The sequence below is a fragment of the Bacillus rossius genome, chromosome 8 (genome assembly GCF_032445375.1).
Source record: "Bacillus rossius redtenbacheri isolate Brsri chromosome 8, Brsri_v3, whole genome shotgun sequence".
NCBI lineage: Eukaryota > Metazoa > Arthropoda > Insecta > Phasmatodea > Bacillidae > Bacillus > Bacillus rossius.
In genome coordinates this window covers 63623090-63736577 of record NC_086336.1, presented here as the reverse complement: position 1 = coordinate 63736577, position 113488 = coordinate 63623090, and the positions used below count along the sequence as shown (strand labels likewise).

At 40.1% G+C, this 113488-nt stretch overlaps 3 protein-coding genes across 3 annotated transcripts; all 3 read right to left on the bottom strand.

Annotated features, from left to right (window-relative positions):
* Positions 1 to 6970: 6970 nt before the first annotated feature.
* On the bottom strand, positions 6971 to 35581 carry LOC134535067 (abhydrolase domain-containing protein 2). Its single transcript, XM_063373910.1, has 8 exons — positions 35270 to 35581; positions 32186 to 32358; positions 28975 to 29142; positions 24460 to 24646; positions 23119 to 23313; positions 18431 to 18585; positions 17183 to 17372; positions 6971 to 15996 (listed from the first exon to the last, which is right to left on the bottom strand). Exons 1-7 carry the CDS (start codon positions 35422 to 35424, stop codon positions 17191 to 17193), a joined length of 1215 nt encoding a protein of 404 aa, XP_063229980.1. The 5' UTR covers positions 35425 to 35581; the 3' UTR covers positions 6971 to 15996; positions 17183 to 17190.
* Positions 35582 to 40388: 4807 nt separating this feature from the next.
* Positions 40389 to 63603, bottom strand: LOC134535066 (RAC serine/threonine-protein kinase). Its single transcript, XM_063373909.1, has 10 exons — positions 63290 to 63603; positions 62750 to 62835; positions 61037 to 61271; positions 58932 to 59106; positions 56919 to 57116; positions 54942 to 55133; positions 53952 to 54080; positions 52179 to 52316; positions 49430 to 49594; positions 40389 to 46460 (listed from the first exon to the last, which is right to left on the bottom strand). Exons 2-10 carry the CDS (start codon positions 62826 to 62828, stop codon positions 46224 to 46226), a joined length of 1548 nt encoding a protein of 515 aa, XP_063229979.1. The 5' UTR covers positions 62829 to 62835; positions 63290 to 63603; the 3' UTR covers positions 40389 to 46223.
* Positions 63604 to 77206: 13603 nt separating this feature from the next.
* LOC134535392 (uncharacterized) lies at positions 77207 to 102672 on the bottom strand. Its single transcript, XM_063374466.1, has 17 exons — positions 102591 to 102672; positions 101649 to 101798; positions 101349 to 101498; positions 100899 to 101048; positions 100749 to 100852; positions 100198 to 100430; positions 96364 to 96873; positions 92903 to 93057; positions 89422 to 89761; positions 88145 to 88802; positions 87042 to 87175; positions 85764 to 85911; positions 83902 to 84046; positions 83191 to 83339; positions 82670 to 82789; positions 80479 to 80549; positions 77207 to 78552 (listed from the first exon to the last, which is right to left on the bottom strand). Exons 1-17 carry the CDS (start codon positions 102670 to 102672, stop codon positions 77571 to 77573), a joined length of 4281 nt encoding a protein of 1426 aa, XP_063230536.1. The 3' UTR covers positions 77207 to 77570.
* Between the last annotated feature and the right edge of the window lie 10816 nt (positions 102673 to 113488).

The window sequence follows — 113488 nt, the reverse complement described above, 5'->3', positions numbered from 1 at the left end:
CACTTCAGTGCACCTGGCACAAAATTATGTTGATCAATTTTATATGTTCAATGTTCCCTAGTATGCTTGGAATGGTTGGCCTGTATCATTAGCCTGCAGTTACAGGATACAAATTGTTTTACACATTTTACACACATTTCAATCTTGAAACGCGTTCAAAATATTGATAAAATTAAGCACTTCCGTTGATATATCAAGCCAGCATTATTTCAATGTTGCTGATTTTGAAACCAGTACGCAGGTCGGAAAATATCTGAATATGTGACGAAAATCCTCATTGTCCACGTTTGAAACCAGTATCCGTAACGCTGCTAAAGTTTGTGAGACAAAGTTGCTGTGTTCAGTTTGCAACTCTTGCAAAATTTTGCATAAGTCAGCAGTGAGTCCTTTCAAAATATTGGAAACTTGCATCTGCAGTGCAAGATAACCGAGAAATTACTTGGGAACATTTTTGATACGAGGACAATGGTCAGCAGTTGTGAACAGCATGAATTCGTGTTTATTTTCCCTGCTGCACTGCTCATGATCCATAATAATGCTGTGATGATTCCTTGCTATTTATTGGTCACGGGTAGTTGTGTCTAATACCAGGCATGTTTATCTTTCTAATCTGTTGTTGCTTAATAAATGTGCTATCATTTAAAAATAGTAAACGAATACAAATTGTAAGTTACATAGTGCATGAATTTGACTGATTCCCTTAATGGTACAATGATTAAAGTTAGATGAAGGAAATGAGATAAAGTAGAAGTTCTTTAATACTACACTTATAAAAAGTCATTGCTGTAGAAACACAAATGATGCCTCAATAAATGAATGGAAACTATTTATTTATTTTTTGCTGCTGAATTGTTTAACGCATGAAGAACAAAACTTTTTAATCTGCACGGAAAAATTAAATCTCATAATTGTAGTAATAAAATGTTTAAAACTGATCTTTTATAATTATTTACAGTAGCCTAAACAGTAATGAGGCCAAATTACACAAGTAAATTATAATTTACTTACTGTGCGTCACGTTAATCATCCCTACCCAGTAGTTCACCCACTGCAAGGCCGGGGATTGGCACCTACGTCACCAGTTGGTCCGCAAAGCGTGGTGACAACGCCGACCGCATCAAAGGTGGTGGCAGAAAGTGTTAGCAATGGCAGGAACAGTATACACTTACACACTGGGTGAGTATGATAGGGGTGGGAGATGTGAGAGTGATATATCACAATCCCCTTCAACCCCCCAAAAAAAAATAATCCTAAAGAAACTTATTCCCACCAACGAATGGAAAGAATACGAAAGTAATCAGTGTGAAAAGTTGTTCTTATCCTGCGGTACCTCCCTTTCCAAAATGAAATCCTGTGTACACTTGTAGCCAGGACTGCAAGTGAAGTCCCAGCTCGTCGTACGGCTGCAATGCACGAGGGCGTCGAAGATGGTCGAGGCTGAACCTTCTTAATGCTCGGGTAGGAATCTGGGCTCCACGTACGAGTCACGCCCTGAGACGTCAGTAGGGCGTCCAGGACCTCATCGTTACATCCAGACAGCATGTCAAACACAATAGAAGCTCGAAGAGCTGAAAACCTATTCAGGCAAGTTGCTGCCTGGTTGATTTAACATGGAAAACTGGCTGCTTACATGTGTTCGGCAGGTTACTTTTATTTTTATAGTAAATTAATTGGCAACTTCGCTTCTCAACATATGACTCCCTGGTAAAATGAATAGAAAGACTAGGAATAAAAGCCATTTATTGAACCAAGTATTTGAATTAATTAAATGAATTTATAGCCTGCATACTACTACTACTACAACTACTAATTTATAACTGCCTGGTCAGAATTACCGTAAAACGGGGTGAATTGCAACAGGAGTGTGAATTGCAACAAAACATCGGAGTGTAATAATATCCTTCATGACGAAAAAACATATATCTTATGTGGTTTCTCGAATTCATTTTCATAATATACATAAAACAGGGTACCTAAAAAAATAATTTCCAATATGGCACCCGAATATTCCTTGGCGTGGCATTAACAGAATAAATAAGTAAAAATATATTACTTTTCAAAGAGGAAATAACTTTATCTAGAAAAATATTTTCCTCGTGTTAAGTTATATATTCAATGGTAAAAAATTATTCTTAGTGGTATCTTGTCATGATATTTAACTTAGGGAAACAACGTTGGAGGCTATTTAAATAGTTGAGAATTTTTTTCTGTAAAGTTAATCAAGCTGTCTAAAAGTGGGGTGAATTGCAACAGCTGTTTGTTGTGTGTGTTTGGCTAGAGGTTATGTCACAGGGTATACAATGTTAGTAATTTGATGTGTATTGACATCATAACAATAGTAAATCAGTGTAACTCGTTTCTCTAGTGTAATTATTGTTAAAATGCCGCGCGTTTATATTCGTGATTCATGCAGCAGACAATATAGAAAACATTCACAGGAAGTGTTGCAATGTGCAATGAGTGACATTGAAAAAGGCCTAGTATGCAGTGTCAGGAAAGCTGCTTTGAAATACAACCTTGACCATACAGTGCTTTCGCGATTCATAAAAAAGAAGAAAAAAGGTGAGACAATACGACAGATTGGAGGACAACAGGTTTTACCTCCTGAAGTGGAGACCCTTATTGTCGACAGGTTAGTACAGGTGAGAGAGTGGGGTTATCCAATGGATGGCTATGATTTACGAATGATAGTAAAACATTATTTAGACAAAAGTGGTCGTCGTGTGAGCAAGTTTGCAAACAACATGCCTGGGAAAGAATTTGCTAGGTTATTTTTGAAACGACATAAGGGTAGACTTTCAGAGCGCATGTGTCAGAACATCAAACGCAGCAGGGCAGGCGTTTCCTATGATGAATTGAAGCTGTATTTTTCCCATCTTGATATATCACTATGTGATGTTCCACCATCCCACATCATAAATTATGATGAATCTAACCTACAAGATGACCCTGGTAGAAAGAAAATCATCGCAAAACGAGGAATTAAATATCCAGAACGTGTTGTCAATCACAGCAAATCTGCAACATCTGTCATGTTTGCAGCAGCAGGTAATGGTGATGGCCTACCACCCTATGTTGTTTACAAGGCACAACATTTATATGAGTCTTGGACAGTAGGTGGACCTAAAGGAGCACGTTACAACAGAACCATCTCTGGCTGGTTTGATGCCTCTTGCTTTGAGGATTGGGTGTCGGAAATTGCAATAAAATATTGTAACAAATTAGGACCTGGGAAAAAAGTCCTAATAGGGGACAATTTGTCATCACATCTCTCTCTTGACACCATTCAGAAATGTACCGAACATGATATTTCATTTGTCTTTCTTCCAGCCAATTCAACTCACTTGACACAACCTTTAGATGTGGCATGTTTTAGACCACTGAAGATGGCTTGGCGTACAATACTAACAGAATGGAAAAAAGGTCCAGGTAGGAAGGAATCATCAGTTCCAAAAACCACTTTTCCACATCTGTTGAAAACACTGATGTCCAAGATCGAACCTAACCAGAAGAAGAATGTAGTATCAGGCTTCAGGAAATGTGGAATTATTCCGATAGATGCTGAGGCAGTTCTTTCTCGTTTGCCTAACCACAGTCTACATTCTAGAGAAACCAATGGTGCTGTTGTTGATGACGTTGTAGTAAACATATTGCAGTCAATGCGGTACAATGACCTACCAAAACAACGTCAACAAAGGAAAAAAGTTCAAGTCGTGCCAGGTCGAAGTGTCAAAGGAATGGATTTTTGTGGTGATTCGGAAGAAACTGATGATCCCGAGGAGTGTGTTGTGCGTGATATATCAGAACCAATCACTGATAGAATAGAAGAGTTGATATCGGAGTCACCATCCACATCCCTAGAGACATTGGCACAACCTCACGTGATGCGAAATGGCAAGACATTTAAAAATGTTTCTAGTGTACAGATTGATTGTGTGAAAGAAGGAGACTGGTTGCTAGTACAATTTCTTAGCCAGTTTTATATTGGTGTGGTGCAAAAATCACCAGAACAAAAAGATGGCATGTTTCAGGGGAGTTTTTTGAGAGAGAAAAAAGTTCATTCTAAAGATCTCATTGGTGGTGGTCTTTTTGTGTACCCTCTAGTCTTAGATATTTGTGCATTTTCTTTTTCTCAAATTATAGGCAGAGTGAAACCTCCTTCTGTCTTAAGAAGAGGAGTGTTGAAATTTTCAACATCATCAGAAAAGTGGAATCAATAAGATGTGGCTTGAAATCTGTGTTAATTTAGATCACAAAATTTGCAGCTATATATAAATGTAAACAAGTGCAATGCGCATTTATTTTGAAATAATATGTTAACTTGTGTAAATTAGGCCCTAATGTTTTGCTTTTTTTTTTAATTCTCTTAAGTTTTAATGATGGTAATGACTTGAAAATAATTTAATAAAAATCTATTCATGAATGTACTGTTGCATTTCACCCTTCCAGATGTCTTACTAGCAACATTCATAACAAAAACACTGTTGTTGCAATTCACCCCATTCGGGAGGTGAATTGCAACAGCAAAAAATTTATTAATTTATAATACTAATAATTTTAATTGCCGCATATACATTATAGATTTAGAAACTACCACCCAAGATAAGACTATAAAAATATATATGTTGGCAACATCATTATATACCAATGAACTTTGAGATTACAAAGTTTAAAATTGTTGCTATTCACCCCGTTTTACGGTACTGTATATTGAGAATTTCTGAGTTAAAATAAAATCTCTTCCTTGTTTCTGACTCCCTGGTAGAATGAAAATGAAATAGTTGAATAAATGCTGTTTTTATTGCAGGTGCTGCTTATCTGTTGGAGCACTGATGAATTAATAATACCTCTGCCTTGTTTCTGACTCCCTGGTAGAATGAAAATGAAATAGTTGGATAAATGCTGTTTTTAAGGCAGGTGCTGCTGCTATCTGTTGGGGCACTGATGAATTAATAATACCTCTTCCTTGTTCCTGACTCCCTGGTAGAATGAAAATGAAATTGTTGGATAAATGCTGTTTTTAAGGCAGGTGCTGCTATCTGTTGGGCCACTGATTAATTAATAATACCTCTTCCTTGTTCCTGACTCCCTGGTAGAATGAAAATGAAATAGTTGGATAAATGCTGTTTTTAAGGCAGGTGCTGCTATCTGTTGGGCCACTGATTAATTAATAATACCTCTTCCTTGTTTCTGACTCCCTGGTAGAATGAAAATGAAATAGTTGTATAAATGCTGTTTTTAAGGCAGGTGCTGCTATCTGTTGGGCCACTGATTAATTAATAATACCTCTTCCTTGTTTCTGACTCCCTGGTAGAATGAAAATGAAATAGTTGGATAAATGCTGTTTTTAAGGCAGGTGCTGCTATCTGTTGGGCCACTGATTAATTAATAATACCTCTTCCTTGTTTCTGACTCCCTGGTAGAATGAAAATGAAATAGTTGTATAAATGCTGTTTTTAAGGCAGGTGCTGCTATCTGTTGGGCCACTGATTAATTAATAATACCTCTTCCTTGTTTCTGACTCCCTGGTAGAATGAAAATGAAATAGTTGTATAAATGCTGTTTTTAAGGCAGGTGCTGCTATCTGTTGGGCCACTGATTAATTAATAATACCTCTTCCTTGTTTCTGACTCCCTGGTAGAATGAAAATGAAATAGTTGTATAAATGCTGTTTTTAAGGCAGGTGCTGCTATCTGTTGGGCCACTGATTAATTAATAATACCTCTTCCTTGTTTCTGACTCCCTGGTAGAATGAAAATGAAATAGTTGGATAAATGCTGTTTTTATTACAGGTGCTGCTATCTGTTGGGGCACTAATGAATTAATAATACTTCTTCCTTGTTTCTGACTCCCTGGTAGAATGAAAATAAAATGGCTGGATTTTTTTTTTTAGCAAGATTGTGTTTTTTTTTAATTCAGCTGGATACAATGTTTTAACAACTTGCCTAAAAATAATTAAAAGGTAGAAGCTGATAAAGAGGAGAAATCAAAGGCAATGTGTGAATAAACAACCAAAATAAGTGCTATAAGTGCCAGTGAACGGATGCAAGAGTACATACATGGGGTGGAAAGAGAATTTTTTTTTCATTTTAGTTCATAACTCTTACTATTCTTGATTATCTTTTAATCAATAAAAATATTAATATCTCTAACCTTATTAAGCAATAAGTTTCACTTATGTTCCATATGGGCTCAATGCACACATTATTTTGGCATGTGCTTGTTCCTTGTTTCAGATTTTGAGATGGAATGAAAATGAAAGGAATTTGATTTATTCACCTCTTTTACATTTATTTATAACTGCCTGGTTAAATGTTGCTTGTTTTTAGGTACATGCTGTGTTATTTTGCATTGTTGTATGTACCCCCACATGGGTCTGACTGTAAATTTAGTGGAAAAAAACACAAGTTTTGCATGTTTTACATACATACTTATTAAAATCAATAAAATATATTTATTTACAAGTTTATAAGACAATTGGAGTCATACTGGGCAGTTATAGATTCATTTCAACTGCCTAAAATATGATCAATTTTATTACTGCAGATGCTGCATAGACATAATGTAAAAATTTTAAATGAGTAAAAGAAAACAAAAAAATCTATTTCAATAATTAAATTTTTTCTTATAATTGTTGATGCTAAGATAAATCACAATAGGGCAAATGTAAGTTAAGCATGAAGAATATTTGAAACATTTGTGAAAAAAATTAGAACAAATACCCTGGACATAAGAAGTTAGCTGCACTGTAACATCTTCATAAAAATAATACAAAATCCTACATTTTAAAAACCAAATTGAGCTAAACATAAAAATCTTGTCTACCAATGAAACATCTGAGCTGTAGAAAGATGACAGTGCATTCAAGGAAGTTTGAGATTGCAGTAAATTGAAGTTATGTTATTTTGAATGACATGTCGCAAGCAACACTTATATTTCAGTATTTGGGATGGAAATGAAAAAACTTAGATGCAGGTTACAAAAGCACTGTATTAAACTCTGTAACATTTACAAAATAAATCTTCAAAACAGTATTACATAACATGACAATATAATGTGACTCATCCACAAACTAATGGTGATACAGTGATGCAACGAAAGGCTGGCTGTGACTCAAACAACACTCGCAACATTCACTTGTTAGTGCTAGCACACTGATGCCAGCAAAATAAATATCTTAGCAACACATATATCATAGTTCGTTTAAAAATACATAGACATGCTACAAAAAAAATGCATTCTTTAGTTTTATTCAAATAGAATGTTTTATTTGGAACATAAATCACATGTCATTCAAACAATGTTGCTGACAGAACATCTGATCCAACACTACTTGCTTAAATTACTAAATACTTCAACTAAAACATTTAATAGCTTACTTTATATACATAAGAGGCTTTAGTTACAATACACAATTAAACAAATATTACAAATTAATGCAATTAAATAACTACTACATGCTTGCTACTCCCAATGTTTGCTAACGAATGCCGACACTTGTTGAAGCTCTGATGTGTACAACGTCCGCGTGAGCATCGCGCTGCTACAGACTTGAGGAACGATCAGAACACAGCCTACGACTTCAAAACTCAACAACAAACAACAACTACGCAACAAATCACTAAATTATGTGGTGCTCCCCAACGAGGTTGCCAGACTTTCCAACAAACATGCACATTTGCATCACCACCTTCAAGAAGCACATCACTAGTCTTTTTGCAAGATTAACAAACTGATGGTTCAGAATATACGTTAAGATATTTAATTTTGAGTTATTGTCACTCATCAATTTTGCTTACAAGTACATGTACGAAAAAAAATTCAATAATAAATGTAAATACTAGCACAGGATTTGTTAGTAAAATATTTCAAATTCAAAATCCTTTAAATCATCATACTTAAGTTTTTATTCTTTGATTTCAATTCTATCAGATCATATCAAAGGAATGTTTGTCAAACTACTAAATTATAAACATGGATCCAAAAGTCCTTTAATGTAATTACGTATAATTGATTTTTAATCTCTCACAACTACCAATAATATCAAATATAAAAAAAAAACTTATAATATAGGAAATTATAATTTGTTGTCTGACTTGTGTCAGAGTGTGTCTTTTATGCAATAAAAGTACATAAATTTGCTTATTTGTAAACAGCAAAAAATATATTAGTAGGTGATTCTATTTAAATTAAGGCTGAAGCTTGCTATGTTAACACCTGGAATAGTGACATTTTATTGTTTTAACACTTGCAGTACAAAAAAATTGTGGATATCAAAAAATTTCTTAGAGCTTTACTCACTACCAATGTTTAAACTGATAATTGATAAACCATTATGACTATTATTATTGGTAAATAAACTATTGTATAGGCTCAGTACCCTGATGAATAGATTGAAAATCCTATTTGAAAGTATACACTTAATGGTCTTATTAAACTATGTATTTGTAAACTTATAATCTCGAGATTTAGCTATGGAGTATAATTGACCAGCCTAGCTTCTGAATCCTTCAATTCCTAGAAGTGATGGAATCTGCCAATACCAGAATCAAAATAGATCCAAAACTAGTAAATACCCTTTTTGTTAAATCACAAATAAATCATTGCTCCGTGTGCTTACATAAACAACATGTGTTGAAATATTATTTCCTTGGACCACACACAGTTGATGAACTAGTATCACTTGACCAGCTGCAAACAAGACAGCATAGAAATGCAAGTCACAGGTATCACTAGCCTTTCCAACCATTTAGAAATGTAAAAAAATGAAACTTAATTCTTGTACAGAGTCCTTAGAGTACTATAGAATTGATGTATTTAAAACACAAAACCAAATGCTCGAGACTTTATGAGGAAGGGTGTTGGAAAATTCACTAGAAAAAGGTGACTGAAGTTGTCACAAAATGTTAGCAAGACATTGCTAAGATAATGAATCACACTTTAATTGAGTTCAAAACAACAAACCAACTTTTATCAAATGGCTAAAGTCTACTTTAACCTGAGGAAATTGCATCAGCATTACATCTTATTTCTGGTATGGGTGGATGCATAAGCTATAGCCTATAGTATAGTTCTATGCTTTTATAAAGTGTGTGAAACTCGCTGCAATACATTTTTTTATGAAATTTATGTCAACCCCATTATTTGCAGACAAACCTTTTAAGCTGAAGGAATGAATATCAGGTGTGATAATAGTAACAGCAGTCTAAAACCAAGATTGTAACATTGCAAACAGATATAAAATAAATTATAATAGTAGAAGCATCATCATATCTGAACTACTTAAAAAACAAGTGAATTTTACAGTGTTACAAAGAAGCCTTAAAAATTTGAATGTTACAATGAAGCTCATGCAATTAAATTTTATGTTCTAGCAGAACCCTGAACGTCTTAAAGAGTCCACAACTTTGTACAATCAAAAACAAGCCAAAACTCATATTGAGTCCAAATTAATAAAATGTTACAGGGTTCTATTGCTACAGCATTCACTCATCCCCAATCCATAACCACAATACTCAAGTTGCATTTCTTTTTTTAAATTCCTATTAAGGTTAAAAAAAATTCCGGTTAAGTTGCATAAACTATACATACGATGTGATGACTAGCACCTGTACACCCCCCCCCCCCCTCTAATATAAGATCGAGGGGGGAGGGGTATAGACATGCAACATCTAACAGATGGCCTGGCAAAAACAACAGTCCTATACGACATCTGGCGATTACGTACAAGGTCACTTGAACGTGCTTAGTCCACTGTTGCACACAGCAGAGGTATCTGATCCAACAAAAAAGTCCTACGCAAGATTTTGAAAGCAAAACCGACACAACTACGGCATTCCGACCAGTATTCAGATATAAATGACTACTTGACCAAGGAGCTACTGCATGACGTAAGAAACTTGCAGTCCCGAGTTAGTCATGGCTTAAATTCAGTTATTTGCAATACAACATTTAATTTTCCTCATGGTCATCGGTCGTGTGTGCCAGAAGCCATGTTCCAAGCAGTCACAATTCAAAGACTTTGAATGCATGTATAAATTCAAGATGAGCCAATGTAACTCAGTACATGGTTGCAAAGGCTGCACTACGAGCAAGGGCAATTGCCCTCGGTTATACCATCGAATGGCAGCTCCATACTTCAAATAACTTATCAATAAGCATGGGTGAAGCTCCGAAAATAGTGTCATTGAACATTTTGATCATTTGATTTTGGCATCAATCTTCAACACAATTCTAAAAGTTTTTTTTTTCTTTTTCTTTTTTTTTTTAATTTTTAGTTGGAAAAGATGCGAATAATATGTTGAATTAAAGTACAAATTACATCTGGTGTGAGATTAAGAAAGGTAGTGACATAATAGAAAAAAGTTCACAAAGTTGTTGTTTTTTTTTTTAAGCAACCCATGTTAGTGATCTGATAAACTGCATATTTGAATACATATTACCTCATCTGTAGCAACGGTGGGCATTTAAATTTGACACCAGTCGTAATTACCCTCTGAGTAATTTAATTGATTTAGCTGACAGCTGAAAAAAGTGCACAAAAAGGCTTTCTTGCCTACAACATGTCTCACCCTTAAGAGTTCAGTGTACATTTTAATGGGCATTAACTGTCTCTTTCCAATGCACAATATCTGATATTAGCGCTGTTCTTGTTTCAGTGTGCTGGCCAGATAGAGCCAACGGGAACAAAAGTTTAAGACACAACTTTATATTGTAATGATTGATTTATATTTTTAATTTTGGGTGTATTTGATTGAAGCATATAATTCATTAGTAGCGATAAAATGCTAAAAATAGTTTCTCCAGTGAGATAATAATTGGTGTTATAATTGAAAAAATTTTCTTTCAGAATATTAAAACTGTAGTAATACAGTCATACACTATTTTATGGCTTTAAATAGTAATATTAAATTAATATATTGATGGTATAAAAAATATCTTTAATGTCAACAAGCTAGGTTGTTTCAATTTGGCAACAGCGGAGGCCATTTGCATCGTACTGCAGTCTAAGCGTGAGACATACTGTGGTACACACTAGGGCGTGGATAGGGTTTTGCTCTGTGGCTGTATCATTACTTGCAAAGTAACCTTTTAACTGCTAAAAATTGTGAACAGTTAGCTAGACTTATGCAGGCTAACTCCCCGGGAGTCGCCGCCTAGAGCCCCCTCGAGTTCCGACCGTACTCGCTCCTCGGACTGCAGGCGTAAGTCGCAGAACCCCGCACTGCACCGTCCGCAGGTGCAACCACGCAGTCCCCAGGGAGTCGCAGAACAAAGCCTTGCTTACAGCTCCCTCTGGGTACTAGAACATACCTTACTCCGACACACCACTGCCAATACAACCACCAATCAGTGGAATGTTACTAAATTACGCCATACCACTACTTTCGTATTTACATGCAAACACACTGTGCCATTTTTTTTTATTATAAAATATGCTTTCATTTTTCCACATGATGCAGGAAAAATAAAGACCATGGCTTTCAGTGACTGAAGAAGGAAACAGTGTCGCTGCAAACAACACGACAAAGTTACTAGAACTAAACTACATATAACTAAAAATGCAAGCATATCATACAATGTTACGTATCTTTAAAACATTAAATCACATGAAGACCATGCATCTGTAGGCAGCACTTTCCTGCACCTGACACAGCTTCGCTGCACTCCCGTCGATTGCTATAACGTAAAACAAAATGACCCTCGTGTCATAGTTCCGTGCACTTGGCAGCAGTTTAACCATCTCTCCAGAGTATGGGGAAGGTTTACTAAAAATAACAAAGAGTGGTCATTTTAATTATCAGAACCCTTAATTGGCTGCAAGGCAAACTTCAGTTACACGATAAACACTTATGTAAAAGGGCCTATGATTTTCATATTTTAAAATGTTATTATTCGCTAAAGTGCACACAAAAGTCAACACTACTAGCATATGTCTCATGGCTACATAAACACGATACTCTACACTTAAATAATTTGAAGGTCTGGAAATACATCTGTTTTTCTTTTTAAGGAATAAGTGTAATTTACATTCTCAAATTCAAACCTATGGCACAGAATAGTATAGAACAGTAACCTCATAAAACAATAAGCAATTCCAAACAATACACAGGTAAGTGACGCTCACTGGCTGAGCTAGTGGTCTGGTGGCCAAGACTTACGCCAAAAATGCTATAATCGCTACAACTTACAGAGGTACAAAACCACATAAATAATGTGTTTCTAGCACAACATGGCATTTAGCACTGAAAATAACCACATCGCTGCATATCATATCCATGTTACTCAATTTTAATTAGGATATCTTCAGTTTGTGATATTTTTTTCACTAGATAAGCTTGATGAAGAATAATGAAGTTAACAAAATTGACATTGTGCTATGTATGAATACTTTAAATTACAAATTTCTGCAATTTTATTGGTGACCAACTCTGTAATGCATACAATGTCTAGTTCTGGGTCAGGTGCAAGATAAGCACTCTGCAGTGATTAAAATCATTATTTTGGACATAACGCCATTGCTAGAAAGCCCATAGAATGGACAAAGAAAAACGAATACAAAATGCAAAGAAAACGAGCAAAAATCAGCTAATGTCAAATATTAAATTTATAAACAACAAAATGAATTCCAGGGAAGGAATTGGACAGAACAATATCACAGCACAAACACAGTGGCCTGATAATGATGAGACAGTTACAACAAAAACAGTAAATACAAACAAACAACAACCTCGGTCCACCACGGCCACAGACAGAGGAATCCAAAGATAATACAACAAAAAATCTTAAATACACACCGACAATACATTGATGCACATGCAAACCCATCATGAAATTGAACAGGTACAGTGGAACCCCATTGATACAAATCTGAGGGTCAGAAATTTACTGATTTTGTAATAACCATACTTCCCCATGTTGCACATACATTAATGTCAAAACAAAAGAAAAATATGTGCAGTCTTGTAGGACTATCTACTACAAACCTGCATAAGAGTATTCTATTAAGTAAAACCATGGTTGGCACAGTTAACACAAAATTATTTACAATTTTGAATGGTATGTTGTTTAAACTTGTTACATATCTAATAGCCTACTAATATACAATCAAAACTTAAGCCAAAATACATGACATAAAATCCACTAAAAGTTTAAATTTATTTTTTTATTAAATTAATTAATCTCATTTGTATTATATGGTTAAATAAACGTGTACAAAACTTGAGGTGTTAAAAATGTTTTCGAATGAGTGTTTACACATCAAACAAATACTCTACTTTCAGGTTTAATCTCAATTCTAGCCGACCCTAAAAAACTAGTAAATAAGTACTACAAAACAAAAATATTTTGTATTAACGTAAAAGAAAATGACAACAAAAAGCGTGACCCAAATGCGACACAGAACTAACGTTGAGCACCAATAACTACCGTCGTAGTACACACTAACCACGAAAAAAATTGCGGGCCTTTAGATTAGTTTACTCAACAAGAGACAGAGTCCGCGCGCTATTTTATCAGCGAGCTATCTCGACTACGTGTGCACACACTATACACGCATCACCCTAACCGAACATGCCGACAAGCGTTCAATGCGGCGACGGACTAGATAATTGAAAACATGTCTGAAAGAGAATTTTCACAACTGATTAAATAAGTAAACTGTAATTTCCTAACGAATAATGTATTTCAACTAGGAAAAAAGTTTCATACCAGAAACAAAGTTTTTGGGCCATTTCGATGTCAGAAATAATAACGCAGAGCTAGACTTATTTAAACGAACTCCTCGGAAGTCACTGTCTCGAGCACCCTAGCTTGGACTTCAGGCCACCGTCCGCAGGTGCATCCACACAGTCCCCAGGGCGTCGCAGAATAAAGCCTTGCTTACAGCTCCCTCTGGGTACTAGAACATACCTTACTCCGACACACCACTGCCAATACGACAACCAATCAGTGGAATGTTACTAAATTACGCCATACCACTGCTTTCGTATTTATATACAAAACAAATTACAAATTAACACTGAACATCCTACTCATGTTGCTGGGGATTTAAATAGGTTCGTAATAACAAGTAATCTGGATTAACAGATATCGTATTAATGAGGTTTCACTGTATTCTGAAAACACGACGACGACAGCACTGATGAACACATCGCAACTGTTTTTATCTTGCTATGTTGTTAGCATGTGCGTCGCTCTATTGCCGGGGTGGTGTTCACATTTATCTGTTTAGCATTATCGCTGGGTTCCTCTGTCTGTAACAGTGCTGGCCAAGGTTGTTGTTTGTCTGTATTTAATGTTTTTGTTGTAACTGTCTCTCGTCATTGTCAGCCCAATGTGTTCTTCTGCGCATAAATACTGTTCAGACTCATTCCGTCCATGTAATTCGAGCTGTCCATACATTTAACATCAGCTAATTTTGGCTTTTTTTGTGTGTGTATGTGTATTCATATATCTTTGTCTGTGACATAAAATGGAAACTAGAAATGGCGTATGTCCAAAATAATAATTAATATTTATCTTCCCTATTGCAAGAATAATTCAGAGAGCACTTAAAACTTATCGCCACCTGAGAGAGTCAATTGTACTCCCCCTCTCAGCTGGCTCAATGAGGAACCAGCACCAAATATCTCTCTAGTTCTGTTAGGAGCAAGTTTTCAAGTATTTAAGACCCGCTCTTTAACCCCCACCCACACACAAATCATTGCACTGCGATTCACATTGTTTAAGTCAACTTGACTCTGCATTACACGAGGAACAGAAGGTTAACTGGGCGAACATCATTGTCATGGGTGCAAGTTACAATGTTAGACTAGTTCTTTGTACAAACTTAACTTACTTACTACTTACAATACATTTACAAGTAGACATTAAATCTCTATGCCGAGATAACTTAAAAATTACATGCTTCGATCAGCAAACACATAAATGCATGTAAATTCATTGAATAATTTTAAAATCATCCAATAGTCTTTATAAAATTGGACTGCAGAAGCTAAAAATTAAAACAGAATAAACAATATGACACTATTTACACTCAGTGCAGTAATGCAGAGTAGTACTATTTTCATCTTCAAAAATATATGTTCAACAAATTTAATATTTATTTCCATTCAAGTAATAATAAATAAATCTACTTCACAGTTTCAAGAAAAGTGTGTAAAAACAGTTAAACATTGTTGGTTTCACAGTTAGATCTCCGAGATACTAAATTCCTTTGAAATTGTAATACTACTACTTGCATCACTGCAGCTTCACTTACTCTGGAGTAAAACACTAAATTTCTCCTGAGAAAAAAATTGAGATTTAATGAAACAAAATGAAATATCACACATACATGTTGCCACACGAGAAGAGAGAAAGACAGGATGCCAATATAAAGACACAACACAAGGATAATCCAAAACAGGAACGAAAAGAAAGAAATAAAGAAAACAGAAACAAGGTTTAGAACAACATGTTCACTTTGAGTGCAGACAAGCTGGACAGTGTACAAAAATTCTCACACACATCTCTCACAACATTCATCACTCTAAAGGCGTATTTATTCTTGTAAAAATTGACCTTCAGTTAAGTCCTTGTATAATTATCTGCTGTAGTGCCGAGTCTCCCGAATGAAACCGTCTCATTGCCGTTCATTCAATTAATTTGGGGGTAAAAATCTAGTTAACTAAAAATAATTATTTAATGCATACCGCAATCTAAGATTAGTGCACCAACTGGTTGTTCAGACGCAAAACACATACACACACACACACACTTTGAATATTATATACAATAAATACATTTTGTGACAGCAATAATTTAGTAACTGTAGAGCTTACAGCAGTCACACTACACGCTCCACACACCCACGCACGCACACAAACACAAACAGTGTGCCCTGCACAAAGCACGGAAATGCAGTGAAATACGTAGTTAAATGGCTTGTTACAACTATCCCTCGCCGCGTCGGCTCCCGTGAACGGCACGGTGAAGGCTGGCCAGGCTTCCCAACTGCAACCACATATCACTGCATCACATGGTGGTCTCGGCTGTGACAGTTATTAGTAACTAACTTTTACATAATGACATTGGTGCGTTTTTCAAATACACATATAGTTTTGAGATTTATTTTTATTGTTCCCAGTAGTTTGACATGCTTTAATACAAATTATTATATTGTAAAAGTGCATCATGATCAGTCAAAATGAAACTGTTTTGGTCAAGTAAGTATCGTTGAACCACTAAGTGTTGTATTTGTTGAAAATGGGACTATATTTAAGAATAAACAAGAGTTCATAAAAAAATTAAATAAAAAAAAAACATTAACACCAAAATCTCCTTTTTTAAAAATGAAATTGGCCTAAAAATAAAACTATAATATATTTATAAGAGCTTCCTTGGTGACATTTTCTTCAGGGAAGAGGCAACTGGTTAGATAACAAGTGGATTCTTCTGCGGGCGATCGCAGCACAAAAGCAGGGCGAAAGAGAGTGTATATGAGGGACGTAACTGTGGAAGGGAAAGGCTGTTTTCGCTACAGCGAGTCTCATTCTTAGTTCACATTTTAATGGGCATTCACTCTCTCTTTTCAATGCACAATATTTTTGCTGTTAGCACTGTTCTTTTTTCGGTGTGCTCTGTTGCCAGATATACCCAAAGAGCACAATAGTTGTAGCCAAAATTCTATAATGAATGAAACATTATTAACATTAACATGTATGAAAAAAAAATTTTAAAGGAAAAAGATGTAATGAGAATTTCGGAAATACATTTTCATGTTGTATTTTATCCAGAGTAGTATCTAATTATATTCAATTCTTAGTTTTAAGAAAAAACAACAAAGAACCCATCTTGGTTTCAACCATGTTCGTCATGAATATTATGTTTTTATATAATAAAATATTAAAAATGTTGGCTGTTTGACCATAGTACATAATTAATGGAATGTCTCCTTAATAGTAACACTGACTGCTACAAATAGTGAAATAATAATTGGCAATTAGGTAGTATTTATTAACTTTTTCCCCCCCTTTCAGAAGGCACACGACTGTGTTAATACCGTCACTATTTTATGGTCTTAAAAAAATCAACATGTAGTAACATTTAAAAAAATGTATAAACAAGCGTACACTCCCCATGCACCCCACACACACACACACTCATGTAGCTGGCCCCTGGAGAGGGGAGGGGTGCTCACCGGAGGCACTAGTGGGGCACGGACTGCGTCTTGAGGGTGGAGTCTGCGCGCACGAGCACCAGGGAGCCGACCAGCGCGACGAGGGCGCGGTCCAGCCAGGTGACGGGGTTGGGGTACAGCAGGCCGCCCTCGTAGAAGCCCAGGTGCCCGCCGTGGGCCAGCTCCACGTACAGCGAGCTGCTGTGCTCCGCTGCATCACACACAACACACCGAGCGATAACACATTGTTCATGTGCGCCCCGAGGGACTGCAACAGACGGGAATAATTCTTCAAAGGCTCAACCGAGACCGGTCAAGTAGGAACTTCTCGAGTCCCACAACCCTTAAGAAAGTTTGCTGTGTTGCGTTACATTAACATAGCATTACTCGCTGCATGTAGAGACTGCTAGTAGAGAGTTAAGGGACCCACCTAGTCAGGGGTGTATCTGCGATTGTGAGGCGGGGTGACAAGCGCGACACTCTGTTACTAGCGAGGTATCCCCTCTAAATTCAACGCTGTGAACTGGCGCGCAGTCTTCTCGTCGTGCATAGGGCAACTAGGATATTTGAGAGGTAACCGTTACATAAGTTGGAAAAATGAAAACAAAGGTGTAATGCAAGTCCTTTAAGTGCTTTCACGTCTGTACCGGTTGTTTTATGCTTAAAAAATTACTCTGAAAAGACACCTTTTAGCCATTTCACTCTTAAAAAAACACAGTTCAAAAACTTAATCCGGAAACAAAACTAATACAGGCCCTCGGCAAATTCTTAAATGTATTTTGTAAACAGACCCCACTCAAATATCTTGAGTGGTTTTCAAATTGCGTTATTTTTACTGAAGCTCTGAATGTGTGCCCGGGCACACATACGGTCAGCAGAGCTTCAGAACAAAAACCTTAATTTAAAAACTGCTCCAGATTTCCAATTGGGGTATGTTTACAAAAATAATTCAAAGTTCAGTTTTCATAATTGATTTTTTAACTGTATTTTTAGGAGAGTGCAAATGGCTTGGATGTAATTTTTTTCAGAATCATTTTTAGGCATGAAATATTCAGTAAAGATTCTTGAAAGCTCTCTGGGGTCTTGAATTACACCTTTATCTTCATTTCGTTACCATATTATGTTACTGTCGCCTCTCAAATATCATAGCTGCCCTATGCACGATGTGAGCCTGACGCTGTGCTTGATACACCAGCAAGCAGCGCGCTCATCACTCGACTCACCGACTGACTGGACGGGAGCGAGGGACGCGGAGGAAGGGAGCCTCACCGGCGAAGTCCTTGACGGGCTGGAGCAGCTGCTCGGGCACCAGCGGGTCGTCGCGGGCGTTGATGAAGACCATGGGCACCGCGATGGAGTGCAGGTAGTTCACCGAGCTGCTCCACTTGTACAGCTCGCTCACCGACCCAAAGTTGTGCACCTTCCTGCACGCACGCACGCACGCACACCACGTTCACGTGCAGGTGTGAACTGCGCGGCCATGCTCATGAACACTCCATGGAAGGATCACGAAGAGTCCAGAGCAGCTCCAAACTACAGTTAAGGTCTGTATTTCGGCAAACTATGGTTCGACACAATCCATAATCCGGTAGGAATCAAGCCACTTGCAATCAGATTTTTTTTTTTTTTTAACTGCTGACTTTGGCAGTTTGGTTCATACAACTAAAAAGGGCGCAAACTCCACATCGCCGATTTTGAAATCCCTTTGTGAGAGTAAAGAACTCCCAATAGCAAAACAGAGAAAACCCAACTCTCAATTGTTCTCGAGAAACATCACTTCGAAAAACCGAAGCACAAATTATATGCACGTAATGTTGCATTTAGGATTGCTAAGGCAGCGTAGTGCAGTAGTGAGAGCATCTGTCTATCACACTGCCAATTTGGGTTTGGGTTTGATCCACTTTGGATACCTTATATTAGGGATGGGTCGGTACCGGTTCTCGGTTCTCGGTTCCTACGGTTCTCAGCATTTTAACCAGCACCGAGAACCGCAGCTAAAATGTCGGTGCCGGTGCCGGTACCGGTACCGGCAGTATAGCAAAACCCTATAAGAAAATAGTTCTTCACTACAACTTAACTGCAGCATGAAATGGCTCAACTCACGTCCAATTCACATATGAATTATTTTTTTTGGGTGTGGAATAATATTCATCTCTAACTATAAAATAAATTACACGTGAAAATATTTAATGTTCTCGTCACATCTGTAAACAAAGTACGTTTTACAATCAAAACATAACAGTGGAAGGTGCCATAGATGTAGTTCATAGATGTGTGCAACTGTATAACGTGCCGCAGCAGAAAGATGAGAACAGAAAGACCCCATGTTTGTTTCAATGGTATTTAAAATAGGCAGCTAATTGAGTCGTTGACACGTAAGTATGAGTGACTGGTGCACAAAGAACAATTAAAAGTGCAAAAGTAAATTTGTTTAATAGAATTGATGATTGATTTCAAATATTTCCGTAATAATTTTCGGCATTCTAACATTTTATGCTATTTGTGCAGTGCTGTGGAGTGTAAGTTCACTGCATCTGCAGCCATCTAGTGGAATGGCTAGTAACTTTCTCTTTTAGGCAAACGGGATTGCTTTGAAAGTGGCATGTCTGTTTTTAGTGGTAATAGCATTGACGAAGATCCCGCGGACACGTGATGTTAGATTTTTTTTTTTTTTTTTTTTTTTTTAAAAACTGGTGTATGGATGGTAGATGTATTTTACTATTGACTGGACAAACAAAATGCTTGTTGACACTTGTAAGGTATAATTATTCCAGCAAAACAGTATAAATTGTGTAAGAAATGTCATCAGAAGTGTGGCAGTAATTGAATTGACTGCAAACAAACTGAATTTGATGTAGACAATTTATTATTTTAATACTTTGAAAGTTCAACATCAATTTAATTTATTTCCATTATTGTAATATTTTCTTTTTATTCCTATGTTTTAAAGGAGGGTGTTTGTAGCATTCTTGAGATAATTGCTAGATTAATATAGTAAATTTTAGTTTTATTAAGGGTTCTCTTTATTATTTAGAATTATTTTTCACTAATACATATTACATTTGCAATAGGTTGGTGTGTTTGCTGTAGCTTGAAAACTGTACTAAATCTTTTAATTTGTTTTGATAGCCTCTTTAAAGACTGAAACATTATGCCAATGCATTTCTTTGTAAGCATACAATAAAAACATTGAGGAAAAAAATATGTACAAATAAATTATTATTTTTCAGTGTTATAAACAATAAATTGTTGAAGATGGAAGTCTAGATATAGGCTTTTTAGTGCTTTTTTGTAGCCGAAACAATAAATAGTTTATTACTTGACAAACCTCATAAATAATGTTTGAATAATGTTTATTTTATTTTTGAAGTCAGAACCGAGGACCGAGAACCGAGAACCGATTTTTAAGAAACTGTACCGAACCGAGAACCGGGAAAAAACAGGAATTGACCCATCACTACCTTATATTAATATTTTTACAACACATTTAACTGCTAGGGTGAAAGAAATTGGTATGAATAAACAAAATGCTGTTATTAAAAGCACAACATAATTCCTTTTTCAAACACATACCAAAGTGTGAAAATATTGACACATCACTGTCCCTGTCATTTTCTGCAGATTTGATGAACACTTGCAGGTGATACTTATCATAAAAGCATGCGAGACACATGTTCTGTTGCACTACTTGCATTGTATGAACGTGACTATTGTATTAAAGTTATTTTTCTAAACAAAGACAGGGAAAAAAGATTTTAACATTTTGGGATGTGACTCATATTTTAATCAGTTTTGCAGCATATCAAGCATATTTTAACATGTTAGTAAACTTTGGAGTGCTCAATTGCACAAATGGTGTATTGGTGTTTTGATTCCATTGTGACAGCGATGTGTAAAAATTGTTACACTTTCTGTGTGTTTCAAAAATAAATTATATTGCGCATTTAGTAAAAGCATTTTGCTTATTTCATATTACCTTCAACCAAGCAGTTGAACATTTATGGCGAAAACAATTAATAATACTAAAAGGAATCTAAAGTGGGATAGTACGCAAGTTCCCAGCGTGGTAATCACACGCTCTAATCATTGAGTCATTTTTTTTAGGGATTACTATGTTTTCCAATCACCTATTTCTTGAGAATAACTGTGAGTTGGGTTTTCTCCTTTGCAGGTAGATTGCAATTGGGAAGTACACAAAAGAAAATCAAAATCAGCGACTTCAAGTTCACGCCCTCTCCTTGTAAGCTGCTTGTGTTTTCAGTTCAGAGTTTATCATTACTGTGTTTTTCATTTCACTATAGTTTTTTCTATATCATTGCAATTTACATTTCAATTTTTACAATTACAATTCTAATTTCTGCAAAAATATTTTTGAAGTAGAAGACCAAAAACTCATCTGTATGTTTTCTTTCTACAACGTAGAATATTACAACTTCTTTTGAATAACCTTGTACTGTATTTTAGTTTTTCTTTGGTATTTCTGTTAACACTATACTGACATTCAATAATTCTGCAAAAGCGCTAATCTGGCATGGCAGAGGCCCTCAACGCACCAGATTGAAGACCTTTTAATGTACTTGACTACAGAATTTAAAATATACCAGTCGCATTGGCACAAAATTTGCCAGGCTCTTCATGAAAGCTTAAAGTGGGGATTTTTGCAAAGAATCTAGTTCAGCTCAACCAAGAGATGCCTGTCGCAACTTCTGATATGACTGCTGCCGTCAACAAAAGCTGAGTCGCACCTCGCACTGTAGAATACTCAGTTTGTAAATATTTAAGAGTGCTAATGAGCTACTCGGGTGTGAACAGGGCCGGCGTGTGGAGAATGACTCGCGAATGACTGCACAGCTCACCCTCTGGCCGTGTGCACGGCACATTAGCTCCACTTAGAGCGATCGAGCCCGTGGCCCCCGGGGACGCGACAGTCATGTTGCTACGAGCAGCCTCCGGGACACAGTGGCCACCACTCCGCAGTAATCTGGGCAAGAGGCCAAGGTCGGCAGCCGTGCGACAGCAGTGACAGCCCGGCAAAGTACGAGCAGGACGGACGACATTTACCTCGGAGCACACGGCCGAGTCTACGTGTGCTTTACGAACAGGCGACACTTTGCTACTGGACACACGTTCGGCACATCTACACAAGGCAGGAAAGAATTTCTGTGTTCCTCATTCTGCTGTTCACACGGCTAGAGCCACACACAGGGAGCTGGCAGATAAAATACAATTTACTTCACTTGGACGAGCCTCTGCACCTAACCTCGCTACACGAGCGAGAAAACTTGATGATAAGGGTGCCAGAGCACACCGTGTGCAGCATTGGGAGACTTGCAGTTGCAAGGTGTGAAAATCAAAAGAGTGGAGAAATTAATTGTAAAAATAAATAAATAATTTCTGCTCATAAAATAATTGAGTGAAAAACACTACAAATGTTCACAGCGCTGCACTGCGAACTAGCGGCCAAGGTCGACGCCAGAATCCACCCGCAAAAATCTGAATGTGAGCTGCATGTGCGAAACCATGGAATGCTGGATAAAAGAAATTTCACTGTAAAACTAAAAAAATAGCTCTTGCCCTTACTTATCCTCCTCTATGCAACAGCTGCATTAAGTACCATCGACACTGCACGCAACAGTGAAACAAAAATATCATATTAAACATCCTGTCATAATATGAGTAGTGGTTTTAAAACCTTAAAAAAATGGCATGAATGTCTTGTCTAATGTGCAAGTCATTACAATCACATTAACGTGAGATAAAATTTAAAATTTCACCAATGTTAGAGCGACAAAGAATGGCACGGGGTTGCCGGCTCGTTGACAAGGAGATCATTAGACAAGATTGGTGGGAGGAAGGGGAAGGGGAAGGGGAAGAGGAAGTGGAAGGGGAAGAGGAAGGGGAAGAGGAAGGGGAAGAGGAAGGGGAAGAGGAAGGGGAAGGTGAAGGGGAGCACGCACCTGGTGTAGGCGTCGTCCAGCTCGGGCAGCGTGGCGGCGGCCACGATGTCGCGCTCGTTCAGGTGGCAGCGACGCTTCACCTCGTCGCTCAGCAGAACGTGGCGGTGGCGGAGGATGATGGTCTTCATGCTCTCCGTCATCACGTACAAGTAGAAGCGGCGGAAGTTCTGCCAGTTGAGCAGCCACTTGGTGCCCCTGCACGCCGCCACACGCAACATCAGGCCCCTTCCTCCCCGAACCCTTAGTCACTATGTCGAGACATTCAGAAGACTTCACAACACCTGCACATCCGCCAATCTAGACCATAGTCAAGTGACTGACTTGATGGCAGACAATAGCCCTGGCAGATGGAGATGTTCTCGTCTAGTAAACCAATATGAAGGGCTACTAACTTGATGGCGCAGTAGCCCTGGCAGATGGAGATGTTCTAGTCTAGTAAACCAATGTGAAGGGCTACTCACTTGATGGCGCAGTAGCCCTGGCAGATGGAGCTGTTCTAGTCTAGTAAACCAATTTGAAGGGCTACTCACTTGATGGTGCAGTAGCCCTGGCAGATGGAGATGTTGTAGTCTAGTAAACCAATATGAAGGGCTACTAACTTGATGGCGCAGTAGCCCTGGCTCTAGTAAACCAATATGAAGGGCTACTCACTTTATGGCACAGTAGCCCTAGCAGTTGGAGATGTTGTAGTCTAGTAAACCAATATGAAGGGCTACTCACTTGATGGCACAGTAGCCCTGGCAGATGGAGATGTTCTAGTCTAGTAAACCAATATGAAGGGCTACTCACTTGATGGCGCATTAGCCCTGGCAGATGGAGATGCTCTAGTTTAGTAAACCAATATTAAGGGGTACTCACTTGATGGCGCAGTAGCCCTGGCAGATGGAGTTGTTCTAGTCTAGTAAACCAATATGAAGGGCTACTCACTTGATGGCACAGTAGCCCTGGCAGATGGAGATGTTCTAGTCTAGTAAACCAATATGAAGGGCTACTCACTTGATGGCGCATTAGCCCTGGCAGATGGAGATGCTCTAGTTTAGTAAACCAATATTAAGGGCTACTCACTTGATGGCGCAGTAGCCCTGGCAGATGGAGTTGTTCTAGTCTAGTAAACCAATATGAAGGGCTACTCACTTGATGGCGCAGTAGCCCTGGCAGATGGAGTTGTTCTAGTCTAGTAAACCTATGTGAAGGGCTACTCACTTGATGGCGCAGTAGCCCTGGCAGATGGAGTTGTTCTAGTCTAGTAAACCAATATGAAGGGCTACTCACTTGATGGCGCAGTAGCCCTGGCAGATGGAGTTGTTCTAGTCTAGTAAACCAATATGAAGGGCTACTCACTTGATGGCGCAGTAGCCCTGGCAGATGGAGATGCCGCCGATGATGGCTCGTGGCTTGCTGCGGCCTCTCTCGCCCAGGTACTTGGTCACCAGGTTGCCGCCCAGGCTGAAGCCGATGCACACCACGTGCGTGTTGGGGTTCCTCTCCAGGATGTGGGTCAGCATCTCGCCAAAGTCCCCGGTGTGCCCTGCAACGCATAGTCTGGCTGAAGTTGTCACGCCTGTCGCCGTGGGCTGGCGTCGAGGTGCGAGACGAGACCCCACACCAACACTGAACATTCACTCAAGTTTTTAAACAAAAATTACCTGTTTTAACGGCCTCCAACTCAAGCAATGCACTTGTAACAAGGCAATAAAACCATTAAACCACTTTTATCTGCACGCTGTTAACTCAGCTTGAATAAGTTTGTTGCACTTAGAGCTTGCTTGAACTCACTACAATCACATTAATAAGGAAAGAGCACAGCCTGGTCGTGTGATAGACTCCTCAGCGGCCACTGCAGTCCACACGTCACACCTAGTCGTGATGTTCCTGCACTTCCTGCAGCCTCCTGCAAGGCTGCCACGTAACATCAGGGGCAAATATGTTGCAGGTATTCCAGGTTTCCCTGGCAAGATGAGAGTTTTCCATCTGTTGTGGTAACTGAATACCAACAGTCACTACAACCAAATACGCACACCAGCACTTAAAATGATTGACTGTTTCCCAAAAACAATATATGTACAGTATAAACAGTGGTAAACACTTTTATACTCTGTTGAACTATAAATTCACAGTCCTCTCTTTAACACACATTCTTTTATTAATTCCTGATTCAAACTTTAAACTGGTACTGCACATAAAGTTATTGAGAAACTGCCATCAATGAAATTCTTGTGTCACTCTGTATGCATGACAGTTACTTGCCATGATCTGTTTTCTAGAGACAAACCAGAGTCATCTAATATAAAGCAACGGACTCCAGCTGCAAGACACAGCTGTCGCGGAACATACCTGCCAAAACCAATGTGTATTGCTGGTTCTTTCTGAAAGCTGCACATCCTATCAAAGCCATGACACAAATCAGTATCACCATTAGCAAGGAGCGCATTGATCCTGAGAAAGCGAACTATTTACCATCTTAAATTAGTTGCTGGATGTAAAATAATTAAAAAAAAAAAAATGGATTTGAATACACAGTAAGATAAAACTCATGTTATGGCGAACACATTTAAACGATCATAAAAAAATATTGCAATTAATAAAATTTCCTGTATTCATAATAAGTTATCCTAGTTAATTAGTCTAAATTTTTAAGTAACATATCAACAGGGTTTTACCCACTGCCAAGAACTCGGTCCAACCATTTTTATTTTAGTTTTCCGTTTTTCCCCAAAATCACATCAATCCTGGCAGAAGTTGGTCTGGTTCGTCATGACTGGTTCCCTCCCAAATGTGCCGGCCTTGCATCGGCCACTAAGGACTCCACTGCTGACATAAGCCTAATCAAAAAATAAGCTGGTAAGTTGTGCTTCTATACCGCCAAAATGCTTAAATGCTGTGAAGGGATCTAAAAATTTTTATAAAAAGGAAATTTTTGTTTTAACTGTTTTCTGATCTAAAAAAAATATTTAGACTCTTAGTGATAGTGTTAACTTTTAGGTAACTATACAGGTACTAACTTTTTAAAAAGTGCTATTATATTTCATTAACATAACTAATGTCCTTTGTATGTTATTATAATGCAAAATAAAAAATTGTCTTTAGTACATGGGCATAGGCCTGTGTGAAGGTTCAGCTAAGAGAATCATTCAAAGTTCTTTTTAATTATACAATTTGAAGCTTCAGTTGTGATGCAAAACTTTGCGTCTTATGTGAAGCTTCGCATTTGTTGCAAAGCTTTCAAACAATGGAAGACTAAAATTAGTGCATGAATTTTATATATATACATATATATATATATATATATATATATATATATATATATATATATATATATATATATATATATATATATATATATATACATACATACACACACATAGATATATATGTATATATATATATATGTGTGTATGTATGTATGTATGTATATATATATATATATATATATATATATATATATATATATATATATATATAGAGAGAGAGAGAGAGAGAGAGAGAGAGAAAGAGAGAGAGAGAGAGAGAGAGAGAGAGAGAGAGAGTGAGTTGTGTTGTATACGTTTCATTGAATAAACTTGGTTGCTTAAAGAAAATAAAAAGGTGGCACACCATTTGCTTTTATGAATGTTCAATATTTATCTTATGCATTGTTAGGTATTTTATAATTTTTATTGTATGATGTTAAACATAGGGCTCATTAATCACCTAATCATTTCAAACATTACAAACTTAAAACAATTTTGTTTTTACTACAATCCTTCAAAGAGAAAAATATTCACAATTTGACTTTCCATATATTTTAAAAATTTGATTTGATACATGCTTCACTTAAACTGGTATTATTAGCACAGGCCTACATGAGAATCATATGGACCACCGAAAATTGGTGTGCAATGCAAGAAACTATAACTTTTGGGGGTATAACAGTGTTCTGCTGTAGTATCATATGGCCAAAATCAAATGTGATGAAAATTCATGAGCAAAGCTCCAGTGAGAAGAAAAAAAAAATAATAAACAAATAAAAGAAAATACATGAAAGCTAATGTACTATGAACTGAGACAACAGTTGCTCTAGTTAATGAGCACATATCAGCACAGCTGAGTTCTTGAACTTCCTGCTGTATCACAGCATCAAAGATAAGAAATTGCCGCTAAAACGACTTAAAATACTGTCAGGCATAGCTTGATCTTTAATCTTCAGTTTTTAATTTGCCAAGAATAATATAGTTATGTCCATAAAGTACTGTCCCAGTTATAAAATTTAATAGTATCTACTATAAGCATTGTATAGTGTTGATTTAAGGTCACAAAGAATAACTCAAAACAATTTTACATAAGCACATGCAAGAACACTGCTTTGTTGTTTCCTCACTTGCAACGTGAAAGAATGGTGTTTTCCCCAATAAGTAGAGGGTGAACCTGTAAATTTTATTTGGCCTCAGGATGGAGCCCCTCCCCATTGGAATCTCTTTGTACGAGAGTGGTTGAAAGTCCAAGTCCCTGACCGTTTGATTGGTTGTAATGGTCGAGACATAGAGCTCTTTCACTGGCCTCCACATTTATCTGACATAAAGCCATGCAGTTTTTTTCCTTTGGGGTTTTATAAAAGATTGTGTCTACGTTCTGCCGCAACTTAATTATTTGCCAGAGTCGAGACACAGAACTGAAGAGGCTCTTGTTTCCGTTACTCCGGACGTGATAACCAAAGTGTGGGAAGAATTGGAGTTTAGGTTGGGTGTGTGCCGTATAACTTAAGATGCACATGTTGAACATTTTAACATGTTGAACATTTTAAAGAAACAACTAGGTTCAATTTGATGTATGCTTAGTTGTAAATAGTCTAAATTAAACTTTTAGAATATACCATTGAATTATGGATATCCTGTGTCATTAATAGGATCTATCAAATTTTTTGTATCAAAGCTACGATGAAATTTCCATCTGAAATCTTTTTGCGTTTCTTCTCTGTTGTAAATACAAATCACAAAGAGCTTTCAAAGACCCAGCAGGTCGACACGGTACACTAACTCCCCATGGCCGTAGCGACGACGCTTCTCAGATCTGACAGCTGACATGATGTCTCTATGAACATATGAGCACACAGCCCATCATCATAACTCCACAGGAAGGGGGTGGGGGTACTTTTCACAACCCAACCTCTTTCACAAGGGAGGATGGTCAATGATGTCTTTCGTCTGATTTCCCCCCCCCCCTCCACCCCTTCACCACCACCCTTCGATAAATCCATGGTGTGTTGGTTTTGGCAGTCCCTGTAACTGCTTGCGATTCCTTGCCAAAAGAAAACTACTAAAAGAAAAGCTTGAGTACTGAAAATTATAACCACGCATGATGTTACTGTCCTACTGTATATTTTTCATAAATAGGTTCAATACTTATATCAAAACAATAGTATCTTCTTGAGATTTTATGTGATTCTTTTAGGACATTCATTTTTTATTACTTAATGAGTCCTATAACACTTTTAAAAAAAATTATTGACATTTTCATTAATAACAAAACATATGTTTTAATGATAACCATGAATTATCGAAAGAGGCCTGGGGAGGAAGTATGTTTTCTACTGTTTTACAATTTCAAATTATCTGGCTGGAGACGTCTTGTGACTTTGTTACTTCATAAACAACTGTGATAGTCTTGCGTGTTGCGTTTTTATGTTGTTGCAATTCTTGCGTAGTTTATAAAACCGGCCTTGGAGAGATGTTAGACATATCTGCTGTGTGACGAGCCGTGTGTGTAACGGGTAAACCACAACTACATCACCTTGTGAGGCACGACTTTAAACCCAACGCTGGCCCTTACCTGGCTACGCCCTCCTGGCGGACGAAGCCAAACGGGCGCACTCGGACTTACCGTAGGTGAATATGCGAGGAGCCGTCACGGGCACGCTCTGGAGCGCGCCCACGTGGTTCAGCACGGCGCAACGATAGCCGTGGCACTGTGCGTAGTGCACGAACGTGCGGATGTACACACTCTCGGAGGTGTTACCGATACCGGGGCAGATGGCCAGAGTCACGTCATCTGCAAACAAGTGACATCAGGTGTTTTAAACTGCACAGGAAAACACACGACATATAAGTGGACTCAAAACTACTTCTTGGATACCCACTAGTGCTCCTAAATAAATTAAGTCATTTCATTAACATCCTTATCTCAACTTGGTCATAACAGCAATTACCAGTAAGGAGGCCCAGCGGTAAATCCCCGCACGGAGGCCTCTGGAATCTCTCTCACGACCCACTCGTTGTTACTTCACGACCAAACAGGAGAGGGACACTCTCTTTGAAAGTTATGCACAACCAGAGTCGCTCACAGGATGTCTCCAGGAGTCGGATGCAAGCACAAGACCACGCAGAGAGGCCGACCAAATCACAGGGCTGCCAACTCCCCAGCGACTAACCACACCCGTCTTGCCTTGTCAGGGCTGAACGACCACAAGTTGACCTCCAAGAGCACACAATGCGACAAAACTATGACTCAAAGATGTTCCCTGCAAAATATTTTCCAGGTGCTTATTTTAGTACCACAGTAAAGTGTAATATATTTCTCGTATCGCTTGCTCACTTCTTAATGAGATGCAGACTCCATGGCAAGCCTGCATGATGGATGTAGAAGAGCCAAGACTAATGGGACAGTGTCAAAGCAGAGAGAGACACGATGAAAGTAGTGGGTGGGCAACCGTGGACAGGACAAAATGGAAGGGCTTGTAAACTTAGATCCCAATTCTGGCTTAAGGGTTGACATTATCTCAGAACTACAAAAATAAAATGGTTTTAAATGTATCTTCCTGATGAAAAATAAACTTTCCATGGAAAGCCTAATATTTCTATGAATATTTAAGACTTATACCAGTATTGGCATGAATCCAAAGAAAGATTAAAAAAATTAGTCTAAATGCATGTACCAACTAAATTCCTAAGGACATGAAGAATCAAGTCTACACTTTGCAAGACGAGGTTTAAATTGAATTAATAAACATCCTAACATGTTAGTTGCTTGAATGCAGTATTTACAAATATGTATCTTCAGAGCCTGCTTTGGGCAAATCACCACCTTATCAGAAGGCCAAGGTTGAAGCTGATAAGGCGGCCAGAGCTGGCCGACGAGATACATTAACTAATACTCGTATGATAAAACAACTTGAAACTGTAGTGAACAGGCATACTGGACAAGCGTGCCCCACAGGACCTACGGTTAGCGCTACACCCTCGCAACGAGTTCAATCCCTACGGACGGACAATAAGTCCATGTTTGTACGACTGGTATTCTTGAAGGGAGAACACAGAGCAACTCATTCTGGGTGCATAGAGCAGTCATCCTGTGTGGCCAATCAGGGGCCACCAGAGTGAATTAACGAAGACCCAAAAGTCAAACACTCATCTGTAATATGCAGACTGTTAATTTTTTTTTTTTTAAATCTTTCTTTAAGAATTATTTTAACTAAGAAAATGGATGTTAAGGGGAGTTACACCCCGCCATCTTAGATTTTTCCATGTTTTGCTATAATTCTAATTTTGAACTATTTATCCCAATTTTTGGCATGTCATAGCATAAATGACATCTGTCAGACCTCTACCTTGCAACCACATGTTAACTAACAGGACTGTAAGCACCACAAGGAAATAACCTATTATTTCACATGGGCGACTACATCATCATGATAATCACACTAGTTCACAAGTTTTGACTTCAATAAATAGTCAAAATTAAGTCCTATGCCATATTGACCAAAAGCAAGCAGTATGAGAATATTTTAAATTGCAAGCTGGCGAAGCCTAATTCCCTTTAAGCCCAATGTGTTACCTAGCTGCAGGAATACAGAATATACTCTTTTATTGTGCGATCTTTATGAAAGGAGTGTCAATATAAACTTTATTAATGAACACTTAATTATTTTTTATTATAGTTAGCAGGTAACTGGTGCTAAAATATTTAGTCCTAAAATCTACACAAGAACATAAAATCTAATGCACCTGTAGTAAGAAGTCTATAGGGGATAAAATATTTCGAAATTAAATTACCCTATACTGCAAGTAAGATCGAGCCAAACCTTATCTCAATAAATAGTTTTTCCTGATAACTGCACCCTTGACAATGGCTGTGAAGCCATTAACATCAGGTTTCAATAATTGTCAAGTGGTTGGATAACACTGCATATCAACCAATGTAGTTGGATTTTACATTTAAAGCACTTTATATGTTCATGACAACTTTTAATAATTGGTAGGATCATGTTGTTTGATAACAGTTGTCTAATGCAGTATTCAAACAACTGCAAAGTTTTTACAAATGTCAAACGTAAGCGTATACATAGTAAAAACAGAAAAATGTATTTCAGTGTAGATATGCATGACTACTTCCTAATTGCTGCAGACCCGAGTAATTGAGTCGACGAAAGGTTTCATTTGCAGAGAAAAGGAGCTGGCTTGCTTATGTCACATCACCCATGAATGCGCAACTGCTATAATTACACAACTCATGAGCCAGTATCCATTTCAAGGTCTTGGCTTTACAACGTTTTGGTACAGGAGAGTACGTTTCCAGGAAATTTGAGGGGCCAACACGTCACTTGTGGGCATGCTAATGTATGTGTGTGTCTATCCTGTCAGCAGTCCACTTAGTTAATTTGAATAACTTCTTTCTTTGAGGCAAATGTCTAGGCACTTCTCTAACATTTAGATGCTTCAATACATATTTCAACGTTTGCAGATAAGAAGGGAATGTTTGTATTTTTATTAAGTACATGACTTGTTAGGTTTAGCGTTTCAGCTCTGTAGATACAGGCAGTGGCATAGCAGGCGGGTGGCAGGGATGGCCCCCGGCCAGGGGTGCCGGAGCAGGGAGGGGGGGGGGGGGGGGGCGATGCCGCGACGGTTTCGCTGTTAACGAACGCTCCTCTGTTTTAATCCAAGAGGGGGCGCCATTTTTCAAGTCTGGCCAGGGGCGCCAGTCACCTTAGCTACGCCACTGGATAAAGGATGTGATCTCCCGATGGAACCTGTCTCGAGAGTTACACAGTCCGAGTGTTATATGTCGGAAGAAGCAGTGAGTGAGGAGGCCCGACCTTGGTGCAGCTGGTCGAGCGGCTGGTACACGTCGTAGGTGAGCGTGGTGCCGTCGCCCAGCAGCAGCTCGCAGCGCTCTCCCAGGGGCCAGGGGCAGCGCACCCGCCCGATGATGCTGTGCACGATGGTCTGCACGTGGCCGCTGTAGCCCCACAGCCGCGTGGGGTTGTACCTGCGGCACACGCCTCGCTCCCGTGGCCGTCCCTCGCAGACCCCCGGGACCCCTGGTCCACGTGGTGAACAGGGCAAATATTACATAACTGCTCTCCAGCATTTAACAAACAGTGAACCAAGTACCTTGTAATCTTGGTGATCGGACACACGCAGCTATAACGCTCAAATTGCATTGGCTTCATAATAGGAACATTGAAGAACTATGATTTGTTATTAAGCGATTTCTAGGTTCGAGTATTCTTGCAGCATCAAAGGTGCACAATGCACAGACTTTAGATCAACATTATTTACCAATTCCGGAAATGTTGAAAGTTGTAATTTATTAAAAAAAGTATAAAAAAATATTTAAAATTCTAACTAGATTCTGAAAAAACACAGAAGTAGATAGCGCAAGGAAATCTAGGAAATTATGCAGTAAAAATTAAAAAGTCAAAACATATATTGTTACATAATAAATTATTTCTAGCGATTTATAGTTTAGAAAAATTTGCCATACCAAATGATTTTATTTATTATATTTTTTTTAAAAATATGGATCACGCAAAAACTGCTTTGAAAATCATTATAAAGCGTAACATTATCCATCACGGCCAATATTCAAGCTTAAAAAAAAAAAAAAAAAAAAAAAAATCAAATTCTTACTGCCATATCTAATTGAAACTGTTGCCTCCAATGGTTCTGGCTAGAAATGTTGGTTCAAACATATCAGTTCAGATAATGCATTGAACTACAAAACTAATGTTATAAATTACACACAAAATTAAATATACATATATACAAATTATTTGAATTTGTCCTCATTAAATCACCTACTAAAAAAAAAATGACTATGACAAACTTCTAATACAATGAATGTGCAAAATCAAAAAATTCTTTTATTAATTTCGAATTTTATATTAAATAATTACACCAATTGGTAGCAGGCATGGTGGTAGAGTGGTCACAACACTCGCCTCTCACCAAAGTGATCAGGGTTCGATTTCCAGCGAGGTCGAACCACGGATATTTCGCAACTGGGAAATGTCGTGGACGTTGCAGTGGCCCCCGAGTTTTTCCAAGGTACTCCCATTCCCCCCCCCCCCCCCCCCCCCCAAGTTCCCAGTTCTCATTGCAGCCGGCTACTAGGGGTGTCGGCCCTCTTCCATCAGCACGTAGACCCTGCCTCAGGCAGAAATCCAAAACGGAGATTTTAATTTCTACATACCAGTTGGTACACCTTACATAGGCTTTAATTTTATAACATGAAAAACAATAAAAAATATGCTTTTGCTGTGGAAAATAAACAAACCAACCTTTAAATGGGGGGAGGGGGGGGGGGGCAACCACACTCTCTCTCTCACAAGTAATCAATCTATATATGTACATAAATGGATGTTGGTATGTATTAGATAAACTCCGACACCCTTTGACCGATCGCCATGAAAGTTGACACATTGAAGTATTTTTTTTTCATGGAGAAGGTTAGAAGGTTTTTATGCTATCCATTTTACACAACTCGCCGTTAGATGGCGTTGCGGCGCATCAACTTCTAAACCGTTCAACCGATCGTAATGAGTAAACATAGGTCACAGACATACAAACAGTAATTGTGTGTCATTTCTCTATGTCCACCACACTGTCTTATAGCGTTATCCATTTTGATTTAACTCGCGGACAGTATACCATCCTGTGTTCAGCCTGGGCAACGCCGAGTACTGCAGCTAGTACAAGTATAAATTGAACAAATAAGCCCACTTATTTCAATCCATAGCAATTTACAAAATTACCATTTAATAATTTTAAAAATCAGCAAATGGTGGTGTTAGATGCTGCTAATATTTCTGACTCCTACAATCATGCATTTTTAAATTTCTGGCTTTATTAATAAGTTTTTTACAGAATTTTTTTTAGGAATTTTAGAAAAATTGTATTGTTTAACTGTGTAAGAACAAACAAAATATAAATTAAAAATTATTATATAAATATTTCAGCAAATTTAGTTTTATTTTATTACTTTAATATATCTTAATTAATGTTTTTTTTTTTTTAACCCAGGACTTCCTTGCTCTCCTTCACTATAGAATATTCCAGCATTCAGTATGAATTCAAAAACACCGTTTTGGAGGTTTAAAAAATATTCAGATATTACAAAATTTATATTAATGAGAAAAATATTTGTTATATGAAGAAACAGAAGGCGGATTGTTATCAATATCTGTGGGCGCGAGTGTGTGTGTGTGTGTTGAAGGAATCAGGGATTGGGAGGATCCGTAAGTAAATGGGCAGGAGGGTGAAGGCTGAAGCATACCTACACCACATGGGTCAGCCCGATGCTGGCGTGCGTAGCCTCAGTACCGGTCTACAACTGACACACAGCTGAGGGTACCAACATAGGTGACTGTCAGAGTCATCCAAGTTGGTTACCAGACCTTGGGTTATGCATGCCGGGGAGTAGAAAGTGGAAAGAAAGGCTGGTGGTGGTGGTTTCGTCAACAGGCTGGTGAGGGAGTGTTCTAGGGATGGAGGGACCGTAGGTAGACGTTCAAAGAGTTAGAGAACACAAAGTGTGAGGCACTCATTCTTGGTCAGGTCTGGGACGGAGTAGGATGAGCGCGGGAGTTTAGGAGATTAATGGAAGACCGAGGTTGAACCTACTTGCTAAAGGGCTAATGCCAAATCGTAAGTACTGTTGTGGAGTGCCGGGGCCCGTTATTTGTACCTCTAAGTGTACATGGTAGCAAAAACCTGCGAAATTTACTTCACATCACTTCAGCACACAAGCGCCACAACCACGGCACAGCAAAACATGACCCAAACTGAAGGGAAATCTAGAAAATAAGAAGGCCAGGGCTTCGACCGGGCTACCAGTCTTTCACCGCACAGCGATAAAGAATAATAAACGAACACTTAAATAGTGCAGATACACTTACGGTTCTTGCAGCAGCGGCGCAATCTTCAAAATTGTTTCAAGAAAACTGGAATCCTTGCAAAAGAGGAGGGGTTTCTGAGATTGGCTGTTGACATTTAATATTCTGAATAATATGCATAAGATAACGGCGATAGCGGCCAGCAGCGCCGTCGACATCACGGCAGCTATCCTATCTTCACCCAGCTGGACCAACACTGTTGCCCGAATGACGGATTACTCACGAACAATTAATAACACTTACTCCCTTCATCCATGCTAGGCCTCATCAAACACTTTTCAACCTTGACGTTTACACCATAGAGAATGTTCTACAAATGACGTCACCTGTCAAACTCAGCAACGTTACGATATCACCTGTACATAACAATTATACACTGCAAGGATCGATTTCACAATAACAAATTTTTTTGTGACCAAAATTTACAGTGTCTATAGATAACTGACATGTTCACTTTACAAATTGGTATCAAGTATTTAAATAAAACATGAAATTAGCATTTTTTTATATTTATACATGGTCATATAGATTGGACCGCAACCACCAGTGCTCTCTCAAGTCGCACAGGCTGTTTTGTTTTACCGACGTTTAAGCCAGGCGTGTGTAGTGGGAATAAAGGCCATGCACCGTGCCGAACACCAACCAGGAATGGGGCAGTGCAACGCAGCGAGTGCATCAGTCACAAACGCTGAGTTGGCTTTCACCCGTAAACATTGTTCTAAGACTCGGCCTCAGATTGAAGCGCGTCTCCCGCGGAAACTATCCCTGACAGTTGTCAATCCCGCCACCCGGGGCCAATAGTCTTGATGCTGTTGGAATATTTCCAGTAGCGGAATGGTTAAAATTCCGACAGAGATTTACAAATCCTTATTATAGAACAATCGCTAGCGGAATTGTGTCTCGGAATTACGTCACAAACTGTTGAAATTATTCCGCTACCTCATATGCTGGCGAAATCACAATTCCGATAGAGAATTGAGAGTTTGTTGTTCTTTAAAAACTTTCATTTCTACAAAAAAGTGACTCTGTTGGGGTTCTGAAATACTTTCAAATCTAGTTGATTGTTGGTTAAGTTAGGTTAGCTACGTTTTTAATTGTATAAAATAGTGTGGACGGCTAGTTATATTAGGTTAGCTACATTCAAAACTAGCAATAACTTATTCACCTCTTTATATTAGGTATGTGATAGATATTCAGATAAAAATACACGATGTGATAGGTACTGTAGGTACATAGGCCTATCACCGAGTTATGGGTTATTTGTGAAATTTAATTTATTCCTGAAGGAAACAAAAACATTATTTATATAAACTTATATCCGATGGGTTTAAGAATAGGTCCAATTTACTGCATTTAAAAATTGCAAAACGAGTACCATTCCAACCTTCAAATTCGCGTGTTCGTGAGAAATAGCTTGTGATTGAATTACTAACCTAAATGTCAAAAATTTAAATGTCAAAAATTAAGTTTAAAATATAAATTTCTTAAACATAGTACCGGTAAAATAAATAAAAAAAATATTTAAGAACATATTTAAGAATTTATGGAATGGTGTATAAACGGGTAGGCATTTTGATTAGAAAGGGAATATATTATACTTTGGAATTATATTTTCCAATGATAATTTAGTTTGTTGGCAATAAATTATTTTAAAAGCTTGATTTTGTGGCTATTTACTTGTCCGTGTACATTGCGTATTGTCATTTACGTAGGTTGGACACCCTGCACTTTCAGCGGATAATTTGAAATAGTGTTTGCAATCAAAGTTATAAAACTAGCTGTTAAGAACTTATGAAAAGAAAGAGCAAATACTATATTGGAACAATATAGGAAAATCGTAAAAAAAGGGAGACATGTTATGCAGCGCATTCTAGAACTGTTAGCGCATATGTGATAAGGGTATTTTGGCCATTTAGAATGTACTCTTTTCCCAAGTTTTCTGCCGTTGTGGTTATTTATGGTTGGAAAAGTTCCTGCAATGTTTGGTTGCGACAATTACGATGTTGCTAACTGCTCGAACACTCAATCGTTTTTGATGTTAAAATTCCTTAGGCATGTTGGTGCCAAAGTCATCTATGTGTTGCCACATTAACCTATATATAATCACTTATATGAACATTGTGAAAAATATTAAGCTTATTGGTGTGCCACATAAACCTCTATGATAGAAAAAAGGTTCTGGAATACAATTTAGAGTCACATAAAAAATAGAAGAAACTTAAAAAAAAAATGTTTTAATTTTAGGGTTACACAAAATGCTTCCTATATTTAAGATATATGTATTTAGCACCATGGTATTATGCATGATATGTAACAATGTTTTTCCAGAAAAGTAAATTTAAAAACCATTTAAATGATATTGTAAAGAAATTTCAATAATTATAAGATTATTAATCATGTTTGATCCCTGTAAAAAAAAATTCAAACCCAATGCACACTGACTTCACCAAAACTTCCAGAGGTCTTGGGAGAAATTTTCTTTCTCTCACGACTGTCTAGTTAAATATTTCTGACACACTACCTGAAATAGAGAACTCTCACCAGACTCTAAGATGTTGCAACACTCCTCTTCATGCCCTCCCTTCCCCACCATTCAACTCCCACTTGGTTTTCTGCATACATGCCAGAACACACATGTTTAGGGTATTTAAGGAAGTGTTTCTGTTTACTCAGCCTGGCATTGTTTGATTGACAATAATTATTCAGCATAGATTGTGTCACATCGAGAACATCCAAAGTGTTATGGCATTATGACAATGTGATTGTGTGTTTAGCATGAGGTGACGTGAAATTTGGTGTATATTTTCTCCAAAGAGGGTCCATTTGTACCGCAGAATATTGTCTAATTTTTTTTAAATTTAGTTTTTGATGTTTTAGCTATTTCTGATCATATATTTTTTTAAATTCTCTGCTTTTGAACATCTTCAAGCAACAATCTTCAAGTCATAATCTAGGCCTCAACGACGTGAAAAAAATGAAGTAATTTTTGTATTTCTAACTTTATTCCCATATTTTAGGTGAATTTAAACTGTTTTTTGAGAAACACTCTCGCCTATTTTTTCTATATTAAAGCGCTTCAGTTTATCTTAGAATCAAAATGTCTTGTTAACTTTCACAAAAAAATAGAAGCAATATCTGGTCTTCGTTTGAAACTATAATGGTGAAAAAATATTAATCATACATTTTCTATAAATTTTTTTTTATTAAAAACTGATATGTCAAGTGAGTACATTCGGTTTGATTTAGATAGATTAATTTTTTTTTTTACTTCACAGGAAATATACTAAAAATACAAATGTTTTCCCCTTATTTGCACATTCAAAAATACTTTCAAAAGGTAGAATTATGGGAATATGTTTTATCTTAGTGGCTAGTATAACACTAAAAATTTTGTTTTAAATTTCAGCTCTGAAATTGTTTAAATCCGGTAGGCATTTTAATACTTCCTCTCTGATATCATGGGATGATTGATCTACAACAATAAAAGAGTTTGTGTCCGGCTGCCAATTTTGTATAATGAACAGTGCGAGTGTTATGCTTGCCTCCGGCTCCGCCAGTTTTAAATCTTTCCAAAATACTAGGACCCGCGAAAGTACATGTACCAGGGCCCTGTAAGGTCCAGGGTCGCCTCTGTGGTCAGCAGCAAGCAAGCATGGAGCACCTTGCAATGTGAGCCAATCTACAGTAGATTCCTACTGGTTGTATGCAGGTGTAATGTAAAACATACTGCCAGTAATTGAGGTTAAATCGCATGATGCACTGCCTTTCAGACATTTTTAAAGTTATAATTTCATCCAATTGTCCGTCAAAAGTTAAAGCATTGCAAGGTTTTGATAGATGGGCGGATGGAATTTTTCGGGCCAGCTGATTGACTGCACATCACACGATTGACTGACGAATCTTTGTGAGTCCAGCTAAGTCCTACACTGTAATATCGGTACGAGTGGAAATCATGCAAAATAAATGCCCTCAGAGTTTATACCTACATGAACTAATTTACGCAGATACATATACACACTGGGTTTCCTCGAATCCTGTTTTTTTTATTCAAATCCAATTTCTAATATTTTTTAAAAAATCTAATTTAAAAATACAGTAATTTTTTTTTACACTTACAAATTGCAATTTAGAAGCTGTAGCATCTCAACTTGCAAATGTTTCCAATACGCATTGGAAAGTTAGCAGATTGTTTTACATACCATATAACGATGGTCTGTAGGGAGAGAATTATACATAGTGTATTTTCCTAAGAGTTAGATAAGTTTCATGTGACGTACCAGGAAGAATGAAAGTTTGACACACACACAGTAACTCAGCACCTTCACTTTAATGGCTAGCAAGTGGAGACTTACTTCTCTTATGCAATAGCTTTTGAAATTGATTTATTATCATTGGAATTGGACCAGGGGGAGGGTAAAAGGGGGGGGGGGATGTTTAAACATATATTTTCATTTCAACTGAGTAAAGGGTTGTATGATTTCATATTTTGTAGAAAACACTTACTTTTACTACACACAAAAAAAAAATAGCTTTAACGCCAATTTAGATTTTAAAATTTTCATACCACCCAAGTGGCTTGCTTGGAAAGCGAAAATTCAGCCGACAAAAAGCTCGCAATAAATCAACATGTCGGTCTTCCTCGGGTCACTGCCGAAAAAATGGATGGAATAAAGAAAGTTGTTTTTCTCATCCATCAGTGAGTTCACTTTATCGCGTCACATCGAGATTTTTAATTGAAATTATTTCAAAAGAAGCATTTGTTTGCCACGTATGCTAAGGTGAACCACCAAAGTTTTACTTAACATTCAGTTAAAATCAGACACCTTCAAAGTGAACACACAGCGACAATGACTGGCTACAGCCAAACTACAATTTCAGATACTGTCATGCCTCACTGACAGGGTCAGGTCTAGTAAACCACTGGACACTTGTTTCAGCTAAACAAAAATTATTATTTTCTTAAAGCACTGAATGAATTCAGCAAACTTTAATCTTCAAAGAATAATAATAATAATTTCAATGTCGAAACAAGTGCAGGGTACACCACACAGTATTTTCAATTTAAATTTGAGGAAACTGGTGAACGTCAAAGAGAGAGAAAATGAAAAAAATAACTCAAAAATTTGGCTGCAGAAACAATACACTATTTTTTTTTTTAAATAACTCACAAAAATAAAACTTATTACAATTTATATAATCAATGTAAAAGCAAACATTCCCCAGACTCAAATACCTATAACGTCAGAACCCTTCATAGTACAAACACAGTAGGTACAATGAATAATATATATAATTGAGCATCTACAAAGACAATTACAGTAAATACAACTTAAGGTGATGTCAAAAAAGTAACAGCATTTTTCTTTACAAAGAAGCAGAGCTGTGCCGATACACATGCAGTTTTATTTCCATTATGCTAGATTTACTATAAACAGTTTGGGTGGATGTTTTTGAACACTGAATCATGGGTAGAAACAGATGATTTTGTACATAACATACAATAAACTAATAAGCAGGCATGGGAAAGACAGTTTGTGCGTTTTATCCACACAAGTGACGCGTTTTCAACTGTGAGGTTTAAGTCTTGACATTTACAGAAGTTACACTGATTTATATTTAGGTGAAAATACTGGTAACTATCAGATAAATGATAAGATGCTACACTGAATTGTATTTTAATGGAAGAACAGGTTATTAGCCGATAAATTATGTAAGACATTTCAAAGATTTATGTTTAAGTGGAATACAGGTAATTATCTAATAAATCAGATAAGTAATCATAATGAGGTGTGCTGGCACACAATCCATTTGCTTTAATAAAATGTCTGCATAAATAAAATAAATGGCTAAATAAAAATTGTAAATAAATGGCTATAGGAACAAGAAGTGAAATCTGTGGGATAAAATTACTTGTTCGTTACAAAACTGCATTGAAACTAAGAATCTACTTTTCAATGTGGGCTATATACAATCCTGTGATAACATAATTTATAAATTGGTAGCAGTAGACTTGAGATATCACCGATTTTACCAAAAGAAACTCTACTTGCCCCCAACACAAGAAGGTGTGAAGAGGGAGGTCGCAAGGACTCTACGATTGAGGATGCCATGGAATAAATTTTTTCACATCTTCAAGAGAAATCAGAATGTAATTTTTCTCTGGATGACCTCTTAACAGATAGAAGCTTAAAAGCCCGATAATTGAACAATCAATAGTCATCTGTTTTAAGAAGTGTGAAGAGGATATAATAATCGCAGAAACTGCTTCGAAGAAGGGAGGGAGGGGGGGGGGGGAAACCACACGCAGAACACAAAATTTTACATCCGCTTGGTACAATGATAAACATTCAGATCCTCAACAAGAGAGACTGCGTGTGGTTAAGGTAGCTGCTGATGTAATATGAGAGGATATTCGTGCAAAACCTAATGAAACAACTTATTTTTTGATGTAAAACTGTGATCCCCAAAATATCTGTGACCAACACTGGAAACAGTAATTCTTAAACACAAGGGATACTGCCTAGATACACACAGAAAGAAGAAGTGCGTTGTTCTCGCACATGCAATAATAGCAGCAGTGAGGCCTCGGTCATTCGTATCCTCCTTATTGCACGGTGTCAGAGTTTATCTTTACCACAAATTTGGGATCAAAAATTCTGATTGATTTGATGTGCAACTTAGGATTTGCAGCAACCTGTGCTTTAGTACCTCAATTCTCGAACCCCCTCAGCCATCCTGCGACAAGACAAAACTCTGCTTGGAGACGTCAGCCTTCCAGCAATTTGCATTAGACAATGCTGATTTTAATGTAAACACACTGGATGGGTTTGGAACATTCTACGCAATGGATGGTTCGATGATACCCTCCTGTCATCTCAGAGGATGACGTTTTGGACCAACCAGGTCCAACATAAGAGAGCAGAATTGAATTAAAATAATCACAACCTCTAAATTAATTAATGTTGGATTTTCATATACTTTCCATCTACGTATTTCACTTCAATATCTCTTTTTTTATACATACAAATTATAATAATTCTAATGATCATTCCAAGAATCAAAAGACACTAAGTAATTGTCACTACTTCTGATTTTTTGACATTCCCACACATGTAAATAAAAAGCAATTATTTTTTTTTGCTAAAGTGGTTTGGGGGGTGTTGGGGAGGGTCACTTTGGGGTCCCCTGAGACCCCAGCAGAGTCTATTGAGAGGGTGGGAACAATAAAATAGGCCTTCAGAAAAGCATTGATCTACTGAAAATGACTACGTATATTTTACTAAAAATAATTTAACTTGAAAAATTCGCAAAAATTTGAAAAGCTGTATCTCAGACACTATTGGGCCTACAATAACTGTTTTGGTATCAATGTCACCAATTTAATCAACTTCAAAATTAAATGGGATGGTCATTGTTAAAAAAAACCAGTAGTTTTGGATCAAAATCAACAAACTGGGGGAAAAAAAAGTTCGTGTGTTTCAATTTCTGAAAATTCCTTCCTCGAATTTTTTTCTTAGAATTTAGAATATTTTTTCTTGAAAATAAAATCTTTTGAATACTTACAATTCAGTGGTATTAGAGGATTGGATTGACCCATCACTACTTAAAGAAATTCTGGTAATAACATTTGGTATTTATTATATACTTGCTGTAGGTGGGTGTGTGTATGTGTGAATTTGCTTTAACTTTAACCAAAATATAACAACAGTGATACCGTTTATAGGTAGTTGAATTTTGTGTTCAAAATTATGGAAACATATATAATATTACTTTCACAGCTGTTTCTCCAAGTATGCTGTTCATTCAAAAATTATTTTGAACATAAAATAATTTTATTCATTTGTGAAAAAGCAATACCACAAAAAAACTAAATATTTTATTATACAAAAAAAAAAAGTAAATATCTACGCAAGTAACAAAGGTGAATGAATAATATTTAATTGAAAATTTTAACATATCACAGTACCAGGAATTCAAGGGTGGTGATGCTTTCTTTATAGAAAATAACATTATGCACATAATTTTATTTAAAGCTCTACAAAAAAATAACTTTTATATCTTTACTATGAAAAAAAAAGTAGGGAGACAGCTATTAAAGAATGTTACTCTTCCAATTACTGACAGGATACTTGTACACAGTGTAACAGGCAGAGTGAGTTGCATCGGCCCAAGTGCAAGTACACATAGCTAAATTACCTAGTATTAGCATGATCAGCTTCTCTTACAGTCCGAATCAGCACAGCTCTAAAAAAAAATTTAATAATTTTTAAAGGGTTGTGCGAATATTGTTTTTTTTTTCAAACAAAAACAATACTTCAGTAAAAAAAAAAAAAAAAAAAAAAACCCAAGAACCTAACATTCTGATTAGCGATTGGCCAAAAACAGCCAATGAGACTAGGCCAAACATGATTGGCCGACACAGAAGCCAATAGCTGCAGAGTCCTCTTCTGATTGGCTGTCACTTGAGCCAATAGGAGGTGGCCTCTCATGATTGGCCACATGAAGAAGACCCCTGTCAAGGGTATATAGAGCCCTACCACACCCCAGTTTTAAGTTCATTCTTAACCTTGAAGGTGCCTGCTGCAAAACAAACTGGAAAGTCGGCACACGCTACCTCGCAACGTGGCTGCATCTTAAAAGTACACAAAGTTAAGCTTTGGAACATATTAAAAATTATTTACAGAACTATGAAATTCCCTTATTCTTTTGAAATAAGAAATAATATGAACAACAATTATCAACTTAAATACACTATATTCTCTACTAAGTAAACACATCAAACACACAAATAGAATATATTTATATATATATAAACAAAAGGAAATTAAATAGCATTGTTAATCATAAAGATTTTATTTAAGATACAAAATATGAAATCATGAAATTTCAGAAGATTGACATGGGAGGTAAAATTATTTAATGCAAAAGCTTGGCCACAGCTAAATTTTTAACTACATCTGAAATCATTTTTAACTGGGAGGTGCTTTATATTTAAGAAATAGTTTTATTTACAAGTCACTTGACAGTCAAGGTCACCCTTTTTCTTTGTGTGTCTTTTACAGTGAAAGTCTCTTATACTTCAGTGTGTCTTGTGTGTAGTGTATCTTCGAGTGTATCCTACACTTAAGGGTGCCTTATGCTCGATCTTTTCCAACAGAACAGGTGGATGTAATGAAATTGACTCCCAAATAGTCCAAAGATTTCATACAAATTCCAGAATATTCATCTCTGTCTTACGAGAATAGATCAAAACCAAAAATTGAATGATCCTGATTTTTAATAAGAACAACACTACTAAACATTCGCACAACCCAACATTTTTACAGTTTACAAGTACAACAAAACCCTATGTGTAACATAGCTCATGATCACTCCCTAGTAAATACATAAATATTGTGTAACATATTTATACATAGTCGTTCATTGTCATTAAGCACCGCCTTACTCATGCAATAAAACTTAGATGTGAATCGCACAAAGCATTTATATTTATAAATATGGCTTTTGAAGTCCTCCAAATACATATCTGCATGAATCTTTCATAAAAATCACATGACACAAAAAAACAAGCAATAATTTATTTAATATACATACAAAAATGCCATATGAATTAAATAAACCACTGCACAGTTATAGACATATAATAATCACTCAATATAAAATAAAGTGTACGATTATTTGCTACCTAGCAGTTTTGCTACTGCAATATTTCTCACTACTTTGGTTTACTCACCACTCCCACACAGCTGGGCTTCAGTGACCAACATTAGCTTTTCACAACTTTCTTAGGGGGCAAATTAGAAAAACTTTCCTTTATAAATAAAATGATTACTCTTTAAAACTAAATATATTTGCATTTGTTTACCCCAACAAGAACGTCAAGAATACTAAATTAACACTACCGCATCTTCGACATCGCTCCATAATGCAGGAAAACAATGAGCCACAGAACTAGCTAGCTGCAAGGAGAGATGACCCCAACCTGAACACAGAAAAGTCTCTCGAAAGGAGAAGCCATATGAGCATGGATACCCCAGCCTGGAACCCAGGTCCTGGTAGCTGAACTGCTGGAAGTACGGCTGGATCTGCTACTCGACGAGAACGCCGCTTGCCTACAGCCACGGCCATCAGTGCATGGATACGCTGTTGGCTAGCGAGGCGGCGGAGCTTCCCAGCGTGGAGCCCAGGTCCTGGTAGCTGAACTGCTGGAAGTACGGCTGGCTCTGCTACTCGACGAGAACGCCGCTTGCCTACAGCCACGGCCATCAGTGCATGGATACGCTGTTGGCTAGCGAGGCGGCGGAGCTTCCCAGCGTGGAGCCCAGGTCCTGGTAGCTGAACTACTGGAAGTACGGCTGGCTCTGCTACTCGACGAGAACGCAGCTTGCCTACAGCCACGGCCATCAGTGCATGGATACGCTGTTGGCTAGCGAGGCGGCGGAGCTTCCCAGCGTGGAGCCCAGGTCCTGGTAGCTGAACTGCTGGAAGTACGGCTGGCTGTCTGCTACTCGACGAGAACGCAGCTTGCCTACAGCCACGGCCATCAGTGCATGGATATGCTGTTGGCTAGCGAGGCGGCAGAGCTTCCCAGCGTGGAGCCCAGGTTCTGGTAGCTGAACTGCTGGAAGTACGGCTGGCTCTGCTACTCGACGAGAACGCAGCTTGCCTACAGCCACGGCCATCAGTGCATGGATACGCTGTTGGCTAGCGAGGCGGCAGAGCTTCCCAGCGTGGAGCCCAGGTCCTGGTAGCTGAACTGCTGGAAGTACGGCTGGCTCTGCTACTCGACGAGAACGCCGCTTGCCTACAGCCACGGCCATCAGTGCATGGATACGCTGTTGGCTAGCGAGGCGGCGGAGCTTCCCAGCGTGGAGCCCAGGTCCTGGTAGCTGAACTGCTGGAAGTACGGCTGGCTCTGCTACTCGACGAGAACGCCGCTTGCCTTCAGCCACGGCCATCAGTGCATGGATACGCTGTTGGCTAGCGAGGCGGCAGAGCTTCCGAGCGTGGAGCCCAGGTCCTGGTAGCTGAACTGCTGGAAGTACGGCTGGCTCTGCTCCAACTCCTCCTCAATGCTGTTCAGGTGCTCTGGGTGTTCAGGTGGAGTCAGTTCCACGCTTTCGCCCGTGAACTCTGATTCGAAGTAACGGGTGTCCGTGTCCGAGGTCACCTGTGGCTTGAAGGGCGGCGGTATCTGCGACCACGCATCATGAGCACCATTAGAAATAAATAATTTCATGCATTAAAACCTTGCCCAAAGAAAATGGTCATAATGATAACTGTTACCAGAAGAGATGTAACTGAAAACAAGCAACTGACTATATGTGCTGATGGAATATCCTCAGTTAAAATTAACTTTCTTAAATGTTGATATCACACGGTTGAAGACGTATTTAAACCAAGACCTAAATGAGTTGCTTCCCACACCTCAATTGAAGAGCACTGATTTTAATTCCCTCACCCAGATGTCTTAAGTGCTCATGGGTACTTGCCTAAACTTAAAGGCATTCCTCTCCTCCCCCACAATTGTGAAAAAGTGAGCCGGCAAAGTTCCCCAAAGTGTAGTCATTTGAAAAAACCATAGACCAAAAACATAAAAACGACTCGAACTAAAAACAGCTTTAATTACAGGACGAGCTCAATAATGAAATGTCTTCGAACAATAGATGTCCTTGAATGTGTAAGACGCCCTACAATGTTAGATGGTAAATGGTCTTTGGCATAACTGAGTGTTGTTATTTTTGAACTACAGTAGAACCCCGATTTAACGAAGTGCTACGGTTACTGAAAATGTTTACTCAAAATCGATGTTTCGTTAAATCCGATTTACCAATTTTCAATGACCCCCGCACTCATAATCGCGTCCCTACGTTTCCATATCGTAAACAGGGTCGATGCTGATATCTTGTGCTGCCGTGCTATCTCAGACTTTGTCAACTTTCCATCTTCAACGTTTTTGATCTCGCTCGTACGGCCCCCGGTTTGTACGTACACCTCGGTCGTACATACAGATTTTCAGAAACCGTGAAAAATGAGGCATAAAATAAAAATTTAAATATATGAAAAGTTTAAGAAATACGTTAAAGTTTATTAAAATACAGTCGAAACCTGCAGCGTTTATAACAAATACGAGCTACATACACATTGCGTCACAGTAAAAAAATAAAAAATGGCCGCAAATTGATGGAAATTTACCGTCAATAGCACGCCGTACGCGGAGAAAGGTCATTGTACTCGGTCAGCTGCTGTTACGGCGCGGCGTAGCCGCCGGCTGGCTCTCTTTGTTCGCTGAGCTGCGCAGCACTTATAAAAAACGTATTCCAAAAACTAAACACCGCGCACAAAGCTCTTACTGAGAATAATAGAGCTGTTTCAAACCGTATGTATTCGGTACTGAGTAACGGGTGCGCCATCCAGTAACGAGTAACGAAACGTTACACACGACTGCATCTCGTTACTCACATTTTTCGTATGTTTTACGCATGCGCGCGCGTATTCGATGTATTTACGTTACAAAGAACGATGTTTGTTTATTAAAGGAATTGTGTATAGTAAAAGTTTGAGATTGGAACAGAAACAACGTAAGAAAGTACGTATTGTTTACAAATTAGAAATATGTAATTATGTTTTTGTTTTTTATTATAGCGTATTTTCACGTTTTTTTGTTCTTATCTTAAGATATAATATTAAAAAGCCGCTCTAATGAGATTTAATTGTTTTTGGTTAACAAAAACTGTTAATTATCAAATATTGTTAATTGTTTATATTTTATTTATTATTATTTACGTGATGTCATACTGTTTGCGTACACAATACGACTCGATTCGTTGCTGCAACATAACATAGCATGTTATGCGGTATCAGAAGTAACGAGTAACGTAACGATACGATAGTAACGAGTACTAATTGTTATAGTAACGAATACATACGGGTACGCTTTTTTTTCGTTACTTTTACACCTCTATAGAATAATGATAATGGCGTATTGGTGTGACATTGTCACAAGTTGAAAAAACCTGGAGGATGGGAAAGAGAATATTTGGAAACGTGAGATTATTGCCTAGCACTGTTACTATGCGGGCGTGAGTGGAAGATAACGTGGTGAGTCAAGCCAGGAATAGAGGAGGGGGAGGGGGATGCGGACAAAGAAACCCTTCATGACGTCATGTGTCGCGGACAGTCTATCTATCCAGGCGCGCGCAATGGCATGCACCTACGCAATTCAGTTACAGCGCCCGGAGTTTTTAAGCAATTTGAACAATTTTTTTTTTTAATTTTTTCGTATTTGGATAGATGATGCAAATGCACATATTAATATATAGTACCTCCATTCTATTACTGACACCACAGAGTGTATTTTTTAATAATATTCCATTACAATTTACTTTCTTTTTTTGGAAATCTATATTAAAATTTTAATAAATTGGTGTTTTTTGATGGTTCCTGAAAACCTTTACGTTAAATCGCTGTTTTCGTTAAATCCGTGTTCGCAAAATCGGGGTTCTACTTTAACAGTAATTAAATCTGGCATTTATTTTCCAATTTTATTTTTGTTATTGTGTTCTCCACCCACCATTATAGAGTCATAGTGTTGTTGTTTTACAACCCAAACAATAACGTTAAAATGTCCATGGAAAATAAAGAAAAAATTAAAAACTTGTATCTTTAAAAATAGAATAAATTAAGTTGTATACTTTAATTTTTATCACATATACCACATTTTCAGATTGGCACTACAGCATACACACTCACACATATATATACACACATATCTTTAAGTAACTATACTCTATAACATAAAGTTTCATGTGTTTTTACATCGCGAGACTGTAACATTGAAATACATAAAGTGTTTGTGTTTGTTTACCTTCCCTCCACGATAAACGTATTGATAGAAAAAAATACCCAGAACCGAAAAGAGAAGATTTAAAAAAGTCTGTTCCGGGTTAGGTAATTTAAAGGGACCAGAACCAGAACCGAAAAAATCAGGGAACCGCACCGGCCAAAATTTGTTTCCATGCATTTGAAACCAATTTCGCCGCGTTCTTTAAAACTGAAATATTCCTTGCCGCTCTACCGTGTGGCAACTCGCCACTGCCTCTCGTACTGTGAAGTATTCAATGAACCTGGAGCCCCTTGGGCTAACACTGAGGACGGCAGTACCTTCTTCAGCTGCAGGTCCGTCCAGTTGATGGAGCTGAAGAAGGGGTGCGCCATGATCTCCTTGGCGTCGTCGGGCCCGCCGCCCAGACGCTTAGCGGGGTTCTTCACCAGCAGGCCCCCCAGCAGCTCCTTCGCCTCGTTGGAGATGGTCCGCGGGAACTTCACCTGCCGCAGACACGACACGGACCGCGTGACTCTCGGTACGTCTTACATTCCCCATTATTACTGAAAAACAAAAGGTCTACATCAGTGGCGTAGCCAGGATTTGTGTATGGGGGGGTGTTAAGAAGCATGCGCGCCCCCCCCCCCCCCCCCCTCCCCCATATTAAAGCGGGGGGTCCGGAGGTTCTCCCCCCGGGAAATTTGGATTTTAAGGTGTAAAATATTGCTATTTTAGCAGTTTTGGGTACTTAAATTTAAATATTGTAATGGTAAAAAGTTTATTAATTTTTAATATGATATTTGTTTGAGTGATGAATAAGAAATTTAAATAAAGATTTGGTGCTAAGGAGGGGGTTTAAACCCCTAAAACCCCAATACTGGCTACGCCCCTGGTCTACATACACCCAGCATCAAGGGCATCGCCAGCCAATGGCCAGCAGATGGCCTAGGCGGGGGGCAAGTTGTGGGCAAAGTATGTATTTTTTTTTTGCTTTGGCTACATTTTTTGAATCTCTAGAGCTCTGGGGGGGGGGGGGGGGGGGCAAACTTCCCCCCCCCCCCCCCACCACCCTGTCGACGCCCTTCCCCAGCATCAAACACAAGAGTCTCAATTTTCGCCCGTTCTTGTGTTTTATCCACAAGACACAGTTATAAACGGCAAGAGCATACGTCCACGTCACTACCTACCGCGGGCGCTTAAAGGATTTCTGACGCGACCAACTAACAAACTTACCAAACTAACGTAGAATGAGCAGAGCGCTCGAGACTGGAAATTCGCATCGTGCGCAAATAAACGTGACAGAAGCTGTTTCTGGTGATGTTGCTACACGCTCTCAACATCCTAAAATTGCCGAAAGACTGTGCGAGCATGCCAACAACTTAAAACTTTGTTTTTAAATGTGTAATACGACATCATTTCTACGTCAAATGTATGTAAGTAAATGATTTTGGTATTACCTATATCACTAGCATATCAGTGACGCGAGCCCATCAGTTTTGCCACTACCAAAAATCGCGCAATGCGGCCAAAGAAGTTTTCACTTCAAAAAAATAAAAAGAATCACTAATCCATGAACTTAGTCAAATTTAATTTGTGCATAAGATTGTTTTTTTTTTTTTTTTTTAAATTTTGCAGCAAAGTTCTTCCAGTTTGTTCCATGTCATACATGCATTTCACTATGCACTGCACACTGGGAACAGTGGGATCTTTGCTTTTGCTTTCCCCCCATGCATCCTCAAGTGCTATCGGCAGTCCCATCTGGCTCTTTCGGTGGGCCGGGCTACACTACCAGCCTGCCATGTGCGAGTGGGCAGCAGTTAAGAAGGGGGTAAGCGACACTGTTTGGAGGCAGAGCATTCTAGTTTCTCAAACAAGCATAAAGGCTTGCATAGCAACGTGTATATGTGTATATGAGGTGCAGTGATAGCGTTATGAACCAACTTCCATCTTGACTTAGTTTTTTGACTGCACAAATGCCAATAGCCAGAATTATTTTATTAATTTTTTGTATTTAAAACAGTATCATTCATTTGAGTTTAAGATTAATTTCTTTCTATTAATCTAACAATTTTAAAAAAAATTTATATGTTATATTGTTGTAATATTTGAAAAGTTCTATATTAATGCAACAAGCCAAACATGAATGCCAAAAATAGGGGTTATAAATGGTCTTTTTCCACTGTCTCTATAGTTCAGGCCAAACATCTTGCAATCTAGGCTCCATAATAAGATGGAAATGCGTTGCTCAGAACACATCTGACAAGGTCGTACAGGACCAAATAGTGCCAAAACCCGGCAACAGACTGGTTACACAAAAACAGTTTTACAAACATCAATCATCGTGTTGATACCGGCGTATCCATTACTTTCCGAATGGGAAATGAAAGACACTCGTCTGTAGCTTCCTGATGGTAAGTTGTTATCTCATTGCTAAAAATGTCTGCTTACCGCTTGTTAAGCACCACTATACGGTTAACATATTCTGAAAACAGGCGTATAGCATTCAAAAGAACGATTCAGTGCCAGAGGATATTTTAGAACATCCTTGACCGTGCCTCAATGACAGGTTTACCTAAGCCCCCCCCCCCCCTATGAATGGTAGCTCACAAGACACTTGGCCCACACTGTGAGAATGAGGGAGCTCGCAGCAACAACAGCGACGGCTTTGAATATATATACTGTATAGAAGTCGCGAGTGGATATTATTTACTCTACGATTTTCAGGAGCGTATGATGAGCAGCTTGGGAACTTCACCGCTGCAGTGCGCTGCCGTAACGCCCTGTATCGTCTTAGGTTGTTATTTACACGTTAGAGCGCAGCGCTGTAGCCGGCTGTCATTCCCCGCACCCCCCCCCCCCCCCCATCCACCATCATTCACTGCAGTTAAAGGTCGTTCAGCGGGAAGGGGAAAGGGTGTTTGAAGAGTTCGACACTTGTCCGCTAGGGACCACCGCAAGTCGATGCCCTGGAGATGGTGGTGATTGCGGCGGTGAGTTAACCAACTACCTCTCAAACCGTTTTAGAAATTTTGACCCTGGCTGGCGACTTCTATACAGTATGTGTATTCAAAGGCGACGGTGACTCACGTCCTCCATGAGGATGAGCGTGAAGAGCACGTCGTGATCGCGGTTGTAGAAGGGCAGCCGGCCGCACATCATCTCGTACATGACCACCCCGATGCCCCACCAGTCCACCGCACGGCCGTAGTCGTTGTCCTCCAACACCTGTGCACACAAACGCACGCGCAGCTAGGGACATGACACACAGCGTAAGGCGACACCTGGGCCCGCTTGCACCCGGGTGACTTGAGGCAAAATAAAGCATTCTTCCATTTGACTGACCTGCAGCGGTATTCCCTTGGATTTTACTTACTTGACCGAGTAATTCAGGTCTAAGGCCAGGTTTATAAACTACTCAAGGGACACAACAACGCACCCAATGCAAGAAAATCATGGTCGTTTATCTTGGAAACATAAGAAATTAACAATAATATGATATTAAAGTGGTTTCCCCCCCTCCCTTTTTAACATGTGGAAGTTTCACAAGAGAAAATGTACTGTACGGTAAAACTCATTTCAGATGTTCTTGCACAATATAATTTACCATCTAATACGGTAAAATTTATCAAACCTGCAATTTTTTTCCTAAATGTACGTTATTATTTTCCCATGTGAGATATTGCCCAAAAAACTTCATTTCCCATATAAAACGATGTTTTTTTTGAGTTGCAATCCATTAAGTTAGGATATTACCATTTACTTTTTTACAAAGTTAACCGATGTGTAAATTATGCGATGCGTTCGGTACTCCTGTTGTTCGACTAGCCCTGAGAAATCAATAAGTAATATCTTGTTAAACAAAATTACAGTTAGGTTTTAATAAGGAGAAATTTTTTTTTTACAATTTGTCCCTGAAATGAATATTTTTCGTATATTTATCACACTGCATTATTTTAAAGAATTATACGTTAAATTTTGAGTCCAAGATTCTTATTATAAGTTTCTTTGCAACATGAAAACACATGAATTCGCTCAGTGAGGTTAGATGTTTTCACATCAATAGCAAGTACCGAAAGACTCATTCACATTTTTTTCCAAAGACAGTCCCTTGAAAAAAGTTTTAAAATAGTTTCACTGTATATGATAAGATCAATATCGTGGCCTTCTATGCATATCACATCTGCATCTTTGAAAGTTTACAGAACACTTCTCTCCAAGGAAGACTGAAACTCAATAAGTTGAAAGTTAGCCATTTTTGAGTTTCATTTCTGTGTTGCGTAAATTATAAATGAGCATTTGAAATTGTCATTATTGAGCTTATTGCGTCTTGCTTTTCTTGCGTAGTTTATAAACTTGGCCTAAGTGTGAGTGAGGCAGTCACTAGTGACATGTCATCCATTATAATCAGGGGCGCAACAACTAAATTTCCAAAGGCGGGGGTGGGGGGGCAATATACCTTTTTTATAAAGAATCATTGATCCCCCCCTATTGAAGTGGGGGGTCCGGGGGTCCTCCCCCGGGAAAATTTGTATTTCAAGGTGGAAAATGGTGCTATTTAAGTAGTTTTATTATCTAAAAATGGATTACACAGCACTTTCTTTGCCCCCGTTTGCCCCCACTTCAAGGTGTTTCAGAGGGGGGGGGGGCAAAATACCCTCCCCCCCTGTTGTTGCGCCCCTGATTATAAATTAAGTTCTCCAAAACATGTAACCATTCACAATTAAATCATGAACTAATTTACTGCAGTCAACAATTTTCAACTGTAGGAAATCGTGAACTAAAAATTATAAGTTTATTTTTTTGGGGGTTGGGGGGGGGGGGGGATGACGGGTGAGTGACTTGCACGGGACACGGCCTCACCTCCGGCGCCAGGTACTCGGGCGTGCCGCAGAAGGTCTTGGTGGTGCGGCCGTAGGTGATGTCCTCCTTGCACAGGCCGAAGTCCGCGATCTTGATGTGGCCGTCCTTGTCCAGCAACAGGTTCTCCAGCTGCGAGACAAGACACGGCGCTGGGGCACGGCGCTCGGACACCATCCCAGCTTCGCACGGCGAGAGGTCTTTCTTCCATCCGGCATATTTGGGACCAGGGTTACGCAGGAACAGGCAATTTCGCCGAATCATCGAACGTCAACATAGATTTATATGATACAAATTTATTTATAAATATGCCATTAAACTTTCTTTAAACATTTTAATTTCTAATCTGAAATGGTTGTATAGAAAAAAGGGATAACTATAAGAAGAAAATTTTATAAATAAAATTACTGTGAGACAGAATCAATATAAATATTCTTAGTATGTGTCCTATGTGGATGAACTGTGATCCTGTAAAATTCAGCATTGTGGGAAATGGTAAAAGCTTGCTTTGCCCAGCCCTACTTGAGTTGATACTGTATAATCAGGGACAAGATTACATGGTGAATTGTGATAAAACCGTAATAGCACCGAAAAGCACGTTAAATCACTGCATAACCCCAAAATGGACGTTACATCACGAAATCTAATCAAAACGTAATTCAAATCATAAAAAAAAATCAAACCTTTAATGTTTGAAATTCAAGGAATGTAATTACCGGACAAAAAAAAATTGTACTAAAGTGCACGGATCAGAAAAAAGTAATTTAATTTTACTGTGCAATTCTTATTGAATCACTATTAGACCACAAATGCTCGTAAGTTTATTTTTTTAATGATCCGACTGTATCTGTTTTAGACCAATTTATTTTTTGGCGGATTAGGTATTACGAAACTGCTTTCATAAAATAAAAAATACTAACGCCGATATCTTCTGTTTTGAAAAGGAAATTGGAGTAAAACTCAGTGTGCGACGAGGGAGGGGCGTAACGTCACCTTGAGGTCGCGGTAGATGATGCCCTCCTCGTGGAGGTAGCCCAGCGCGGAGATGATCTCGGCCCCGTAGAAGCGGGTCCGGTCCTCGGAGAACACCCTCTCCCGGGACAGGTGGAAGAACAACTCCCCTCCGTTCACGTACTCCATCACGAAGCACAGCCGATCGGCCGTCTGGAACGAGTACTTGAGGGACTGCCAACAATTGTTAACAATTTCAGTATGCATGTTAATCACTTACAACAACCTACCAGAGAGGAAAAAACTTGTTAAAAAAAAAAAATATTTTTTTCGGCATCCAAAGATTAATCACCTTCCTGCTCTAATGTGTTTTCCTTAAATTATTTAATACTAGATACATTATTATAAAATTTTATTTCAATCTATGGATACTAACTTTAATTATCTACATAATATTATATGTTCTGTACTTACCTTAGTTACTTGCAGTATAATCAACAGTGTTGTAATGCATTATATTTCCTTTGTATTATCTTTTACTTTATGTTTAAATTATTTACACTAGGTACAACTTCAGATGGCGTGTCCTTCGTCTGTGTCAACGTTATAATTATTTTTGTTTTGTATTTGTTAATTGTAATTTTTTTGTGTTTGTTTTTATGTATGGTGGCTACCACCCCGGCTCATCGCTGTTGGTAGTCATCTCACAACTTTAGCAAATAAAAAAATTAATAAAACGAGCGCCTCGCATCAGCACGCTTATCGTTGCGCCACGAGTTGAGATCAACACTCCACTACTATCCTCCAAAGTTGGCTACTGTGTAATGGGTAGCCAATCCTTAACAACTTTCCCTGGTTTTTATACCAGTGCTGCAACCGTGCAGCATTTGATTAATCTAGGACCGACTGGTCTTCACCCTTTTAGTCTAAAGTGGACAATTGATATCTGAACGAAACATGGAGTTTATCAAACCTTGAATGTGTGGGTTGAGGTGTATACAAAATGACCATGAAATAAATAAATACATTTTATTTTACTTTTATCAATTATTGTAAAATAATTATACATTAAAATTGTAATTATAGCGTAAGATTATACAACAAAAAATAGAGTAATCATTATAAAAAATTTAAATTAGGTACACCTAAGGAATTGAAAAAAAAAAAGTGCCAACACATGAATTTTCTTTTTACAGGGGTTAGATGTTACACATCTCTGGCAGCACCGAAAGACTCGCTCACATATTATTCTTCCCATGGCCACATTCGCCCATTATTATTGCAATTTAAAGGATTTAACGCCCATAGCACAAGAGCGCGGCGCTCACTTCAGCGAACAGTCGAACGCTGGGTAATATTGACTGGGATCTCCTCAGCAATTGGGCAACTATCGCTAAAACATTCTGGCATGGCAACTTATGAGCGATCGATAGCTGGAAACTCAGTTGCCAGGGTGAAAGGGGTCTAATTGTAAATGACTGCTTAAAGTGATTATTGTACCATAAAACAAATTAAAGGAATAAATTCTGAAACTTCGTAGTTATTAAAACATGAACATTAAAAAAATAAATAAAAAAATACACAGCAACTGAATCTGTATCTGAGGATGAGAATTAAGTTGTTCCTCTGGCCTTCGAGAGATGTACTGCAGTTCACGTCATGTACTAAAGCACCGCAGTGGGAAGCGTGCGCGAGCGTCTGCCGGCGACACTCACTGTTTGGACTTGTAAATATTGTGTATAATTTAGTGTGTAGTGTTCGGCAACATTTGAATTTCTAACTTCCCCGCGCTGCTCGCTAGCAGCGCCAAGTTTTTTCAAGTTGGCTGCCTTGCCGAGGTGGGGCAGCCCTTGCAGCTTCCGGCAACGAAGCAACAGTCGTTGTTGAACCGTCGTGGCGGTAAGTCGCGCTATCGTGCACGCTTGCCGCCAATTGAGTGGTTTGCGAGTGCATCGTCATTAATTGTGTCGTTTTCATCTGGATTTCACGGTCTCGTGCGCCTCTGGAAAAGACACTCACGATGAGGAACGGGTGGCTGGTGGTGCGGAGCACGCGGTTCTCTGTCAGCGTGTGGGCCACCTCGTCCTTCTGGATGATCACCTCCTTCTTGAGGATCTTGATGGCGTAGAGGTGGCCGGTGGCCTTCTCGCGGCACAGGATCACCTTGCCGAACGTGCCCTTGCCCAGCACCTTCAGGAACTCAAAGTTCTCCAGCGTCTGCAACACCACGCACCGGGTTTCCGCAAAACCTGTTGACGCGATAACGTCTTATAAATAGAGACCTGAAAAATTTGCGGATTCATTTCGTGCTATGCTAAAATTCAAATAATTTTACCTAAGTGCTGCTTCTGCCATTGGTTCACTGTTAATCTGGAGGACTGAGGGCCAGTTAGAGACCCTCACTCATAGAAGTGTCGAATCACAGGCCACCCAGTCGAGACGACTCACAAGTCAGCAGCCAATGAACAGTTGGCATTTGCCCGAGTGTGTAGAGGATAGAGGAGTCTATCCTGAAGGTCAATGAACCTGCAAATTTTTCCGGTCTCTACTTATAAATCGATGAACGCCGGCTGCACGCACGAAGAAGCAGGACTCATTGCCACGTTCCGCCTGAGCCGAGCGTGCGAGAACCGGCCAACCGCCGTGCGAGAAAATATTCTACAATATCAAACAGGTTGAGACAGGCTTTTTAACTAACTGTTCGTGATTATATTTAAACAATTTATTTAAATTAAATTTGCAAAAACTGTAAATAATGTTTGAAAATTAAGAAGTATGCAATTTGTCATCAATGTTTTCTTATGACGTTATGACGTAAAATTATTGTCCGTGAATCGACTTTACAGACAACCCCCGCCCCCTTTTTTTTCTGGGTGACTCTAGCCACTGCGATGAAAAAATTTCCTGACTTTTCCAGGCTTGGAAAAAAAAAAATTTCCTTGACCACTAAATAATTTTATCTACAATAACTATCAGAAATTCACATTCAAAATCGCTAATCGTAGGCACACCACACTTCGCTATTGCAAAAGGCAACCATCAATTATTTTATACAACAGAAGTGCTGATATACTGATGACCAAAATTAAAATAAAGTAATTTGGAAATTTTAAGTTACAGAATCTAATAATTTGGTGCCGGGTAAAATTTTAAAAATCCTAAACGAAAAAAAAAAAAAAAGTAACTTCTCCAAGACTATGATGTCTTTTCTTTCAAATTCAGAACCCATATTAATTGACTTAACAATGGTCATGGGTCTACGTTGAGTTGTTTATGATGTTATATAGTATGAGTCACAAAAAAATTTACGAGTCCTATTTTTCATTTCACTTATACGTAGGAAAAAAGGGAGTACACTCTTTTCAGAATAACGAAAGACTTTTCTAACCTGTCCTTCAGCAAACATTCCGACTTTGACACGTTATTGTCACCAGATTTCCTAATTTGTATTAATAATTAATTTATAATGCTTTTTTTTGTGCCCAACGTTTTAAATTTTATTTACCTTTCAATGAAAATGTGGGTCTTTGAGCCTGCGAGCTCACTTAAAACCAGGGTGAAGTTTAAGATAGATGGTAGTTTTACTTTTATATGTATTTTGTTGCCCCAGGGCTCCATCCTGTGTGTAATTAATTATATTTCAATACATGTGTACTTAAAGGTTAAAAAATTAACAGAAAAGAAAAAAGTTAAGCAAATAAATTTAGTGAAAGGGCAGTTACATAAATCAAAACAGCAGCCGTGTTATTTCATTATCGTTCATCCCCGATCCACATAGCCTCCTAGAGTTCCTAGTAGGTTATAAGTAATTTCCTTTATACGACGTCCGGGCACCTCTGTAGTGATTGTTTTTGTCGGGTTGATTTCTGGGCCGACGTTTCCGAGGCCTTAATTTTTAATCGTTCATTTTCAAGTGTTTACCTGCAGCCCAGCGTACGTTGCAGCTCGTGATAGTTAAATCAAGCTACCCGAATCTCCCGAGAGAACGAGACCACGGCCAGCCGCGGCGGGCGGAGAGGCGCGGGTACCCACCACCTTCTTCTTGCCGGAGGTCTTGCTGCTGGAGGTGCCCTGCACCGCGAACTTGACGCCCAGCTCGATGGCCGCCATGTCGGTGCCCCCCGCCCCGGCCGGCTCGCTGGGCATCTCCACGTCGCGCGAGTCCAGCCGGTCCGAGATGTAGCGGATGGCGGCCACCCACTCCTCCCTGCGGTCACCGGACAAGGGGCGCTCTCTCTCTCTCCGGCCGCAACCGGGCCTGGGCAAGGCTCCCACCAGGCACCATCGACCAGAGCTCTTTTTAAATCTATACTAATATTATAAAGCTGAAGAGTTTGTTTGTTTGTTTGTTTGTTTGAACGCGCTAATCTCAGGAACCACTGGTCCGATTTGAAAAATTATTTTAGTGTTGCATAGTACATTTATCGAGGCAGGCTATAGGCTACATTATACCTACTATCAATAACATTAGGGATCCTTACTAAAAGTCAAATTTAGAATCAAATGCGTTGGAGGGGGTTAGATACAACATGCAGTACACGTACGAAGTGTGTGTTGACGATGCCGCGCAGGTGCTAGAAGTTGCCATGCACTAGATGCCTTATCATTCTTAATTTTCCCATACAAGTAAAAAACACCCATGTGATATTAACAATGAAGCAATCAGTACATAGAATACATAGAGATAGTGTGAGGTATATATGTATGTAGATATAAAGATATAAATATATATTTAGAGACATGGATAGATTATTTGTATATGTGTAACTACTTCAAAAATATTACAAAACAAAACTGAATGAGGCATTGCAATGCATGCCGAGCATTAGTTAGATAATGGAATCTTTTCAATATTAGTAATCCCTTATTTTTCTGTTTTTTTTTTCCTTCTATATTGCTTTATAGAGTCTAGATTACATACAGACAAGGTAAATAACTATAAACTGGCAGAACAACGTCTGTCGGTATCTGAAAGTGATATAAATTATTTTGCACACTTGACATTCAAATTAAGAAGACAATTACTAACTAAATCTGATCTCTAAACAGTTCCCCTTTACCCTGTGTTCAGCCCGGGCAACGCTGGGTACTGCAGCTAGTACTCAATATGACTTTGCCAGGTAAACTTGCTATTCGTTTTACTTGAAGCTTTGGTTGTGATGCAAAGCTTAATGTTTGTTACAAAGCTTTAAAACATTGGAAATCTAAGATTCACTCATTAAAATATTTGGTTCAATTTGTGTGTTGTATATGTTTTGCGTTAGTAAAATTGGTAAAAAAAAAAAAGGCACTCAGTTTGTTTTTATGAATGCTCAGTATTAATAATATGCATAGTTATTAATAATTTGAATTTAATGCTGTTACAAATAGAGTCCAAATGGTTAATCACTTAATCAGTTCAAGCATTACTAACATTAAACAATTATTTTTTACTTCAATCCTGTGATTCGCCGAGAACAATATTCCCAATTTGATTTGACTTTGAGAAATTTTTAAGAATTCGATTTGATACTTTCTTCGCATCAAATAACTAACATTCGCACAGGGCTATCTGAAACGCAACTCAGGTTAACTGCCACTGAAATCTCTTAGGTACGTCTTGCTACGTACCAGTTAACGTGAAATCTTTAAAAGTAACAACAAACACATCTTTCTAAATAATTTTCTTTATGTTTGGCCACAGTCACAAAAGTATGCCAAATTTAATTTGTATTTAGAAATTTTTTTTGTGAAGATTAAAACCTGTTTAAAGATATTTATCAGGGATCTGAAAAAAAATGTATTTAAACCTTCAATGCACAAATACAGCGACACTCTTTAAACACTTCTCATAAGGCATACGTGAAATTGGTGCAAAATGCAGGTAGCCTAGCTTTATATGTGACCAGAGTATATATATAACAACAACTACCTTAACTCAGGGACTGCAAAAAAAAATAATTGTAAGTTACACTTCTGAAAAAACCTATACGTAAAAAAAAAAATTGAAAACTGTGGGTGTGAATATATGATGAAATAAGCTGACAAACAATTAACTCAATCAAGCAAGGGGGAAAAAAACTATGGAAACAAATGAATTCATACCACGGAAGAACAATAAGTTAGCATGAAAAGTGTGAGTGGCCGCAAGTATGTACCTCTCCCGCTCGGTCTCGACGCAGAACATGCGCTCGATGACCGTGGTCCACTGCAGGCCGCGGATGATGAAGGTGTAGGGCTTGGGCCGGTCCGTGCTCATGATCTGGCAGCCCTTCACCGTGAAGTTGTTGAGCGGGTCGCAGAACGTGTGCTCCGGCTTGTTCTTGAAGCCCGTCAACGAGCCGTCGTCGCGCAGCACGAAGTACCGGGCCCTCCAGTTCTTTATGTGCTCCCCTGCGAACACGGGCCCCAGCTCTCCCCTCGCCGGACGCTGTCGAGCGAGCCACGCGACCACTCTCACGCCCCACCGCGCTCCGCAACTCTCTCCTTGCCGACGCCGGTGACGGCAGAACACACTCGAGCGAGCCACACCTTGTGCACGCCCGTGCCTCATGACTACTCTCATCTCGTGCCGACAATTTCAGCTCTCACATCCGGTTGAATGATTGCATTGTCCAACATACCGACTTGCAACTTCTAATTGGACGGTCTCCGGGTGAAAGGTAACAAGTCAAGAATTCACTTTTTGCAGAAGAAACAAAAAAACTCTTACCTACATAAAAATTGAATTTAAATACTTAAAATCTTTCTTGCATTATTCTTTTACCAACATAGTTGCCAATGATTAAAAATGCATTACATATTCTAAGCATACTTAAGAGTTTATTGCTGGAATAAACTTAAAATCACCAAAATGTGACTTGTTACCTTTTACCCGGAGACTGTCCAATTATTTTTATTCAAGATAGTTGTGTTCATTGAACACTTATCAGAGGAAATCTTAGAATATTTACACGTATAAAGGAAATGCTTGCGTTCATTTGGCTCTAAAATATATGTAAGCATAAGCATTACGTATCCCTCCATACTAAAAGAATTTTTACAAACAGCATGTCCATCAGCACAAATTTGTAACCATACAATTTCTCCGTCATTCCCCTGATAAAAATGTCTAATTTCTCTATTTTTTTATATTTACATATTTGCAATCTTCCAACATGTCCAGAACTGGCCTAGTTCTTTCTATCTCCATTTTTTCTTTATTTTTAAATACAACAGAACCTTGCATAAATCATTTTATAGTGTGCATGACACTATGCACTAAAAAACGCTAGCTAAAAAAAATACGCTTTCACGGTTTTGGTGATGGCAGACTGAACATGAAACTCTCCCCTCAAATTACTATACTGTCACTGGGGAATGTCAGTGACTTTTCCAAAATTTCAAGTAAATTATGTGCTTTTCACTGACCAATTCCAGCTTTCCTACCTTTCCCTTGAATTTCCCTTATATATCGTGGCTCTACATTTCAGTCCAACGTATGTTTCAAACATCGGTCCAGAGGATTGACTGGCTCAGTGCATTTAAGAGGTAGCGCCAGATCCAGGCCAAACCGATTTTCAGGGTTGGTAATAATTAAACCCAGACTGCACTTGTGCTGACTAACTAATTTATTTTTTATCAATTTCTTCACACTTACCTTACCACAATACATTAAAACCAAACCTTCTTCAACAAACAAAGTTAATTACAATTCAATTGGAGTGACAGTACATGAAACAGAACTTAAATGAGCAGAAAGTGTTGTTCTTAAAAGTGACCGTATCCTGCATGAATAGCTTGGAAACTAAAAAGTTGACATCTGGTGTGTAGCATTAACTTTACAGACCATATCACTGTCACTTCGACGACACAAACTGAACTACACACACCTCGTTTCAGAAGCCATCCTTCCTTGACAATGGTGGCGGTCGATGGAATACCGCCATCGACCACTGCTACCTCGTTCATGGCTCACCTGAAAAACCCACATTCAGGCATCTTTAACTATTACTAGAGCCAAGTTTTTATAGTTTTATAAAAATGGATAGTTAGTCAATAAAAATAGTTGATTTCATCTTAATCATCATTAAAAATTAACACATGTAATTAAAGTTCATATCAAGAACAATAACGTTGACCAACTACTGTTTAGACTATAAATATATATTTTACAGACATAACCTACGTAATAGATGCAAGTACATAGATTTCAGATTACAAAATTGTCCTCAGACGTAAAGCTTGTATAAGATACAAGTATACATTTCATTGAGACACACACTATAATTCATAAGTAAATAATGAAATATCTTAAATGGCAAAGCCTTCAATTGACATATCAAATTTACGAGGTCAAAGTAAAAAAAAAAAATAAGTAAATAATTTTTGTATTCGAAAACTACTACGAAACATGTAGTAAAATAACTTACGATGATAAGATAGTGCACGTTTCCAAACGGTGACTGATTATTTTCATAAAAACATAATATATATGCATTTTAAAAGCATTAGCTCAGTTGTGACTTTTAAATAAATTGATAAAGGGCTGCTGAATACAATATTAGCACATATTTATCTATGAATGCAACAAATATATAAATGCAACAGCTACACAGATATAAATATCATTTACTCCAAGCTTTCAAAACAACAAATTCCTGCGACATAACCAGACAAAACAAAACAAACGTTAATGCTATACAGATTTCCAACTAGCCTACAACTCCTGACGATCCTACGCCAATATATTTGGTATTAGGTATTACAAAAAAAAAAAAAAGAAGGGGTATTATTATTTTCTGATTACAAAATGTTAAAATTACATAACTTGTTAATACTGGAAAACTAATAAAGAAAAAAAAAGAACTAGAACCAAGAAGGAGCCCAATAATATGTTTAAAATGCTAATCAACGACCATATATCTGATGTTACTTATATAACGAATTAAAATTTAGAAAAGAGGATAATCAAAGTAAATTGAACAAATTAAACCAATAATGAAATGGTTTATCATAAACACGAATTAATACTGCATTAAAAAGGAATGTACTCCGCCATCTTGTATTGATATTATTTTTTAAATACAAATTATGATTTTTTTTCCTAACCTAACTAAAAACTAATGGTACGTGGGAGGGTTCTAAATGCGTCTCAGGCTGAAGCATATATGCTTAATCATGCAGAATTTGAGCCATTCAATAGGGATAGCATGTATGATGGGCTAGGATAAGATTAACCAGCCATGGTAGTAAGTGATGATGTCGAACCCCCCAACTCTCTGGTCCATGGACCTCAGCACGACCCATTTGCTGGTCCTAGAACCTCAGCAGGACCCTCTTGTTTGTCCTCTCTGCATTTCCATCTCGCTAGTCCCGGATTCTCATATAGCTGTCACACTGACGTAACAATCTCAACACTGCCTTCTTGTTGGGTAAGGGACATCAGATAGTGGTCTCACTAGACCACACCCTAAGACGAACATCTGGCTGGTCCAGGGATTTCAGCAGAGTATATTTGCGGGTCCAAAGACCGAAGAAAGGTTGACGCCGACCGTCGGTGCTCCCTGTGGTCGCATAGGCCATTGTGCCTCATTGGTGCCTCACACAGTGTGTGTGCGACGAACATGTCGGTGCATATAGTTTAGTATAATGTAGTGTGTCGAATGGCCTGTGCTGCCAATGTGTCGATAGCTGCCTGCTCGACTATCAACTTTAATGCCTGTATCACTCAGGCAGGTATGGCTGTATTCTTCCACCTGAATTTAAAGTTCACTTTGTATAAAATATATGTAATAATGATTTTATAAAGCTGTTATCACAATTTAATAACATACGTTTTGTTCACTGTACGAATATGTCTAACTATTTGTCTGATTCAATTCCCGTGATTTGTGCACTTCGAGCGCGTGACTCCAGGAAGCGCGCCTCTCGGGGGACACCGCAGTCGCCCTCCACCCGGTGCCAAGGCCGGTCATGTCTATGCTCCACAGAGCCTTTACTTTCCCGCCATCACCGATCAACATCATATTGTAAGTCTTTTAAAATCCGTTTCATCTGCTCTATGACCAGCCTCCTGCGACTCGCCCAGACACTGTCAGTCGCTTCACTTATCACACTTGGATCCTCCGAGACACATTCTTTATTCACGTAATTTTATCTGTTTAAGACGGGCCATGAGGATTCCTCTACTGTGCCAGTCACACCATGAAATCGGCACGTATTAGTAGATTTCTTTGTAATTTGTTTTTAATTAGTGTTTGCAGCCCATTAGGCATCTCCCTTCGTGTTCAGTCTTTCATGTATTTATATGTACCATGCCTGTCGCATGACGTCGCGAACCTAACGGCCGGCAATGCCCGCTATGTCTTAATGCTGCAGCTGTGAATCATTAGTAACCTTTAATGTATTTGTATGCACCACAACTGTCGCACGATGTCGAAAACCTAAAAACTGTTCTATACGTTTTAGTGCACAGGAGACCTGCAACCCTCACACAATCTGCATTACCGCGAGTAAGCGGAACCCCAGTGCATAAGACTGAGTCAACAAATCTCAAAGCAGACCAGGCCAGGTCTTTGACAGCACCATGCACAGGATGTGTGATAAGAATAAAGACAGCATCTTCACCTCTAGGAGTTTGATTTCACAAATTAAGACTCAACCACCAACACATCACTGTCACATGGTCGAAGCTAACCCCTGGAGACCCTCGTGCTCTACACTACAAGCACCCAGTGAAACAGTGGGACCGGCATAAATGTATTAGAGCATGTCCCTCTCGCTTGTTCAGGGAACTCAAATATCTGTTTTTTGGTCCTGGGATTTCACACAGTCATGTCGCAATTTCTGGAATTTCAGCACACTTCCTCCTGTTTCAGGGACCACAGCACGGCCCTCTTTCTGGTCCAGGCACCTCAGACAGACGTCCTACCGGTCCAGGAACCTCAGCACGACCATTTTACTGGTCCAGGACCTTATATTGTATGACCTAGGATGGGCGGAGCACATAGAGGGGGTGGTCAGGAGGGGAAGGCAGGCGCTGGGGTTGCTTGGTAGGACCCTGCAGGGAGCTGGGAGGAGGACAAAGGAGAAGGCATACTCCACATTGGTCAGGCCAATGTTGGAGTATGCAGCGGCGGTCTGGGACCCCTACCTGGTGACTGAGGTGAAGGAGCTGGAAGGGGTGCAGCGCAGAGCGGCTAGGTGGGTGATGGGAATGTGGAGAAGGAGGGAGGGGCAGGATGGGAAACTGCATAGCCCAACGGAAATGATTAAGGAGTTGGGGTGGGAAACGTTACAGAGGAGAAGAAGAGTGGAAAGGTTGGTCAGGATGTTCAAGGTGCTGAAGGGGGAAGGGGGATGGGGGCAATTGGGAAGCAAAGTACATAGAGGGGAGTACAGAGGACAAAGAGACCACAGATGTAAGCTCCAGAGGGTGTGGAGGCGGACAGAGAGAGGGCGGAACACCTTCCTGGTGAGGACGGGGAGGGAGTGGAATGGGCTGGGGGAGGAAATGGTGGAGGTCAGGGGTGGGAGGGAGCTGAGGAGAAAGCTGATGGAGGGGGGGGGGGAGAGGGGAGTGAGTGGGAGTTCTTGCCACCGGGTGAAAGCCCAATTGCAGGTTAATAAGTAATAATAATTGCTGGTCATGGGAACACAGCTGGCCATATTACAGTCCATTGACCTCAGCTTGGACATTTTGCTGGTCAAGGGACCTTACGGATGGCCGTTTTACTTGTCCAGGAGTTTCAGATGACCATCTTACTAATACCGGAATTTCAGGCGGCCGGTCCACTGGTCCAGGAAACTCGGAATGGGTGTCTCGACTGTCCGGGGAACTCAGATGGCTTTCTTACATCTAGCTTGTCCAGGAACATCAGTAGCTATTTCGCTGTTCAGGGATCTTAACATGAACCACTCTCAGGTCTAGAGACCTCTGATAGACTTCTCGCTGGTTCAGGGACCTCATTACAGCCATCATGCTGATTCAAAGACTCTAGATAGCCAACTCACTATGCTAGGAATCTCAGCGAGGACCCCTCGCTTATCCAGAGAACTCAGATGGCCCTCTTGCTGGTTTATGGGACTGATATGGCCATCTTACTTGTCCAGGTAACTTAGACGGCAATCTCGCTGGTTCAGGGAAATCAACAGGCAATCTCACTGGTACAGAGATACCAGATGGTGTTTTCGCAGGTTTGGGTACCTACTTAAGAAAACAATAATGTTGGTCCAGGAACTCTCCACTCTGGTTCAGGTGGAAATCAGCAAGGCTGTCTCACAATTCCAGAGATATAATACTGCTGTCATGAGAGTCAGGGGACCATAACTAGCCATCACACTTTTCCAGGGACCTCAGCACTACCCTTTTGTTGGTCCAGGGAGCTCAGACAGTCAAGGGGCCTCAGACAACTGTTTTGCTGGTCCAGGGACCTCAGGTGGCTGTCTTGCTGATCCAGGGCCCTCGGCAAGGTCATTTATCTGGTACAGGGACCTCAGATGTATGTTTCGTTGGTTGAGGGACAGCAGGATGTCTTGTTTACTGGTTTAAAGCTCTCAGATGGCCACCTCCCGATTTAAGGATCTCAGCACAGCCTTATGGTTGGTTCAGGGACCTCAGATGGCAGAGTCTTGTTGTTACATTAACATAAAATTGCATTATTGCTGGTACTGACATCGACCCAAGTGTCTCCCCGGCTCCTTCAGGCCGTTATGCCTCGCCAGTGCCATCTCTTGAGTGTGTGGTGCGACGCAAGTGACGGTGACGTGTGACCTTGTGTTTCTTTACAGGATATGACTTATTATTTTATTATAAATATATTTTTGCTTTACGTTTTTTGTATATTTTTATTATAATTAATTTTGTATTGAAGGGTTTTGTATTTTATAAGTTTTAATTGTTCACCAGGCGCTTAGGCCGCGGCTTCCGCCTGTGACCAATCAGCGTGTTCCTTGGGCTCGCGGAGAAGGGGAGGAGACGCGGGCGCTGAGGCGCGGCAGGGGAGTGGGAGTCAGTCGTCGCCAGGACTCGGCAGACAGCAGTCACGTGAGTGTCATCGCTCCGCCCTAGCGGGAGGGAGTCGTGGACCCGGCACGAGAGGCGACGGACGTCTTGGTGACGCCGCTCCGGGACGGTGAGACAAGCGGGCGCGGTATTAGCATAGGTTCTAGACTTTTGCCGTGCGGAGACGTTTTCACAACTTTGCAGTCGAGCTTGTTGATTTGCAGTTACGGTCGCGAGTTTTCCTTTTATTATTCGTACACGCGTGTTCTGCTTTCAATTCGGGCGAGTCGCGATTCATTTTTTCAAACTGGTCATTCACAGTCATAGGTTCTGTGTTTTTTCATTTCTTTCTGGCCAGTGCGGAGTACAGTCAGACAGACATAAGAATTATATTCCTTACCGTGGGAGTGATAGTCATCACGGGCGGGACGTCCCGTAATTTTCTTAACCAGAACAGTGCGCGGAACCGGGTTTCGACCCACCTAGAAATAGTCACAGGCGGAAACGTGGCAGCTCCATGTAAAGTGTTCGGAGTCTTGAGCATAAAGGACCATCAAACTTTATTAGAGTTGTTCTCATTTAATCTCTGGAGACTAAGTTCCTCGGCCACACGGCCTGAACCCCCTCTCTACCGAACCCTGAGTAGCCGGCAGTACAGCAGCATTGTCAGGAACTAGTCGACCAGACCACGACAGTACAGGTACATCAAACAGTTTTATTGCTGCTCCAGGTACTTCGATAGCCATCACACTTGTCCAACGACCTAAGAACGGCCCTCTCGCTGGAACAGAGACCTCAGATGGCCATTTCACTGTTACAGAAAACAAGGACAGCTTTCTAGATGGTCTAGGGATCCCCAAACTAGCTGCTCTCTAGTCTAAGGATATAAGACAGTTGTCTCATTATTCCAGGGATCTTAGACTGTTGTCCTGCTCATACAAGGCCTTAACATGGCCCTGTTACTGATCTAGGGACCTCAGATGGCCATCTCGCTGGTTCAAGGACCTCAGAACAACCCTCCTGCAGATCAAAGCGACTCTAACAGCCCTACTGATGGTCAACAGAACTCAACACAGCCCTATCACTAGTGCAGGAATTTAAGACTGCAGTCTGTTTGTTCAAGGGACATCAGACGGCCCCCTGGCTGTGGAACTTAGATAGCCATCTTGCTGTTACAGGTATCTTAGAGGGCAGTATCACAGCCATTTCTCTGGTTCATTGACCTCAGGCAGCGATAATGCTTATTCTTATACTGGCATCTCACTGATTCAGGGACCTCAGATGTCGTCACACTGGTATGTGTATATATGTGTGTGTGTATGTATACACACACATAGTTGGTAAATTCTCTTAAATATTTATTTAAAATTTTGCCACTCTGGTGTGAGAGCGACGGACTTTGAAGTGGTAGCCCAGCAAGGGCGTTACACAGAGGGAGACTACACCACGAGTAAAATATACCAAGGTTGTGTAGAAAAACAGAAAAGAGAGAGAGAGAGAGAGAGAGAGAGAGAGAGAGGATAGAATTAATTTTTAGCGAGGACAAGGCAGAAATGGTTTGAGATTTAAGGGATGGTTTTAGAAGTGACAGGATTGAGGAAACTCTGTAGTAAGCTGAAAGGTCTGGGAAGAGTGAGTAAAGGGAAGGATTCCTTGCCACCAGGTGTTCAATTGCAGGTTGAAGAGTAAGATTGTATCATCCAACATGCTTCAATCGAAGCCACTTAATGAATGGATTGAATTTTTAAAAAAATAGATCATGTAAAAATATATTTAGGATCTTTGGCAGGAAAGAAAGACAAATGATAATGTTTTCAAAATTTATTTGGTATTTTTTAAAGATTATCGAATTAACAAGGAACATTTTACAAATTCGTTCAGCTAAAACTATATACAATTTTTTTACAATAAAATATTTGGAAAAGTGTTTAACAGTATGTTAGAATAGTATTTCACCACTGGATTAGATAACAAGATTGTTTGTTTTAGCTTTAGCCATCTAGGTACAGACCTAATCTGGTGAATAAGTTTCCTACTAGGGTTATAATTTTAACACTTAGTACTTTATTTTCCATGAGATTAATTTATGCTAAACAACTTTAATAAATTAAAATTACTTAGATCACAAGGAATATATAGATATATTTTTTGTTGGTGCTCAGTTCTGCTGGACAGAACATTTTCAGTAGGATATAGTATTCAGCAAATGACACAACTATAAAATAGAATCTAACTATCGACTGTCTATACTGAAAATTGGAGCATAACCAAATATGTGTTGAATGAATTTAGTATATTTACCTTGTTTCTAAAATTGAACCATAGTTGGAGTTCTACCACACTATTTCTTGCAGTAAAACCATTTATTATACCTATAGTGTTGTAAAAAAAATCCTAAATGCTTTTCTCACCAAAATAAGTGCAAAATGTATTAATGGAACTGAATGGCATCTGTGGACATCCGCCATTGTGGATTAAACAAGTAACTAAATGAATAAAATACCCAAAGATTCAAATGACTTCATGTATGCAAAATAATAATTTTAGTGTGACTTCAATTGCCATTGTTGGAAGGGCGCACACTGAAATCCTCCCTGGGCAGAGGGGCTAGGCGTAAAGAAGGGGAAGGGAGTCCAATGTATAAAAATGGCAGGGTGTCTTAAGGTCCCCACACACAGTCAGTCAGAACTGTCAGTTCAGACTTATCAATTGGACCTAAAAGTCGGACCTGCGGCGTGTGTGCCAAGGACGGTGGACTGATCAGTCTGAACTGACAACTGAAGAACTGATGGCTTTGCCATCAAATCGGACCGCGGGCTCGAGAGCACTCAGTCCGAACTGCCGAGTGTGGGAACAGAGAGTTTTTGCCAGTCCAAACTTTCAGTCCAAACAATCAGTCCATCAGTTGAGTGTCGTGGCAGGCATCTTCGTTCATTCTTTTTGGTTGCTCTGCTATTTCGTTTTATTTATTTTTCCTAACTAAAAGAGCAACTGCAATATTGCAACATCCAAAGTTTCTTTCATAATATACGATGAAACAATACGTCAATCAGCAAAAGCAACTACGTGACTGATCGTTCGTGGGGGAAGGCTTCAGTTCAGTCCAGAATGTCAGTTCGGTCCGAACTGAGCACCTGGACTGACCGCGCGTGGGGGCCTTCAGTGACCGGAATGGATGGATGGACTCGCACAGCAAACATCAGGCTGTCCTGTATGGCGAGACAACAAGCCACAACGTGGAACATGCGGTGCTACAAGTACACCCCTTGGTTTGCTTTTTGACGAGAAAATTCAGGGTTGATTAATGCAAATTTAGTAAAATTTAAAATATGTAAGCATTACATGCTTAAAATTAAACTGATGAGTGATGTCCTAACAAGTAAAAGTAACCGGTCGTTTGCTGGAACAAAACCAGCGACACTAGTGATGCGATAAAAAAAAATAAACAAAAAAAAACGTGTTAATGTGAACATGCCGGTTTTAACCACGTGACAAATGACGATAAACAGTTAAATGAAAAGTGTTTCTTTCCATTACGTACACAACAGCAATCAATGCTTGCAGGTTTTTTTTAAAAATAGTTATGTTTTATATATATTAAATAATCAGAAAAATAATTACTGTACTGGCACACATTTTAGCAAATAAAACCTAGAAAATATATTACCAATACATCAGTCTAACCATATCTCGAAAATAATATTCCTATGATCTTTCTTGACTCACCATCATAAAACAGTGCGGCTTACATGGAAAAAAAAAGCTGAATATCGAGATGTACAATATCTGGCAAGAGAGCCAACATGCTTTCGACAGTAATCATAACTAAATCTGTTTTTTTTTTCACCACATTTATTGGTTGATGGGCCGAAGGGTAAGGTTGTGAAGAGAGCGGGTAAGGGAGTGGAGAGGGGAAGTAACTTGGATCTGGTGGTCCCTTTCTATGTGTGCGCCCCTTCAATGTCTTCCCTTTAAACATTTCGGACTTAAATTCCAGTTAGGTCTCCGAAAAGTGTGAGGACGTGTGGCACATGTGCTTGTCACAGACACACACAGCTGAGAGAAAGGCTACAGATTATTGAATGACTGTTGAAGTAGTTCTCGCTTTTGACTCGCTGACAGCTGTCTTCTGATAGGGTTCGAAACCATTGCGGACATTACCCCGAGAGTTTACTGGAACTGCTTAAGCTTTGACTTAACTTGTGCGTAAATAGTGTGGCCTTTGGATATTCTATAACTGTGGGTTGGCTGAAGACAGTTGTGTTTCCGCTGAAATGGTTAAGTTTCAGAGAACCGAATAAAAGTATTTTTATTACAAATACATGGTTTGGCGCTCTTTGGTAAAACTCCGTTTTTTATTTATAAATTTTATAACATCACTTTAAAATTATTTTGCACAAACTTTGTTTTATTTATATTCCACAAACAATGAACCTCACACAAACATTAGTTAGGCACTAACTATTTTTTAAACAGATTTTCTCGCACGAATGTGCAGACACTTCCCCCTCAGTATCAAAATACCGGTGTGCTCCTGTACAACTATTTGTGATGTGGAAAAGAAAAACTGACAACTTGCCTCAATTTGATTTACTTTAAACGGTATTATTAAATTATGTCGAATGATAGATCTTTTGTCTATTTCAAAAATACTGCAACAACCAGGCATTCCTTTCAGCAGAAGTGGCATGGACGTACAGTTTACAATCAAATTAATGCGCGATGCGCAACCAATGTAAAACCGAAAAATCCAGCAGGCTTGCTTTTGACGTGTATCATTTCCAGTGACAACAGGTCCCTTCTCCTTTCCCGCATCACAGTTGGGTTGGGTTTATTTAAAATGGGGAGTTAACATCGATTGGTCGAGATTCAGGAGGTATCCCACGTGTCTTGGCAGTGACGTGTCTCCACTGCTGTCCCCATGAAGACTGCGAACCCACACGTGGCCTCGAGTCGCCGGCGCTTCAGCAAGCACGAACGTCCTGGGTTTAAATCATCGCGGCATGCGCTATCCACTCTCCCTCGGAAGAAAAAACAATAACTTACAATACAGTGACTAGCACGTCATATAGGAAGATTATGTCACAGTATAATACATTTAAAATTTGCAAAAAAAAACTATATCAAATATAATACATAAACAGATACACACTATGATTCATCTTACTCTTATTTTAAACATCTTTCAACATTAACAATAATGCAACTATTGGTGGTTTTGTGAATAGAACACTTCTTTTCTTAAAGTAGTGTAGTACCTATTATACAAGATAGGTGGCACTTGATTACTCTCACAAATGACCAGTATATTGCTTGAGCAAAGTCTTCGAACCAGAAAAAAATAACTGTTTTATTGACTGATAGATATTCCCGCGGGTCAACACCCTGCAAATAAAACTGACGATAAGTGACTGGCTGAACAAACTTCATACTGTGGGATTGTTTATCGAACTGGGCGATGTACTCAGGGCGTAAATTATGTCTCTTGGATTAACTGGATTGAGTATCTATGTTAGAGTGATTTTAGATGCATTGAAAAATGTCTATGGTACATTACGTAGAAAATGATGAAAGGAGACTTAAGTATTGTGCTGTACGTGTACAACAGATGTTAAAAGTATGGCATTAGTCATATTGCACTTGTCAACAATTTTTACCTCCTCGGTAATTTTTAATAGTGTTGTATACATATAATTCTTATTAATGTATTTGTTTGTGCATGTGATATTTTTTATGAAAATAAACATTAGGATAAACTGGAATGTTGGTAAATTATGATCCAGATAAACAAGTTTTAAGTGCACTGGATTGCGTAGGGTACCATTGAGATGTCACAGGCCGTCTGGGGAGCGAGGCGGCCTGACCACAGTCGGCCCTGTAACACTCTGGAGAAAAAACCAGTTACTGGATGGCTAAACTCCAGGTCGAATTGCACGAGAATTGTCGGAGAGTTGACACCTTCAGAGCATCTCCTAACTCTTTATGACTTGATGCGGGAGTGTAAAGGAGTTGACCCTCTCAGAGCATCTCTTAGAAATGACTGAACAGGTGCAATCATTAGCAGTGGCTCGAGATCGACGGAACACAACTCGTCTGGAAGGTTGTAGTTTAGAAGTACCACTGCTTCCACTTTCCAGATACAATGGTGGGACAGCCTCGATATGCCAGAACTGAACCAATAGGACTCACTGTGAGGGTTAATCGTGCTTGGGCGAACAACAGGTGCCACACCCATAACCTCTCTGCTTTTAGAAACAGCATTTTAAAAAGTGCTAACTTTAATAGTTTTGGTTGACTAGGCAAATAAGAGCCTGGTGAAGGTACGAGGTACCGACCAGCATGGGTGCCCCAAGTCGTGAACCGTCCTGTCCAGCTTGGTTTGCTGGAGAGTCGGAGGCCTGTGAGGAGTCCAGATGTCTCAGCAGTCTGTGGGCAGTGGTTCTGCTTGAGTCTGGCCAGGCGAGGCCCGGGGACTGCGGACGTGAATGTGAGCGTTGTTGGTCAAGTTGCTGCTATATCAGTGACATTAATACTCCGTAAATACGGAATGCCATGCCGAGTGACTATCAACTCCTTCGAACAGTACAAAAAAAATTAAGAACTGTTGTAGTTAATGTTGTGCAATCTGTAAAAAATAAAAAAATAAACTTGATGCTGATCATGAAATAGTTGCAGGAGAAATTGCGATGTGTTTTATGGTATAGTGAGACAAAGTATACGATTGGTGTGCAGCGGGATGTTAGGAAGGAATATGGACGATCACAACATGATACCGAAGTGACGTTGCGTGGCGCACTAAGTTGGAGACCAGGAGTGTGCTGGATGAGACCTCCTGTTATTGAGAGAGAGAGAGAGAGAGAGAGAGAGGGGGAGTTTAGGATGTGAAGAAAGCATGTGAATTGGCAATTCATCGGGTCCAAAGAGCAGAGACTTTATAACCCAAGAGACTCCCACATAGTGCAAGCATTGCGGCCAAATTACCAACTTTGTCCTGATGCTTTTGCGACCGTGATTCTGCACCATATCAAAGATGACTCAGCACCTGAGGCATGTGTTTCCAGACAAAGCCACTTTCCACATCTCCAGGACAGTGATCAGGAATATGGGGTTCAGAAAGTCCCCATTTGGCCATGGAATATCACATACACATCCCTGAAATAAATGTCAGGTGCAATATGATGCATAACAATCATTGAACCTTACTTTTGCCGAGCGTACTGTTAAAGCCCAAGTTTACTCTGATATGATGCAACACGTCTGTTCCATCATTGAACAAGATGTCGCACCAGCATATTGGGTGTTACAAGTTTAGGAGCTCCTGAACGAGACATTTTCCGAGAGGCAAGTTGGCGTGCCGGTCTGTCAACCTGGCCTCCAAGATGGCTGACCATACAATCCCTAGCTTTTTGGTTTTAGGGCAACATGGAATAATTAATGAAATTCTGATCACAGTGCCTGGGGCACTCTGTCCCCTGCCAAGATGTCTACATTCATCGAAACTTTGTAGGATAAACAGCATATACTTCGATTAGATGACACGGATAAATTAGATCTGCAGACACATGCAGGTTTATTTAAAAATAATTTTTATGGTCTGAGGCAACGAGAAACCTCCTTACAAAATTGGTGTTACATTAAGACACGCTAAATTAGCTCCAGGGCATCTATGTGAAAACACGTTGATTAGGAAAAAAATTAACTCTTTTATGAATTAGAAATTAAAAACATTTATAATTAATTTTGGTTGTTGCAACGGATTTGCAGTTTGCCTCAAAAGACTATTAATTTGAATATTTGCAAAAAAATTAAAATGTTTATTTTATCAAAATAATTTATGAACTCTGACATTGTTTTATAAATAATGTGGGTTAGTGTATTCTGCTAAGAAATTATTTGTTAGTTTTAGATAGTTTCTTTTATTGAGCTTTCATTTTGTTCAGCCAGCGACGTACTAGGGAACAATTTATTCGTTTTCATCCCATCAAAATATTTTGCTGATTTTCAGGACACAATTTTTTTTACTCTGTGCGTTGGCCATGCCATTGGTTATTTTAAAATTAATTTGTCATGTCACTTAAGAAATTTTAAGTTGAGTATCTGACAAGTAATGAAATAAACCGTCCAACTTATAGTGATGAAATTTAATTTGGTGTTTTCGAGGACAGATGGAATATAAGGCACAGAAGGGGACTTGAAAGCGTGCCTTTTCTCTTCGCCAAAATTTATCATTTTGAGTTTTTAAAGTTTGATTAGGGAAACAATTACATAAAATTGAACTCGCGGAAGAACGTCTATTATATTTAGTGGATGAAATTAATGCATTGTTAAACAAAGAAATTTAAATTGTTAAATAACTTAAAAACAATTTAAACATTAATTTCCTTCTCTGACTGAAGTTACGAGTATGATGATTCTCAATTTTAAATTTAAAAAAAATTCTTTCACATATTCAAATATGTTCTGGAATATTTAGATTTAAATAATTTTTTATCAAGTACACATTTTTCTCTCGTGTAGAACATAAATTAAAACAATTTCTTTTAGTGTTTTTAAAAAATAATTTAAACACTACATCAAATATATGAATACCTAAAGGTGTAAAGTTTGACTATAATTTTTTGTATCAGTTTGTAAATCTATAGGCCTGACTATGGTAAAGAACAAGTTCAAGAATAAAGCTTTACAATAAAACATTAAACTTGTATTAAATGAAATATACATGTATGTGCGTTTTCTATTTCGTATACAATCATAATTATGTACATGATTTTAAATGATCTCAATATGGAATTACACGTAAACTAAGATCATCTAACAAATTAAAAGTGCATTCTTCATCATTGACACAATAATTACAATATGAAGTTTATGATAAAAATATAAAACTTTCAAGTAGTTACACTATACGTAAAATATGCAATTGCATTTCTAAAGCCTCTGCTTTGGAAACTAACGTTTTAAACATCTAAGGGCTTTTTTTTAGGATATTTACACAAATTGTGGTAAATAAATATTATATTTATTAACTATTTCTATAAAGCGTATTAATGGTTCCACTTCCACGAAACCACCACAATAATTATTTTTATTACTGACCGATAGGAAAATAAATGAAAACATAAGAAATGAACGGGTGCAAGTTTTAAAATAATATAGGTAATGCTGATTGCCTAAGAATAATTAATTCTACAGAGCAGCCAATATGGTTGCTGGTATTCGAAAAACATGTAAAATGAAATTTAGGCACAAGATATTGCACACGAAACGAGATAAAAGTAATGTTAATAAATTTCTATGGATCCTGATGAATGCTGTACCATAAAATTTTCCTTTAAAATATTTCACTTACAAAGAAAGTGTGATAAAACAGAACTTAAAAGGCTTTGAGTCTTTGAACGTTTCATCAAAAATTATGTTACACCCGTAAATTTCACTGCTGTTCCACGGTAACGAAAGAAACAATCCAGCCGTGTCGCCGCGACGCTCTCGCAGCCGCAGTAGCAATCTACACCTATCAAGTGCCAACCAAAACATCATCCAACTACTCGGTCGACTAGAGTACAATCCCATTTGTACGTGAACTAACTCTAGTGAGTGAACTAGAAAAGTGAGAGCGCACCCCTAGCGCTGCGGCCCACGGGCGGTCGGGCGCGGGCAACGTCCCGCGTGGCGAGGAGGACAGAGATCCGGCGGGCGAGCCGGGGGCCTCACGGGGGGTCGTCCACGTCCTTGGCGCGGATGGCGCGCAGCAGGAGGCTGCGGAGCTCCGTCTCGGAGCTGCGCCACAGCTCCAGCAGCTCGTCCTTGCTGAGGCGCGCGAGCGGGGACGGCGCGGCGGGCTCGCGCGGGCTGCAGCTGGGCGGCGGCGGCGGGGGCGGCACGGCGAACACCTCGTCGGGGCCCTCGGCGGCGGGCGCCAGCAGCGCGCGGGCCTCCGCCGTCTCCAGGCGCGGCTGGTGGCTGCGGCGGCGCAGCAGGGGCCGCCTCGCGGGCCGCGCCGGCGGGGAGTCCTCGGGCGAGCTGTCGCAGCACGTGACGCTCACCTCGACGATGGACTCGCACGGCTTCTTGGGCCGGTCGTCGCCCTGCGCCTCGAGGCTGCGGCTGCGGCTGTTGAGGTCGGAGCGGGTCCCGGGGCGCGGCAGGCTCCTGGAGGGGGGCTTGCCCGTGTCGGAGCGCGCCCGGTCGCGCGGCTTGTGGCGGGGCGGGTCCTCGCGGTCGCCCGGCAGCGGGGGGAGCGGGCTGCGGGAGCGCGACCGCCGCGAGCTCAGGTCGGAGCTGCTGAGGCTGTCCCGGGCGCCGGCGGCGCTGAGGCGCGCGCCCACGGCGGCCACGTCCTGCGCCGAGCCCACGTGCAGCAGGCGCGGGCGGGGCGCGTCCAGGCGCCGCGCGCTGGCGTCGGGCGGGCTGCCGCAGGGGCTGGCGCCCTTGCTGAGGCGGCGGCCCACGGCGGCCGAGGGGCACTCGAGGTGCGCGCGCAGCGGCGCGAACACGGTGTCGCTGCTGAAGCGGCGCGCGCCGGCGGGGCTGCGGGCGGCGCGCGGCGAGAAGAGGCCGTGCGCGCGGCCCGGCAGCAGCGACGGGCTCAGCAGGCTGTTGCGCGGGCGCGGGCTGGGCCGGGGCTCGGGCGACACCTCGTGCTCCGGCTCCTCCAGGATGGGCGGCTGGTCGCGCTCCTCCTGCTGCACCCTGCCGGCCGCACCACCACCTCCCACCATGCTCCTCCCGACATCACTTGTAGTTTCATAGTGCTTCAAAATTGCTAAAACATTCAAATGTGATAATTTGGTGCAATAGAATTGAATCACCCTGGGGCGAAAGGGACTCAGTCTAAAATCACGTGTTTTTTTTTTTATTGTTTATTAATATTTTAAGAATATACTTCCTTATTATTATTTACTGCAGATAAATGAAAATGATATCTAATTGTAAAGAAATGTGTAACTCCGTGTATTATTTATATATTTTGTCTGTGTGATTTAAAACATTTTTTAGGCCTCTCCTGTGTGATGCCAATTAGTATTTTTGGCACAAATATAAATTTGAATTTTTTAACAATTTCGGCCAGCAAAAGTCAAACTTCCAGTCCTTCAGTTCTTTTTTATATCTTCAGAATAACATTAAATGACGACGTTGAAAAGATCGGAACACCAGAAATTTTTAATACGCTTTTATTAGCTTCATACATATGTGTGTTAGTATGTAACGGAAACTTTGAACATGATTTTGACCCCCTTCAAAACGTCGGATTCACTCGAAATTTGGCATACTTATCAAGGACCGATGACAATTCAATATTTTAAACAGTTAGACCCGTTTTCCTTACTAGGATAATCAGTATTAGCGATTTTTTTTTGTTTTCCTAAACTAGATAGCGTGGCATGTCTGTGTCCGGACCAACTCACGTAGGATTCCCCATAACAGTTTATTTGTTCTCTGTGAGTTGTTTTGTCATTGATGTTGAATTTTTGTAATGTTTGGTAAATATGTAGTTGGGCGATACGAGTTAAATTTTTTTTTTTAAATCCGAAAATACTTTTATTCTATACTCTTTAACTTTCTCTTTTCATTAAACCCGGCGGAGATAAGAAATTCCAAATACTTAATTATAATTATTTATCCTTCAGCTTACCTGTCATTTAGTATTTATGTATATATTATATATTAAAGCAAAATAAGTTAACCATATTTGTGAAATGCTTTTGGAAATTTTGTGTACATGGACAGTGGTATAGTCGTTCAGATAATATAACTGAAGGTTGTTCTTGAGTGATTTTGGGGATTATTTGTCGGTCTACTTTACGGAAATACTGAGGGTACAATATGTTGTCGTTTTGCCGACGGCGCAAACCTGTATCCACCGCTTCTGCGGCCTTTATGTATCTTATACCCCTATACCTGATGAAATAAAATTGTGTTGTTATTTTTACCAGAGTTATTGTATATTTCTTTAATTAGTGACACACACAACATGTGCATTGTTCAATTGCTGGCAATCTAACTAGGAAACTTAAAGCTAACTTACTTCTCTAGTATCTTTCCTTTTACCTACCCCTTATGTCTCCTGCATTTGTCCCCTTGTTATCTGGAAGCATGATAAAAAGGTGGGGCACAGTTTTAAAGTCTATCTTACTGGCTACTATATTATATGATTTGGTTTCATTCAGGGAAAAAAAATACTTTCACCGAGCCTTTTAAAATTCTCAGAATTTACAAGATTTTAAAAGGCTGATTAAATAAACATAGCCTGACAAAGAGCATCTGCGGAAATACTGTCAGCAACTGCTTCGCAATACATTTTTTTTTGTGTTTAATGAATACGTGGTTTCTTTTTTTGAAAATTTTTTGAATCCATGCAATAGAGAACATCACGAGGGAAAGATGATATTGCCGCGCACACTCTACCAAGTTCTAATTAGAGCCATAATTGGTAGATTAAAGTAGTGATCCGTCTTAATTTTCAAGAGCTCAAGTTATCGGACATGCATTCACACCCTTTGTTCAGATGACCCGGCAGCACGTGTTTGTAGGCGATTACTGTAGCTTAATCCACGTCCGCTCTGAAGCCACTACAGCTGTGGGAGCTGGGGAGGGGGGGGGGGGGGGTCGACGTACCTGCGTATCTCCTGGATCATCTCGAAGAACTGGGCCTTGCTTTTGCGGCGTCGTCGCTGTTCGTGTTCCTTCTGAAACAAACGGTTTCCAATCAACAGCGGCGACCTCAGAGTGCGCGCACCGAAACACACTGCAACTGAATTTGTGGTGTTCACTCTTTACGTAGCACAACTCTTTGAGTGAACAACAGCTACTCTTTACGTAGCACCGTTCAAGTGCACAACAGCTGCTATTTACGCAGCACCGTTAAGTGCGCAACAGCTACTCTTTACGTAGCACCGTTAAATGCACAACAGCTAAAGGAAAATTGAATCCCGTCTTCTTAGATTTTTTTTTCAAAATAAAGCCACATGGAAAGTGCCTTGAGTTTTGTATAAAATAGTTACTATAAACTTGCATACGGGACATAAGAAAGCTAAGCGACGAGTGAAACCACCATTCAACAAAATAAAAGTGTTAAATATATTTGCAGATAACTATTGAAGTGAAGGTAAATGAAAAAAAGGCTTTAGCAAGATAAAAAAATAAGATCTTATAAATTACTATAAAAATAGCTAATATATAAATAAAATGGTAAATGTTCATTCCTTCAAAATCTTATCTCAGAAGGTTATTCCCCGATTGCTTTGAAATTTTGACACAATCTTGCATTCGAATACACGCGTGTTTTTTTATAGGTACCTATGTGCAACCTGTGACAGGTAAAAAGACATAAAAATTTAGATAAAAACATAGAATTTTTAATATTTTAATTGTTATAGAGTGACATATATAGATATAGGTATACTTATACTGGAGAGATATAGAGATATAGAGGGAGATATAGATTTATATATGTAGAGAGAAACACAGAGATAGAGAGAGAGGTATACATATAGATAATGAGATATAGAATTATACATAGAGGAATAGAGAATTAGAGAACATGCTTTGCAATTGTGTACCTACATGCTTCAAACAAAGTACAAAGAAAAATTGATTGAAGCATTGCAGTGCATGCCGGGAATTAGCTAGTTACAAATAAATTAAAAGATATTACTCATTCGCATGTTCCAAAAAATTTTATAAAGACTGTTACGGCGTGGCTGTCTACGGGACTGGCCGGTCGGTCACCACACCAACATGCGTGAGGGACGTGTCACACTGGCGGTCACCCGTCTCATACCGGCAGGGCAACCTGACTAGCGCGGTGCCTCTCTCTGCCTCCCCAGAGGGTTCTGCACCTTTCCAGAGACCCGTCCGCGGGAAGTGGCGTAACTAGGACGCCACTGTTCTCGGAGCTTCGAGAGTTCAGTCGGGAACTCTGATGACGCGACACTTCGAAGGGCTGCGAGACCTTTCCAGAGGGGAAGCCTTCTTTTCACAGACGAGAGAGCCAAACGCCCGATCGTGAATCTTCGGTTTTTTTTTGGTTCATTGTAACTCATGTTAACTAATGGTCAATTAGGTTAGGTTAGCTACATTATAAATACTTTAAAACATAGTAGACGGTTGATTTGGTTAGGATAGCTACATTAAAGATACTGTGAAATCATGTAAACAAAAAAGCGAGCATGAACTTCGGGTGTGGCTCTCTCGTCTGCAAAATGAAGGCTTCCCTTTCCAGAGCGGGACTGAGAGGAGTTGCAAACTGCGGGGTCGGCCTGCGAGGCAGTGAGTGAGAGACTGGCGGATCCTCGGAGCGATGACAGCCACCCTTTGGTGAGCGATAGCGGACGACGACAGATTGGCTTCGTGTGCGAGGATTGGTGCTCCCGAGACCGAAGCATTCGGGGGTGGTGTTGTGTGCGCGGCGGACGAGGGAGTTTTGCGAGGCAGTGTGTCGGGACAGATGTGGACGCTAAGAAGACAAGCAGTAGAGAGAGCCATTGTCGAGAAAGTGGACCTATGAAGGTGTGATCAATCCGTGGACAGACATTTAGATTGTTATGATTTAACTGATGGTGTAATTATTAATTAGTAAATAAATAAAACTGTATTTAATTAATTGGGACATTCTTTCCGGACATGTATTTCTCACATGTAACAATGATTTGTGTAAAATGTCTGCAAATATAGACACACTGGTGATTTTGCTTTTTAGAGTTTTTCTTCAACACGCCAAGTAAATGGTTTTCAAATGCAGGTAGGTATTTAATTTTGGAAGCTAACTTGTTTGTAGAGAAAGAGAGAGAGGGTAAGTGTAGCCTACCCGCTTGACACTCTTCTGGAAGAGGCTGGTGATCTGGCCCTGCCGCAGAGTGTGCACCAGCTCCCTCGCCGCGTGGTGGGGGGACACCAGCTCCACGCAGTTGATGAACCGGTACAGCTTCTGAAACACACGATCAATTAATTAGTTGACTCTGGGTGCACTGAATTTGGAAAAAACTTTTTAAGTGTGGCATACTTATTTGCCCGTGCTGCTTCTTCAGCTGTGCCTCAGTCCAGCAGACATAATTTGGGCGACTATGGATCAAATTACCAAGATAAGACTAAAGAGTGAACTGGACCACATTCCACTGGTCCAAAAGATTCTCATAAAGTCAGCAGTGACAAAATATCCTACGGGAAGAGTACATATCCTCAATAAAACCCACTGTGATATCCAGGAAAGACATTCTGGTGTTCCTACTAGGATCCCCACCCACTTTGAACGGCAATGACGTAGAGGCAGATAGAGTGGGTTGGCACAGATGAAAACAATGAATGAGGAGGGGGAAAGGGAAAGCGTACCTGGCTGAAGAACATGATGTTTCGGCTCCTCCAGATGGTGCCCTTGGGCTTGTGTCGCAGGATGGGCAGTGTGTAGCGGTAGAAGAGATGCTCGAACAGCAGGATGAGGCAGCCCATGACAACGCCCAGCCCGAGTAGCAGGAACACCCCTGCACACACACCCACACACACGTGACAATCCCTCACGTGAGCAAGTACCCTCAGCCCCTTAATAAGAGGTTCGAGCTTGAGAATATACTTCATATTAGACCCTGCACATCCCTCACATGAGTGAGTAGCCTCAGTCCCTCAATAGGAGGTTCGAGCTTGAGAATTTACTCTGTATTCGACCCACTGGAAATGTCATGATTGATAAACTGCTGACTAGCACATGTATGAAATGCATTATTTCAAGCCCAATATAACTTAAAACTGCCATACCTTCAGCACACATGTGGATCAGCTCGTCAAACTGCACAAAAACATAATGTTTGGTAACAAGGTCATAGGAATGATTCCTTTGTTGCAGCTTTTAGTTTTAGAACTATGACACTTCAATTTTGATTTTGTAATGTGTTTTGTTCCCTACTTGTGTTTTACACATCATAGACTACAAAGAAAGTAAATAAGTTTAGCCTGAACACACAACATTGAATACGAATCATGTAATCTGAACTTCATGTGCGTAACCACGTGGCATCAAAACACGGGGTGACGGAAGCTAGCTCTCACCTGCTACGGCAGCCACGCCGAGGGGCCGTGGCTGAGCTATGTCCATGTCGATCTTGAAGCACGGCAGTGCGCCGTACCACTTCTCCTGCAGGATGTCCATGTAGCCATTGTTCGAGTACTTGGAAATCACAGCCGATATAGTGTCCTGCAACCAACATCCAAAACAACGCTCTGCTACCATTCCCTACACATCATACATACATACATACACACCCCTAGAGTATGTTAACGTACCGACAAAGTTTCAATGTACTTGCAAAAAGTTAATCGGTACACCGGTAAAACAGTAAACCCATGTTCGGGAGAGATTAGTTTTGTATCCTGGTTCCTTAATTCTAATTTTTTTCAGGGTTTCCTTAAAAAACTGAAATTTTGTAACTACAGTTCATCGTTAATTCGCTACCCAATTAATTTAGTATATGCTGTAACAGATTTTATCTGTAATGATTGACCTGAATGTCGACAAGAAATAAAGCCATATACATAACAAACAAAATTTTCTAGCAGAATAGACATAGTGTTATTAACATAAGCTTAGGCCAAACCATTAATGCTGTCACAGAATTGGTTATTTATTAAATCACTCTGCAATCTTATCCTTAGCTTTAAGGCTAGAAATTCATGATTCTTCATGCTCACGGATGAATTAAGCTAAAAATTAACGTTAAGATATTTTGGAGTCAGACAGTAAAGTAACAAGCACATACTTATTAAAATTGTAGGCTTATCGCCTAGCCTGGATATTCTTGTTTTTCTATCTGGGAATGGTCTGTCAGTATTAAGCTAGCGAATCAGCAGCTTTCATTTGGGCAGAAGTGAGATTATTCAGATGTAATTGTAAAATCAGTGACATTAAGCCACCGAAGATGAACATGGATCCGATTACCACTATAAATAGGGGCGGATACTACAAAATTATAATCCTACAATAATTGCCACAAAAATGCTGGTAAAGTAGGTGAAAATTCATAATCATATCCTATTCATCCTGTATGACCACATTAGTGCTGTTTATTTCACTAGGTATATAACCCATTTTTTCAGCAGAAAATTATTAAATATATTAACACCATACATCAAATTCATCGGTTAGAGTAACACCTGTTCTATATTATTTTGGGAGGGATGATTTCTTCTTTAACCCCACCATTCAATTTACGCCACAATTTTCAGTTTATATTATACATTCAACACAACAAACAACTTTCACAGCTATTAATCCGAAATGTTCCTTAAAATTGGAAAGGTAAAATAACAATTGTGCTAGTTGGGATACCAGCTCCTTCTGGAATACTTTAATTCTGATAGACCCTCTTGGGAATTTTAGAAGCTAACCCATCATGATTTGATCATATATGTATACTGGTGCAATTTTTTTAAAGTTTATTCTGTTTGGCCCACCAGAGGCACATCTGTAACTGCAGCATTCTAGTAAGCTTCAATTTACGCCTACCTTCAGGGAATGACAGATGCAGAGCGACTCTAGTTCAAAATTCTGCGACTCGGAAGGTGGGGGACTCGACACCAGGTGCATATGCAGAATTTTATTTCTGGGGTGGAGGGGAGGAGGAGAACCACTTTGCCTGCTGTTTGCTTTCAAATTATTTCCTTTTTTTAAATTTTAATGATTAGTTTTTTTAGTATTTTAATGTTGGAGGGGGTATAACCTTTCATTATCACTTGCATACGGCCCTGCTCCCCATCATTACTAACAACAACAACAACAAAACGTGCCTTTATCTCTGTTGCCGGCATGGCTGTATTTAATACCAGGGCAAGCAAGTGGATTAAAACTAATGCAGCTAATTTATTCCACAAGTTTTGAACTGGCAGCGAACGTGATGTCAGGTTCGTGAACGTACCTTAAGCGGGAAGCCTTTAGCCATGCCTACAGCGTATGTGTCCTCGTTGATGGCGTCCCCTATCTTCTGCAGTTTGCAGCCGTGGTCCGTGGCGCGGTAGTAATCCAAGATGGCCGTGTCCGCGATCAGAATGTCCAAGGTCCCGTTCCTGCAAGTGCACGTGCTAGGGACTCGCAGGGTTGGCGGTAGATCTCACTGAAAGGACAGCTTTGTCTATTGCTACGGGTGAATGTGTCCCAGTTCCAACTTTTAACCTTGCTTCTTACCGTGACTGAACTAAGAAACATGAATGACTCCTAGCATTTTAACCTTGCTGCTTACCTTGACTGAACTAGGAAATATGAATGACTACTAGCATTTTAACCTTGCTTCTTACCTTGACTGAACTGAGAAATATGAATGACTCCTAGCATTTTAACATTGCTTCTTACCTTGACTGAACTAAGAAATATGAATGTCTCCTAGCATTCTAACCTTGCTTCTTACCTTGACTGAACTAAGAAACATGAATGACTCCTAGCATTTTAACCTTGCTTCTTACCTTGACTGAACTGAGAAATATGAATGACTCCTAGCATTTTAACATTGCTTCTTACCTTGACTGAACTAAGAAATATGAATGTCTCCTAGCATTCTAACCTTGATACGTACCTTGACTGAACTAAGAAATATCAACGACTCCTAGCATTTTAAACTGCAGAAAATAAACCAAGACTCTTAATTTGGTGTAATTCCTACATGATAATCAGAATTATAAAATGTGAGAGGCAGAAAAATGATTCAGAGACATGGGATTACATTCCATCGGTCAAGAGTGAAAAATGTACTGTCACTAACCAGGAATCCTACGAACATGTAAAATTTAAAATCATTCAGTCGCGAGGAGAAAGAAGTACTCAGCAACTGAACGATTTTAAATTTTACATGCTAGTAGGATTCCTGGTTAGTGGTAGATACATTTTTCACTCTTGACCGATGGAATGGAATTCTGAGTCTCTGAATAATTCTTCTGCCGCTCGCACATTTTGTGCTTCTTGATGTTGTCCAAACATACTAGGTACATGTCTGCGAATTTCCAGTAAATTTTATTGGATAAAAGTGTAGGTTTTAGAATTAAATTTACCGGATTTTGTTTTACACAGACAAGGAAACACACTCGTTTGCTAACACGTGGACTGGGGACCCGATGAAAGAACACCATACAGGCACGTGGTTTTTGGGGGAAAGGTTGGTTCTGGGGAGCACACGGACAGAAGCAAGGTCTCGGAGGAGGCTGACCTGAGGTAGTGAATGCCCTCCTCGATGTCTCGCACCATGAACCTCTGCATGTGCTCCCAGAGGTGCTGGTTGGCGCGGTGCACGTAGTAGTCGGCCGCGGACGACCTGGGCGCGCCCACCCGCTGGCTCAGCAGCTGCGACACGAGGCCAGAGTTCAAGTTCCGAGTCCGGGTCTAACAGCCAAATAATATCGTGCAGAGTTTCAAAGAGATTCTCCAAGTGCAGGTCTGAATGCCCCACCTCACTGCCAAATAATATCATTCAGAGTTTCAAAGAGATTTTTTTGGGGGGTATTTTAAGTTAATGGCAATACCAGATGAAATAAGCGACTTACAAGTTCCTCCCTTTCCGAGATTTGAGAATCCTGATGAATACACATTCACTATCAATACACTCAAATATCTCTGGCCCTGCATTAAATTAAAGCGACTTACAAGTTCCTCCCTTTCTGAGATTTGAGAATCCTGATGATACACATTCACCATCAATACACTCAAATATCTCTGGCCCTGCATCAAATTCGTTACCAGGTTGCAGATTGCCATGAAATATAATACATTGCTGAACAAGCTTGCCATTTCAAAATTGATGTAGCCTGGTTCAAGTTCAAAATGTTATTGCGAGGGCCCGTAGTTCTAGTTGTAAATTTTCTTAATGTTGAACTGGGCTTGCAGACTATTTCCAGCGCTAACCTGAATGAATTCATAAACAATATTTAAATGTGTTCTACTGGGTAGGCAAGCTGTATTCGAACTTTTCGCGACAAGCTTGCAGGTAGCTTGTCATGTGAGGACTATGAACGTACACGTACCTCTCACAAGAGATAGATATGTGCACGAATGAGACAACATATGAGGGCTCTAGAATTAAAAGTAACGTTGTTTGTTTTCACTTATCTTGGCGGGGAGAATATCGGTAAAAAATTTTTTTCCGAAATACTAAGAACAGAAGAAGAATTAATCAATAGTTATTAAATGAATGGAGGTGGATGGGGTAAATCGAAGACTACGACGGCTAGCTAACATGTGACATGTACTGGGAGTGTCGTGATCGAAGCGGAAAGGCCCAGTTGGAGAGGAAGGCCAGGGCTGGACGGCACTCACGCTGCGGTCGTGGTAGTTGCCGACGGTGTTGTGGAAGAACAGCCCCGCGATGAGCGCCGCGATGTTGGCCGTGTACGAGGCCACGAAGATGACGGAGAAGCCGCCCCACACGTTGATGAGGAACTTGTTGGGCCAGGACTTGGGCGCCTTGAAGGCGACCAGGTGTCCGCACAGCAGGCCCCACATCACCCACAGCGCCGACGCGATGCTGAAGTTCTTGCTGCGCTGCCTCCCCCACGGGTTCAGGCCGAAGGGGCTGAGCCACTCGTAGACGGCGACCGCCATGGCGGTGATGTTGAGCGACGTGAAGATGGCGATCCACAGCTCGGGGCTGAAGGGCAGCAGGAAGGCCAGCAGGGGGATCTCACTGCGCTGCGTGGGCGCCGCCAGGAACGACACGCCGCTGTAGATGTAGGGCGCCGAGTAGTCGATGACCTCGGAGCGCGCGCTCGTCACGCTCAGCGCCGCGAAGGCCATGTGCGCCGCCCCCGACACCAGGTCGCCCACCACGCCGTCCCACTTGGAGGCGTTGCCCGCCGCCTGGCGGCTGCCGAACGCGCCGTCCGGCACCACGTACAGGTGGAAGTCGAACTCCAGCTCCTGCGCGAGGTTCTCCAGGAGGTCCATGGTGAGGCCGTAGCAGCAGCTCGTGCGGTGCCTGCAACACCCGGCGTCAGCCTGGCTTCCAGACTGGAGTCTGACCCTCGCCATCTTGCACTTTCAGATAGTTTCAATGAATCTACCGTGCTAATTATCTTTGAAAGATTTGTGCAATGGGAGTGCATGACTTGATGTAAGCTTTCGGACATATGCCATTGCTAAACTCATACATGTCTGTACAAGAAAACTACAAAAAACTAAAAGACAAAAAAACACAAATTAAGCAAAAAATTGCTGTTGTCAACAGGATATATGCAACAGCAATGTTTTTGCTTAATTTGTGTTTTTTTTTGTCTTTTGGTTTTTTGTAGTTTTCTTCTACAGACATACATGTGTTTAACAATGGCGTGTGTTCAAAAGCTTACATCAAGTCATGCCGCGCTAAACTTTACTTTCAGTTCGAAATGGCGTAGGACTTGGCTTTGGCTGCTTGTTGAAGTCAACACTCGTGACAAATGACAGTTGTAGTCGCCTGCGTGAACAGAGCCTGCTAGTGAACATGTGGTTGCAACAAGGTATAGAAGGGTATGGGAGATATTATTCATGCCTTGACATGCAGGAAAATGGGATAATGAGGGACCAGCAAGTGCCTGGGCGAGGGAGGGAGCGCGCCGCACCTGGAGGCGTCCGGCGGCTCGGGCAGCGGCGACTCGCTGGCCGCCTCGTCGCCCTCCTCCTGACGCTCCTGGGTCTCCACCTCGTTGAAGACGAGCGTGAGGTTGTCCTTGTCGGAGCTGAGCACGCGGTGGCACGGCAGGCCGCGCAGGCACTGGCCGTCCTCGTCCAGCTCGCCCTCCATCACGAAGGGCGGCGCCAGCGCCGTCACGACGCGGAACACGCTCTTGGCGCGCGCCGCCGGCCCCGCCGCCACCAGGTCCCCGCCCGGCCACACGATGGTGTCGAGGCGCACAGAGCGGCCTGCCGTATCGCCCACCGCCCGCCACGCCAGCTCCTCGTCTGGGAGCACGGCGCGCCTCAGCCACGCTCGGCTACCCTCGACCACCCTCGGCCACCCTCGGCTATCCTCGGCCACCCTCGGCTACCCTCGGCCACCTTCGGCCACCCTCGGTAACCCAAAACCACCCACAACCACCCTCAACCACCCTTAGCCACACTCAACCATTTTCAGCCACCCTCGGCCAACCCTCAGCTACTCTCAGCCACCCTCATCCACCCTCATCCACCCTCGGCCACCCTTAGATACTCTCGGCCACCCTCATCCACCCTCATCCACCCTCGGCCACCCTTAGCCAACCTCAGCCACCCTCAACCACCCTCAGGCACCCTCAACCACCCTCAGGCACACTCCCCACAGAACGAGTGCGTCTTTTGCGGTGCGGTTACACAGAACGCCCCACTCTTTCAGGATAACAGGTTTAGGTAAACAAACGGAAAAGTGTTACTGTCACACGGCTATAGTCATAAAGTTTGTTCAACTCCAAAACAGATTGTTTACTGTCGTCATCGTGTTGTGGATCCTATTTATTTGAGCAATCCTACCTCTGTTAAAGAATTACTTTCAGCATCAATTTAAAAACAACAAAATGATTTACCTGTTGAAATTTTTGTTGCCGTCGGTAAAATATCACACGAACGTGTGTCAGGGACATTCTCAATCATGCTTTTTTTGTTTTCTCGCAAAGTACTGCTTGTACTCTCAACAGCCGACAACCAACCAGAGGCTAATGTAGAACAGAAGTGATGTCGATCCGAACTATTTATCTAACCTGTTTCGGTTGGATGAGAAATAGCCTCGAGCGAAACCTGGTCAGAATGTATGTAACTGTACGCAAAAGAGTAACATGTTTACCTGAAGTAGTTCAGAGTCCCACGTAACCGCGCCCTTACAGTAGAAACTCAAACCATGTTTTGCGCAACATGTGACGCTGTCTGTCGGTTGGGCCCAAAACTACTAGCATAAAAAATCCTCGGGTGGAAGACAAAATGTTAGCTTTATAACGATGATTTAACTACTTGAAGACTAATTGCATAGTAAAAGAGATTTAAATGCAAAAATAAAAACTTAATACTTTTTTTGTAACAAATAAGTAAGTCGAAGAAGCAGTATTCATGGTATGCCATACTACATAATATGTGGCTACCAAAATAAAGTGAATTATCTTTGAATGGTATGTGTTTGCCTGGTATTAGCTGATGTTGCATTACTTCTGACAATCAACGAAGCTGTGACAACCGGACGTGTTAACCAAAGTGTGGGAAGAATTGGACTTCAGGTTGGATGTGGAAGAAGGAAAAAACTAGGTTAGTTTTTTGCCTTCAATTTGACGTATGATTTGTAGGGGCAGGCATTTTTCGCGAAAAGATCTGCACACCTATTAGACTGCCACAAGGTATACCCGCACTTGTGGTTTCTTCCTTGTGATTGGCGGCCGTCTGCGAGAGAAGTCATTGCCTTATTTGGCCGAACCATTCAAGACGCGTTTGCTTCCGCACTGAATTACTCTGATTGGTGTTCGAGCACATACATCAACATTCGAACCGACGCCATGATGATGCGTAACTGTCCGTTTAGTCCACAGATCGCAGCACTGTCCCAAGGTCCAACGTGTGGTGCAAGAAGGCACCAAGTCGCACAAATAAAAAAAGTACACAGTAACCCTCAAAAATTGGTGTTGTTACAATCGATATGTATCTGGGAGAAACTCGCACCAATCACGAAACACAGACGATGCTAGAGTGTTTTAACTTTCAGCTGGTCTCAAAATCTTTTCGCGAAATCTGCATAGCCCTAATGATTTGTTGTAAATAGTCTAAATTAAACTGTTATAATGTCATTGAAAAGTGTGACATTATTTTATGGACGTACTCTCAGGGTAGCTCAAACCCCCTCTTCCCTCCATAAAGCAAGGCAGTGCAGCGAAGCGCTGATTGGCCCGCTTAAAGACTAGCAGCTCCTGCCAGCCGGGACAGGCGCCAACTCTGCACGCACAAGCGCTCGGGGTTTGACGGCGGAAATTGAAACAACCAATTACCCGCCCGCGAGCTCCACCCGTGCGCGTGTTCGAGGATAAGCGCTAACTGCGATAATTGGAAGCAACCGGGCGAATTACCTGGTCTAAACGGTCGGTTTTAGCGAGGAAATCCGTTCACAATGCGAAATACAACAAGGGGGACAACAATAAATAGAATGCTGCATGCTTTTTTTCTCATCTTTAAACACAAACTTTACTTGACGTAATAAAAACACTAACTATAGTAATTAGTACTTTTTTTTTTGTTATTGTTATATGAAAATAGCTTGACTTCTGGGTTGTAGCCGCGTCCTTGGAGAATAATTCACCGACTTTTCGGGCGAAAATTTGCAGTCCGCCATCATCAGGTAGCAGTTACCTAACTTGTAGGTAACTACAAGTTACCTATAAGTTACCTACAAGTTACCTACAAGTTACCTACAAGTTAGGTAACTGCTCCCTGATGATGGCGACTGCAATTTTCGACCAGAAACGTGGGCGAATTATTCGCCAAGGACGCGGCTACAACCCAGGAGCCAAGCTACTTCAGACATAGGCCGTGAAAGCCTGCGAAAATTATTGTTATGAAAGTTAAAAGTATGTTTCAGTTCTAGATATTAGCTGTTGAGCCAGGGCCGGCGCGTCCATATAGGCGAACTAGGCAACCGCCTAGGGCGCCAAGTAGCTGGGGGCGGCGCAGCACGACACATAACAGCTGATATAATATGTTTTACGATCATTGAAACTAGATGAAAATTGATTTTTGTAACAGTTTGGAATGTTTATATTGACATTAGTAATTATTTAAAGTCCACGGTGACCTGTTTACGATTTGTAATAAGTAAAAAAGTAAAAAAAAAAAAAAAAAACACAAGCCTGCTTACATTTGATTGTTGACAAAATCTTGGGCTTACGTGATGTATTTTGAGGCAAGGAAATTTTTTTTGTAGTGTCCGGCGGGGGTGGGGGCATTAAGGTTTTTCGCCTAGGGCGCCAATTTACCTTGCACCGGCCCTGTGTTGAGCATTTCATATACTAATTGTTGTTGTCGTGAAACAGTAGGTGTTGCGTGGAGAATGCACAATGCACTCCGGCCGGCTCGCGGTGGAGGTGGGGGCGGGCTCACCTGGGGCGGGCGGCGGCCTGTCGGCGGCGGCGGGGGCGGCGGCGTCGTAGTCGCCCTCGCCCTCCGGCACCAGGTTCAGCACGTCGAAGACCGCGACCAGCGACTTGTCGCTCTTGCGACCCGCCATCGCGTCAGCGATCCTGGCGCGCAGCTCCCTGCGCACACCACCCCCACCACCACCCACCCCGGGGTCTCGGTCGACGTCAGCATGATACCATTTATCCTCACATCAGTTTTTTTTTTTTTAGCCACAACAGATTACAGTGGTATGTCAAAATTACGTAAAAATTCATTACCTAGCTATGACTAGAGACCCGGAAATTTCGCGGATTCTTCTGGCCTCAGGATAGAATTCAAAGTTATAGATGTGCTCGACCTATGTTTACTTTACCATTGGTTGATTTCTTAGCGAGAACATTTTTATCCTTGTTATTTGGCACTACCTGATTCGCTTACTTCTCTCCTAGCTGGGCATCGTTGGCTCACGGTCGTAGACGGGCGTGTCCAGATAACTGCGGTCCAATCATGAACACAGTGCGAGAGTGTGGAGGTTTGCATTCTAGTTTGCGACTAAATGAATCCGCGAAATTTCCGGGTCTCTAGCTATGACTAGGGACACCTGTATTTCGCGATTTCATTTCGTGTCAAGGTATTTCACAAAATACTGTAGCTTTTCTCCTGTGGTTATTGGCTGAGGTCGGTGAGAGGCGTCGTCCCGCTCTTGACGGGGCCAATGAGAATGTGGTCACCGTACTGCTGCACCCTCACAATTTGCCACGACTCTTAGAAAAAGCTACAGTGTTTAGTGAAATACCTTGACACGAAATGAAAATCGCGAAATACAGGTGTCCCTAGCTATGACTTACCAGTGATGTCAGACCTAGGTCATGTATTCACGTGGTCAAATTAACTTCGCTTACTGCTACTACAGCATGTCGGTGATGCGAACTCACAAGATTTTTGCCCATGCAAAAAAAAAATCCAACACGCACATGATACAGTCGAGTATATACAATGTATGAGTGTATATATGCGTATACACGTACACATGATCGGTGCGCGTCGCCAGTCTGGCGCAACACGTCACTAGCATGTCGGTGACGCGAACCCATGAGTTTTGCCCCTACCAAAAAATCGCTCAACACGGCTTAAGAAGTTTTCACTTCAAAAATTGGTTGTCTGTAAAGTCGGTTTACGGACGATAGTTTAACGTGACAACGTCATAACAAAACATTGATGAAATGATTGCATACTTTTATGAATAAAATTGAATCTTTTTTATTGAATTATCACAATTTTCTATGGATACAAAGAAGGAGTGAAATGAAAATCTACAATTTAATTGATAAATTTACTTTTATTTGCACTCATTAATTCAAATATGTTTATTACTTTAACTATAACTTTTATCCATGTTTGCTATTTAACTTCTTCCAATCTGTGTTATTATGTTAAGGATAGGACGATGATAGGAAAAGTAGGAAACGAATTGGAGTGTTTCAAGTTTAATGTGCCTCGAAAAAGTCAACTCGATGGTTGTTCCAATCGAGTAGAAGAGAGATAGATGCGGCGCAAGCGTACAATGAGCGTAACGGGACATAGCGCAACGGGACAATGTGCGTAACGGGACACATTTATGTGCGTGCACCCGGCGTTCATCGATTTATTAGTCGTTGTCACGTCAAAAAAGGACGTTTCACCTCGAACACCTGTGTTCAAGCAATAACAACACGGGAGGTCATGAAAGCTGCTAACACTCCACAGCCGCGGAGTCCGAGAAGACATTTTCCCGCGCACGACGATCCCCCTTCGCCAGTTTTATTTTTCTCTTCCCTCATAATTAACGAAATGCGCTCCGGGTCTTTAATTACTAGCAGCCCAGCTGCTACGTCTGATGGAGAAGGGGGGTTTTGGGGGAGGGGGAAAGAGGGAAGGTTGCAGTACTTATCTCCAACTTTCTCCTCCTCATTAAAGGCAGGTTTTGTTTCTGGAAGTACTTCAATCGGCGGGCGATAACCCCAGCCTGCTCTCTGCTCCGGGCGTCTCGGTGATTGCACGGGGCGTCTCTCTCTCTCTCTCCCTCTCTCTCCCTCTCTCTCCCTCTCTCTCTCCCTCTCTCTCTCCCTCTCTCTTTCTCTCTATCTCTCCCGGGTGAGTGTCACAGACCGCGAAGTCCCGGCTCTTAGTAACGTGTGCCAGATGGTCCTCCACCCCTTGCGGGGGGGGGGGGGGGGAGACACGGGACTTGGTGGATCCCGCACATTTCCAGTACCGAAGCATTCGGGACATAAATGTCCTAAACCCGGGATTGTCGGGATTAAAAATAAAAAATAAAAACTGCCATGAATTATACATCATGAAACGATTTTTTTTTTTTGGAATGAAACTCAGTCTTTTTATCCCTCACTGTCAACTTTGAATTTCTTGTTCTGCCATCTTGTTTTATCAGCCGATTTTAAATCGCGTTTGCGCCGGTAAACAGATAAGTTGCGACGTTCTGAGTGAAAAGGTATTTAAAAACCTGCTATTTATTTATTTTTAGTTAATTAACATGAATTACCTAAAAATAATGGTTATTCACTGAAATTTGGAAGTCATTTTACTATTGTTTACAAGTGTGAGTAGTAAACAGGGCCACCCTAATTTTTGTTTTTTGCTGGGTTGTTTCCTTACCATATCCCATCGCCCATTCTTCCCCCATTAGCGCTTAATTGAGTCATTAATTAGGTGTTTCTATCTATAAAAGCCTTGTTATCATAGAAACATAAAACATCCCCTTAAAAAAAAACTAGAATAGTTCCATAGAATTTTATGTTTTTTTTTTTTTTAATTTCTAACAATTTCCAATTTAATAGAATGATGAAATCGATTAACTTCAACATACGGCAGGAGTGCCTGCACAAAATAAACTAAATCAAAAAATTTAGAAAAATATAAAAAATCATTATCTAACTTATGTGTCGCAGTCCTGTGTATATGTGAGCACTGACGTGCTTCTGATAAATTGGTTTGTCTGCTTCAATTGTGGGGGTTATTGATTAAAACATAACGTAAGTGTCATGTTATCACTTTACCAATCACAGTGTTCTTCCTGATATGAAAACTTTTGATTCCTCTGTGGGAGAAATTTTTCAGGCAATAAATTTGGACCTATTTATTTTGACATGTTTTATACTAGAACATTTATGTAGTTAGCTATGTTCAAGGCAAGTGAACATCTAATTGACTGAAAAAACTCACAGAAAGGATAACAACTATCGAGCTGGCTGGGAACTCTGGACTTATTCAGATTGTGTTGGAGTAACGGTGGTTTAATCGTGTGTAAGTGGAACGTGGTGATCACTCTATGAACCTCACCTGACGAACAAGGCAGATGCTATCAGCACTCCGTGAACCTCACCTGACGAACAAGGCGGAGAACTTGCGGGAGGCGGACGCTATCAGCACTCCGTGAACCTCACCTGACGAACAAGGCGGAGAAGTTGCGGTAGGCGGCCGGGGGCGCCTCCCAGCAGCTGGCGCGGTACTCCTCGGCAGAAGGCGCCGGCAGCGCCTCGACGCACTGGGTGGCGACGCGCCGCACTGCGTCCACGAGCACCTTGGCGGCGCCGCGCACCAGCTGGCGGTCCAGCCTCGTGGGGCGGGGCCGCAGCGCCAGCAGCCCCACGGGCAGCGAGTCGGAGGCGTCGTCCCACGGCGACCCGCCGCGCAGCAGGGCGTCCTCGAGCGCCTGGCGCCGCCTGGCCGGGTCGTCGTGGTCCACGCGCCACGGCCGGCGGTAGGCGCGCCCCCTCGTCGCGTTCTGCCGCGGCGGCGGGGCGGCCGGCGAGCTGGTGTCCACCCACAGCCACACGAAGTGGCCGTCCATCATGTTGAGGCGGCGGGCCTCCGAGGTGATGCGCTCGGCCGTGCGCAGGTCGCAGATGAGCACGACCACGCCGCGCGTGGCGCGCGACACGTCGGCCAGCCGCCTGGGGAACACCCTCCCTTCGTCAGCCACGTGTACGGGGAACATGTGCTGGCATCATCAACTAGAGGTGGGTTGTTACAGCAATTTTCGGTATCTGTTCAAACCTGATACTGATACAGTAATGTACCTAGTTACAAGTCTCTGATACTTTTGTATCAGAGCAGTAGCGGTCCCAGGAAGCGACAAGGTATCAGCATTCTCGTTACAGGGTACACATCCTCCGTGCCGTCATCACCAGCGTAAAAAGGTATCGGTGTTTCAAATACATTATTTATCACGCCCGGTAATTCTCTACCTCTGTTACTCTCATGCCCGCCTGATACAGACAGTATCAATCAATTCAACATTCACTGCAGTTCGTCCTGGCCGTGTATTAATTACCACCACGTACATAGTTGCGGGTAGTCATGCTTTGTAGTTAGTATTTTTATAGTGAAATAAGGAATGGATAAGTGCAGGAAAAAGATTTCATTTGTGTGGAATTTTTTTACGGAAAATAATGAGTTTGCTAATTGTAATTTGTGTAAACAAAAACTGAGTTATAAATCATCATCGACTAATCTGAAGAAACATTTGAAACGTAAACATTGATATAGTATGCTCACTAATGTTTAATTTTTTATAAAATCGTAATCTTCTAATGTATGAAAACACTAGTTACTAATTGTTTTCGAAAAAAAAAGTCCATATGTTGATTACATCTGTTATTAGTGTCAAATGAGAATTTATTTGCATTTTCATAGCTGTTAGGTGCACAAATATAAATATTATATCTTGTATTAATGTAATTTTTAATATTAAAATTTCATTAGTTTTATTAATGAAAGAGACTGTGCACGCACTGCGCACTGAGCGTACTTTGATGTGGGACAATAACCAAACGACTCGTAACAATTTCGCTTTGCGCCTCTCCTTCAACGCCTTCCCCTGCGCTTCCTCCCCTACATTATTTCCCTCTTTATCCCTTATTCGTCGTTCCTGCTCCCTCCCCTTTCACAAGCTCCGCCCAAGTGACCGTCATCTGCGATCGGGTACTGCGCACGTTGGCCGTGGTGTAGTTCCAGGCGAATTCTTAACTGATACTAAAGTACTTGATACTTTTCAAGTGTACTCGTTTGCCGTTCCTGATAGGCGCGTATCAGTGACAAAGTATCAGGTTGATACTTTTCGACCCACCTCTATCATCAACACACATCCATGATACGTGCCGAACTACACGGGCATGTGTCGTTTTGCCTAAAGGCGTTTTGCCTAATATTAGGCAAAACGACGTTTTGGCAAAACGCCGTTAGGCAAATCGCCATTAGGCAAATCGCCGTTAGGCAAATCGCCGTTAGGCAAAACACCGTTAGGCAAATCGCCATAAGGCAAAACGCCTTTAGGCGAAATGACTTTAGGCAAATCGCCGTAACGAATTCATGTTTAGGCAAACCGCCGTTAGGCAAATCGCCTGTTACTCAAACACACAGCATACCTATGTTTTATAAGTATCAAAAATACATAACGTCTCTTGCACTGTCTAAATCTAATATTGCCTTAAAAACAATTATTTTAATATTCTGTTATATATTATAAGATCATATATACACGAGTTAATATGTTAAGATTATACCTATGCAGTTACATAACACAATATATATATTTTTTCTTTTTCACCAGGTTAATTAAACATTCGTTACCTCATTTTACAATGTTTAATTTTGATGTTGGAAAACTTTAGAGTGTTAATATCTTACATTTAATTTTACTACATTTCGGTGAAGTCAAAATGTAAGAACCATGAAACCTTCACATTATAATGATTACAAGATCATTTGTATTTATGTCTAGAATTTGAGAAGGTTTTAATCTGTATTTGTTCTTGCATCACAGCTGACACTGAGTAATATAAGATAGGTTGTTTGATTTTTTTTATTATTTTGTTTATATTGCAGTTATATTATGGTAAGTAAGCAGTGGATGAGAAATAACAAGGTAATGGCTATCTATATATTATGTCATAAAACATATGGAAATGAACATTATCTTTGAATGAAGAACTTCCAGGAAGGCCACTCCTACATGAGATGAAATAACTTGGTAAGAATCGCGAAAAATTTTTTTGAAGAATACCTTTCAGAGCTAAAAAGTAGTGCTAAAAGCATATCTACCACACAAGAGAAATATTTCTACAATGTTATCCATTAGTGAAAAATCCCAACTAACTTCACGAATATTGAAAGTGTTCTAGGGCAGAACTTTCAAGAGCGGTGTGTCACAACAGCAATAATTTTAATAATAACAAAATTCCATCCGAGCAACTCTTACACACTTATATATAGGAGTTCGGAGGTTCTTCTGGTGATAGTGTATTGTAGTGCCCCACCTCCAACATGACGTAATGATTTATCAACACCAAGTTGGTGACCAGCTCAAACTACTGTCTTGGAAGTCTACTTACCTGAAGCAATCATCTGAATAAATTATCTAATCATTCAGGGCAATAATGTTCGCAGGCTTTCACGGCCATTGTCTGAAGTAACTTGGCTTCTGGGTTGTAGCCGTGTTCTTGGCGAATGATTCACCAGCGTTTCGGTCGACACTGCAGTCGCCATCATCAAGGGAGCGGGTACCTACTGAGGTTCTCACCAGGCAGGACAACTGGTAAGAACCTCATTAGGTAACTGCTCCCTGATGATGGTGACTGCAATGTTGGACCGAAACGTTGGTGAATCATTCACCAAAGACACGGCTACAACCCAGAAGCCAAACTTGAAATTCCATTCAGGGCAATTCCAAATACGATTGGTTAATGCTAAAAAAAACAAACAAATATGTAGTCTTTTTGAGAACAGAGTAAAAGATAACTTTTGGCAACACACATTGGACCGTGGCAATCTAAACGGAGCCACATAAAAACCAAAGTAATTAATAATGTTCGCAGGCTTTCACGGCCATTGTCTGAAGTAGCTTGGCTTCTGGGTAGTAGCCGTGTCCTTGGCAAATAATTCACCGACGTTCCGGTCAAAAATTCCAGTCGCCATCATCAGGGAGCAGTTTACCTACTAGGTAGGTAACTGCTCCCTGATGATGGCGACTGCGATGTCGGACCGAAACGTTGGTGAATCATTCGCCAAAGACACGGCTACAACCCAGAAGCCAAGCTTGAAATTCCATTCAGGGCAATTCCAAATACGATTGGTTAAAGCAAGAAAAAACAATATGTAGGCTCTTTGAGAACATTTTACCCATAGTAGCAGATAACGTTTGGCAAGATGCGTTGAGCCGTGGCAGTCGAAACCCAAAGTAATCCACAGGTGAACGGTGACTGAAGGGTGATGCCCACCTGAAGAGGGCCTGGTGCGGAGCGTCGGCGCGGATGCCGTGGATGGTGGGCGACAGCGGCGCGGCGCTGAAGATGGAGGCGAGGTCGCGCCGCAGCAGCAGCGAGGAAGAGGCCGAGTAGTCGACGAGGGCAGTGAACTGGTGCCAGTGGGCGGCCAGCAGCAGCGCGCGCACGGCGTGCAGCATCTCCCTGGCGCCCGGCTCCAGCCGCACCTCCAGCGGGCTGATCTCGCACTGCGGCACATTCGGGTCATCTGAGGTGGGCACACACTCTTCCAGTAACACCATCTGCAGCTCCAGTTGTGAGATCACTCGCCATAGACACGCCACAGAGGGACTGGAGAGTCACTCCCCTCCTAGGACACGGGCAGGTCTCGTTGTTCTCACTGGTGAGGGACATACTTGCAGTGCAACATAGATCACTTCCTTGCCGAGACCACACTGGTCCAGTGGTGAGATCACTCGCCATAGACACGCCACAGAGTGTCTGGAGAGACATTCCCCTCCTAGGACACGGGCAGGTCTCGTTGCTCTCACTGGTGAGCGACTCACCTGTAGTGCCACACAGATCACTTCCTTGCCGAGACACAACTGGTCCAGTGGTGAGATCACTCGCCATAGACACACCACAGAGTGCCTGGAGAGACACTCCCCTCCTAGGACACGGGCAGGTCTCGTTGCTCTCACTGGTGAGCGACTCACCTGTAGTGCCACACAGATCACTTCCTTGCCGAGACACAACTGGTCCAGTGGTGAGATCACTCGCCATAGACACACCACAGAGTGCCTGGAGAGACACTCCCCTCCTAGGACACGGGCAGGTCTCGTTGCTCTCACTGGTGAGCGACTCACCTGTAGTGCCACACAGATCACTTCCTTGCCGAGACACAACTGGTCCAGTGGTGAGATCACTCGCCATAGACACACCACAGAGTGCCTGGAGAGACACTCCCCTCCTAGGACACGGGCAGGTCTCGTTGCTCTCACTGGTGAGCGACTTACCTGTAGTGCCACACAGATCACTTCCTTGCCGAGACACAACTGGTCCAGTGGTGAGATCACTCGCCATAGACACACCACAGAGTGCCTGGAGAGACACTCCCCTCCTAGGACACGGGCAGGTCTCGTTGCTCTCACTGGTGAGCGACTCACCTGTAGTGCCACACAGATCACTTCCTTGCCGAGACACAACTGGTCCAGTGGTGAGATCACTCGCCATAGACACACCACAGAGTGCCTGGAGAGACACTCCCCTCCTAGGACACGGGCAGGTCTCGTTGCTCTCACTGGTGAGCGACTCACCTGTAGTGCCACACAGATCACTTCCTTGCCGAGACACAACTGGTCCAGTGGTGAGATCACTCGCCATAGACACACCACAGAGTGCCTGGAGAGACACTCCCCTCCTAGGACACGGGCAGGTCTCGTTGCTCTCACTGGTGAGCGACTCACCTGTAGTGCCACACAGATCACTTCCTTGCCGAGACACAACTGGTCCAGTGGTGAGATCACTCGCCATAGACACACCACAGAGTGCCTGGAGAGACACTCCCCTCCTAGGACACGGGCAGGTCTCGTTGCTCTCACTGGTGAGCGACTCACCTGCAGTGCCACACAGATCACTTCCTTGCCGAGACCACACCTTGTACAGTGATGAGATCACTCGCCTCTTGGGCGTGTCTCGCGGGGAAACATGAAGGATGTTGCACAAGTGCTCCAGTAGCACCTCATCTCATTTCATTGTCTCTATTGCCGATACATTACTGTCAATCCATTTGATTCTGTATTCACCAACACTTTCCATCATCCGAGAAGACTTTAAAGTTAAGAAATTCTTGTGCGGACACTTGTATCAGTTTGAATATGTCTGCGGCTGTCTAGGTTTGGGTTGAATGCGGAACAACTGTTGTTGACAGTAGCTTGATGACTCAGTGGTTAATAAGATAAATGTTTAGTTGTCTGGCAAGGCGTGTCTCTTGGGAACTTTACGAGACTGTCCTGGCGTGCGTGGCGATCACGCAAGGACCACCAAGATGGCAGCACGAAGAAGATGGCTCTACCAGCAGCCAGGAAGAATAAGAGACCGCAGGTTGCTGACACAGCGGCGGGCTCATAAGTGGGCACAAACTCGGGTAGCAGCCCTGCCCACCGGCCAAGAGAGCTCGCCATCGTAACCCACCCCTGCCAGGATGAAAGAGGCGATATCAGCAGCGCAAGCCGCGAGGTAACAGCGGCCGAAGAAGACACGGGAGCCGTGTCACTAAGGGGTGGCAGGGAAGCTAGGGTTCCAGCCTAAGACGTTGGTTCAACACTGCAGGAAGCCGGGGGAACATCCCAAGTGAAACGCTAGCCGAGGCATAGGGCACCCTTGCCGGCCTCTACCGAGTGGCTTACAAGACTGTGCAAGAGGCCAATCAGACGCCCGCTTCAGGGTGGAGGATCCGCCCAGAAGACTCAGCAGTCGAGCAAATGACATCGGCCAGGGCTGCACCAGACGGCGAGCGAGTCAGTGCTTGGAGCCGGCAGAACAGCACCGACCTGCTAGCTGACATTCAAACTGTATAGATTATCTGAGTAGAATTTAGGAAATTGGGAAACACAACTTTGCAGGCCCATGCTGCGAAACCTGAAAAAAAAAAAATTGTTGTCAACGTATCAAAGCCAGATTTGAGGCGGTATGTCAGTTCACGTTCGTCTGCGCTGTAATCATTTCTGACTCGATTACTTCCACGGATTTCTCTGTGTGATCCAAGCAAGAACATTTGACATAAGCTTTTATTGACTTTAGTTAATCAGCGATGCTGCGTATCCAAGATATTAAGTTAATTAAATCATTGGCATTTAATAATAATATCAAAGAGTTGTGAGAGAAAAAAACACCGAGTCCCCGTCGTAACATTGTAAAAAATTATTTTGTACTTTTACAAGGATAGTTCTTGAAAACTCAGTTGCCAAACCATATCACTTGTAAAATTGCAAGGCACATATTTATATCTTTTGAAATATTACAAAGCCCTGCCTTGCATTTTTAAGAGTGATTCCGTTGGCAAGTGAGTTTCCAAGAATTTTCCATGTAAAAAGTACAAGAAAATGTACCGTAGGAAAAGAAAAAAAAAGAGTATTTTTCAGCTTCTCTACTTTCAACTAGGAAAATGAACAAAGGTAGTTACCACAAGCTGCGACGAAGTAAAAATGATGGTAATGCTTCAGAAAGTTCACTCTAGCGACATCAAACGTGTCTTCATGCTAAAAGTGTTATTTTTTAAGCTTGTTACGCTGTGCACTACGCAACACGTCGTTCAAAGGAAACGGTTGGACAAGCTACAGAAATTGTGAAAGTGGGAGATATGCCTTCAAGTTACGCTTTTCCACGTCTACAGACATTTGGAACGAATCCTCGACTCCACTGCCAAAAGGCAAAGAGCATTACCAATGTATTGGACAGCTGTGTGATTCGCGGACGGTGCTAGGTGTCGAAATACTGATAAACAAGGGCGTATATAAGAACACGTTTACTTCCAGGACATTACTGAACAGGCTCCACATCTATCTCAACAGTTCCCTGCTTGAGACATCACCAAGGTAAGACTATATAGCCACATACATGCACAGTTTAGAATATTTCTACTGTTCCGAGCCAAGCATTTCAGAGCTCGTTCTTCTCTGCCTTATGGTCCACACTATCACCACGAGCTTTTGAGGTCTTATGCCAAATTATTTGTCCATTCATTTCTATACCATTTGTTTTATCAGTCAATACTCTGAGGTTGTACAGTAAAAATAATTTATGAATGGTACAAACAGTTCTCTACTAGCTATGTTTTGAATGTAAAAGTACAGTAACGTAATCTGCAAGAAAAAAAAATTGATTAAAAATTATTTTATCCTAATTAAGTTAATACGAATATGTTTTACAAATGTAATTAGTAAGTACGATAAAAAACAACAGCTGCCAGAGGAACTCTTATCTCACTTGTTGTGTAATCAGGCTAGCTCACTTGGTATCTTAGTAGGTACGTAACTGGAGCGCAGCTCATGCAGTAATAAGACACGGGACCGGCTTCTGTGCTGCAGTTGGTTGAAGCGCCAGACGACATTAGCACGGAGGATTCTGAGTAGAGTATTGGTGGGTTGACTGGATAGAGGTATGGGTGACGAGAGTGACGCTCGCGCTGTGTGATAGTGCTGCCTGGACAGGACGCGAGAGTGGACTTAGTCCGAGTTGGAATCCTAGTACACAACTCTGTACTTGCGACTTTGCATACTGCACATGGCCTCTATAAATGTTATTAGTCAACTAAACAAGTTGTTAAAACTGCTTTTTTTTCCAATAAATAAAATTGATTCCTGCAAAAATTATAAGTTGAAAATAGTAAATTTCTACAATTTATCATAATTACATGAACTAATTGTTTGCTACTTATTATTTACATTTGATTCGTAAGTAATGGTTGATATATATACCTATGTTTTTTTCAAAACATTGTAAAAATACATTAAAATAATACAATTTTATTAAATATGATATTTATTATAATACCTACCTAAATTAAAATTATTTTACGAGATTTTTATTACTTCAATTTACATTAATTTTCTTACCAACAAAAGACTTCTAAAAATGTGGTCGTTTTTCGCCGCGAAGTACGCGAGAAGTACACAGATTCGTACACTTACATAGCCTACTAGCATACTTTACTTCTGTTTTGTGACAGATATTTTATGTCACTTCCGGAGACAAGTTATTATAACTATACTCTTCAGACTAATTCGGACTCAAACATGCACGTGCAACTGCAGTCAAATAATTAAAATATCTCCACCTGAATAAGAACTACTTCTAAACTAAGCCATATAATTATCGCACTTGAAGGGATATATTTACATAAACAATTTATTAACAAAGCAATATTTAAATATTTAGCTAATAATGTGCATTTTAATACTTTAGGTGGTAACTTTTTGAGATATGCCATATCAGTACAAACATAGTTTTTACAAATGATTGGCTTATTACGATATAACTAATAACTGTTGGAAGTTAAGTAGGACTCGGGTGTAGCTAATATTACAAAGCTTAGAGAATAACAGTCAGTGAAAAAGCGGCACATGACTGTTAAATGACTACATTACCGATAAAAAAATCCCGTTTGCTGCGGTGGGGCAACCAAGAAGTGTCTGCTTCGAGAATTAGACGTAAAGAACGACTGTGTCACAGAATAAATAAGGACATCAGAAGCGAACTAGTGAGTCGGCGCCTTTGATGTCAGCGAACTCGGGCGCTGATTGGCTAGTTATGTCCGCCATATTGTAACTGCGTTCCCGAGGTAAACAACCCATATACGACAATGTACTTTCGTGTGAAATGTTTATCGTCAAATATGTTTTTTCTTTGCGATTGAGATAATTAAAAACAATTTCATAAACACGCCGAAGCTTACGGTTCGTAATAGAAAAACGTTTTTTTAAGGAAATGATAAAATTTTGATCTTAAACTTGTTATTTTATTAACCTGCGTAGCTGATGCTGACTGGTTATTTTACCCGAATAATCACCTGTTCTGATGGAAGACAAGTCCTTTTTATCTATTATTTATTTATTCTGTGACTGTGTGTTGCAGATGCAGTGATGCCAACTTGCGCTCGTCGCTTGCGTCCTGGTGGCGCTGGTCGCCACTACGAGCGCTGGCAGATTCAGGCGTGCAGACGACTCCCAAAGTAACGGTGACAGCGCGGAATACAATGATTCAAATGACAATATCACTAAGCACAAAAAAGATTCCGAATCCCAAAAAAATTCAGATGTCAAATGCAGTGAACCCGAATCCAAAACACAGACCGAATCCAGTGTAGTATACACTAAGGTGGACATCCCAAATGATTCAAAAGACAAATGCGACGACAAGAATAGCAACAACAAGGGTTGTTCACAGAAGTCCAGAGGCGCACAGGACACAGGCAGCTCAAGCAACGCAGTTTCAGGCTCTCAGAATCGAGCTGCAAGCACGACGAAACGACCTGGAGGCAACATTCTTTCCCGTCTTTCCAGTCTTCTCAGTCTTGGAGACATAGAGAACGTGTTACCCAGTCTCTTCGCACAGGACACAGGCAGCTCAAGCAAAGAATGTTCCAGTTCTGGAAGTCTCTTGAACATAGTTACCCGACTACCATGGATTAGTGGCAGACTCCCGTTATATAATTCTAATAACGGGAACTAATGTGATTTTTCAGGACGACCACGAGACCACGTATATCACGAGCTCTGTCATATTTAGCAGTATATTTGTGCTTATGTATGTTATTCTGGGGAAAAAACTTATGGATATATTAATTAAAACTGATTATGTAGAGTGTGAGTAATAAAAAAATTAATCAAATATTTATAAGTGACTTTTTACACGCTTTATATTAGCTTCACCTGTATGTTTGTATGTTTGTATGTTTGTAACCGACTCCTTTCGATGCGATTTTGACCCACTTTAAACGGCCTGATTTCATTCAAACTTTGTAGATTTATCGAGGACCGATGAAAATACACTAATTTGATAAGATTATTCCATTATTCAATTTGCAAAATAAAATTTTTGTCAATTTATATAATTTAACAATATTTAGTAGGCTTTGTTTATATCGCGCCAAAGACAAACTGAAAGAAAAGAGTTCACACATTGTAAAGAAAACAATTTCGCTCATGTGCGAACTATTTTCTTTCAGTTTGTCTTTGGCGCGATATAAACAAAGCCTACTAAATATTGTGACATTTAATTAAATGAAAAATGAGATTGGGGTATGATTATTGTGAACAATATACTTTCTTTAAGAGAATATTATCTATATTTGTAAAAATATGAAAAAAAAAAAAAAAGCCTGAAATAAGGGATTTGAATATTGTTTCTTTCGTTAAATAGAGAAACACAATCACGTCTTTGTTTCAATTTACCAAATAACCAAGAGTGAAACATTACTATAAAACAACACTTTCTGCAAATATTTCACGAAACATGGAAAAATTGAGGTTTTATTTTGCTGTGAAACGAACAGCAGATGGGAAATCAAACACCATAATATGCATAACCTCAATAGCTACACCTGATGGGCAGATTTTTGAAATTCCACTTGAACACCAACCTGAAAATCTACACCAAGCAGTTAAAAATACTCCAAACTATGCCAAGGTCAGTAAATCATTAAATAAAAGACATCAAACACGGAAAATATGGATAAGTTTGACAGATATATCAAAAACATATTTGGATAGAGAGCAAAACTTACAGTTTAAGGATTTTTACCTGGAAGAAATTGAGGAAAAAACAAAAAGTGCTGAATCTATACCCAGTAGACCAAATAAAAAATTGGAAAAACTATTAGAAAAAATCCTTGAAGAAAAAAAACTATATCTGAAACTCAAAATTTAGAGAAAATTGCAAAAGATTTTATTATTGAGAAATTCACGGGCAGAAACTTAAATGCTTACCAGTGGCTTAAAGATTTCAACACAGAATGTGAACGTTTCCTAATCAAAGAAGACAAAAAGGAAATAGTTTAAAACATTCCTTAGAATACTCCAGTGTAGTTTGGTACAACTGCATGCAAATGAAACTTACAGTGGAATCGGACTGGAACAAATGGGAGAAAATTTTTTTGACATTTGCAAACAAAGGATGGTCACCCATCAGATATGCTGACTTAGAATAAACATCAATGACTTCCCGAATATATTGATTTTCATAGCAGGATATTGAAATTATTGAGTACTGTAGTTCTTCAACACGCTATATTGGATATATATTTTAGAAGCAGCCATTATCTACTCAAATTCACTTGAATAGTAAAGTCATGTAATAAATAAAAAATTGAGCCACATCTAGAGACACTTCTGAGATAAAATAATATTTATCGATTTTATTTTAACTGAAGCCAATATTTATTCAAAATCTACTTTAATAGTAAATTGATGTAATAACTATCAAGTTTTTTTACATTGTTATAACATTTATTTCATACGTCGATAAAGAAGTATCACTTTAAATTATAAATAAACCAAACTAAAAAGAAGAAAATAAATAATAGTTCAAAAAAACTAAAAAACACGCTTTATATGGAAAACCAAACTAAAAAATAGAAAATAAATTTTAATAAATTTGAATTAAGAATAGTGTAAAATTTTAAAATAAATATAAATTAATAATAGTGTATATAAGAAAAAAATATATTTTATTTTTAAAAAAAGCCGTGGGGTGCATGGGTTCAATAGTTATAAATATTTTATTAACATATATGAGTAGAAGGATTATCATTTCGATAATATCTTAAAAAGTTTGGTTTTCTATAATATAAAGCATGTTGGTTAGTTTTTTAAACTATTATTTTTTATTGATCATCATACATAAAAAAACTAGGAGTAAATAGATGGTAATGTTGATCCCGTACTTTGTTCCTTTACGTCGCATCTGCCTGCTCGGAAACACGAGAGGCTCAGGTTGTTCTCGTCACAGCGAACAGATGCCGCCCCATTGTGAATGCTATACTCGGGAGTACTTGCGCGCCCCACGCGGTGCAGTCCACAGGCGAGTGGCGGGTACAGTGCTGGACAAGGTTTACACACGGTCACGGAACTTCCGGGTGCGCTGCTCGGCAAATGCTGTCTGGAAATGTAGGTCTGCCATTGTGTCTCACACGTTTACATAAATAATTAATTAATAAAACCTACAACACTATTTTATTATCTCCGTAATGATATCCATTGTAATACTTTAGGTGGTAACTTTGGGAACAGACCATTATTAAAATAAATAGTTTTTTTTACAACTGGTTGGTCGACTCCCACAACCCCTGGATGCCAGCGAGTTACCGGCTTGTCGGTGGAGGGGGGAGTCTAAGACCGGATACATCAATAGCCACGCGCTGACTGCAGTGGAAATAGTAAAGAAACACATGCCGCACGTTGTACAATAACTCAGTGCTGTCTTACTCAACCAACATTCATGTTGTTATGAGTCGGGAATTGGGTTCGGGAAGGATAGCCAAAATAATTTAGTAAATTTATACCTTAAATTAAATAATACCACGCAGTGCAACATCTGTCCGCAAAAAAAGTGATAGTCCCGCACCGATCAAACATCAGCACTGCCCCCTGGAGTCCGGCTCGCCAGTTATCGCCTCAGCCAATGACAGTGGAGTACAGCAAGCTTCCAGTAACCGTGTGACTAACGGCACTAAACATGGACGCGAAGTGCCCACTCGCACTTGACACGTGCTTGGCTCGAGGCAGCTTTGTGCTTCGTGCCTCAGCGACCTCGGCCACGGGGCAGCCAGCGTGCGACAGTGCTCTGTGCTCTCGTCCAATCACAACACGCGCAAGAGGCGAGGAGTCCAGGGCAGCGTGTGCGTCGCGGACTGGTGCAGTCTGCATATGAACAATATATATAAAAACACAAACAAGATCGTGAAATTTATCAATAATATAAGAAAATAAAATTTGGTGCATCATATTTCTAGTTTTAATTTCTTGTTCACCCTTATAAATCAGATTTTCTGAATTACCATTAAATAATAAAAAAGACTGTATTTTGATTATTTAAAAAAACATCTAGCAGTTATTTATATATTTTTAATTTTTTCCGTTTTTGATGCATAAATATTGTTACCGAGTTTGGTATTATCAATTTTAAAAATTGTTGCTTTAAAATTGCTTACTGTTTTCAAGTTTATGCAAGTTTTGCAACTCAAACATGCTATTCTACATTGTGAAAACTAACTAATTTAATATTTCTATTTTATATAACAACGAAAAATCTATGAATAGTTAAATAAATTTATTTACGTAAAATTAAGAAAAAAAAACACAATGAAAAGAGATACAATTTTGTAGATGAGAAAATTATTGATCGTTTTCCACTTCACAAAGACAACATATAACACATGTTTTAGTAAACCCACGACAAACTGTTATAAAAATTAATCAATACAAGTTGAACAATCTAAAAAGAGAAACCAAAAAAATAAAAAATTTGTACATTGTCGGTGTGAAAAAAATATGTTTTCAAAAATATTTGGAATAAAATTCCAATAATATAATCCAAAAAATATATTTAGCTAAAAATGTAAAACACTTTAGGAAATTACTTATCCTGATTTATTTTAAACACATAAAATTAAAACAGCAAGCACCCACACTCTGTGAGTCCAAAACCTCTGGCTTAAAACATAAAAAAAAATGTACTTTGTTAAACTTGGTTATTATATGGCAAATAGTTTTACATTTAAAATAGCCTCTTTGTGTGAAGTTAGCAGTCCTTGACTGTTGGTAATTTATCTGAAGAAAATGATAGTTAAAATAAAATGTTTATCTGTGTGGGAATGGCATAGGCAGAACAAATCAACGACCAAAAACTGAAAACAAATAAACATGACTAACCCCATGGGCGAAATCAAATCTTCACTATCAATATCTAAACTGGTATTAAAATGAGAGAGAGAGAATTTTTTGATATCTGGATATAGTTATTATTTTTAAAAATTAAATTTTTCGTTAAATGTATACAAAAATCTCAAATAAATGAGGAGAAAAATGCCAAATTAACTGCTTTCTCAACTTACAGTGATCAAACCATTAAAGATGCAACTAAATAACCAGACAGCGAAGACATTACAGCATGAACAAGCACATGTTGTACATGTGCGTTATAAATATGCTATGATATCTGTACATATGTAAAGAAAAGTTTAGGTTTTTTTATAGACATGTGCGTTTATTTGTTGCGAATACAAATCAACAGTTTTAATCCGACCTTTCCCTTAGAAACAAGAGAAACATCACTGTACGTGATATTTCGAGAAAACCACCCCCATAACCATTTACCATACATTAAATCATAATTTTAGTTTTACTTAAAGAAATTTCGCACAGTTGATGTTAAAAACTATAAGAAATTTACTGCTTCATTTAATTTCTAAATATTTAATTTCCCATCTTCCTGCTTACACAATGTTTTTAAAACAACCCCATCCCCATTTCCCACCTCTTAGAACAAAATATTGGTATTCCTTATGAAATTTTGCACGCTTGACATTAAAAACTAAACCAGTATTCCTCTCATCAACTGATTTGAAAAAAAAAATCAATTTTTGTTTGTGTTGTTACAGAAGATTTTGAAATATCCACACCCATTCTCTTCCCGACCCCTTAAAGTAGAATTTTGGTACACCTTGGTAAAATTTGCATACCTGACATTAAAAATAAGACGGAAATAAAATAATTTTCTATCTTTATATAATTATTAAATCATCAAATACACGAGATTTCGAAACCCTACGTTCTTTGCCCCCGTTTTTTCTTCAAAATGTTTTCACACTAGGCTTATAAAACAGCAGGAAAATACTGTCAAAATCTGATTAAGAAATACCCATCTCTACAGAATTTTGGTACTAATATGCAAAATATTGCACACCTGACATCCAAAACTAGAGGAAAATGGCTATTTGCATTTTTTTTTCTCGATAAATCTGCCTAATTCTTACTTAACACTCATTAAATCAGAGTTTTGGTTCCGTTTAATTCAATAAATTTTGCAGACTTGACTTTTAAAATAAAATAAAATTCCCGTTTATGTCTGATTTTGAGAAAAATTACCAGCATTCCTCGGTGTTCATGAATCATGACCATATCTTATCCCTTAAAGCAGAATATTGGCACTACTTAAAAAAATATTCTGTATTCATATGATAAAATAAACATATATATTCGTTTCCAACTACGGTATAACAATTTTTGATACTACTGTATACACGTTTTGCATGATTGACGTTGAAAATTAAGAAAAATACCGTTTATGCTTGACAAGTGTGCCGCCAACTAGTATTTTTGGCACAATAAATACTAAACTGGAATTTTTGAAAAATAACCCCGCCAGTACCTGCTTTCTAAAATGTTGTCCAACAAATAGTATCCTTGGAAAAACAGTGTCAAATTTATATCCGACCAGTACGAAGAATTTAGTGCTACTACAAAAACAATTCAAGGAATAAAAGGTTAAATTAGGGGAAAAAAATAGGTTTTTAAAAAACTCTGTGAACCAGCTAGAAGAACAGTACAGTAGAAACATGAACATTGAAATTGATGAATGACTGACACAAGATACCAAAACTCTATTGCTGTAGTAGGCGAAATAGTTAAGGCTGTTTAATTGACGTGGGTGATAAGGATGTTCAAGATGCTCACAGATTACCCAGCAGCAGAAGAGACCAGTCTAAACCAATACTTGATCAACCCCTCTCCCGACAAACAAGAGATCAATGGTTACAGAAATTAAATGCAAAAAGGCGCTGATGGGTCAGAAGTGAAAGCCAGATTTTCTGCAAGTAGAATTTTCATAAACGAACATCTCAAGCACTACAATGAGTCTCTTCTCTGGGAAACATAGAAAGTAGCAAAAGAGAACTATTTCAAGTCCGTGTGGGTACGCGACGCGAAAATATTCGCAAGAAAAGAGGAGGGGAAACCTGCCACAATAATTAGGCGTCCGAAAGATTTTGAAAATTTATCATTAAATTAAAAATTTAGTGCCTACAAGAATTTCGGGCTAATCTGCAAGTTTCAAAAAAAATTATGAATGATTATTTTCCATTAATAGGGGCTTACATTTTCACATGGGAATGTCTAGACTGTTCAGACTTAGATAAAACTTTTATAGATAATGGTTTTAATGTCATGCATTCAAATATTAGAAGTGTAAGCAAAATATTTGAACAGTTCTTGGTCTTATTATCAGATTTTAAAGTAAAATGTGATTTTATAGTTCCTACCGAAACCTGGCTAAGCGTGCAGAGTTCGCTGTACTCCATTGCGAACTACAACGCTTACTTTAGAAAAACAACGCTTTGTAAATGTGATGGAGCAGCAGTGTTTGTCAGAAGCGAGCTTGCTGTTGAAGCAGAGGATATTGTCCTCGCTGGAGCAGTCAGCTTACGTGTCACTGTTGCGCTCAGGTACTGCGATACCGCTGTTTACAAACATGCTTCGCTATCAACAGTTTACATATCCTCTTCTGAGTGTCTTGACGACTTCCTTAATTCATTAGAGAATACGTTTACATGACAAAATACACAATATTAATGATAGCTGGTGACATTAATGTAAATATATTTACGGTTGTTTATGATAAATATACAGAAAGTTCACTCTAGCGACATCAAAGTTGTCTTCATTCTAAAAGTGTTAATTTTAGTTTGTTACGTTGTGCACTACGCAACACGTCGTTCAAAGGAAACGAATGGACAAGCTACAGAAATTGT

Excerpts from the sequence above, each read along its gene's own strand:
- LOC134535067 (XM_063373910.1), bottom strand. The coding sequence starts at position 35,424 with ATGTCGACGGCGCTGCTGGCCGCTATCGCCGTTATCTTATGCATATTA. Across the intron at positions 24,647-28,974 it reads TCCTCGCATATTCACCTACG|GGCACACCGGGGACTTTGGC; the intron begins GTAAGTCCGAGT and ends TATGCGTTGCAG. Across the intron at positions 17,373-18,430 it reads GCCCGTCAAGGACTTCGCCG|CGGAGCACAGCAGCTCGCTG; the intron begins GTGAGGCTCCCT and ends TGTGTGATGCAG.
- LOC134535066 (XM_063373909.1), bottom strand. The coding sequence starts at position 62,828 with ATGAACGAGGTAGCAGTGGTCGATGGCGGTATTCCATCGACCGCCACC. Across the intron at positions 61,272-62,749 it reads AGGATGGCTTCTGAAACGAG|GGGAGCACATAAAGAACTGG; the intron begins GTGTGTGTAGTT and ends CCGTGTTCGCAG. Across the intron at positions 59,107-61,036 it reads GTCGAGACCGAGCGGGAGAG|GGAGGAGTGGGTGGCCGCCA; the intron begins GTACATACTTGC and ends CGGTGACCGCAG.
- LOC134535392 (XM_063374466.1), bottom strand. The coding sequence starts at position 102,672 with ATGTCATTTGCTCGACTGCTGAGTCTTCTGGGCGGATCCTCCACCCTG. Across the intron at positions 101,799-102,590 it reads TTGGCCTCTTGCACAGTCTT|GTGAGTCGCTCACCAGTGAG; the intron begins GTAAGCCACTCG and ends GTGGCACTGCAG. Across the intron at positions 89,762-92,902 it reads CAGGCCGCCGCCCGCCCCAG|ACGAGGAGCTGGCGTGGCGG; the intron begins GTGAGCCCGCCC and ends CCGTGCTCCCAG.